Consider the following 144,179-nt stretch of genomic DNA (forward strand, 5'->3'; position numbering starts at 1 on the left):
TAGGAACTCTCTGCAGAGGCTATAGAGAATGCAAAGGCTACGGTTTTCACCCCCTCTTATTTTTGTGTTTGTATGTGTAAGTGTAATACATATCAGTATATATTGATACACACATCAATATATAATGCAATATATATCACTGAAGAGAACACATTGATTAAAGAAATACAAAAATTTGGCATCATTTCCAAACTTAAATAGTAAAAATAAAAACTACAAAAGGAGCTGCATACCCTAAATGTATCATGTGAAACAACAAGCATATTCAAAAATGTAAATTTACATCCAATTTCTCTGGTCTTGTCATATCACATTAGACCCATTTACAATGGCAAAACCCTAAGGTACTGCTGTGAAGAGAGCATGTTTGCTCGCTCTTGGGTGCTCTGCAAACAAACAGCAGAACCCAAAGCAAAAGCCTGTTCCGGTGAAGCCTCCTACACTGGTGAACACCAAAGGATGGACTCTTCTCACTGGGGTTTGAGACATCAGGCTACACAGTGACAGACAGTCATTTGGACCTCAGAGTACAGTGTGAGAACCAGAAGCTTTACATTTAAGACATACTCCCTCCATTCAAGTGAAACAGGATTATTGGAACGATAGGCAGGTCTGTAACCTGGGAACAAAGTTGGTTCAGACCAATAAAGCTACGAGTGACTGAGTCAAGTCAGTGAAGAACAGCAGTCAGGCACTAAAGTGTTAAAAGTACCCAATTTGAAAACCAAATGCACCCCACTACCCTCGTCAGTGTAGGGGTGATGCCAGCTGACTCTTAAAACCTTTGGTCCTTCAAAGTCCATTCAGTATGCTCTTTTCCATTGCTACCACTGGGCGCATCCTATACACTTTGTTCACCGTCACCACCTTGAGCACGCCAAGACCTCGCGCGTCAGCCGGTTCAAGTCCGACTTACAGTCCAGCTGTGAAGCATAAGCTTCAGGTTTTCAGGCCAACTTTTGGATCCAACATGGTTTATTCCATGGTGCCAGAAGCTGTGTCCCATCCCTTTCCCCCCCTGCCCTTCCCCCCCATCCTCCCATAATTTCTCATCTGAGAGGTGCTTTTAAGTCCCACATTTGAAACAGATGCTCCAACCCCACTAGGGGTTTATAATTACATGCAGTCATACATGTCTTGTCTGTCGTTCTTGTGAGAATTCTTGCAGTTCATTAAAAAAAAATCAAAACATTCACATAATCTCATGCCACCCAACATAAGGAAACACGTCCACCTCCCTTTTCCAAGGATAGACTCAAGCAAAATAAAGTAATCTTTAAATTTCTTTGCTTCCACTTAAATTGTATGTTTTATTTCTCCCAATCCCAGCAATAGCACAGAAGCCCCATCATATCCATCTCAAACTGGTTTCTAGAAGGCTAAGGTCACAGGGACCCTTGTCAAAGCAAGTGATTCAAAGGGCTCCCCAACGCTGGGCACAACTGCGTTTGCCCAACAGATGGACGTGAGCAGTGCACAGGCCCCAGGGCTTCGGGAGTCAGTTTGACTTGGCAACGTAACCTGCATCCTTGAAACTGACAGTCAGGAGAGGGGTGTGAGGGAGTGAGGTTGAAACTGCCTCCTATTAGCTCACCCTTTCAACATTGAACAGAGACCGAGAGAGAAATGGTTCCAACATTTCACCACATATATTTCTTCTTCTGCAGTCTAAGCTGAGAATGCCATGTAAATGGGTCACTGCGAGATGCAGCAATTTAATTTTTCTCCAATCAAAATAAGAAACAAACCAGTATGATCTCATTTCTATTAACTTTTGAAGGTTTACAGCAGTTAAAGTATTTTTGCTTCTATGTATGAAGGTTAAAAAAATCATTTTTTTTTTCATAAAATACAAGAGCAACCAATTTCACCATCGAGTGAAAGTAAAAACTGGGATTCTTTTTTAAATTAGTCCAAAGTGGCATTTAGGAACTTATTGTAGGCTGCTGCGCTGACACCATGACAAACCAAAGTGTAGGGTGGGTCTGGTTTTGTTTCGGTTTTCTTTTCAGTATCCAATGCTCATGGATTAAGTTCTGGAAATGTTCCAATTGTAAGGCAGGGATCTGTTTGGATTCCACCACGGGTATGCTCCTTGGGTTGGATGCTGGAGGGTGAGGCACGTTTTGCCGGACCCATGTCGACTACCTAGTAGTCATCAAGGTCAAAAAATTCATCATCTCCTCCTTGGTATTCCATTCCCTGGAAATCTACTCGGTACCGCAAGATACCTAGAGAAACAAACCAAAGGATAAATACCTGTGCTTATAGAACAGGGAGGGGTAGCTCTAATAAAGAAAGCCCTTTCTGTTACAGAATATAGAAAGCAGAGCACACATTTGGAGGCGGAGACACGAGACTCACAGGTTTCCAGTCAGCCTCAGCTGCTTAGTGAGACTGTTTCAAAACAAAGAACACAGCATTTGGGAGGCTGAGACAGGAGGATTGTGGTTCGCAGACAGTCTCAGCTACTTAATGAGACCCTTTGTAACTCAAATGAGACCCTGTTTCAAAAAAAGAATAAATAATAGGGCTGGAAGTGTAGCTTGGAGGTAGAATGCTCCTAGGTTCCATTCCTAGTACTTCAAAATGCGTGCACGCGCATACACACACACACACACACACACACACACACACACACACACACACTATAAAAATAGGGCTGGGGTGTACCTTGGAGGTAATGATTTTGTGTGGGTTACTAGAGATTGAGCCCAGGGGCATTTTACCTCCAAGCTATAGCCCCAGGTATATATTTTTTATTCTTTATTTTGAAACAGGATCTCACTAGGTTGCAGAGGGCCTAAGTTGCTGAGGCTGGGTGCGAACTTGTGATCTTCCCGTCTCAGCCTCCCAAGTGCTGGGATTATAAGTGTGTGCCACTAAGTTCGGCTAGAAAGTAATGATTTAAAAATTGGTCTAGCTGGGCACAGTGGCAAATGTCTGTAATCTCAGCTACTCAGTACGATCCCAAGTTCCAGGCCAGCTTGGGCAAACTGGAAGACTATGTCTTAAAAGGGCTGGGAATGTAGCTCAGTGGTAGAGCACTTGTGTCGCACATGTGGGCTCCTGGGTTTAATTTCTAGCACTTCCCTCCACCCTGTAGTCCAATATAAGCAACGTAGAGTCACCTGCTTATGTACATTATGAATTATGAGTGCAACTCACCTGAATTAATGTATTTCAGGAAAGCCAGGAGAGGCCTGGCCTGAGACCCTGGTTTTAATTACTATTTGTTGATTTGCTACTCACCTCCAATTCCACCAAATCCTTTCACAAATTGGGATCCTTCTTGTGACTTATCTGTGACAATTTCCAATGTAGCTCCGAACTTTTTATAGTTGTTAGCAAACCATTCCAAGAGGGGCATGCTCTCAATCAGCTCATGTTCCTGGCCTGTCTACAGGGGCAACCACGAGGGAGGGAGGGGATGGAGTTAGTATACAACGAGGCTTAGCTCCTCTCAACACCCCAGTTCACCACCATTCCCATTCTCCCACTTAGTATGTGTGTGTGTAAATGGGGGTAAAATGAAGTGAATTCTGGTTTCTGGTAACAGAACTGAAACAGCAGAAAACTTCAGCATTCTTCCTCAGGATCTAGCCCCAGCCATGAAATCATCATATTCAGTGATTCCTTAACTTGGGATTCCCATTGTGACTCCAGAAGCCAGGCTGCTCTAGCCTCTATGCAACACTCATTCAACAACTCAGAAGAAGCATACCAGAAGAAGCTGGAGCAGCCTCCTCATACAGGTCAAAGGCCTCCAACCCAGAATTTTGTGGTGCTGGGGATTAAAGCCAGGGCCATTCTACCTCAGAACTATACCTCTAGGCCTTTATTTTATTTGAAAACAGGGTCTTGGTAAATTGCTCAGAGCTTCACTAAATTGCTGAGGCTGGCTTTGAACCTACCAGCCTCCCAAGTACCGGGACTACAGGCATGCACCACCACACCCAGCTAAATTACCGTATTTAAAACTACCTTGTATAGTGTTGTGGTGCAGGCCTGTAATCCCAGTACTTGGGAGGCTAAGACAGGAGCATCACAGGTTCAAGGCCAGCCTCAGCAGCTTAGTGAGACTGTTTCAAAATAAAACACTGGGCATGGTGGCGCACACCTGTAATCCCAGTACTTGGAAGGCTAAGACAGGAGGATTGTGGGTTCGAGGGAAGCTTCAGCAATTAGTAAGATTCTCATCAACCTAGTGAGACCATTTCAAAATAAAAATAAGGTTGGGGATGAATCCCCAGTAACCACCTCCCTTGAAAATATGTTGGGCACGAGGAGGCTGAGATAGAAGGATTGCAGGTCCACAGACCAGTCTTAGCGACTTAGGGAAGCCTTGTCTCAAAAAATAAGAAATGGCTGGGGTGTAGCTGAGGTAGAATGCCCCAGGGGTTCCATTCCCAGTATAAAAACAAAACAAAAACAAAACCAAAAAACCAACCCATCGTGTATGGGTAGACATTTTAACCTGTGGGGATGCATTTATATCAAACCTGGAAAAGGTGCTGCAGTGGAAGAGCTGGTAGTCAGCGAAGAAAGCGGCGCAGGTTCACAGACCTGTGTGTGTGTGTGCGCACGCGTGTGTGCGCGTGTTGGTGGTAACTGGTACTTGGGACTGAAATGAGAAGTGCTCTGCCTCTGAGCTATACCCAGCAATATTTTGTTTTATGCTGAAACAGGGTTTCACTAAGTTCCTGAGCCTGGCCTTGAACCTGTGAACCATCTATCTCAATTTCCCAAGTACTGTGATTACAGGCGTGCACTACCAGCACTGTTTAAATTAAATCTTCATGTTATTTCAAGAATAAAGAGAATGTTTTCCTGACTGTTTAACTTTTACAAAATAAGAAGGTTTGCAGTGACCGTGACTTGGCCTCCTTCCTTAGAGTCAGATCAGCGCATGGCAGAGAGGAGCTGACCACCTCCTGCTAACTTCCTACCTCGCGCGAGGTTTGTTTTACCAAGGCTGATTTGTGGCGAGTGCTCTAACACACGGGCTACGCTTCTTTGCATTATCACCAAGCAACAACAACAAAACCCAATCACGTACCTCTTTGTCTGTGAAATGAGATTTATCCTTCTCTTGTTCTGGAGTTAAATACAGAATTTTCTCCTCTGCAGTATTAAAAGGAAAAAGTGTGTTATCTCGGCTCTCATATGCTAATAGGTGTAAAATCCCACAAGGTGAAGCTAGATGAGCAAAGGGCTCCTGGATGGACTCCACCAACCTCCTTTCCTAAGCTCTGAGCTTGCACTGAACATCCTCCAGGTATACTGCTCCTACCGCAGGACACATCAAAGACATTCAAGACAGGAGTCCTAGTCCTTAGCAAATTTGACAATTGCAAGCAAACAGTTCAAACAGAAAAACCTATGTAGTTATATGCTAGAGATCCAGACTGCCTTCTGTTGCTCCTGAAATAAGCCCTCTTTCCCAAATGTCCACCCTAGCCTTCTGGAACACAGGAATATAACAAATAGCAACCTTGCTTCCTGACTTCTCTTACCTTCTGTGCCTTGGCAATGAAGAACGTATCTCATAATATCCAGATTTTCATAGACTATTAGAATCTCTACAGCTCCCATTTCCAAAGCCTTTAGTGTATCTTCAACTCCAAAGCAGTACTTGCCCGTATCCTGACTAATTTCATCGAAGTATCGTCCTGTGGATTAGAGAAAGGACAATTAAGACATATAGCTGGCTCTTTGTATCCACAATTTCATTGAACTATAGATTAAAAATATTCAGGAAAAAATTACATTTTGTTTATGTATATTACAAGTTAGGCTTATGATGGTTGAATCTGTATTGAACAGGCAGGCTTTTTCTTGACATTATCCCCTTAATTAGAGATAATTTAAGGTATACGGGAAGATCTACAAAGGTTATATGCAAATACTACACCACTTTATGTGAACTTGAGCATCTATAGATATTTTGGTATCCAATGTCCTTACAATAATCCTCTGCAAATAATGAGGGAAGACTATAAATTTACAATTTCCCTTGTAGGTGCAAATACACATAACAAAAAAAGTTACACATCACTAATACCTATTAATTTCTTCTCTTGAATGAATTTCACGTTGGAGAGGACTTCAGTAGACAACTCAATAGCTTGGTTGAATCCATTTTCACCACCATAGGATATATCAACTAATTTTAAAACTTTTGACTGCAACCTCTGACACAAACAAAAACAAAAAACATTAGCTTATACCATAACTTATAACAAGACCCACTCTCATTTGTAAATACCCCCCCCCCCATTTTTGGGGTACTGAGGGTGGAGCCCAGGGGCTTTTCTACCTCCAGGCCATACTCCCAGACCTATTTTATACTTTATTTGGAAACAGGGTCTCATTAAGTTGCTGAGAGCCTAAGTAGTTGAGGCTGGCTTCAAACCTGCGCGATCCTCCTATCTCCACCTCCCAAGTGCTGGGATTACAAGCGTGCGCCACCACGTCCGGCCTCCTCCAGCCCTTTTTATTTTACTGGTATTGGAGACTGAACTGGAGCACTCTAACTCTGAGCTCCACCCCCAGCCCTTTTTATTTTTTTAAATTTTGAAACAGGGTCTAAGTTGTAGAGGCCGCCCTCAAGCCTGTGATCCTCCTGTTTTAGCCCCTCAAGTACTGGGATTATAGGTGTGAATCCCAGCTCCACCATGCTTTCTTTTTTAATTTTTCTTGTGGTACTGAGGATTGAACACAGGGCATTCTACCTCTGAGCTACACCCCCAGCTCTATTTTATTTTACTTTGAAACAAGATCTCGCTAGGCTGGTAAGACTCTCACTACTTGCTGTGGCTGTCCTCCAACATGTGATCCTCCTGTCTCAGCCTCCCAAGTGCTGGGATTACAAGTGTGTGCCACCAGGCCCAGCTCTCCACTGTCTTAAAGGTAGCTAAACTCAGCATTATGATCACTGAAGTCTAAATATGGGGAAGAGACCACTTTATTCAAGAGTATTCTTGCAGTAAGCAACACTGCTAGGGTAAACTTTCCCAATGGATTATATCATACATTTTATTTATTTTTTTATAGTACTGGCAATGGAACCCAGGAGCATCCTACCTTCGTGATGCACCCTAAGCCCTATGTTGCATTTTATTCTTTATTTTGAAACAGTCTGCAACTAAGTTACAGAGGGCCTCACTAACCAGCAATCCTCCTGTCTCAGCCAACCAAGTACTGGGATTGCAATACAAGCATGTGCCCCAGCCCTTTTTTTACACTTTATTTTGAAACAGGGTCTCAGTTGCAGAAGGCTTCACTAAGTAGCCGAGGCTGTAAGAGAACCGAGACCTTCCTGTCTCAGCCTCTCAGGTACTGGGATTATAAACATGCACCACCCCGCCTGGCTACCACATTTTATTAGGCCTATTACAGGATGACTCATTAAATGCAAACAAAAATAAGTTCCTTGTGAAAGAAAGGAAGCATGGGTTCCTTCCAAATAAGGTGATGAAGAATACTTTGGGAATGTGTTATGGCTGAGCACATGTGTCCTAAATCAAGAGATCCTGTGGATTAACTGCTTCAGTCTTAATCAGCTCAATTATGTTACTGAGTTTCACTGCTTTATTTACCTCCAGGAATAACTCAGCAAAAGATAGTAAAAAACAAAACAAAATAGCTTTGAGTTTCTCTGAGATGAAACCATTTTAAAACCAATATGGTAGCTGGGCATGGTGGCGCACGCTTGTAATCCCCGCAACTGGGAGGCTGAGACAGGAGGATCGCACAGGTTTGAAGCCAGCCTGAGCTACTTAATGAGGCTCTCAGCAACTTAGTGAGACCCTGTTTCCAAATAAAACATAAATAGGTCTGGGAGTATAGCCCGGAGGTAGAAAGCCCCTGGGTTCCACCCCAGTACAAAAAAAAAAAAAAAAAAAAAAAAAAAAAGCGTGAGGGAATGTTTCCTAATAAATATCGGTAAACCAGCTACCATTTTTTCTTTGCAGTGCCAGCAACTGAACTGAGGACGTGAACAGGCCAGGCAAGGGCTCTACCACTGAGCTACATCCCTGGCTCTCAGACCTGGGTTTTTAATCCAGAAAACAGACCACTGTAAATTTAAAAAGATGTGCATGGCCCAGGGCTCATACAGAAAGAAGACTAGGTCTATTTTTGAGACTCACATAATGAACCTACTTCTTACTTACCTGATCAAACATATCAGATTGACTTAGTTCTGTTTTAAAGTCAGCTGATCCAGCTAAAACGAGACCAGCCACATTCACTTTGTCCCCAGAAATAAACAGCTGCACAGCAGTCTCTGCTACTTTCCGAACATAGTTATGTCGCTTTTCCATTCTTAAACGAGCAAAACGCAAGGCTGACTGACCTCCTCTACCTTCAACACAAAAGTGGTTAGAGTAAAGGCAATTAATTATTAAGAAGCGATCTGAGAAAAGAACAAAGAAAAATAACCACACTCTTAAATAAATGTTCAGCATAAACTATTTGTTTTCAGAGATTGACTTTATTGCTAGACACAAACTTAAGATGGCTCGTGTATTCTGCATATATTACCGTGTTTCTTTGGGAGATCCACAGTGAATTTGTGCAGGACTTCTCTTGTGTTTCCTTGGAGTGTGCCAAAAAGTGCACCACTGCCATCTATTACAATGAAGCCGAACTTGCTATCATCTGAAAGTAGCGCTGTTAGAGCCTGAAAAACAAACACCGCATAATGACTCCAAAGCTTTGCTGAAGTCACAATAAAACCCCAAAGGACACACCTGAGCCCGTTTACCCCATTCACCAAGATAGGAGTTCTGTGGGAAAACAGTTTTATAAAATAAACTTGGACTTCGGCTATAAATATACAACTTATGTGAAATGGTGGTTGCCAGGGGTTGGAGGGAAGAGGAGTTACTTATTGTTTAATGAGTATAGTGGTTTTTTTTTTTTTTTTTTTGGCAGTGCTGGGGATTGAACTCAGACATTCTACCACCAACCTATATGTTTGAAACAGGGTCTTGCTAAGTTACTGGATGCTGGCCTACAACCCTCCTGTTTCAGCCTCCCTAGTATAGGCAGAGTTTTAGGAAGATGAAAAACATTCTTGAAGCCAGGTGTGGTGGTGTACTTTTGTAATCCCAGCATTTGGGAGGCGAAGACAAGAGGATCTGGAAATGGACAGTAGTGTTGGTTATACAACATTATAAAGTATAATTCAGTATGCCACTGAATTGTATTCTTTTTTTTTTTTTTGTGGTACTGGGGATGGAACCTAAGGGCATTTGACTGCCGAGCTACACACCTAGCCTTATTTTTTATTCTTTATTCTGAAACGGTCTCACTGAGTTGCAAAGGGCCTCACTAAGTAGCTGAGGCTGGCTTTGAACCTGTGATCTTCCTGTCTCAGCCTCCCAAATGCTGGGATTAAAAGCGTGCACCACCATGCCCAGTAAACTGTATTCTTAAAATGATTATGAAAGCCGGGTGTGTTGGTGCATGCTTGTAATCCCAGAGTTTGGGAGGCTGAGACAGGAGGATCATACAGGTTTGAAGCCAGCCTCAGCTACTTAGGCTCTCAGCAACCTAGTGAGACCCTGCTTCCAAATAAAGTATTAAATAGGTTGGGAGTATAGTCTGGAGGTAGAAAAGCCCCTGGGTTCCATTCCTAGTACCCACCCCACAAAATGATTATGATAAACTTTATGTTATGTGAGCCAGGTGTGGTGGCACATGCCTGTAATTCTGGTACTTGAGGGGCGGAGATAAGAGAATCACAGTTTTGAAGCCAGCTTCAGCAACTTTTTGAGAACCCTTTTCATTTCTTTTCATTTTTTGGGGGGTACTAAGGATGGAATGGAGGGCATTCTTCCTCTGAGCCACAATCCCAGGCTTATTTTTTATTCTTTATTTTGAAACAGTGTCACACTAAGTTGCAGAGGGCCTAAGTAGCTAAGGCTGGCATGGAACCTGTGGTCCTCCTGTCTCAGCCTCTCAAGTACTGAGATTATAAGCATGCATACAACCACACTCAGCCATGAGACCCTGTTATCAAAAAATAAATGGGATTGGGGATATAGCTCAGAGGTACCCCAGTACAACACTTGCATGCTTTTTTTTTTTGAGGGTCTGGAACCCAGGGGCATTTGACCTCTGAGCTACACCCCCTGCCCCATTTTTTACTCTTTATTTTGAAACCAGGTCTCACTGAGTTGCAGAGGGCCTCACTAAGTAGCTGAGGCTGTCCGCGAACCGCGATCCTCCAGGTCTCAGCCTCCCAAATCCTGGGATTACAAGCGTGCGCCACCACGCCCGGCAACATGCATGCGTTTGTACACACAAACTCACATGAGTTATATGTATTTTACCAAAATAAAAACTTGGATAAACAAACCAAAAATCTCCCCCCAAAACCAAAATTTGACAGTTTATAGGCTCAACTTCTTCCTAGTATAACATTCAAATTAAAGATCTAACTTCTAGCTGGGCATGGTGATGCACACTTGAAATCCTAGTACCTGGGAGGCTGAGACAGGAGGATCGCAGGTTCGTAGCCAGCCTCAGCTACTTAGTGAGACCCTGTTTCAAAACAAAGAATTAAAAAATAGTGCTGGGGATGTAGCTTGGAGGTAGAATGCCCCTGGGCTTAAAAAGATCTAACTTCCAGCTGGGCATGGTGGCATTCATCTATAATCCTATAAACTTGGGAAATTTAGAAAGATTGTGGGTATCAGGCCAGCCTTAGCACTTTAGTGAGACCCTATTTCAAAATAAAAAAATAAAAAGGGATGGGTAAGTAGAATGCCTCTGGGTTCAATCTCCATTAAAAAAATATATTTATGGGAAAACGTCTGGGTTAATTTCTGTCTCTCGAAAGATAAAATATTTAAATAGCCCTAGAATGTACATGAATGTCTTTTGTTTTCAAAAGAAAGAATTTTTTTTTTGGTGGTATTGGGGATTGAGTCCAGTGGCATTCTACATTCAAGCTATACACCCAGCCCTATTTAAAATTTTTATTTTGAAAAGGGTCTTGCTAGGTTGATGAGAGTCTCACTACTTGCTGAGGCTGTCCTCAGCGTGTGCCACCATGCCCGGCCAAAATTCTATCTTTAACATCAACAGTAAGACATGAACATTACATGTTAAAAATACAGCCTTGAGCCGGGTGTGGTGGTGCATGCTTGTAATCCCCAGGCTTGGGAGGCTGAGACAGGAGGATCGTGCAGGTTCGAAGCCACCCTCTGCTAGCTTAAGAGACCCTGTTTCCAAATAAAAAAATATAAAATAGGTCTGGGAGTGTAGCCCGGAGGTAGAAGGCCCCTGGGTTCTACCCTCAGTATCACCAACAAAAAAACAAAACAAAAACAAACAAACAAAAAACAACCTTGCTGGGAGTGGTGGGGCACCCTTGTAATCCCAGCATTTGGGAAGCAGAGATAGGACGCCCTTTACAACTCAGTGAGACCCTGTTTCAAAATAGTTAAAACAGCCTTAAAGCCAGGCATGGTAGTGCACACTTGCAATTTCAGTACTTAAAATGCTGAGATAAGAGGATTTCAGGTTCCAAGCTAGCCTCAGGAATTTAGTGAGGCTCTCGGAACTTAGCAAAACTTTATTTCAAAGTAAAAAATAAAACAGGGCTGAGGGTGTGGCTCAGAGGCAGAATACCCCTGGGTTCAATCACCAGTTAAAAAAACAAACAAACAAAAAAACAAAAAACAAACAAACAAAAAACCCCAAAACCCAAACACACACACACACACACACACACACTTACTCGAGCTAAAGTCAGACAACACAGGTACTAATTACTGTTTGAATCAGTATGATTCAAAATCTGCTTTGGTCAAGCCAGACAGAGTTGCTAAAAGTTTCCCCCAATAAAGCCTCTGCCAGAAGACTATGGTAGCTAAGAGAAAAATAGTCTGGATCATCCATTCAGTCGACCAAGATTCAACTGGAACTGGACTTCCTGTCAAGTTAGCAAAATTCATCCATTGTAAACTGTGTCAACAAATGTCAGTTCTAATTCCACTGTAGAGGTTTTTCCTACATCGATGAAACACAAGAGAATAAACTAGGAGCCAGCTGTGAATTCCTGATTGTTCTAGTGTTGACTGATTTAGGTCACTCTAATGAGGTTCCCTCTCTTTCCATCATTAAAGTTCATCTTATCGCAGTTCTGTCACTCAAGTTTCAGAGAGAGAGGAAAAAAATACATAGTCATACAACCGATATATGAATGTGAATGTTCATGGCAACAGTAGAAACAACCTAGAATTTTACTGATTAATGAATACATGGTATGGTAAGCCCATACCATGGATTATTTGGTAATCAAAAAATAAAATAGACGCCGGGCGTGGTGGCGCACGCCTGTAATCCCCGCGCTTGGGAGGCGGAGACAGGAGGATCGCGCAGGTTCGAAGTCAGCCGCGCTGGCTTAAGAGACCCTGTTTCCAAATAAAAATATAAAAAATAGGTCTGGGAGTGTAGCCCAGAGGTAGAAGGGCTTCCAGGAACCCCAGTACCACCAAAAAAAAAAAAAAAAAAAAAAAATAGCCGGGCGTGGTGGCACACGCTTGTAATCCCTGTGCTTGGGAGGTGGAGACAGGGAAATCGCGCAGGTACAAAGCCAGCCGTTCTGGCTTAAGAAACCCTGTTTCCAAATAAAAATATAAAATAGGCCTGGGAGTGTAGCCCGGAGGTAGAAGGGCTTCCAGGAACCCCAGTACCACCAAAAAAGTATACATAGATACTACTAAATGGATAAACCCTAAAAACATAAACCTAGCCGGGCGTGGTGGCGCACGCTTGTAATCCCCGCGCTTAGGAGGCAGAGACATGAAGATTGCGCAGGTTCGAAGTCAGCTGTGCTGGCTTAGGGAAACCTTGTTTCCAAACAAAAAAAGTATAGCCGGGCGTGGTGGCACACACTTGTAATCTCAGCATTCGGGAGGCTGAGACTGGAGGATCGCGGTTCGCGGATAGCCTCAGCTACTTAGTGAGGCCCTCTGCAACTCAGTGAGACCCGGTTTCAAAATGAAGAATAAAAAATAGGGCAGGGGGTGTAGCTCAGAGGTCGAATGCCCCTGGGTTCCATCTCCAGACCCGCAAAAAGAGACCCTGTTTCCAAATAAAAATATAAAAAATAGTTCTGGGAGTGTAGCTTGGAGGTAGAAGGGCTCCCAGGAACCCCAGTACCACACACACACAAAAGTATAAAATAGGCCTGGGAGTGTAGCCCGAAGGTAGAAGGGCTTCCAGGAACTTCAGTACCACCAACAAACAAACAAACAAACAACAACAACAAACAACAACAACAACAACAAAAAAACCCCATAAACCTAAGTGAAAAAAAGCTAGTAAAAAAAAAAAAAAAAAAAAAAAAAAAAAGCCAGACTAGTATATAGAGAAAATAGATTAATGGTTACCTAAAGCTATAAAAGGTTAGGAAAATGGGAGTTAACTGGTAATGGATATGGGGTTTCTTTATGGAATGAGGAAAATGCTCTGTGCACCCTTACCTCTGTATGGAATTTGTTGTCACACAAATACAATGACGTATTAATGGGTTTGAAAGGTTCAAAATCAATGTTGACTTTCTTTTCCTTTCCTTCTTCTGTTACAATTGTTCCACAGTAAACAACCAGACCATTTGGAGGTACTGTAAACAACAAAAACAATTTCTCTACTTTAAAGGCTTCCCACAGAATTCTCTCCCTAATTGCAAAACATCCTATCAGATGTTTTAACAAGGTTTACTCCTTTAGGTACAGTAAATATTACTAGTCAAGCATGGTAGCAGAGACTATTTCAAAACAAAAATAAAGCTGGGCATGGTGGCGCATGCTTGTAATCCTAGTACCTGGGAGGCTGGAATAGGAGAATTGCAGGTTCATGGCCAGCCTCCACAATTTAGGGAGACCCTGTTCAAAAAAAGAAAATAAATAAACCCAGGGGCATTCCACCTCCAAGTTATACCCCAGCCCTTTTATTATTTGAAAACAAGGTTTTGCTAAATTGATGTGAGCCTTACTAAACTGCTGAGCCTAAATTGGCTTCAAACCTGTGATTCCCCCCATCTTAGCCTTCCAAGTACTGGGATTACAGGTGCCCACCAACATGCCCAGCAATAAACCAAAATTTAAATATTAAAAAAATAAAAGGAACTGAGAATGTAGCTCAGAGATAGGATACCCTTGATTTCAATCCCCAATATCACAAAAATAAGACTACTTTAACCTTTCTTTGGTACTGGGGATTAAATCCAGGACCCTCTAAGCTACAATCCCAGCCCTTTTAATTTTGAAATAGGGTCTTGTTAAACTGCTGAGAGGGCCCCTGAACATGTGATCCTCCTGTCTCAGGCCACCAATTACTGGGATTACAGGCTTGTGTCACTACATCAGTTTCTATGTAACCTTTGTAAATTTAAAAATTGTTTAATAAGAGTTGGCCCATGCCTGTAATCCTAGTTCTTGGGAGGCTGAGACAGGAGGATTACAAATTCAAGACCATGACCCTATTTCAAAATAAAATAGGACAGTGAGTATGGTGGCATGTACTTGTAATCCTAGCACTTGGGAGGCGGGAATAGAAAAATTGCAGCTTCATAGCTAGCCTCAGCTAGTTATCGAGGCACTCCACAACTTAGTGAGACCCTGTTTCAAAATAAAGGATAAAAAATAAGGTGGTGGCTGGGTGTGGTGGTGCACAGTTGTAATCCCTGCTCTTGGGAGGCAGAGACAGGAGGATCGCACAGGTTCAAAGCCAGCCGTGCTGGCTTAAGAGACCCTGTTTCCAAATAAAAAAAATCTGGGAGTGTAGCCCAGAGGTAGAAGGGTTTCCAGGAACCCCAGTACCACCAAAAGAGAGAGAGAGAGAAAAAAAAAAAGGTGGTGCTCAGAGGTAGAATATGTTCTTGGGTTCAGTCCTTGTACTGGAAAAAGTAAATAAATAAAACAGGGTTGGGGGTTAGCTCAGAGGCAGAATGGCAGAATGCCCGTGAGTTTTAATTTCCAGTACAAATAAAGCAAAACAAAAAGAACCTAACATGACATTGATGACAGCTGGCTAAAGAAAACTCCAGTGAGCCGGGCGTGGTGGCGCACGCTTGTAATCCCAGCATTTGGGAGGCTGAGACTGGAGGATCGTGGCTCACGGACAGCCTCAGCCACTTAGTGAGGCCCTTCTCAACGCAGTGAGACACTGTTTCAAAATAAAAAAAGGGGCAGGGGGTGTAGCTCGGAGGTCAAATACCTCTGGGTTCCATCCCCAGACCCGAAAAAAAACCCCCCAAACCAAACAAAACCTCTAGTGAATGAAGCACCATGTTAGGACAAAAGGGGAAATAAAACCAGGACAACCTAGAGAGGAAAATTAATCAAGCGCTAGATTACCTTTGTTATAAAGTTTGAGTCTTTGTTGTACAGATGTAATGGCTCCCAGGACTGAAAGGCGGTTTACTCGTGACTTAATGTTAGATGCAGTTCCAAACTCATCCGCTAACATTTTTGCCACTCGTGAAATCTGGTCTTTGGGAGGAATGATCAATGATATCATGCTGGTGCCATTGCTGTAGGAAAAATAATTCATTAGAGGTTCAGATCCCACATTATTAGTATTTAAAATTTATGTTTTATCTTTGGTAAAATAAGCCAGGCATGGTGGCTCAAACCTGTAATCCCAATACTTGGAAGGTTGAGAGAGGAGATTGCAGGTTCAAGGCCAGCCTTAGTATTTGGTGAGACCTGCTTTCTTTCTTTCCTCCTTTCTTTCTTTCTCTCTCTCTCTCTCTCTTTTTTTTTTTTTTAAAGTATTAGGGACTGAACCCAGGGGTATTCTACCTCTGAGAAAACACCCTATCCCTATTTTATTTTTTTTGTGGTACTGAAGATGGAACCCAGGAAAATTCTACCTCCAAGCTATACTTCCAGCCCTATTTTTTTCCTCTTTATTTTGAAACAGGGTCTCACTGAGTTGCAAAGGGCCTCACTAAGTAGCTGAGGCTGTCTGCAAACCCAGATCCTCTTGTCTCAGCCTCCCAAATGCTAGGATTACAAGCATGAAACAGGATCTCACTAAGTTGTGGAGGTCCACACTAAATTGCTAGCTTGGCTGAGATTAAAAGCATGTACCACCACACTCAGTGTGAGATCCTTTCAAAATAAAAAATAAGCCGGGCGTGGTGGCGCATGCTTGTAATCCCTGCGCTTGGGAGGAGACAGGAGAATCGCGCAGGTTTGAAGTCAGCCGCACTGGCTTAAGAAACCCTGTTTCCAAATAAAAATATAAAATAGGTCTGGAAGTGTAGCCTGGAGGTAGAAGGTAGAAGGGCTCCCAGGAACCCAGTACCACCAAAACAAAACAAACAATATGTGAACTATAATGCACCAATAAAAGTATATTAATATATATTAAATAGGGCTGAGAGTGTAGAATTCTACACCCTCAGGTGTACCCAGAGGTAAATGATTTCAATCTTCAATACCACCTCCATACCCACAAAGAGTTATGGTGAGATGCACCTCAAGTAATAGAAACAAGTCATTCTTTTTTTTTTTTTTTTTTGCGGTACTTGGGATGGAACCCAGTGGCATTCTAACTCCAAGCTACACCACCAGCCCTATTTTTTTGGTTTGTTTGTTTATTTATTTATTTATGGTGGTACTGGGGGTAGAACCCAGAGGCTTTCTACTTACAAGCTATACTCCCAGACCTATTTTATTTGGAAACATGGCCTCACTAAGTAGCTGAGAGCCTAACTAAGCAGTTGAGGCTGGCTTCGAATCTGTGCAATCCTCCTGTCTCAGCTTCCCAAGCGCGGGGATTACAAGTGTGCGCCACCATGCCTGGCTGGTCTTTTTATTTATTTATTTATTTATTTATTTATTTATTTATTTATTTATTTATTTATTTTTTGGTGGTACTGGGGTTCCTGGAGGCCCTTCTACCTCTGGGCTACACTCCCAGACCTATTTTATATTTTTGAAACAGGGTCTCTTAAGCCAGTGTGGCTGGCTTCGAACCTGCGCGATCCTCCTGTCTCCACCTCCCAAGCGCGGGGATTACAAGCGTGCGCCACCAAGCCCGGCTGGTCTTTTTATTTTTGAGAGAACGTCTCATCAGTTGCAAAGGGCCTCACTAAGTAGCTGAGACTGTTTGCAAAACTTGATCCTCCAGTCTCCGCCTCCTGAATGCTGGGACTACAAAAGTGTACCTCTATACCTGGCTAGAAACAAGCCATTCTTAATGTAACCAGGACTACACTATAAAGTGTTTTTTTTTTAGCAAATGATACCCAGAAGTAGGAAGTGTTCAATTATTTGAATAAATACTGAGTGAGATTAGCCATCTAAAGAAGGTATGTGAAGAGATGCATGGGAAACACCTCATTCCCTAAAGATGTAGAAACTATGATAAAGGTCAACAAGCCAAAATGTGGCAGTGAGCCGGGCGTGGTGGCGCAGTTTGTAATCCCTGCGCTTGGGAGGCGGAGACAGGAGGATCATGCTGGTTCAGAGCCAGCCTCGCTGGCTTAAGAGACCCTGTTTCCAAATAAAAAAAGTATAAAAAAGGTCTGGGAGTGTAGCCTGGAGGTAGAAGGGCTTCCAGGAATCCCAGTACCACAAAAAAGGCTGGGGGGGGTGTGTGTATCTTAGAGGTATGATGCCCCTGGGTTTCATCCCCAGTTACCCCCCCATCTACAGCCCAGTGTAGTGTCAAACGCTTGTAACCCTAGTACTTGGGAGGGTGAAACAGGAGGATAGCAGGTCTGAAGACAGCCCCAGCACGTACTAAGATTCATTAATCTAATACCCTGTTTCAAAATAATATAGGGCTAGAGGTATAACTTGAAAGCAGAATGCCCCTGGGCTCAATCCTCAGTATCACCAACACATAACCCCCCCCTAAACAAATAAAAAAAAAACCCAACAGAAGCCAGGTGTGGGGGTGCACACTTGTAACCCCAGCATTCCGGAGACTGAGACCAGAGGATCACAGTTCAAGGACAGCCTCAGCTACTTAGTGAGGCCCTCCTAACTTAGTGAAACCCTGTTTCAAAATAAAGAATAAAAATAGGGAAGTACTATGTTTATAGGTGTGTGCCACCAAGATGTCAGTTTTTAATGAGCTACACTTCCAGCTCTATTTAATTTTTTTTATTGTGAAACAGGGTCTCACTAGATTGAATCTTACTACTTGCTAAGGCAGTCCTTGAACTTGTGATCTTTCTGTCTCAGTTTTCTAGTACCAGGATTACAGGCATGTACCACCAAGCCCATCAATATACCAGTTTATTTATGTTTTTTGTGGTACTGGGGCTAGAACCCAGGGGGCATTCTAGCTCTGCTGCTACACCCCCAGCCCTATTTTTTTTCCTTCCGTCCTTTTTTTGTGGTACTGAGGGTGGAACCCAGGGGCCTTCTACCCCTGGGCCACACCCCCAACCTATTTTATATTTTATTTGAAAACAGGGTCTCACTAAGTAGCTGAGGTTGGCTTCGAACCTACGAGATCCTCCTGTCTCAGCCTCCCAAATGCTGGGATTACAAGTGTGAGCCACCACGCCTGGCTTTATACTTTGAAAACAGGGTCTAAGTTGCTGAGAGCCTCACTAAGTAGCTGAGGATGGCTTCCAACGTGTGTGATCCTCCTGTCTTAGCCTCCCAAGTGCTGGGATTACAAGCATGCGCCATCACGCCTGGCTCTTATTCTTTATTTTGAAAAAGGGTCTGAATTGCAAAGGGCCTTAAGTAGCTGAGGCTGTCCATGAACCACAATCTTCCTGTTTCAGCTTCCCAAATGCTGGGATTACAAGGATGTGGCACCTTGCCTGGCTAATGTGCCGTGTTTTTTTTTTTTTTTTGGTGGTACTGGGGTTCCTGGAAACCCTTCTACTTCCGGGCTACATCCAAGACCCATTTTATATTTTTATTTGGAAACAGGGTCTCTTAAGCCAGTGATGCTGGGTTCGAACCTGCGCGATCCTCCGGTCTCCGCCTCCCAAGCGTGGGGATTACAAGAATAAAAAATGGGGGGGGGGGGAAGCGCAGAGGTAGAATCCTGGGTTCAATCCCCAGTCCTACAAAAACAAAATAAAATAAAAAATAGGGCTGGGGGTGTAGCTCCAAGGTAGAATGCCCCTGTGGTTCAATCCCCAATACTATAAGGAAGGAAGGAGCATTTTTTGGCAATGGGTCTGGTGGTGGTGACAAAGGTTAAAGGAACAACAACAAAAAGAAACATCCTATTCAATTTTTTGTATGTGTGACAACCGGAGACTGAGTGGGCCTAGGGATGTTCTACCACCAAGTTACGTTCCCAACCCTTTTTATTTTGAGACCAGCTCTTGCATTCAACCATGTTTGGCTCCAGTTTAGCAGTGGAACTACAGCAATGTTTGAAACCAGGTCTTAGTAAACAGATTTTACCTTCTGTATTTGTATCAGAAAGTAAACTCTTTTACAGAAACTCCTGCCCTGGAGGTTTTCTCCTAGTGGCAAATTCTAGATGTCCTCTAAACAGAGCAGTTTTCTTTACAAGCAGACAAGTTGATTATCTAGTCCTTTCACAATAAAAAAATAGTTATACTCAGCTAGGTGTGGTGGTGCACGCTTGCCAATCCCACAATTCGGGAGGCTGAGACAGAAGGATGGTGGTTTGCAGACAGCCTCAGTTACTTAGTGAGGCCCTTTGCAACTCAATGAGACTCTGTTTCAAAATAAAGAATAAAATACAGGGCTGTGGGTGTAGCTCGGAGGTAGAATGCCCCTGGGTTCCATCCCTGGCACCGCCAAAAAAAAAAAAAAAAAAGTTATTCTCAGATAGATGCTCAAGTTAGGTCTCCCAAACTAGCATCATTACAGTTGGCCTACTTAAAAGTGAAAAAGCTTGTTCATAAGCACTGTAAAACTTTTCCCAATAAACTATAAACTGATTAAAAACAGTAGGTGGGAAGAGTATGGTGTGTATTTTGCTGCCACCCTTTGGACAGGGGAACAAGTATTCTAGCCAAACATGGAATGAAGGAAGCTCATGATATGCGGTTTCATTTGTCATCACAAACACTTGCTATGCTTCTAAGACAAATTTTCCAAAAAACCTTTCTGGAGTTTCATGTCAAACTCTGTAGACTAAGGAGAACAGGAGTTTTGCTATGGAAAAGGACAGAAATACTGGGCAAGTAAATTTAATTTAAAAAATGTTTTAGGAGCTGGGAGTATAGCACTGGTAGAGTACATGTTTAGCATGGGCAAAGCCTGGCATTACTGTCTCCTATATAACAAAACCAGTTGTTTGTGGTGCCACCCACCTTTTATATGGGGTGCACTCATGTATGTGGAGAATATGAAAATATAAAAGGACAGATAAGTTTGACCCAGCTTTTCTACCTTGTGCTTGTTTTCTGATGAGCAATTTTGAAATGGGCACTTATCTTTACCCTAGGGACTCTCATAAATTTTGGGGACACCAAAGAATTCTTAAAAAAAAAAAAAGCCGGGCGTGGTGGCGCACGCTTATAATCCCCGCGCTTGGGAGGCAGAGACAGGAGGATCGCGCAGGTTCGAAGCCAGTCGCGCTGGTTTAGGAGACCCTGTTTCCAAAAATAAAATAGGTCTGGGAGTGTAGCCCGGAGATAGACAGGCTTCCAGGAACCCCAGTACCACCACCAAAAAAAAAAAAAAAAAAAAAAAAAAAAAAAGAAAGAAAGAAAAAAAAAAAGGATCAGCAGGTCGTGGTAACGCATGTATGTAATCTCAGTACTCAGGAGGCCTCTGAGACAGAAGGATGGCAGGTTGGAGGCCAGTCTCAGTAACTTGGTGAGATACTGTTAAAAAAAAAAAAAAAAAAAAAGAAGCCAGGTATGGTAGCCTGCACTTGCAATCCCAGTATACTTGGGAGTCTGTCTGAGACAGGAAGATTTGGGTTTTTGGCCAGCCTCCTCCTCCTCATCTTTTTCTCGGTACCAGGGATGGAACCTAGGGGCATTATACCTCCGAGCTACACCCCCAGCTCTATTTTTTAGTCTTTTTATTTTTGAAACAGGATCTCACTGTGCTGCAAAGGGCCTCGGCCAGCCTTATCTTCTTAATGAGGCTCTCTGCAACTTCGTGGGACCCCGTTTCAAAATAAAGAATAAGCCAGGCATGGTGGCACATGCTTGTGATCCCAGCATTTGGGAGTCTGAGACCAGAGGAACACGGTTCACCGACAGCCTCAGCTCTTAAGGAGCCCTTTGCAACTCAGTGAGACCCTGTTTTCAAAAATAAAAAAGAAACCGTGTGGTGGCGCATGCTTGTAATCCCAGCATTTGGGAGGCTGAGCCTCAGCTACTTAGTGAGGCCCTTTGCAACTCAGTGAGACCCTGTTTCAAAATAAATAGAATAAAAAAATAGGGCTGTGGGTGTAGCTTGGAGGTAGAACGCCTCTGGGTTCCATCCCCAGTACTGCAAATTAAAAAAAAAAATAAATAAATAAAAAAATAGGGCAGGGGGTGTAGCTCAGTCGAATGCCCCTGGGTTCTACCCCCGACCTGCAAAATAAACAAATAAATAAAAATAAATAAAAAAACTAAAAAAGTAGGGCTGGGAGTATAGCCCGGAGGTACAATGCCCCTGGGTCCCATCCCCAGTACTGCAATAAATAAATAAATAAGTAAAAACAAACAAACAAACAAACAAAAAAACCAGGATGGGGGTGCAGCTCAGAAGTAGAATGCCCTTGGGTTTAATTCCCAGCACCCCCCCACCTCACTCACACAAAGATGGTGTGGTGGCTGAGACAGGAGGATTGCAGCTACTTAGTGAGGCCCTTGGCAACCTAGTGAGACCATTTCCAAATAAAGATTAAAAAAAAAAAAAAAAAAAAGTCTGGGATATAGCTTGGAGGTAGGATGCCCCTGGGTTCCATCCCCAGTACTGGGGGGAAAAAATTGGGGAGGGGGTAATTTGGAGATAAAATGTCTCTGGATTCAATCCCCAGTACCAAGGAAGGCTGAGTTGTATTGTATCCTATTTACAGGTATGTGCCCCCATGCCTGGCTGATTTTTTTTTTTGGAGGGGGGTTACTGAATCAAACACAGGGGTATTATACCTCTGAGCTATACCCCCAGTTCTTTTTATTTTTTGAGACAGGGTCTCACTAAATTTCTGAGGCTGTCCTTGAACTTGTGATACTCCTGTTTCAGCCTCCCAAATTTTAGAGTTACAGGCATGTGCCACCATACCCAGCTCCTGGCTGATTCCCCCTCCCCCAGTACTGGGGGTAGAACCCACAGGCATTCTACCTCCAAGCAACACCTCCAGCCCTATTTTTAATTCTTTATTTTGAAGCAGGGTCTCACTGAGTTGCAAAGGGCCTCACTAAGTAGCTGTGGCTGGCTTCAAACCTGCACAATCCTCCTGTCTCAGCCTCTCAAATGCTGGTATTATAAGCATGCACCACCAGCCTGGCTCAACCTGGCTGTTTTTTTAAGCTAACATTTTCAGTCAGCTGTGGTGATGCACACCTGTAATCTCAGTACTTGGGACGCTGAGACAAGAGGATTGCAGGTTAGAGATGAGCCTCAGCAATTTAGGGAGACACTTTCTAGCTAGGCATGGTGGTGCCCGTTATCCCAGTACTTGGGAGGTTGACACAGGAGGATCACAGGTTCTAAGTCAGCCTCAACAACTTAGTGAGACCCTGTTTCAAATACAAAAAATTTTTCAAAGTAAAAAATAGGGCTGGGATGTAGCTCAGAGGTAGTATGCTATGTTCAATCCTCAGTACAAAAACAAAAACAAAAGGCTAACATTCTCTGATTTACAGGGTAGTTTCCTAGGAGAAGGAAGTGGGAAAGAGGCAATTGGTAGGGAATGGAATAAGGGTTTCTTAAGAATAACAGGGGTGAAAGCTCAAAGCTGAGGGAATAACAGGCACCAAACCAAAAAGGATTGGAAAATTTGAGGTTAAAGAGAATGTTGGGACAAATTAACTGAGTGAACCCAACACGCCAGAAGGAATTCTTAAACCAAGATAACGATGTGGAGGCCAAAGCAATGACCTTAAGCAGTTATTTACTTTCTACTGCAGATAGGTTAAGAAGATAAATATTCACTAAGCAACTTTACTGTACAGCATTATTCAATAAACTTATACACAACATCCATGTAACATTCCAGAGAGGACAAAGTAGTGAATATACCTAAAGATATGTTCTTATAGGATTCCATTTAAAAGGGTTCAAAAGTGTAGCTTGCAAGAGAACTTTTTTTTTTTTTTTTTGGTTTGGTAGATTACTATCAAGTTGTTAAATCTGAAATGCTGCTTCAAAGTCTTGGACTCAGTACCTTTAGAATTTTAGGGGCACTTTCCCTTATCAAAGAATTTTCATCAATGTCTTACTCAGAGGACTGGCTTCTGAAATAAACAAAGAGTTGGAAGACAGAAGGAAGACGCATTTACCTTTTATTAGTTTCCCAGAATGCTTCTTCCTAACCTCTGTGAGGAAAACCTGAACGCACCCTTATTCTAAGACACTGAATGGGGAAAGGAAGTACAATTATTAAATACATAGCTTCCACTTTAATACCTGACCTTCATATTAGGTTTAATACAAGATCAAAGTTTTTCCAGGAAAGTTTCTAGGTAAGTAAACATGGATTTATCCTCCAGGTAAGCCAATCAAAGTTGTCAGACCAGTTTGTGTAAACACAAAAATAAAATAATTCTTCCCTCTCAGGGAAGAATGAGATATAAAGTTCTAAGGAGCTGGTGGCTTCAAAGGCAACAAACTGTAACTTTTAATTCTGATAGTTTTCCTTTACTTTTCTGCTGCCATTATTTTCATTTACTGAAATCAAAAGGCTCTCATCAAGAAAAACCAGTGAACTTTGAGGTACAGCAATAACTCACATGCAGGTAGTAAAAACCATACAAAACAAGACACAACATATAACAACATGTCACACAAAGCTCTCAGGGGCCTCTGCTCCTAGATTCCTTCTTGGTTAGGGGCACTTTCCATTATCAAAAAATGCTCATCAATGCCTCATCCAGAGGATTAGCTTCTGAAAAACCAAATACTTGGAAGACAGAGGGAAGAAGTATTTATTTATTGCTGTACTGGGAATGGAGCCCAGGGGCATACTACCTCCAAGCTATACCCCAGCCCTATTTTTTTTTTTTTTTTTTTAAACAGGGTCTCATTAAGTTGCAGAGGGCCTCACTAAGTAGCTGAGGCTGTCTGTAAACCTGTGATCCTCCTGTCTCAGCCTCCCAGATACTGGGATTACAAGTGTGTGCCACCATGCCTGGCAAGAAGTATTTATAAAAATGGTGGTGCATGTCTGTAATCCTAGTACCTGGGAGGCTGAGAAAGGAGGATAGCAGGTTCAAGGACAGCCTTAGCAAGTAGTGAGGTTCTCATCAAACTAGTCAGTCCCTGTTTCAAAATAAAAAAACAAAATAAATAAAGCTGGAGTGTAGCTTGGAGGTAGAATGCCCCTAGGTTCAATCCCCAAGGCCACAAAAAGTAAATAAATATGCAAAGTAAATATAACTAGGCCAAATAATTTTAAAAAACACAGGAAGGAAGAAGGATTTAAGTAGCTGTTAGTTTTCTCTTTCTGTGTTCTCTAGAGTCTGTTTATAAGCTGGGTGTGGAGATGCATGCATGGAATTCCTATACTTGGGAGGCTGAAACAGGAGGCTCACAGGTTCACCGCCTGCCTCAGCAACTTTGTGAGGCCCTACACAACTTAGTGAGGCTATGTTTCAAAATAAAAAAATAGGGCTGGGGGTTAGTTCAAAAGTAGAACACTCTTGGTAGTACCACTATCCAAGGATTCATAGTCCCTAAGCACTGTGGACTGGTAAACATTTATATATGGTTGCTCTGTGGAGCTAGGTGTGGCAGCACATGCTTGTAATCCCAGTACTTGGAAGGCTGAGACAGGATTACCACAGGTTCATAGCCAGCCTCAGCAACTTAGTGAGACCCTCTGCAATTTAGTGAAATATTGCTTCAAAATAAGGAATAAAAAATAGGGTTGGGGGTGTAACTCAGAGGTAGAATGACCCTGAGCTCAATCCCCAGTACTACAAAAGAACAAAGGGGGTGGGGGGAATCTAAGGATGAAGAAAAAACTCCAGGTGGGCAGAGACAATCCTGGGTTGTGTGGGGTAAAACTATCTTTAAAAGCCGGATGTGGTGGTGCATGATTGTAATCCCAGCACTTGAGAGGCTGAGACAGGAGGATCGCACAGGTTCGAAGCCAGCCTCAGCTACTTAGTGAGGCTCTCAGCAACTTAGTGAGACCCTGTTTCCAAATAAAGTATCAAATAGGTCTGGGAGGATAGCCCGGAGGTAGAAAAGTCCCTGGGTTCCACCCCCAATACCACCACCACCACCACAACAACAAAGTATGTTTGAGCAACTTTCAAGCTCTCAGGATTTCTTTGGATTCAAAGAAACTTAAAATATGTACAGTTAAAAGAAAGACAGGAAAACAAAAATCTAGAAAATCTTTGACCTACAAAGATATAATCACTGTTCATTATCATCAATGCCAAGAACATTTTAAAAAGTGACAAAAAATGTGGTTCCCACAAGTTTAACCATTTACCAGTATACAGCACAACTCCACAATCTCTGAAGAGTGAGCTTTCTGCTTTCTTTTTTACAGTACTAGGAATCAAACCCAGGGGCACTCTACTTCCAAGGTACATTCCCAGTCCTATTTTTTATTCTTTATTTTGAAACAGGGTCTCACTAAGTGATGGAGGGCCTCACTAAATAGCTAAGGCTGATTTTGAACGGAACCTGCAATCTTCCTGTCTCAGCCTCCCAAGTACTGAAATTACAAGCATGTGCCCCTTTCTAAAATGGCAAAATGTTGCCGGGCATGGTGACACATGCTTGTAATCCCCGTGCTTGGGAGGCTGAGACAGGAGGATCGCAGGTTGGATGCCAGCCTCCACTGGCTTAAGAGACCCTGTTTTCAAATAAAAAAATATAAAATAGGTCTGTGAGTGTAGCCAAGAGGTAGAAGGCCCCTGGGTTCCACTCCCAGTACCACATAAATAAATAAATAAATAAAATAAAAAATAAAAAAAAATAAAATGGTAAAATGTAGGTTGGAGATGTAGCTCATTGGTAGAGCTACTTGCCTGACGGTGTATGAGAACCTGGTTCAATCTCTAGTAGCTAGGCAAATGTGAGGGAGTTGTTGATTGTGGGTAAGAGAGCTTTAATATTAAAAAGAATAGATCCCAGCTGGGTTTGGTGATGCATGCTTATAATCCCCATGCTTGAGAGGCTGAGACAGAAGGATCGCACAGGTTAGAAGTCAGCCTCAGCTACTGAGTGAGGCTCTCAGCAACTTAGTGAGACCCTGTTTTCAAATAAAGTGTAAAACAGGTCTGGGAGGATAGCCTGGAGGTAGAAAAGCCCCTGGGTTCCACTCCCAGCACCACACAAAACAAGAGATTCCAATACAGAACTAAGATTAAGAATCTCTGGCCCTTAGGCAGAGGTATGCCCCTGTGTTCAATTTCCAGTACCAAACAACACAGAAAAGAAATTAGTTCTGAGCATGGTGATGTGTGCCTGTAATCCTAGTACTTGGGAGGCTGAGAGAGAAGGATCACAAGCCCAAAGCCATCAAGCTGTAACTTAGTGAGACCCTGTTTCAAAATAAAAGTTAAAAAGGGCTGGCAGAGGTTCCCTGGGTTCAACCCCCAGTATATCAAATAAGCTGCTGGTCTGCTGAAGGCAAGAAGCCTCTGTAATATCACCTCTACTTAAAGGACAGAAACCAAAGAGCTCACTCGTTGCATCTACTCTCTGCTCGGGTTTGGATATGTGACCCCAAATTCATGTGTTGGAACCTTAATTCCCAATGTAACAGTATTGGGAGGTAAGGCCTAACAGGCTTAGGTCATGAGGACAGAGCTCTCAGGAATGGATTAGTGGTGCTGAAGGGGGATTTGTATGTGTAGTCTTTTTTTCTTCTGCCACATGAAGTATTCCTCTTCCCTGAAGGGTGCAGCAGCATCTTGGGCCCTAACTAGACACCAAAACCTGCTAACATTTTGATTTTAAACATCCCAGAAACCAGAAATGTGAGAAACAAGTTTCTCTTCCTTATAAATTATCCAGTCTGTGTGGTATCTTATTATAGCAAAACAGATTATCCTGCCTACAACAAGGCCACACTGAATGATAGCTGAGAGATGCCCAATTTTTTTGGGAGGTGCTAGGGTACCTCAAAGCTATACCCCCAGCCCTATTTCATTTTTACTTGGAAACAGGATTTCACTAAGTTACTGAGAGTCTTGCTAAGTTGCTCAGGCTGGTCTCAAACCTGTGATCTTTTGGTCTCAGCCTCCCAGTACTGGGAGGTGTGTGCCACCACACCCAGCATCCAACTTTTATTAGTCAGAGAACGCCCAAAATCCATCAAACACCCCTGTCACCAGCTTGCCACTCCCAAGTAGCAGAACTACTTTCAGGTTAGGACTGGAAACATTTCAGAGACTATTCACTAAAATTCTGAATTAAGCTGGGTATGGTATCACATGCCTGTAATCCCAGTATCTGGGAGGCTAAGACAGGAGGATCGGAGTTCATGGCCAGCCTTAGCTACTTAGTGAGGCTCTCTGCAACTTAATGAGACCCTGTTTCAAAATAAAGAATAAAAAATCAGGGCCGGGCGTGGCAGCGCACGCTTGTAATCCCAGCATTTGGGAGGCTGAGACCGGAGGATCACGGTTCGCAGACAGCCTTAGCTACTTACTTAGTGAGGCCCTCTGCAACTCAGTGAGACCCTGTTTCAAAATAAAGAATTAAAAAATAGGGCAGGGGGTGTAGCTCGGAGGTTGAATGCCCCTGGGTTTCATCCCCAGACCCGAAAAAAACAAACAAACAAAAAAATCAGGCTGGGGGTGTAGCTTGGAGGTAGAATGCCCCTGGGCTCAATGCCTAGAACCACACATATACACAAAAAATTCTAAATAAAGATTTGGAGTATAAACTGGGCATGATGACAAACACCTGTAATCCCAGTACCCCAGGACTTGGGAGGCTGAAAAAAGAGGATTGCAGGTTTGAGGATAGCATCAGCAAACAGTGATATACTCATTAACCTAGCAAGACCTTGTTTCAAAACAAAAATAAAATAGGACTGGGACTGTAGTTCAGAGGTAGAAAACTCCTGGGTCAATTCCCAGTAAACCCCCTCTCTCAGCCAAAGGAGACTGAACCTGGCTTGGAGCATTCTACCTCCAAGCTACATCCCCAGCCCTACTTACTTACTTACTTACTTACTTACTTTATTTATTTATTTATTTATTTGGTACTGGGGATAGAATTCAGGGGCACTGTACCTTTGAGCTACACCCCCAGCCCTAGTTTATTTTTTTGTGATACGAGGGGTGTGTGTGTGTGTGTGTGTGTGTGTGTGGTGGAACCCAGGGGCTTTCTACCTCCAGGCTGCATCCCAGCCCTATTTTTTATTCTTTATTTTGATACCAGGTCTCACTGAGTTGCAGAGGGCCTCACTAAATAGCTGAGGCTGTCCGCGAACCGCGATCCTCCAGTCTCAGCCTCCCAAATGCTGGGATTTCAAGAGTGCACCACCACGCCCGGCTCTTTTTTTTTTTTTTTTTTTTATAATTTATTTGGAAACAGGGTCTCAATAAGTTGCTGAGAGCCTAAGTAGCTGAGGCTGGCTTTGAACCTGTGTGATCCTCCTGCCTCAGCCTCTCAAGCGCTGGGATTAAAAGCATGCAACCACCACACCCGGCTTTATTCTTTACTTACTTAATTTTTTTTGGTGGTACTGGGGTTCCTGGAAGCCCTTCTCCCTCCGGGCTACACTCCCAGACCTATTTTATACTTTTTTTAATTTTTGGAAACAGGGTCTCTTAAACCAGCATGGTTGGCTTTGAACCTGCACGATCCTCCTGTCTCTGCCTCCCAAGCTCAGGGATTACATGCACCACCACGCCTAGCTATTCTTTATTTTGAAACAGGGTCTCACTAAGTTTTGAAGGGCTTAAGTTGCTAAGGCTCCCTGTAACCTGCAATTCTCCCATTTCAGGCTCTGAAGTACTGGGATTACAAGTGTGAGCCACCACATCCGGCTTGGTGATCTTTTGAATAAGGGTTAAATATGGGAACCCAGCAAGAGGAGGAGAGGTTTTAGAATCAGATATATTCAGGCTTATGTTCTATTGTAATTTAATGGTTACATGATCTAACACAAATCATATCTCTTTGGGTTTCTGTTCCCCTCACTTTACAGGGTTACGAAGCTTCTACAAGATTATATATAGGTAGCCAGGAGGCTGAGACTGAAGTTTAAGGCTGTTCTGAGCAACTTAAGCAAGACTCTATTTTAAAAATTAAGAAGGAAAAATTAGGGCCTAAGTAGCTGAGTCTGTCCGTGAACCGCGATCCTCCTGTTTTAGCCTCTCAAATGCTGAGATTAAATGCTGTGCCACCATGCCTGGCTATCCTATTTGTTGTTGGTTTTTTTTTTTTTTTTTTTTTTGGTGGTGCTGGGGGTGGAACCCAGGGGCTTTTCTACCTCCGGGCTATACTCCCAGACCTATTTTATATTTTATTTGGAAACAGGGTCTCACTAAGTTGCTGAGAGCCTCACTAAGTAGAGAGAAAGAAAGAATGAAAGAGAGAAAGGTAAGTAGGTAGATGGATTGCTAAAGGCCAGGATATAGCTAAGTGACAGAGCACTTGCTTGGCATATGCAAGGCCCTGGACTCAATCCCCAGCACTGGGAAGAAAAAACAAGATTACATATGTCAAATGTATAGCTCAAATAGCAGATAGTAAGTAATCAATAAATGGCAACAAGAAGGAGCTCTAGCTCTTAGCCTTCTCTGCCCCACCCATTAACAAGGCAAATCAGAAAGCAGCACTTCTAGAAATGGGAGGGGAGAAAAGCACTATCAGGTGGCACTGAAGTCTAACCCAAGAAACAGATCTATTATGTAGAGGCTTAAGTGGCTGGGTATTGTGATGTAACCAAGGGTCACTTCCATTTTGGTATTAGTCACTTCAAAGTGGCTAGCTATCTAGTTTGTTTCCTCCCACTAGTTCTATATAAGCTTAAGGGCAGAAATTTTGTGTGTGTGTGTGTGTGTGTGTGTGTGTGTGTGTGTGTGTGTGTGTATGTATTTATTTTTTGTGACACTGAGGATTGAACTCTTGGGCATTCTATCTCTGAGTTGTACGCCCAGCCCTATTTTTATTCTTATTCTTTTTGTGTGTGTGTGTGGGTCTGGGGATGGAACCCAGGGGCATTCTGCCTCCAAGCTATACCCCCAGCCCTATTTTTTAATTATTTATTTTGAAACAGGGTCTCACTGAGTTGCAAAGGGCCTCACTAAGTAGCTGAGTCTGTCCATGAACTGCGATCCTCCTGTTTTAACCTCTCAAATGCTGAGATTAAATGCTGTGCCACCATGCCTGGCTATCTTTTTTTTTTTTTTTGGTGGTACTGGGGGCGGAACCCAGGGGCTTTCTACCTCTGGGCTATACTCCCAGACCTATTTTATATTTTATTTGGAAACAGGGTCTCACTAAGTAGCTGAAGCTGGCTTCGAACCTGTGTGATCCTCCTAAATGTGGGGATTACAAGCATGCTCCACCACACCTGGTATGGCTATCTTATTTTTATTCTTTAGTTTGAAATAAGGTCTCACTAAGTTGCAGAACTTAGAACTGGTAGCAAACTTGTATCCTTCTGTCTCAGGATCCAAAGGTGAGATTACAAACTTGGGATAACAAACATGTACCATTTTACCTTAGTTTGGCTAAGGGCAGAAATAATTTTAGGATGTAGTGCTCAAACATTTGAGGAATAAATAAATGGTTAATTCCAGACAACATAAATAGGTCTTCTCTATATACTCTTTTATAAGCACACACCAGAGATTTATTCTAAACTGCCAAATAAAATACCAATTAAAAAAACTGCCTTTCCAAACTGGGTGTGGCAGTTTATGCCTGTAATCCCAGTTATTTGGGAAGCTGAGACAAGAGGCCAGCACACAGTAAATTAGTGAGGCAATTTCAAAATAAATAAGAAGGACTGGGGGTGTGGCTCAGTGGTACAACACTCCTGGGTTCAATCCTAAGCACTCCCCCCATCATACACACAAAGGAAAGGAATACTGTCTTAAAATGACTATCCCTAGCTTTCACTTCACTTAAATTATATACTCTGAGTTACACCTTTAGCCATTTTTATTTTGAAACAGGGTCTTGCTAAATTGCTGAAGCCTTGAACTTGTGATTTTCCCGCGTCAGCCTCCCAAGTTCAGGAATTACAGGTATGCATTTACTGCACCCAGCTAGAGAATGCTAGTTTTTTTTTTTTTTTTTTTTTTTTTTTTTTTTTGTACAGAAGACTAAATCCAGGGGCTTTCTTCCCGCATTTTTAAATTTTTGTTTTGAAACAAGGTCTTGCTAAATTGATAAGAATGGCTTAAGGCCTGTAATCCTCCTGTCTCAGCCTCCCAAGTACTGGGATAAGAGGCATGCGCCACCACATCTGGTTCCAAACATCTTTTTTTTTCTTCCCGGTACTGGGGATTGAAATCAGGGGCATTCTAACTCTGAGCTACACTCCCAGCCCTATTTTTTATTTCGAATTGGTCTCACTGAATTGTGGAGGGCCTAAGTAGCTGTGATTCTCCTGTCTCAGCCTCCCAAGTACTGGGATTACAAGTGTGCACGAACACGCCCAGTTTCCAAACATCACTTCTAACAGTGTTTGTTTTTTGTTGTTGTTGTTGATTCTCACCTTGATGTCACCTCACTCCCACTATCTATGAGGCATGTTAAGTGGGTGAAGCTGCCTTTATTTTTGGTGGCATTGGGGATTGAACCCAGGGGTGTTCTAACTCTGAGCTATACTCCATGCCCTACTTTTTATTTTGAAACAGGGTTGAAAAAAGACTAAGTTGCTGAGGTTCCCATTAAATTGCTGAGCCTTCTAAGTGCTAGTATTACGGTCAAAGCCACCATCCATGCCCAGGTAGAATTGCCTTTTATAAAAGAACTTGGATGGAACACCAAACTTGGAAAGAGGATTGTTACTGTTCAAGGGGGCTAGAAAACTCACTTGAAATTGGTTTGCAAAACTGACCAGATACTAGAATCAGATGGAAGAAATATCATTTTGAATTTACTAAAACACCGAAGCAGTCTCTACACCTAGATACAGAATCACTCAAAATATCTAAACATCTTTCAGCAGTAAGTTTACAAATATGATTTTAGCGCTTTATCCTCAAAGCACAAGGATTACTCAATCATCTAAAACAAGAATGTACACATCTGGTAGAATACTAGTTTTTCTGCAATTGTAGGGCATCTAGTACAAGAACGTCACAAAACTAACTTAGTGGAATATTCCACCAAAGAGAAGCAGAAACTGGAAAATCTCATTAGTTTCCTCAAAACAGTGCAAGGCCAGGATGCCAATCAGTATTAGGGACTCACTGCCAGTGTTCTATATAGAACTCTGTAAATAATAAAGTCCTCTTTATTTTTTATAAATAAATAAAACTTTAACTTTGCTTTTAAATTATCTTTTTAATAAAAAAAATGAGCTTCTGGAGAGGATCTGAGCAACACGTTATTTCCCTCACCAACCAATGCTCATTAAGAATAAACATGTTTAGCCGGGTGTGGTGGTGCAAGCCTGTAATCCCAGTACTAGAGAGTTTGAGACAGGGGGACCAGAGATTTGAAGCCAAGCTCAGCAACTCAGCCAAGACCCTGTTTTCAAATAAAAAACAGGGCTGGGTGGTGTAGCTTGGAGACAGAATGCCCCTGGGTTCAATCCCAGTACCCCCTCTCTCTCCATACACACGAAGAATAAACATCTAAGTTCTACTAGGGTAAAATAACATGTTTGTTTTCCTTTTATCTTTGCTCCTGGCTCTAGCACACCTGCTCCCTCTAGAAAATTACAAATCTCCTTGGACATGAGTCTTTCTTTCCAAAGAGAAGAGGATATGCTTCTATTCAGCAAAAGAAATATTTAACAAAGGGCAAGGCAGTATAGTATATTAGCACCACAGGCTCTGAAATCAGATCAAGAATAAAATTTGGCACTATATTTTATGAGGCTGTTATATTAGTTAGCTATTTATTTTCTCTGGACATTGACTTCTCCAATGAAATACTAATGACAACCTTCCTCACATATATGAGGAACAAAAAAGTATATGCTATTTGTTTACTTATCTTGGAAAACTAGTTTTATTACTTAATTAAAACACAATTCAGAAGCTGGGCAAGGTGGCATAGGCTTGTAATCTGGTACTTGGGATGCTGAGACAGGAGGATTTTGCACAGGTTCGAAGCCAGCCTCAGCTAGTGAGGATCTCAGCAACTTAGTGAGAGCCTATTTCCAAATAAAATATAAAATAGGTCTGGGAGTATAGCCTGGAGGTAGAAAGCCCTTGGGTTCCACCCCTAGTGCCGCCACCATCAAAACAACAACAACAGCAACAACAACAACCAAAACCCCCAAACCCCCAAAACCACCACAACTCAGGCCGGGTATGGTAGAGTATGCTTGTAATCCCAGCATTTGGGAGGTGGAGACTAGAGGATCTTGGTTCACGGAGAAGCTCAGCTTACTTTGCAACTCAGTGAGACCCTGTTTCAAAACTAAAAAGACTAAAATTAAAAAATAGGGCTGGGGGTATAGCTTGGAGGTACAATGCCCCCGAGTTCCATCCCTGGTACCACATAAAACAAAACAAAACAACAACAAAACCACATACAACTTGGATGTGGGCATGGTGGTACACACATGTAATCCTGGTACTTGGGAGGCTCAGACAGGAGGATCCCAGGTTTGAGGACAGTTTCAGCAACTAAGTGTGACACTGTTTCAAGATAAAAATAGGGCTGGGGATAAAGCTCATACGTAGAACATCCCTGGGTTCAATCCTCAGTACCAAAAACAAAAAATCCAAAACACAACTCCTGACTGGCAGTGTTGTTGAGTGGTAGAGTGCATGTATGGCATACACAAGGTCAATCCCCAGCACAAAACAACAAAAACACAACTCTGGGCTGGGTGTGGCGACACATGCTTGTAATTCCAGTACTTGGGAGGCTGAGACAGGAGAATCCAGGTTTAAAGCCAGTCCCAGCAACTTTGTGAGGTCTTCCACAGCTTAGTGAGACCATTTCAAAAAAAATAAACAATAAAAAAATAGGGCTGGGGGGTGTATCTTGGAGGCAAAATACTGAATCAAATCTCCAGCCAGCACCACAAAAAAAAAAAAAAAAATCCCCGCCAAATAATCCCAAAACTCATAAACCTTTAAAACTTGACTTTGAGAATACTTGCTTAACCAGAGCTACATCATAAGATACCAGAAAAAAGTTTTCTATAACTTTTCAGTAAAGAGCTAAAATATCAGAAACAGTGATGGACATAGTGGTGCATGCCTGTAATCTCAGCGGCTCAGGATGACTGCAAATTTGAAGCCAGCTGGGACAATTTAGCCAGATCCTGTCTCAAAACAACAAACTAAAAAGGTGTGGAGATATAGCCCAGTGGTCACCCTTGGCTTCAATTCCCAGCACTGTCAAAATAAACAGCCAGGATTGCAGGTTTGAGAATAGCCTCGGCAACTTAGTGAGACTCTATTTCCAAATGAAAATAAAATAGGGCTGAGGGTATAGTTCGGAGATAGAACACTCCTTGGTTCAATAGAACACTCCGGGTTCAATCCCCAAAACCATAAAAAAAAAAAAAAAAAAATCTGGGGACTAAGGGCATCATCACTCAATGGTAGAACATGTGCTCAATTTGCAGATCTGTTACAACTCTACCAAATATCAAAGATACTCTATTAGCCAAAGTAATATTCTTTGACAAGTTTTGCCTTACCTAGGAAATATATATTAATTTTTGCCTTAGTTACAGAATCTCTTCCTTTTTGACAAATATCCAATACCTTGTTCAAGACCTTTATTATCTGCTTATACTAAACCACCTTCATTATGTACTGTGTTATTCTGTACTTATTAATATGGGGCTGAAAATGGTTTATATTATCACTTCAGTGATACATGGCAGACCATGTTCTCATTTTATTATACACTTCTTCCAAAATGTCTAGTACCCAACTCACAGCAGATGTTTGATGAAGCTTGTTGGCTGACTGGTTAGTAGTAAAAATACATTTATGAGCTTCATTTTTCATATACTTAGATGTGTGAGGAAATTTTAGTTTAAAAGATCAAAGACATGGCAGGAAGGGGCTACAGGGTATAACTCAGTGGTAGAGAGCTTGCCTAACACACAGAAATCTCTGGGTTTGATTCTCAGCATAAAAAAAAAAAAAGGCATGGCAGGAAAAGTTATTTTGCATTGAGTAGAATCCTTCCTTCCTCTTCTCTCCATGGTACTAGACTGAACCCAGGAGTGTTCTACCTCTGAGCTATATTTCGTATTTATTTTTAAACAGAGCCTCACTAAGCTGTGGAGGGCCTTACTGTAAGCTGAGGCTGGCCACAAACCTAAGATCCTCCTGTCTCCACCTTTCAAGTCATTAGGATTACAGGCATGTGCCATATCACGCCTGGCTTAGGATCATTTTTCTAAAGGAGAACTTAAAAGATGATCAAACGAAAATGTGAAAACAGAAGAGCAAAGGCCTAACATCCTCAAATTATCTGCATGGCAAGAACCAGCTGTCAAGGCTGTGTAGTGGCAATGGCTATAATCCTAGCACTTGGGAGTCTTGAGGCAGTAGGATCACATGTTTAAGGCCAGCTTCAGAAAAAGAAAAAGAAAAAAAAAAAAAAAAAAAGGGCTGGGGGTATAGCTTAGAGGCAGAACACCCTTGGCTTCAATTCCCAGTACTGCCGAGAGAGAGAGAGAGAGAGAGAGAGAGAGAGAGAGAGAGAGAGAGAGAGAGAGAGAAGGAGAAGAGGAAGAAGAAGAGGAGGAAGAAGAAAAGAACCAGTTGAGTTGTCAGGTACACCTGAAAATAAGTCCTCAGAACCCAGTAGGAAGGATTTCAACAAAGTAAAGACAGTAGAGAAGGGTCCAAAGCTCATCAAATGACCTAAGATAAAGCTATTATCAGTCAGCTTCATTGTGCTCTGAGAGCACTGCCCCAGTGAGAAATCTCATACTCTCATAATTCCTAACCTCCTGGAAAAGAGCCCTGAACCTTCAAAATCTCTTCTCCTCTGAGAGCAGGCTGCTGAAGAATGAAGAGACACCTACAGAATGTATCCTAGCAGAAAGTTCTATTCTGAGATCCCTGGAGAATAGGCTGGACTCAAGAAATTCCTGCTGTCCAAGTATCCCAGGAGTGGGATATTTTCCCTCCCTACTCTTCAAATAGGATCTAAGATCATTTAGCCCCATTGTAATGCTGTTTTTTCCCCCCACAACCAAATAAATATCTTTTTAGGATAAGAGACTGTGTTGTTAAGCCTAACTTCAAGCCAAGTTGAAAGAGTGGTCTGCGAAGAGGGTCCAACTGGAACGGGGGTGGGGGGAGCAGATGGCAACCTTCATTGCCCTGTTTAAATTTTTTTGGTAATGCTTGGGGTGGAACCCAGGGGCTATACTCTGGGCTATACTCCCAGACCTATTTTATACTTTATTTGGAAACAGGGTCTCACTAAGTTGCTGAGATCCTCACTAAGTAGCTGAGGCTGGCTTCGAACCTGTGTGATCCTCCTGTGTCAGCCTCCCAAGTAGGATTACAAGTGTGCGCCACCGTGCCCGGCTCCACTGCCCTGTTTTAAATGGTATTCTAATTAGGTATTCTTGCTTACCTAGGAGCGTGTCCAGAGAAAGCCTTCCATTCCTGGAAGGATAAGTATATCTGCTATTACAATGAGAAGTCTGTCAAGACTTGAAATTCAAAGAGAGTGATTGTTCATTAGGGCCACAGTAGCAATAGAACACCATGCCAGAACATTACAGCTGTTAGGACTAGTTGAGACAGGAAGCCTATGACATTTGTAGGGGATGGAAGAATACCCACACATTTACTTATTTATTGTGGGTCTGCGGATGGAACCCAGACACACTCAAGCTCCAAGCTAGAATCCCTGCTCTAGTTTTCATTCTTTATTATTTTTATTTTTATTATTATTTTTGTGGTAGTGGGATTCTTGGAAGCCCTTCTACCTCCGGGCTACACTCCCAGACCTATTTCATTTTTGGAAACAAGGTCTCTTACGCCAGCGCGACTGGCTTCAAACCTGCGCGATCCTCCTGTCTCCGCCTCCTAAGTGCAGGGATTACAAGCGTGCGCCACCATGCCCAGCTATTTTTTAATTTTTTTTTGCGGGTCTGGGGATGGAATCCAGGGGCATTCGACCTCCGAGCTACAGCACCTGCCCTATTTTTTATTCTTTATTTTGAAATCAGGTCTCACTGGGTTGAGAGGGCCTCACTAAGTAGCTGAGTCTGTTCGCGAACCGTGATCCTCCAGTCTCAGCCTCCTGAATGCTGGGATTACAAGTGTGTGCCACGCGCCCGGCTACCAATACATTTAGGATATATACTCTCCTTTTCCCTTTATTAACTTTTCTCTTATCTCTCTGGTGGTAAGATCTGTATTTTCTTTTTCTTTTTGGTGTTAGAAATGAAACCTAGGGACATTCTATCTGAGCTATACACCCAGTCCTATTTTATTTTATTCTGAAATAGGGTCTCACTAAGCTGTGGAGTCTTACTAAGTTGCTGATGCTGGCCTCATAGCTGCAGTTCTCTTGTTTCAGCCTCCCAAGTACTGAAATTACAAGTGCACACCACCATGCCTGGATGTGACATCTGTATTCTGACACCTTAATAATATAATTCTCCCTTAGATCTTTGTGTGTGTGCATGGTACTGGAGACTGAGTCCAGGGCACTACACTGAACTATACTCCCAGCCCTTTTTGAGGAAGTGTCTTGCTAAGTCGCCTATGCTGGCCTTAAATTCATTCTCTCCCTGCCCTCCTGAGTACCTGGAATTACAGGTGTGTGCCAGCTATTACAATGGCTTCCATGAGGATATTTCTTTTCTTTTCTTTTTTTTTTTTTTTGGTGGTACTGGGGTTCCTGGAAGCCCTTCTTCCTCCGGGCTACACTCCCAGACCTATTTTATATTTTTGAAACAGGGTCTCTTACGCCAGCACGGCTGGCTTCGAACCTGCGCGATCCTCCTGTCTCCGCCTCCCAAGCGCGGGGATTACAAGCGTGCGCCACCACGCCCGGCCCATGAGGATATTTCTAAAAAAATTAAAAAAAAAAACCCCAATGTTTGTGTACACTTATGGGGCAAATATGGTACTAGACTTTTATTTAGTAGTGGGGGCTTAACCTAGGGGCATTCTACCTCTGAGCTAAGTTGCTGAGGCTGACTGCAAACTGTGTAGAGTAGTCGGGATTGAACCCATGGGTGTTCTACCTGCAGGCTACACCCCAAGCCCAATTTTTTATTCTTTACATTGAAACGGGCCTTGCTAAGTTGCAGAGAGCCAAAGTAACTGAGGCTGCCTGCAAACCTGCTATTCTCCTGTCTCTCAGCCTCCCAAGTACTGGGATTACGCCTGGCTTAAGGTGCTAGACATTTAAACAAATAATGATTGTCATCACCTAATCCAAGATTACTGTCCATAGTTTTATGTGTAAAAACCAAAGTTTGGAAAGAATAATTGTTAAAGTTCAAACAGTGAGAGGCTACCAAGACCTCTGCAGTTGTTTGTTTTATACTATTCTCATGAAACTTAAAATAACTCATGACTTTTTTTGTGATGTTTTGCTAATAATTAAAGACAAGGAGCCAAAACAGAAAATGAATGATTCAGGTACCTGAAAGACTATAAGGTATCACTTTAAGGATTGTTTTTTGTACTGCCAGGGATAAAACCCAGAGCCTTGTATATGTTAGGGATGTACTCTATCAGCTCTTCAAGAATACTAAGAAATAAAGCAAAAAAGTACGTGAGCCAGCAGAGCATGGTGGTGCATGCCTGTAATCCTAGTACTTGGGAGGCTGAAACAGGAGGCTCTTGGATCGCAGCTAGCCTCAGCTACTTACTGAGGCCCTCCACAATTTAGCAAGACCCTGTTTAAAACAAAACAAAACAAAACAAAACCAGGCTGGGAGTATAACTCAGAGGTAAAATACCTCTGAGTTCAATCCCCAGCACCACAAAAAGTACCTGAGCAGAGCATAGTGGTGTGTACTTGTAATCACTGTACTTGGATGAGACAGGATAATCACAGGTTCAAAGGCAGCCTCAAGCAAGTAGAAGACTTGCTTCAACCTAGCTAGACCTTGTTTCCAAGTAAAAAAGAAATCAGGATGGGGTGTAGCTTGAAGGTAAAATGCCTCTCAGCTCAATCCCCAGTACCTCAAAAAATAAGTTCCTGAAATTCAGTGATTTGAGAAAATTTCCTTTATCATCAGTTAGGTGATGATTAATAAGTAATGTTTACTTGGGGAAAGGTATTTAAACACATTAACATATTTTATTCAAATTATCAAGTTTATGCTTGAAATATACAAGGGTCCCTTTTGAAGACATAAGTGAAAAAATATTCGTGGGGCATGGTGGTGCACGCTTGTAATCCCCCCGTGCTCGGGAGGCGGAGATAGGAGGATCACGCTGGTTCGGAGCCAGCCTTGCTGGCTTAAGAGACCCTGTTTCCAAATAAAAAAATGTAAAATAGGTCAGGGAGTGTAACCTGGAGGTAGAAGGGCTTCCAGGAACCCCAGTACCACCACCAAAACAAAACAAAACCTAGAGATAGAATCCAAATCAAGACTGTTTTTACTATTTCTAGCTAATTGTCATTAGCCAGAACAGGTTTTGGTTATTTTATTATCTGAAAACTATAAGGCTTCCTACACTACTTCTGGGGCTACCTTTTGCCTGCTCAGAAAACAACAGGGGGAAAAAACAACTAAAAATTCCTACCTACCTTTCCTGTAACATTATCTTCATCTACTTTAGTTCCTTATTTGAAACCAACCATGGTTCAATTCACATGGCCCTAGTTCCAATTTTGGCTATGTACACATTTGTCCTCATAAGCCAACTGTGGAGAATACATGAGGAGGAATTCTAAGTAGAGAAGAACTATTACTATCAATCTTTTCCCCCTAGGTGGTACTGGGGATTGAACCCAGGAAAGTTCTACCTCCAAAATAAACCCTCAGTTCTTTTTTTTTGTTTTTTTTTTGAAACAGGGTCTCACTAGGCTGCTGAATCTCACTACAGTGCTTAGGCTGTCCTCAAATCTGTGATCCTCTTGTCTTAGTCTCCCAGGTACTGAGATTATAGGCATACACCAACATACCTGGCTTATCATCAACTTTAAGTGAGGATTATGTATAGCAAAAGAATTGGCTGGTTATTTTACTAGCATAATAAAGTAACATTCAAGCAAACTTATGTGAAACCAAAATAGCTAATGTTCTACCCGACTTAAAAAATCAGAAGATTAAATATGATGCTAGTTACAAAACAGAATGTTAGCAAGTTCCCCCTTTTAGTAATTTGGCCTTTATAAATGCTCTTCCAGACATAACAGTCTGTTATAGCTCAGATTACATTGGGTAAATCTAGTCTTGCATATTTTGGAAAACACAAAATATATCCAGTATAGCACATTGGTCCAAGTCCTGGACTCTGCTACATTTTTACTGACATGAACAGCAAGTTATCTAACCTCTCAGCCTCAGTTGCCTTGTCTATCTAATGGTAGCAATATTGATGTGAATTTTTTTGGTACTGGGGGTGGATTACTGGCGCATTTTACCTCCAAACTACACACTCAGCACAATTTTTTATGCTTTTTATTTTTGAAACAGGGTCTAAGTTGCAGAGGGCCTCACTAAGTAGCTGAGGATGGCTGCAAACCCGTGATGGTCCTATCTCAGCCTCCTAAGCAATGGAACTACAAGCGTGTGCCACACCTGGCTTGATGTATTAAATGACACAATGCACTGCTTAGAACACAGTCTACAACATATTAAGTGCTCAATAAATTGTTTTATTTACATACCACTTTGCAGGTAGTTCTTTTTAAGTTGCACTACATTTAGTTCATATATTAAAAAAGATAATCATTTGCCAAACGTGGTGGCACACGCTTATAATTCAATTAGGAGACTGAGATAGGAGGATTGCAGGTTTGAGGCCAGCCTCAGCAACTTAGTGAGACCCTGTTTTAAAAAAGGGGGAGGAGGAGCCAGGCATGGTGGCACATACTTGTAATCCCAGCATTCGGGAGGCTGAGACCAGAGGATCGCAGTTCACAGACGGCTTCAGCTACTTAGTCAGACCCTGTTTCAAAATAAAGAATAAAAAGTAGGGCAGGGGGTACAGCTTGGAGGTCAAATGCCCCTGGGTTCCAGACCCACCAAAAAAAAAGGGGAGGGGGAGGGGGATAATGCTCAGGTAGAATGACCTTGGCTTCAATTCCTCATACAGGAAAGGAAGAAAGAAAAAACTATTTATTGACTATATTCCAGAATCACTCTTACTCAAGCTTTAAAGTGTTAAAAATAAACCAATCCTTGATCCTCATCCTGTAATTCTACACTGTTGGAAGAGGTACTTTTTATTTCTAAAACAATTCTGTTAACCCACTACTAAGTTTCACTATCTTGTGCTAATAACTATGCTTGAACACAACTTCAGTTTTTCCCCCGAAACTTACATTCCTCCCCAAACAGCAGCATGCATAAATTCATTTTGCCATCCAGTTTGCCTTTAAAGCTCATTACAATTATCCTAAAAATACTTCAACACTAGACAAAAGAGAAAAAACATTTCTCACTGTACACTATGAAAACTTAGGCGTGGTGGCGCACGCTTGCAATCCCAGCATTCGGGAGGCCGAGACAGGAGGATCTCGGTTTGCGGACAGCCTAAGCTACTTAGTGAGGCCCTCTGCAACTTAGACCCTATTTCAAAATAAAGAAGAGCTAGGCATGGTAGGGCTCCCTTGTAATCCCAGTGCTAGGGAGACTGAGGCAGGAGGACCAGTACAGGTTCAAAGCCAGCCTCAGCTACTTAGTGAGCTCTCTGTAACTTAGTGAGACTCTGTTTCCAAATAAAGTATAAAATTGGTCTGGGAGTATAGCCTAGAGGTAGAAAAACCCCTGGGTTCCACCCCCAGTACCACAAAAATAAATAAATAAAAAAAAAGTAATATGGCTCAGCATTGAAAATACAATTTTGCTTTTCCCCAAAAGAATCTGATATAGACCAGGAAACTTCTCGGTCACATAGAATAAATTTCTAACTTTTGACCTACAACAAAAATGGCTAAGATTTAAAGTTTTCCTGGGATCAAGATCCTGAATAAAATAAAAAACATGATTATTAACCGTATTGTTTATAGGAAGAGTCCCTATTTGTTTTGAATAGTTTAATCTTGTCTAAAATATTCAAACTCTACCACTTGAAAGAAAGACAAGTGTACCTAAGAGCATAATTTTTTTTTAAGCAAGCTTCAAACTTCACTAAACTTTGCTAAACAAAAGTTAAAGCCTTCAAAAGCTTTAACAGGGGGCTTGAGACTTTCAAGTAGCTAGGTAGTAAAGGCTAGGAACAAATTTAAGAATGACTTTTTCACTTCACTGAGTAGTAGAAAGGAATATTGTTACTTATTAAGCATTATTATCTTCAATGTTACTTTACTCAGACAACAGGCAAATTAGCCATAAACTTGCTTGCAAATGAAATAAGAGCAAACCAGCAAGTCATATTCAACTTTAAACAATGTTAACAGCAATCTACAAATATCAATATGCAAGAGAAGGTTTTGAATAAAATAACAGAAGATCCCAGTGAAACAAAAGTAGCTGGCTAATTCTTGGTAAGTGCATTATACTATGTCAAAATTTCTATTACCCTTCAGATACAGTATTCTCACATTTAGGGAAACACAAGGTATGAAAAAACAAACTTCAATTCATATCAGGGCTCTTCAACGGAGTGAGCAAAAGCTCAAGACTCTGAACCGGGCCAAACTTTCACAAGCCTAATCCTAAACAGAACTGTTGTTAATTTATTAAGAACAAAACACCAAGACAAACCAGCCAGCTAACTGGGCTTTCAGCACAACCCAATTCAAGAAGTATTAACAAGTAACTTGAAGTGGTAGCCTCCCTATAGCTGCAAATCTTCCTGTCAATGGCAAGCCTAGGCTAAAAAGCGGAATGTCTTAATTCATGTTATGAAATTAATTTTTCACAAGGCCTGGAACAAGCCACTCTGCTATTCTAACAATGCACACACACATGTAAGTATGCTAGTGCTCCACTTTTGGGGGAGGGGGTACTTCCAGTAAGTAAAAAGTTCCTATGACTGGGAAAGAAACAAAATAAGCAATAAAGCCAGTTAACAGGAATACCCGTCATATCTTCCTAGACATTAGACGGAAACATACATAGCTAAGTTCAATCTAGTCCACTTATCCCAGAATGAATACACCTACAGTTTCTTATCAGAACTTAGAAGACTTAAAGCTCACTTAGTTCAGTTTTGAATGTCAACAAGTATTAGTACATCAGGCAACTCTGTAATGACATCCCAAGAAGTTCCACAGAAAAGACAAGAACTCTACTATTATAGTTCATATGAAACAGCCCCATTACTTGGTTTCTCTTGGATATAACCAGACAGATTTGTCAAACAAACTGTCCTTCAATCCCGCACACGTTGGCATTTTCACTTTATGGGCAAGTCCTGGAACAGCTAAAACCAGGAAGCTCCGGGATAATTAAAAAACTTAAGGGTAGTCATCTTGGGGATGGTGGAGGACACTGAGAAATCATGGGAAGCCAGAATGATGGATCTCCTGGTTACCTCTACTTCCCGCCCCATCCAAACTTCACCCACCAGGGCCTTAGAAGTACAGGAGGAGGAGGCCATTTTAATGAAACCTGGCGAGGAACGTGAAGAGAGAAAAAGAGAGGTAATCAGGAAAGGACGCTCGGAAAGGAAGGCCAAGTACTTTTCCCCAACAGCACTCGAGTCGGGTGTCAGCACCTGGAGCCGGAAGAGTGAGAAGCTGGATTTGAGAGCCTGAGAGGGATACGAAAGTAGCGCTGGCTTATCACGAGGGGGTCGAATGGTCTGAGCCCCTGGGGCACGGGACCCTTACCCCCAGGCGGGGGAAGGACCCCTTCTCCGGCCAACAGCGCCGACCCTCGCCCCTGAGTCAAGGGCTACTACCCAGATGTCCAGAAGGCGGGAGTTGGCTAGTGCCGGGTTCTCCTCATCCGGCCATGCGGCGCGGGGGCGGCCATCCTGAGGGGTCCGGGATCCCAGAGGGCACGGGGGGCCGGACGCGGCGCTCACCCGCGGGCCGCCTCCAAGCTCTTAATGAGCTTCTTGATCTTCCAGATCTCCACGTTCCTGTCGGCAGCACTGGGGTCGTCCGCCATCTTCTCGCCTCCTCCTCCCTAGAGCGGCCCGGCGGGGCCGGGAGACACCAAGACCACAGAGTTAGCGCCGCCGCTGGGGCAGAGCGGCCCCCTTCCTACCACCCCCGAAAGGACCTCCTCTCCCCGCCCCGCGCGGCCCGCCGCTTAAGTCGCCGGCCATTCCCTCCCCTGCCTTACCTAAGGGCCCAGTCCTGGGCGGCAGCGGCTGCTCCTCCCCGGCGGCGGCTCCGCGGCGGCGGCGGCTCTGACGTAGGACACCGGCTCCCTCTCTCCAGGCAGCTGCATGTGTTGCAATCCGCTCACATGGGGCCTGTGATATCACTTCCTCCGCCAGGGGCTGAGTGGAAGGCGGCGGGCGGAAGGGAGGGGGCTGGTGCGGCTGAAGAGAAGCGCTGCGCGCGCCGCGACTTTCCATTGGCTCTCCTCGCCTCGGCCTAGAACGGGCCCGATGATTGGCCGCAGCCGGGGCCGCGCTGCCTTGTGAGGTAGAGGCGGGGGGCGGGAGGTACCGCCTTCTTTCCGGCCGGGCTTGCCCGAGAGGAGGAAGCGGGCGGAAGCCGGCGGCTCTCGCGAGAATTTCTTCAGTGCTCCGCCAGGCTCGAATCGGGATGGTTCTTAAAGAGCGAGGAACAGGGGTCGTGGTCACTTGCGTCCCTCCTTGGTGGGCAGAGCGGGCACCTGAGGCTCTGCGACACACGGCCAGGAGCTCGGGCCCGGCGCGCGCGCCCGGCGTGGTGCGTAACAAGCCTCGGAGGTCTCGGGCGAGAGACTTCGTCGCTGACCGAGCGCTGCAGCCCCTGCGTCACGGCTTCGCGGACTGTGTTCGGAATCCTGGACTGTGGGTTCGGATTGGAGCTTCCCGGAGCTGGCCCGGTACTCCTTCCCGCCGGAGCGAAGGCGGCAAGTTCCCTGTCGCTCCAGTGCTAGTATGGGTTTACTTTTGACCTGGAACTGAGATTGAAGAAGGCGGGGACTTCTTGAGGTTGGAGACCTGAAATCCGGACCCCATGTAAGGCTTGGTCTGGCTTGTTGAGGGCGGAGGAGGGGAAACAACGGGCATCTGTGTATACGCTTGAACTTTTTCCGTGAGAATTACGATTTTAATTGACGAGGCTACTCCCTCTCCCTTCACCTCAATTGGCTTCATCCAAATGTTTGAGCCCAGATCGTGTGCTGCATCCTGTTTTCCTGAAGATAAGGATGCATCAAACAGGGAACAGTGCCTACCCTAATGGAGCTTACAGTCTAGTTGGGTTTATGATCATTTGTGATTTTTGTACAGTAAAATAGCTGAATATTTAAGTGCTACAGGACGCTCTAAGAGTATATAATAACTCTGAAATGAGACCTAAAAGATGAGGACGAGTTGGTCAGGGAGCATAACTACATTTGAGGAATTACAGAAAAAGCCAGTGAGCTGGATGGAGCTAGGGTAGGAATGGGAAAGATGGGAAAGTGGTTTGAGGAAGCAGCAAGAGAAGAGATCATGTAGGAAACTTGTAAACCAGGTTTGGCTTTTTTTTTTTTTTTTTTTTTTTTTTTTCGGGTCTGGGGATGGAACCCAGGGGCATTTGACCTCCGAGCTACACCCCCTGCCCAATTTTTTATTCCTTATTTTGAAACAGGGTCTCACTAAGTTGCGGAGGGCCTCACTAAGTAGCTGAGGCTGTCCACGAACCGCGACCCTCCGCTCTCAGCCTTCCGAATGCTGGGATTACTAGCGTGCGCCACCACGCCCGGCTAGCTTCTTTCTTTAAACAACAGCGAATAGTTTAAATTGTTTGAAGAGTTCCTGCTTGGGTTAATGAGGACAAAACTGGAAACAGGAACCATTTTGTCTGCTTCAGTCTCACGTGAAAGACAGTTGTAGCTTAGAAGAGGATGGTGACAAGCCATGCATAGCGGCAGCACACCACATGCTTGTTTTCCCAGTACTTGGGAGGCTGAAACTGGAGGATCGCAGGTTTGCGGCTAGCCTCAGCAACTTAGTGAGACCTTGTTACACACACACACACACACACACACACACACACCACATTTACACCCCCCCCCCCACACACACACAGTGGGATACGTCTTTTGGGACTAAGCCCTTGTGGGATTGGAATCTAATTCCAGGTAGATAGTGTCAGAAATAATTTGAATTGTGTTGAAGAAATACTTGCTGTGGGGTGGGGGGGGAATCTGCCATCTAGTTGGGTGCGCATCCTCCTGTCCCCGCCTCCCAAGCGCTGGGATTACAAGCTTGCGCCACCACGCCCGGCTAGTCTTTTTATTTTTGTAACGGGGTCTCACTGAGCTGTGAAGGGCCTTCCTAAGTAGCTAAGGCTGTCCACAAACTGTGATCCTCCGGTATCTGCCTCCCAAATGCTGGGATTACAAGCATGTGCCACCATGCCCGGCTGCTGCTACATTTTTTAAGTAAAATTATGATTTCTGAAATTATTTCAAAATAATACAAGGAACCGGGTGTGGTAGTGCACACTTGTAATCCCAGCATGCGGGAGGCTGAGACCAGAGGATCACAGTTCATGGACAGCCTTACCTACTACTGGGTGAGGACCTTTGCAACTCAGTGAGACCCTGTTTTAAAATAAAGAAGAAAGCAGGGCGTGGTGGCGCATGCTTGTAATCCCCGTGCTTGGGAGGCTGAGACAGAAGGATCACACAGGTTCAAAGCCATCCTCAGCTACTTAGGCTCTCAGCAACTTAATGAGACCCTGTTTCCAAGTAAAGTATAGAAAAATAGGTCTGGGAGTATAGCTAAGAGGTAGAAAAGCCCCTGGGTTCCACCCCCATTACCACAAAAAATAAATAAAAATAACATAAAGAATAAAAAATCGGGCTGGGGTATAGCTTGGAGGTAGAATGCCCCTGGGTTCCATTCTCCCCAAAAAATAATAATACAAGGGGAGATGGGGAAAATAAAAGAAAAGATAATTTGCTTAATTGAAGAGCTGTTGAAAACTAGCATAAGAATTTGAGAAGCAGGGTGTGGTGACACATGCTTGTAATCCTAGCATTTGGGCGGCTGAGACAGGAAGATTGCGGTTTGTGGACAGCCTCAGCTACTTAGCCCCTTTGCAACTCAATGAGACCCTGTTTCTAAATAAAAAGAATAAAAAATAGGGCTGGGGGTGTAGCCTGGAGGTAGAATGCCCCTGGGTTCCATCCCCAGTACCTCAAAAAAAAAAAAATGCATATACGAGGAAGCTGGGCGTGGTGGCACATATCTGGCTGAGACAGGAGGAGCACAGCTCCTGGACAGCCTCAGCTACTACTTAGGCCCTTTGCAACTCAGAACGTTTCTTTTTTTGGCCGGGGGTGGGGGGGTGGTACAGGGTGGAACCCAGGTGCTTTCCACCTCCAGGCTATACACCCAGACCTATTTTATATTTTATTTGGAAACAGGGTCTAAGTTGCTGAGAGCTTCACTAAGTAGCTGAGGCTGGCTTTGAACCTGTGTGATTTTCCTGTCTCAGCCTCCCAAGCACGGAGATTACAAACGTGCGTCATCACGCCCGGCAGACCCTGTTTCATAATAAAGAATAAAAAACAGGGCTATAGGGCTCTGGTGTAACTCGGAGGTAGAATGCCCCTGGGTTCCATTCCCAGTAACGCAAAAAAAAAAAAAAAAATTATATATTACACACACACACACAAGCTAGGCACTGTGGGTGGATGGGTGGATATATAATAGTCCTACTGCTTGGGAGACTGAGGCAGGACTGCTTGAAACCAGAAATTCAGGGCCTGCCTGGGCAAATTCACAGGATTGAGATGGCAAATGGCTTGTGGGCAGGATAGGCTAGTAGATTTATTTCCCATATATGGAATCAGGTTTTTTATTTTGGGGGTGTATTGGGGATTGAACTCGGGCATTCAACCTCAGCTACACCCCATCTCTGACATATATATATAATTTTTTTTTTTTTTTTTTTGCGGTACTAGGGTTGGAACCCAGGGGCATTCTGCCTGAGTTACACCCCCAACCGTATTATTTTTATTCTTTTTATTTTGAAACAGGGTCTCACTGGGTTGCAAAGGCCTAGGTAGCTGAGGCTGTCCGTGAACTGCAATCCCCCTATCCAGCCCTTTTTAAATTTTGAAATGGGATCTCACTTAAGTTGCTGAAGCTGGCCTTAAACTTGTGATTTTCTTGTCTCAGCCTCCCAGATACTGGGATTATAAAAGTGCACCCACCACCACGCCTGGCTCTTTTGTTGTTTTTTGTACTGGGTATTACTGATGCACCACTGAGCTACATCCTCAGCCCTTTTAATTTTGAGATTAGATAGGATCTTAATAAATTGCCCAGGCTGGCCTCAGACTTGGAAGCCTGAGTAGCTGGCCAGGTGTGGTGGCATATGCTTGTAATCCCAGCATTTGGGAGGCTGAGACAGGAGGATCCAAGCTCAGCTAGTGAGGTCCTTTGCAACTCAATGAGACTGTTTCAAAACAAAGAATAAAAAATAGTGCTGGGAGTATAGCTTGGAGGTAGAATGCCCCTGGGTTCCATCCCCAGTACGGCCAAAAAAAAAAAAAAAAGGCTTTTGGATTTTGAGGCAATTAGCAAAACTTTTTTATTTTTTATTGAAATAAAATTTGTACACATACATATATATACATACACTTATACACTTACATATATAAATGTATGTAGAGGTATATGTGTATGTCTCTAATGTTGAATTTTACATGTTTATAATACTGAAATAATTTGTTAACTTTAAGTGGAACATATTGAAAATGTTATACATTTAGACTGTGCTTTGTGCACTCTCCTCCCACCCTGTTCCCCTTTCCCCCTCCCAACAATGAGTGTCCAGATTAACCATGCTGTATTCATACTTTTACATATATTCGGATGTAGCTCCTCCATTAACCAACCTCAGCCTTCTTCCTCTCCTATCCTTCCATTCTAGCTCATTATCAAAACTTTAATGTGGACTATATATTAGGTAATTGTATTTTATCTATGTTAAATTTTGTGATTTTGTTAGTTTTGGGGACAGTGTTCTTCATGTAAGATGTATGCTGAAATATTTAGGGTGAAGCACATTACTGTTCAAAAAATCTGAGTGTATATATTTGGTATTGTACAAAATGTAAATTGGTGAGTTTATATGAAAGGGGTGTATGTCTGTTCACTATACTATTCTTAGAGTGTTTGCAAAAAGTTGAGGAAAAAATGATTTATTTGGGTAAATAGCATGCATGTTCTCAAGCCCATACAAAAAACCAAGCATGGCTGCACATGCCTGTAATTATTATACTTAGAAGGCTGAGACAGGAGGATCCTAGGTTCAAGGCCAGCCTCAGCAGCCTAGTGACACCAGGTTTCAAAACCAAAAAAAAGCCAGGCATGTTAGCCGGGCATGATGGCACATGCTTGGAAGGACAGGACAGGAAGATCGCAGGTCCTAGGCCAGTCTCAGCTACTTAGTGAGGGCCTCCACAATTCAGTGAGATTGTTTCAAAATAAAATAAATCAGGCTAGGGTGTGTAGCTCAGGGTTAGAATGTCCCAGAGTTGCATCCCCAGTAACACATACACTCACCACCATCACAGCCCAAAAAAACCCAGCTGGGTATGGTGGTGTAGACATGTGTACTTGGAAGGTTTGATCAGAGGATTGCAGGTTCTAGTTAGCCTTAGGGATTTAGTGAAGCCCTTCAAAATGTAGCAAGACCTTGTTTCCAAATAAAAAATAAAATAGGGCAGGGGATGTATCCTAGAGGTCTAATGCCATGAGTGTTCCATCCTTAGTTAAAAAACAAAAAGCCAAGTAGATATGTTATAAAATGGGAAGCCAGGTGTGGTGGCACACACTTGTAATTTCAGTACTTGGAAGGCTGAGACAGGAGAATCACAGTTTCACCACCAGCCTCAACTACTTAGGTAGGCCCTTTGCAATTTAGTGAGACCCTGCTTCAAAGTACAGAATTTTAAAAATGGGGCTATGGGTGTAGCTCAGAGGTAGAATGCCCCTGGGTTCCATTGCCCATTCCAGGGGTGTAGATGGGTTAAAATGGGAGAGAAAGGTATTGAGGGGGCCTACTGTGTGAAGCCTATAAGCCTTGGGAAATGCTCCGAGCAGGGGAGGGACATCTCATTATAGGAAAAGACCAAGGTAGCCGAGCGGGAAGACTGGTTGAAACTTGCAAAAATAGTAGTAGAGGTGCTCTTTACTTTTTTGCAGTACTAGGAATGGAACCCTGGGGCATTCTACATCCGAGTGACATCCACAGTCCTATTTTTTAAATTCTTGATTTTGAAACAGGGTCTCACTGAATTGCAGAGGGCCCAAGTAGCTGAGGCTGTCTGCAAACCGCAATCCTGCCTCAGCCTCCCAAATGTTGGGATTACGAGCTTTGCGAATTCTTTATGTACTTTGCTAAATTTTTGACTATTCAGGATTTGGGTGTAACCATAACAGCATATTTATTTTAAAATTTGGAAGACCAAGGTTTAAGAGGGAAATTAGAAGTTACTCTTGGGATCTAATCAAGAACCTATAGCCACAAAATGGAGACTTTTAGGGCATAAATTCCTAAACTTAACTGGCTTGTTGCTGCCCTGTTTTTGGAGAGTAGAAAAGCACTCCCCTGGGTGCTTCCACTGCCCCCTTACTTTTATGCAATGCCTTCCAATTGCACCAAAGGCAACTACCACTCACCTGGTTTGGTCCAGTGGTGGTTTTGCCAAAGTTGGGGATCTGTACTTTACAATAAAGCAGTTTCCTTCTCTAGCATGTGGACATCATTCAGCAAAGGTTCAAAACAGGATGTAAAATGTAGAGGAAGAGCCAGGTGTGGTGGTACAACCCTGTAATCCCAGTACTTGGGAGGCTAAAAAAGGAATGCTGGCAAATTCCAGACCAGCCTTGACTATCTACTGAGACTGTCTCAAAGATGAAGGTTTGGGGTAGCTGGGCATGGTGGCACACACTCGTAATCCCAGTATTTAGGAGCCTGAGACTGGATTGTAGGCTCAAAGCCATTCTTGGCAATTTAGTGAGGCTCTCAGAAACCTAGTGAAACTATTTCCAAAAAAAAGAGAAAACCAGGCTGAGATTTGTAGCGTAGCTCAGTGGTAAAATATCCCTGGGTTCAATCACCAGTACTATCCAAAAAAAGGAGCTGGGTGTGATGGTACATGCCCATAATCCCATTATTTGGCAGGCTGAAACAGGATTACAGATTCAAGGCCAGCACTTGAACAGAATAAAGCTCAGAAATAGAAGGCTTCTGAATTCAATTCCCAACAATCCTCCTCCCCAAAAATATAAGACAGAGGAAGGTTGGAATTGTTAGCTTGTTTCAACTGAAGCATCCATCTTCTACTCTTGAACTGTTTCTTAACCATTAGTGTTCTGAGTCTTCAGTGTGCACACTGGCACTTCTGGGTTTCTTGTGGGCTAATTTTATAGCAATATTCGGATTAGATAATATAGTACTGGCTTTTTATCTCTGGGAATCCTAATGTAACCTTCAAAGCTATTCCCACTATTACCAGTGCCGTAATTAAGGTAGGTAAATCCTATGTTTTCATTCCTATCCATGGGGCAGCAGAAAAAGTAGCTATGTGTAAAGTGGAGTGTGGTGGCGCACACTGGTAATCCCAGCATTGGGGAGGCTGAGACTGGAGGATTGTGGTTCACGGACAGCCTCAGCTACTTAGTGAGGCCCTCCGTAAATAAATAATAATAAAAAAAATAGGGCAGGGGGTATAGCTTGACAACGGTAGAATGCCCCTGGGTTCCAGCCCTGGATTCCCCCCCCCCCCAAAAAAAAGCAGCAATGTACACATACTAATGTACCCTTGTTTTGGTTCTTGGTGCTGCTGGGGATGAAACCCAGGGGCATTCTAACTCTGAGCTACACCCCCAGCCCTATTTTTTCTTTATTTTAAAACAGGGTCTCAATGAGTTGCAAAGGGACTAAGTAGCTGAGGCTGTCCACAAATCACGATCTTCCTGACTCAGCCTTCCAAATGCTGGCATTACAAGAGCTCACCACCACACCCAGCTCTTCAAATACTCAGGTATGGAACCTAGGTACATTACACCTCCAAGTGATACCCCCAGCTCTATTTTTTTTTTTTTTTTAAACAGTGTCTCACTGATTTGCAGAGGACCTAGGTAGTTGAGGCTGTCCGCGAACCTCAATACTCCTATCTCAGCCTCTGCAATGCTGGGATTACAAGTGTTCGCCATCACACCTGGCTAGCACCTTCCTAATAGAACCCAAATTCTGTTTAGGGAGGGGACACATGGATCCCAAGAATGAACCTTAACTAATATGGACTCATAATTATCAGTTGTGATACTTGGGAAATTCGTTTTGAAACACAACCTTGCTAGGTTGATGTGGCTGTCCTCAAATCTGTAATTCTCTCAGCCTCCAAAGTAGACATTTCACTTCTAAATACCATTACAAAATAATGTGGAGATACTATGTCACATCACTTTAACTTACGTGTCCATGAAATAAGGAAAGTCTGTTGGGAGAACTGGGAAATAAAGATGATCTCCTAACACAAGACCAATCATTTAATTCAGGAACAATTAGAAAATTTGTGCAGCTTTGTTGCTGTATTTGGCTTTGAGGCTGAAGCATACCTACTTGCTATGTAATTTTTTTTTTTTTTTGGTGGTACTGGGGGTGGAACCCAGGGGGCTTTTCTACCTCTGAGCTATACCCCCAGACTTATTTTTATACTTTTATTTAGAGACAGGGTCTCACTAAGTTGCTGAGAGCCGCACTAAGTAGGTTGAGGCTGGCTTCGAATTTGTGAGATCTTCCTGTCTCAGCCTCCAAAACACTGGGATTACAAGCGTGCACCACCACGCCTGGCTGCTCTGTGTCTATAATCAGCTGGGTGTGGTGGCACACACTTGTAATCCCAGCATTCAGGAGGCTGAGATAGGAGGCTGGTGGTTTGGAGACAGCCTCAGCTGCTTAGTTTCAAAATAAAGAACACAAAATAGGATTCTACTCCCAGACCCCCACACACCAAAAGGTCTAATCTTAACATAAAAGAAATATGATCAGTAATTTTTCTTTTTGTATTGGGATGGTACCAAGGGGCATTCCATCTGATCTACACCCTCAGCCTGACTTTATTCTACTTTGAAACTGGGTCAAGTTTTAGAGGACCTAAGTAGCTAAGATTCCTAGCATGTGCCACCAGAGAGTTCAGTAATTTTTCTCATGTACTAAATTTTTTATCCCACAATTTACCTTGGGATAAATGCTACCGCGGTGCCATCACTTGAGTACTCGCAGGCAAAAAGTACAGGGCTGGGAGTACAGCTTGAAGGTAAAATGTCCCTGGGTTCAATGCCCAGCACCACACAAACTAGGGGAGGATAAGAACCTCAGACAACTTGGATAGCCAATACACAATGATGAAAAAATTAAAATAGAATCTGGGTCCATTATTTCTGAGTGTCTAAAACACACTTTTTACAACCTATTACTAAGTATATTTCTTTAATAAAGGCCAATTTTGGTTACTTTTTTTTGCTAAGGCAACCTGAAAAGAATAGCCTTAGTTTTGGTGCTAGATAGAAATCTAAAGAGCCTTTGACTTTATTTGCCCATATGGACTTACTGCTTATTATTTATACTAGTCCTTTGGAATCTTTGTAGCTCGTGTTAGAAAATCCCACATTTCCCTTCTACTTAAGAAATACAATGTGCCAGTCATAAAGCTATTTCAGAGTCACCTTTTACAAAAAAGAGATTACATTTCTTTTCATATTTATTTTTAAAAAAATTCAGAATAGGTCAAAAGAGCAATTAAAGATGTAGGTGGCAGACACACAAGCCAGAAGGTAGCTAGAAAAGTATACCTTAAGAACATAAGAAACTTCATTAACTACCTTATTTAAAAAGCTATACCGAACATAAATAGCTTAGTTTGTGTTTCATTGACATATCCTTCCCTGACCCTCCTATTGAAAACATGGCTTATCTAGTTGGCTTGCCTTGTAAGGCCTTATCTGAAGTCATCTCATGTATACAGACATTCATTATAGCCAACTAGAAGGATCTTCATCCTCATACAGTCTTATTCCAGGTCCATGGTGCACCTCATTGTGTGTGAAATGATTTTACCCTTTGAAAATATTGTGACTTCAGCACAAACCAGTTTTTAAGTCTTTATAATGATCATCCTACTCCCGCCCCTTTACATGCAGCTGAAATGACAGGCTAGGAACTTTATACTGTTAGAATTACTGCCCATTAAATGATCATTAGGTAATGGCCACTAAATTTACATATTAAGGAAATTATATATAGATTACTGCAAAAACACAGTAAGAAGACTGAAGTTTGCTCATTTCTGCTCAGAAGAACCTCACTCCTAAGCTTCACAAAGAATGTTGTCTTTTTGGCTCCAAAACAGACTACTATGGTTACTGTTTCTCCTCCTTTTGATCTTCCTTTTGTTCTCCAGTGCCAGAACTTCCAGAGCCTTCTCGCTCAGATGCCATCTGTTAAGAAAATATGAAAACCACTCAGTTTTCTCTGCTGAACATTAAATCACATATACCCTCTTGTCCTGTGAATTGTGTTCTCCCCCATTCCAACAGTATTGTAGTTTCCTACGATTCTATTTCCCTTTCTCTACCCCCATTTTCAAAGTAGAATCCAAGAGGGCAGGAGTCCAGTACTTTCAATTCTATAAATTGGCTATCGAGGGAGCCACCAGTAACAGTAATTAACATTTACAAGCAACTGTAATCACCATTAATTGAAGCCCAAACACCCCTCAGCCCTTGTACCTTTTTGTATGCCATCTCAAAGAGCTTCAATGATGCTTGCTGAAGGGAAGATGCTGCCTGCCTAATGTTTTCTCCTGTTTCACTGTCTTTTCGAGCCAGGAGTTCCCTCATTTTGGAAATCTCTTCCTTTAGTTTGTTGCACTTAAAAGAAAACACAAAAATCCTCACTTTCCCAGGTTTCATTACGTGTACCAATAATCTTCAGAATTGTTTTTTGTGTCTGTGGTGCTGGGGTTAAACCCAGAGGTATTCTATCCCCAAGCTAACCCCCAACCCCATTCTAATTTTTATTTGGAAACAGGGTCTCGCTAGGTTGCTGAGGCTGGTTTTGAACCCGCAATCCTCCTGTCTCAGCCTCCCAAGTACCAGGATTATAGGTGTGCGCCACCACACCTGGCCTTCAGAATAATTCTTTAAATGTTCAATCTCTCAAGATCCACATATAAGTGAACTTCGTTGGTATTGGTGGTCATCCTTCCAATTTTTTGGGTTGTTTTAAAACTTACCTCATCAGCAGGCAATTGGTCCTTAAATTCTTCCATCTTGGTTTCTGTGTCATGAATGATTCCTTCAGCCATATTAACTGCTTCAACTCGTTCCTTAGAGAAATTAGAAGTTTAGTACAAATGACTTTCCAATCAACCAAAGTTCACTGAATACTCACACTGAACAGGACATAAGCTATCTACTCTGTGAATTAAGAGTAAAATTAGGCTAGGTGTGGTGTGCCTCAGCAATCTATCAAGACCCTGTTCCGAAACAAAAATTAAAGGGCTGGAGGTAGATGGCCCCTGGGTTCAATCCTCAGAACCACTAAGCAAACACACACACACAAAAACCCAAACACACAAATAAATAAAAAAATGTGGAAATAGAGCTGAAGAAAAAACCACTGTGGTCTGACATAGTCTGGGATAGCTTTGAGAGATATGAGTTGGATTTTTTCTCTTTTTTTTTTATGGTACTGGGGTTCCTGGAAGCCCTTCTACCTCCGGGCTACACTCCCAGACCTATTTTATACTTTATGTGGAAACAGGGTCTCTTAAGCCAGCGTGGCTGGCTTCAAACCTGTGCGATCCTCCTGTCTCTGCCTCCCAAGCGTGGGGATTACAAGCATGTGCCACCATGCCTGGCACCCGAGTTGGGTTTTCTAACATGAGTATTTTCATGGGAGGGAGAAAGAGGGGAGAGAAAAGAGAACAAGAAAAGTAATCCAAGCCAGGCATAGTTGTACACGCTTGTAATCCCAACATTTAGGAGGCCAAGACAGGACAGCCTCAGGTACTCAGTGAGAGGCCCTCTGTAACTCAGTGAGACCCTCTTTCAAAATAAATAAAAAATAGGGCTGGGGTTGTACTTGGAGGTAGAATACCCCTGGGCTCCACCTCCAGTATGAAAAAAAAAAAAAAAAAAATCCAAACTGATTATAGTGGTGCATGCCTGTAATCCCAGCTATTTGGAGTGCAGAGACAGGAGGACCACTTGAGCCCAGGATTTTAGGATCAGCTTCGGTCATAGGTAACATAGCAAGACCCTGTCTCAGTAAATTAAAAAAAAAAAAAAAAAAAAAAGTCTGCCTGGCGTGGTGACACATGCCTGTAATCCCAGAGCTTGGAAGGCTGAGACAGGCGGATCATGCAGGTTTGAAGCCAGCCCCAGCAATTTAGTGAGACCCTGTTTCCAAAATAAAATATAAAATAGGTCTGGGAGTATACCCCGGAGGTAGAAGGCCCCTGGGACCTATCCTCAGTACGGGGGGTGGGGGCGGGGGGTGGGCAGTGCTGGGAGGCTGAGATAGGAGGATGGATTGCAGGTTCTTGGCAGCCTTAGCCTTAGCAACTTCATGAGGCCCTCTACAACCTAGTGAGACCCCATTTCAAAATAAACCAGGGCTGAAACTGTAGTTCCAGAGTAGAATGCTCCTGGGTTACATTGGGCTGGGTGTGTAGCTTGAAAGCAGAACGTCCCTGGGGTTCAATCCTCAGTACCACACACATAACTAAATTAAAACAAAGGGAAGGAAGAATAGATTGGGAGGTAGTGGTGTTCAAACTCTACCTTCACGCCCCAGCTTTACTCAAAGTTTAGAAGAAAGGCAAAACTAATCACCTTCTTTCGTCGGTCTTCTTCAGCATACTTCTCTGCATTTTTAACCATATTTTCAATATCATCTTTGCTTAATCCACCTGAAGACTGGATTACAACTAGTAAGAAAGAAAGCACCTCTTAATTCTCAGGTAAAATTATATGCCTCTTCATCTATTATATTAAAAGTATTCCTGCTCATAGTAGCCAATTGTAAAAATAAATTATTGTCTTATAATAAGAAAAATAAATCAAAATTGTGAAATACAGGAAGATCACTGGTCTGTTTACTTACTAGAACTTTAGCAATCCAAAGGCTCAGTGCTTACCTTTGCCCCACTCCCATGCCACATTACACTTGTAAAATCAATATAACTGAAAAGTATCAGAGGGTATATTATCCTCCCCTTAGGCCCAAGAAGAGATACATACAACAATAAAGGCCTATTTCCCAACAAAGGTCCCTCACCTGACTCTTAGAGTCTGATAAATGAAGACTTACTCTGCTGCTCACGTCCTGTGCCCTTATCTTTGGCAGAGACATGTACAATCCCATTGGCATCAATGTCAAATGTAACTTCAATCTGAGGGACTCCACGAGGAGCGGGGGGAATTCCAATCTAAATAAGTAAACATCCAGTATTATTATTCCAAACCTATATGCTCTTCAGGTAAACTTATCACTTGCTTCCTGAGAGAAACAACTAAACTTGATGCCTGAAACTCAACAGGTCTTATACCCCTGAAGTTTACTGGAATGAGAGGAAACTGCCCCATTGTAGCTCATATCACCAACAGGCAATGTTGATCAAAAGTAAACAATACTAATCGATTCTTAAATGAATAATCAAGAGAAATAGGAATTGCTCTTGAATTAGCATTGTTTTTGAACATTTCCTTGGCTTTTGTATTTTGAATGCTCTTTTTTTTGTGTGGTACCGCTCTTGCTAAAGTTCCTAAAACAAAAGGCATAAGCACGCTTTCTTGTAAACAATGAAACCCTGGGTGGGTCTCTTACAGTGAAGAGATGGAGGTACACAATATTCAAATTCACAATACCTACCAGGGTAAACTGTCCAAGAAGTTTGTTGTCTCCAGCCATTTCTCTTTCACCCTGACACACTTTAATCTCCACTTGAGTCTGTCCATCAGCAGCAGTAGAAAACACCTATGGAGGAATACACCTTTGTTGGTTGGCAATCTGATCAAACTACTACTTTTATACAGAAGGCAAACCAAGGAAATAAATCCACATCCAAATTCTGGAAGAGTCCTAATATATTCTAAGCTGAAAACAAAGGCTTATGTCTTTTCAGGGAACATGAGTAGGATTTGTACACAACAAAAGGGCATTAAATAGCCATCGTTCAAACTAAGCAAATGCATTGTACAAAGATGCAGCAGTAGCATAGATGTCATGAAGGAGTGAAGCCGGGCCTGTAATCCCTTAGGAGGCTGAGAGAGAAGGATTTCAGGTTTGAGGACAGCCTCAGTTAGTAACGAAACTCTCATCAACCCAGTGAGACCTTGTTTCCAAGAAATAAAATAGGGCTGGGGGTATACTTGGAAGTGGAAGGCTCCTGGGTTCCACCCCCAGTAAAAAACATACACACACACGTGAAAAGAAAATGTTGCAGCATGCTGATCTGGAAGAACAATGATCAGAAATAAACCTATCATGTGCTCAGTCATAAGAGGTCATCACATACTTTCGTTCAGAATGATGTGTTGACAAATACATCATTGCACAAATACAATAGCTGCAGCTTCTCAGATGGACATCAAACTGGACGTGGTAGCCCAATCCTGTAATTCCAGTACTTGGGAGGCTGAGAGACAGTAGGATCAGTTTTGAAACCAGCCTCAGTAACTTAGTGAGGTCCCCTGCAATTTAGCGAGACCCTGTTTCCAAATAAAAATAAAATAGAGCTGGAGGTATAGCTTGAAGGTAGAATGTCCCTTGGTTCAATCCCCAATTCTAAAATAAAATAAAAGCCGGCATGGTAGCACACGCTTGTAATCCTAGCATTTGGGAGACCGAGATAGGAGGATTGCATTTCGCAGAGTGAGGCCCTCTGCAAATCAGTGAGACCTTGTTTCAAAATAAAGACAAAAAATAGGGCTGGGGATATACTTGGGCCTGTATAGGAAGATTGTTGGGTTTCATTGCCAGCACCACAAAAATAAATAAATAAACAAAAATCAAGAGAGTTGGGAAATAATTCTTAATAACTCAGTATCATAGTACCCTACCATTTACCCAAGAAAATCACCATCCATAATCCCAACAAGGCTATTCCTTTCCTGCCTTTGAAAATAAAATACTATGAAGGAATCTGAGTCAAAATTATGGGACTTTTAAAAGACAATATCCTCCTTATAATAATCACTACTAGCTGATATAAAAGATCTTTTCTATGAGAACAAAAAAGAAAACAAGATTACTACTACCCAGACTAAACTACAAAACAGAAAGTGAAGTTTTTTTTAGTATAGAGCTTACCTGGCTCTTCTTGGTTGGAATAGTGGTGTTTCTGTTAATAAGTTTGGTAAAGACACCTCCCAGTGTCTCTATACCCAGAGACAGAGGAGTGACATCTAGAAGAAGCACATCTGTGACGTCACCAGCCAACACACCACCTTGAATAGCAGCTCCCATGGCCACAGCCTCATCAGGATTGACAGCTTTGCTTGGGGCTCGGCCAAAAAGATCTTGAACAATCTGCTGAACCTGAGTAGCAGAAAAAAAAAAAAAAAATCAGTTATCCAATACTCAAGGCAAATGCCTGGGAAGAGACGGGCAAATCAAGTCTTTTTTGTTGTTTCTGCGGTACTGGGGATGGAACCCAGAGGCATTCTACCTCCGAGCTACATCCCCAGTCCTATTTTTTATTCTTTATTTTGAAACAGGGTCTGAGTTGCAGAGGGTCTAAGTAGCCGAGGTTGTCTGTGAACCTTGATCCTCTCGTCACAGCCTCTCAAATGCTAGGATTACAAGCGTGTGCCACCACGCCCGGCTAGACTAAGTCTTAAAATGCCAGCTAGTTCTTAAGACAGGTAGATTCAGAACCAAAAATGTTTACTCACTACTTCATAGTTGAGTTCTTAATGATCTGGTAACACAAACTTTAATCAGAACCTCATAGTTTCCTGCACATTAATTCAATCATTTGAAACAGATGGTTATTATTTTTGCGGGTCTGGGGATGGAACCCAGGGGCATTTGACCTCCAAGCTACACCCCCTGCCCTATTTTTTATTCTTTATTTTGAAGCCAGGTCTTGCTGAGTTGCAGAGGGCCTCACTAAGTAGCTGAGGCTGTCTGCAAACCGCGATCCTCCAGGTCTCAGCCTCCTGAATGCTGGGATTACAAGTGTGTGCCACCACGCCCGGCTGAAAGAGATAGTATTGGATAAGGGGGCTTAAAAATTGGTATCCAAGTCCTACATTATCAACTGATCATTAAAGAAAGTGATAGCCAGGCGTGGTAACGCATGCTTATAATCCCAGCACTTGAGGGGCTGAGAAAGGAGAATCACACAGGTTTGAAGCCAGCCTCAGCTACTTAGTGAGACCCTATTTCCAAATAAAGTATAAAATAGGTCTGGGTATATAGCCCGGAGGTAGAAAAGCCCCTGGGTTCCACCCTCAGTAACACACACCCACACCCACAGACGTGATAGTATGGCACACACATATAATCCAAGTACTTGGGAGGCCGAGACAGGAGGATCACAGGTTCAAAGACAGCTTCAGTAAATAGAAGCTCAGCAACATAATGAGACCCTGTTTCCAAATAAGAAATAAAGAAATAAAATCAGGCTGGGGATATAGCTTGGAGGTAGGATGCCTCTGGGCTTAATCCCCAGTACCACACACACACACACACACACACACACACAGAAAAAGAAAGTAATAGTAATTGCTAATGTGTTTTCATTCTATTTATAAGGGCAAAAAATTGCAAATAGAATAGTACCTTGGATACTGTGTTGATATAAACGTGCCCCTTTGTTGGGCATGGTGGCACATGCCTGTAATCCCAGTGCTTCAGAAGGTGAGATGGGGGACTGCAGGTAAGAGGCCAACCTCTGCAACTTAGCAAGACATAGTTTCCAAGTAAAAGTAAAATATGGCTAAGGGTTTAGTTTGGAGGTAGGTAGAATTGCACTGGGTTCAATCCTCAGCACCCCCCCTCCAAATAGCCTCCTAACTCTATTAGGCCTCCCCATTTGTTCTTTGCCCATTTTTAAAATGCAGTTATTTCAAAAGAGATACCAAGAAAATACCCAAATCACTAACTCAGGCTTCAAGATCATTTTCTTTTTGTGTGCGGTCCTTGGGATGGAACCCAGGGGCATTCTATCTCCGAGCTGTACCCCTAGTCCTATTTTTTTTTATTCTTTATTTTGAAACCAGGTCTGAGTTGCCAACGGCCTAAGTAGCTGAGGCTGTCCACGAACTGCGATCCTTTGGTCTCAGCCTCCCGAATGCTGGGATTACAAGCATGTGCCACCATGCAGGGCTTTCAATATAATTCTAATTTGGCTACTAATTGAACCTTCAATGAATCTGTGCTCAGTCATTAGTTTTCCACACATCTATGCTTTCAGAATGATGTGTTGAATAAAATGCATCATTGCACAAATTTGATGAAGGTATGCAAAAAGAATCTAGCTACTCAGAAGGCTGAGGCAAGAGGATCACAAGTTCAAGGTGACCCTTAGTGAGACCCAATATAAAATGCAAATTCTTATAATCCCCGTACTTGGGAGGCTGAGACAGGAGGATTACAGGGTTCAAAGCCGGCCTCAGTAGCTTAGTGAGGCTCTCAGCAACTCAGTGAGACCTTGTTTTCAAATAAAATAGAAAATAGGTCTGGAAGTGTAGCATGGAGCTTCTGCATAGAAGGCCCCTGGGTTCCATCCCCAGTACACCAAATAAAATTTTTTTTACAAGACTGAGTCCAGGATATTGCAATGCTGCCATCTCCAATGATAATCTGCTTCTCCTAAATCTTATCTTACACTGTATAATTAAAATAAAAAGTTAAAAAAGTCCTTATTCAGGACACAATCCCGTCTTTCTCCTAAGTCACTCTTGCAGAATAGGTCACATATTCATGTTTATGCACAACATAAGTCAGCGGTCCCCAAAATGCACCGTCATGGTCTTCCCTTTTCTCTATGACAAAAATTTATTGGGTCCATACCTTAGGCATCCTAGTCATGCCACCAACAAGTATCACTTCTCCTATGTCACTCTTGCTGACTTCTGCATCCTGCATAGCTTTTTGGCATGGAGCAATAGTCCTCTTGATTAGATCAGTGACGATCCCTTCGAATTGAGCCCGGGTCAGCTTCATATTCAAATGTTTGGGTCCAGAAGCATCCATTGTAAGATATGGCAAGTTGATGTCAGTCTGCAAAGGAAATGTTTAATTTCATGCCAGTGGGAAGATTCATGGTAATTTAAATCCAATACTCCAATTAAAATAAACCTATACCCTAGGAAAAGAAGACTTAGAATTCCACAGGGATGCTCAGACTCATTTTACAGATTAACAGTGAATATAATAGTATAAGAAAGCTACATAAATGTTAATAGCCAGGTATGGTATACATAAGGCACTGAGACAGAAGGAATGCAGGTTTCAGGACAGCTAGCCCCAGCAACCAAGAGATTGTTTCCTGATAAAATAGGAGCCAGGTGTGATGGCACATGGTTACCTCAGTACTTGGGAGGCTGAGATAGGAGGATTGCAGGTTTGCGGCCAGCCTCAGCTACTTCTGTGAGACCTTCTGCAAATAAGTGAGACCCTGTTTCAAAGTAAAGGATAACAAATAGGGTTCTTTATTTTGAAACCAGGTCTGAGTTGCCAACGGCCTCACTAAGTAGCTGAGGCTGTCCACGAACTGCGATCCTTTGGTCTCAGCCTCCCGAATGCTGGGATTACAAGCATGTGCCACCATGCAGGGCTTTCAATATAATTCTAATTTGGCTACTAATTGAACCTTCAATGAATCTGTGCTCATTACTGGGAGCTGGGCGTGATGGCGTACACTTGTAATCCCAGCATTTGGAAGGTTCTTTGCAACTCAGACCCTGTTTCAAAATAAAGAACGCTGGGGCTATTGCTCAGAAGTGAATACCCCTGGGTTCCATCCTCAGTACCTACCCCCCCCCCACACACACACACGCAAGGGGTATAGCTCAGGGGTAGAATGCCCTTGGGTTTACTCTGCAGTACTGAGGGGGAAAAAAAGGCAAAATAGGGCTGGGGTATAGCTCAGAGGTAGAATAAATCTAGGTTCAATCCCCAAATCTTTCTTTCTTGCACAAAACGCAGGCGTGCATGCACACCCCCACTAGTGAGAAATAGAAGAACTGACTTAAGTCCATGGAAAGCAGCTAATAATCCCACTGTGTAACATTCACTGTTAGGTCTCAAGAGTTCTAATATGGCATGGGTTCTCGTGTATAACTAAGAATATTTAGGCTAACAAAGAATTTGTTGAAGTGTCCCAGGGTGGATCTGAGTTGCGAAGGGCCTCAAACCAGGATCCTCTGGGTCTCCGCCTCCCGAATGCTAGGATTACAAGTGTGTGGCTAGCTTTTTATATCAGTGGCTTATCCTGGGATGGGTATAGATAGCTCAGTGATAATACATAGCACTTGCCCTGGGTTCAATCTCCTATATCAAGTATAAAAAAACACCTCCCTCCTCTGTACTGAGGTATCAAACTTAGGACCTCATGCATGATAGTGATCTACCACTCAACTCTATCCCTAACACTGAAATCATTATCTGTAAAGGAAAGCAAGTATATCCAATGTCATTCAAATCTTAAAATTATTATTTGGCTGCAATATAACCTCTGATTTTGGTGGGCTAGAAATTTTAGCTCCTCCAAACCAGGGGTGGTAGTACATACCTATAATCCTATTTAGCAAACTAAAACAGGAGGATCATAGGTTCAAAGCCAGCCTCAGTAACTTAGCAAGACCCTGTTTCCAAATATAAAAAATAAAACATGGCTGGGGTGTAACCTGGAGGTCCAAATGCCTCTGGGCTTAAAAAAAAAAAAAAAAAAAAGAGAGAGAGAGAGAGATAACAACCTCTGACAATGCTACTCCTTTGCTCATGGCCAAGGTTTGTTTTATTCATGAAACTGGGAAATTGAACCCAGGGGCATTCTACCCCCCCAGCCTTATTTTAACTTTTTTTGGAAACAAGATTATCACTAAGTTACAGAAGGTCTCACAGTTAAGTTCCTGAGGCTGGCCTTAAGCCTGCAGTCCTCCTGTCTCAGCCTCTCAAGAACTGGAATTATAGGTGTGCAGCATGATACCTGACTTTGATCTTGTTTCACAACAAAAATAACTAACGAAAAAGGGCCAGGATATAGCTGGAAGGTAAAATACTCCTGACTTCTATCCCCAACATCACAATAAATAAATGTAAAGGGGAAGGGAAGAGTATGTCATTCAATGTTGTGTTACATGCTTGTAATCCCAGTATTTGAGAGGTTGAGACTGGAGGATCACAGGTTCAAGGATAGCCTCCGTAAGTAGTGAGACTCTCATTAACCTAGTGAGACCCTCCTTCAAATTAAATTAAAATAGGGCTGGAGATATAGCTCAGAGGTAGAATCCCCTGGGCTTCGTCCCCTGGACCACAAAACAAAAGCAAGAATATGCGTTTCGAATAAACGAGCTAAAAATATTCATAAAGAAGTTAGTCTTTTTTTTTTGTGTGTGGTACTGGGGGTGGAAACCCCCAGAGGCTTTCTACCTCCGGGCTATACTCCCAGACCTATTTTATATTTTATTTGGAAACAGGGTCTCACTAAGTTGCTGAGAGCCTCACTCAGTAGCTGAGGCTGGCTTTGAACCCATGCGATCCTCCTGTCTCAGCCTCCCAAATGCTGGGATTACAAGCGTGCGCCACCATGCCCAGCAAGAAGTCTTTAATGGTGCAACCCATAATCCTGGTACTTCAGGTTCAAGGCCAGTGGTCACCAACTTAGCGGAGACCCTGTTTCTAAATAAAAACATCAAGTTGGGGTAGAGCTCAGAGTTAGAATGCTCCTGGGTTCAATATCTAGTATAGTAATGGCCCCCCAAACAAAGACTCCTGGGAAGAGGTAGGGGGAAGGAAACAAATCAAATGACGATGTGTGTGCGCGCATGTGTATATATATATATATATATATGTACTGCTATGAATCTCACTTTCAAGTACCCCCAAAAAAGAAAGGCCTGCTGGAATTCTGCGTCATACCTGCACCGATGAGGAAAGTTCACACTTAGCCTTCTCAGCAGCTTCCCGTACCCTTTGAAGTGCCATGTTGTCTTTGGTTAAATCAACCCCTGTCTATAAAGGGAAGGCAAACAAAATTAGCATCAGTGAGGTCAATATTGTTCAAATTACAATGGAAAGGTACAACACCACAAAATGTAGCCACCTCTTTGTAAGCAAGCATGAATTACTTTTTACTACCCTTAAAAATCTACAGGGACTGCTATGAGGAGAGATGAGCTGCCCTGACACAAAGATTATTTGCACCATGGCTATAAGTACCAGATTGCTCAGTGGGATTTTCAGGAAAGCCAGATGCCTGGGTTGGACTCTGGGGCATTCTTCTAGGGACACCTCCTTCAAACTGTGCTTCTGAAATTGATGTCTATATTTTTCTAGTAAAATTAAATGCATCAAACTATAAAACACTTTTCCGTAATATTGTCTAAGACTACCTTGGCTTTTAGTATCTCCAGAATAATTTTTCCTTTTTCCATAAGACTCAAAAGTAATATAAACTTATTTAAAAATCCACTAAAAAGACTACAAAACGTCAGTCATGGTGGCACACACTTGTAATCCCAGTATTTGAGGCGGAGACAGGAGGATCGCAGTTCGCAGACAGCCTCAGCTATTTAGGACCTTTGCAACTCAGTAAGACTCTGTTTCAAAATAAATAAAAAACAAGGCTGGGGGGGGGTAAGCTCAGAGGTAAAATGCCTCTGGATTCCATCCCCAGTGCACACACCCACACCCACACAAAGACTGCAAAAAGTAGGTCATGATGGTGATCATAATGAGAAAAGTGAACAGAAAGAGGAGCTTCAGGATGACCAACCTTAGTGTCATCAAAGCCTACAAAGCCTTGGAAAAAGTTGTGCAGTCTTTTTAGTTATGATCTTATCCTGAAGAGAGACCTTAATATTGGGAGGTTAAAAAGCAGGAGATACATTGGGTCTTCTCATTGGGAAGGACAAAGAAGCAGAAAAGAGTGATGTGGATCCTCCTAAAAAGGTATTTCAGAGCCGGTTGTAGTGGCACATGCTTGTAATCCCAGCATTTGGGAGGCTGAGACAGGAGGACTGCAGTTCATAGACAGCCTTAGCTACTTAGTGAGGCAGGCCCTTTGCAATTAAGTGAAACTGTTTCAAAATAAATAAAAAGTAGGGCTGGGATGTAGCAGCAGAGATAGAATGACCCTGGGTTCCATCCCCAGTACTGCAAAAAAAAAAAAAAAAAAAAAAAAAAAAAAAAAAAAAAAAAAAAAGGACTTGAAAAGACTGAAAGTGAAGAGTACTGAGTGGTGCTAAGGTGCTGGATAAACTTTATGGATCGCTTTTAACCCATGAAGCTGCTTCCTTAGTGGCGGGGGGAGGAGACAACATGAGGACATTTTTCCTAAAATAAAGTTCTTACTGAAAAGGAAAAAAGTCTGCAAGAAAAAAACCTATTCTGAAAGAGACACCTACCTGTGTGGACTGAAATAAAAGAGGATCCCAGGTTTGAGGACAACCTCAGCAAATAGTAAGGCTCTTATCAACCTAGTGAGACCCTCTTTTCAAATAAAATAGGGCTCAGGGTATAGCTTGGAGGTAGAATGACTCTGGGTTCCACCTCCAGGATCCTCCAAAAAGAGTTCCCAGCTGGATATGGTGGTACATGCTTGTAATCCCAGTACTTGGGAGACTGAGACTGGGGGATTACAAGTTCACACCACCCTCAGTAATCTCATGAGGCCCCCCACAAGATCACAAGTTAGGGATACCCTGTTTCAAAATAAAATAGCGCTGGGTATAGTTCAGAGGCAGAATGCCAAGTTCAATCCCCAGTACCACCCCTCCCAAAAAATGTTCCCCAAATTCCTTTTCCAGTATTATGTACCGAGGGCCATATACTTTTTGATCTCCTGTTTATTCACAATCTAAAGCTACTATTACTAGAAGAGTTCAGTTCGCTCAGGAATGTGAAACAAAATTTCAGTGATTATGAGAGAAAAAATACAAAACAAGAACTTATAAAGCAAAAATAAATGTGAAGAAATTCTCAACAAATAAGACCCATACATATTAATTACAAATTACTAAATGTAATAAAAAGTTAACCTCTCTCTTGAACTCCTTCACAATGTGTCGTAACAAGGCCTGGTCAAAATCTTCACCACCTAAGAAAGTATCCCCGTTGGTGGATTTCACTTCAAAGACTCCTTTCTGAATTTCCAAGATAGAAATATCAAAAGTTCCACCACCTAAATCATATACAGCAATGCTAGAAAGAAAAAAACAAAGTCTTAAAAAACAAAACCTAACACAAGGGAATAAACCTTAATAACTAAACAAACATGAACTTAATTTCCTAGTGTTTAGTCATTATGAAAGCTGGTTGTTATGGTGTGTACCTGTTATCCCAGGATTGGGGAATTGAGAAAGGAGGATTCCAGGTTTGAAGCTATCCCCAGCAATTTAGTAAGATGCTCAGCCAACCGTATCAAGTCTTTGCTTCAAAATAAAAATAGGGCTGATGGTGTAACAAAGATATAGCAACCCTGGGTTCAATCCCCAATACCAAGAAAAAAAAGTAAATTTCTTTTTTTCTGGTACTGGGGCTAGAAACCAAGGGCACTGTACCAACAAGCTATACCCCCAGCCCTATTTCTTAGTCTTTTTTATGTTTGAAACAGGGTCTCACTGTGTTGCAAAGGGCCTGAGTAGCTGAGGCTGTCTGCAAACTTTGATCCTCCAGTATCCACCTCCGAAATGCTGAAATTACAATTGTGCGCCGCCACGCCTGGCAAAAAAGGTAATTTTCTTTTTTCTTTTTTTTTCGTGGTACTGGGGTTCCTGGAAGCCCTTCTACCTCCGGCTACACTCCCACGGGCTACACTCCCAGACCTATTTTTATACTTTTTTAAAATGTGGAAACAGGGTCTCTTAAGCCAGCGTGGCTGGCTTCGAACCTGCGCGATCCTCTTGTCTCCACCTCCCAAGTGCGGGGATTACAAGCATGCGCCACCATGCCTGGCATAAAAAAGGTTATTTTCTAAGTAACATTTATGCAGATGTTAACGCACAACTCTGCCAAGTAACAGGAAAATGCACAGAGCTGAAACAAACTATTTTTTAGTACTGGAGATTTTTATTATTTTTTTTTTGTGGTACTGGGGTTCTTGGAAGCCCTTCTACCTCCAGGCTACACTCCCAGACCTATTTTATACTTTTTTATTTGGAAAAGGAGTCTCTTAAGCCACCGCGGCTAGCTTTGAACCTGCGAGATCCTCCTGTCTCCACCTCCCAAGCGCAGGGATTACAAGCGTGCGCCACCATGCCCAGCGATGGTACTGGGGATTTAAACCAGGGGCATTTACCTCTGAAATAGACCTATTTAAAACAGTTTCAGAGCCGGGTATGGTGGCACACGCTTGTAATCCCAGCATTCAGGAGGCTGAAACAGAATGATCATGGTTTGCAGACAGCTTCAGCTACTTAGTGAGGCCCTTTGCAACTCAGTGAGACCTTGTTTCAAAATAAAGAATAAAAAGCCAGGAATGTAGCCCAGAGGTAGAAGGGTTCCAGCCCCAGTACCCCCCCCCCCCAAAAAAAGGCAGGGTGTAGCCCAGAGGTAGAATGCCCCTGGGTCCCATACCCACAAAAAATAATTAATTAAAAAAATAAAAAAGAGTATGTTGCTAAGACTGGCCTGGAACCTAAAATCCTCCTGTCTCAGCCTCCCAGGTACAGCGATTACCTGTGTGTGCCACGATGCCCAGTCTCTAAACTAATTTTTTAAAAATCAATAAAACAGAGTATTCAGACATGGTTTGGGATTGAACCCAGGGGCATTCTTCCCAAGTGACACCCCAGCAGACTTTTTATTCTTTATTTTGAAACAGGGTCTCACTAAGCTGTGGAGGGTCTCACCAAATAGCTGAGGCTGGCAGTGAGCCTACAATCCTCTTGTCTCAGCCTCCCACATGCTGGGTTTACAAATGTGTACCTTCATGCCTGGCCTGAACTAATTTTTTAATCAATAAAACTGGCAGCATTTAAACATGGTTTTGGAGGAATATTTGCTAACAGGAATACTACAGAAAAAAATTTAGCAAAGCCCCAAAGTAAATACTGGAATGGTCCTCAAATGAGAAATAAAAAACAGATTTGAAGATAAAGAAAGTTAATTTTAATTCTAAGGGCAAAGTGCAATGCCTAAGAAATAATGATGACTTAGGCTAACTATTATGCTGCATAACCCTAGTTTCACATATCCAGGTTGGAATTTATTATACAAACTTACATTTTGTCTTCAGATTTGTCTAGACCATAAGCCAGAGCAGCAGCTGTGGGTTCATTAATCACCCGAAGCACATTCAGTCCAGATATCTGGCCAGCATCCTTAGTGGCCTAAAGAAAACAAAGATAAGAACATTTTTGCCCCCTTGGGCTCCAGAGAGCATTCTTGTTAAGTAAAAAAACTAACTGACCTCACCTGCCTCTGTGAGTCATTGAAATAAGCAGGAACTGTGATGACAGCATTTTTTGCAGTGTGTCCCAAGTAATTTTCTGGAAAAGAAACAAAGAAAAGTCAATCAGTGTTATGCTGGATAAAACAGGCAACAGAACTATTAATATAGCATAATATGTTTCTCTCTTGCAGACGCAAACAATACACATCATTTTTTTTTTTGAGGTATTGGGGAGGGAACCCTGAGGCATTCTACCTCCAAGATACACCTCCAGTCCTATTTTTTACTCTTTGTTTTGAAACAGGGTCTCATTAAGTTGCAGAGAACCTCCGAAGTAGCTGAGGCTGGCTGCCAACCTGCAATCCTCCTGTCTCAGGAAGACTGTAGGATTTTTTGTTATTGGGGTTGGAACCCAGGGGCCTTCTACCTCCGGGCTATAACCCCAGACCTATTTTTATATATTTTTTGGAAACAGGGTCTAAGTTGCGGAGCGAGGCTGGCTTTGAACCTGTCATCCTCCTGTCTCAGAATTCCAAGTACTGGGAAAAGAAGAATGTGCCACCACGCCTGGCAGGGAAGAGTGTAGGTTTGAAGCTAGCTTTAGTAAAATAGTGAGGCCCTGAGACCATTTCAAAACAAAAAAATAATATAGGGCTGGGGGTATAGCTTAGAGGTATGTCCTTTGGTTCCATCTTTAGCACCAAAAAACTAAATAAAAAAAAAGGCACCACAGTCTCATCTATAAAACCTGGGGTTTCAGTCTAGTAATCTCTGACTCATCACTTGAATATTTGAACTTTCTCAAATGTGAAATCCACTTGCCTGCAGTTTCTTTCATCTTCATCAATACAAATGCTCCAATCTGACTTGGAGAATATAGTTTTCCATGAGCTTCAACCCAAGCATCACCATTGGAAGCACGGACAATTTTAAATGGAACATTTTTACTGAAAGATACAAAAATTATGTGAGAAAACTGGCCAGTGCACCCTACCCTGACAAGGTTATCAGACATCATGAATGTACATTTTCTACCCTACACAAGACTCATAGTAAATGAAGGCCAGAAAATTTTTGGAAAACAACCACAAACATGCAAAAATAACACCCTAATTAAACCTGAACATTTTCTCACCAAGCAAAAACTTTTGCAGCTGCTTTGTGAACAGTTTTGCAGCTCCATTTGAAGATAAAAAATATAGTTTCCACATCTACCAGAAATTCCACTGCTAGGTATCTAACTATCCAAGAGAAACGGAAGCATGATAATAGCAACATTTTAATATCCCCAAAGTGAAAACAACCCAAATGTCCGTCAACTGACAAGTGGATAAAACTTATTACATGCCACAAGATGAATGAACCTTGAACTGTCATGCTAATTGAAGAAACTATATAAATACTATGATTCTTACAGAATTGATATTCCATTCAGAATTCAAGAAAAGAGGGCTGGTAATGTATACAGCTGATTAACAAAGGATCAGTTATATACATAGCTAATTAACATAGGATGGAACCTAAGCCACCATCTATATTGTTTTCAAAACTGACTTACATAGTTTAGGAATACTTCAGGTTAAAAAAAAAAAGATCTAATGTGCGAAGGAAAAAATGAGTTTTTTTGTTTTTAATGGATTTACCCCTTTAGCAGTGGCACGGATTTCTTCCCAGGAACAATATGTAAAGTAAATAAAAAATAAAGTGTTTCCAGGATCCTGATCAAAGTTCTAAGAGTCTTCTGTTTGGCCCATTGCAAATAACTGTTTTTGCTCTTACTCACATATCTTTCTGTACTTCCGGGTCATCATAGCGTCGGCCAATGAGACGCTTGGTGGCATAGAATGTGTTGTTTGGGTTAGTGACCGCCTGTCGCTTTGCTGGCATGCCAACAAGTCGCTCACCATCTGCTGTAAAGGCAACGACGGAGGGTGTGGTTCTGGCACCTTCAGCATTCTCCAGCACCTAAAATACCCAAATAAGACAAACAAGTCATCACCTGAATCTTTGTAGCTTCTGTTAAAGCAATGAAATAGGTCTGAAATCTCAACACAAATCCTTAAGAAAAATACTAAATGGGATGCTATAGTGCTGTGAATGCTTGCTGACTCAAATACCTACTACTGAAAACAGTAGGCATTTAATAAACCTTGATATCTTTAGTCCTTTTGTCTTTTTTTTTTGGTGAGTCTGGGGATGGAACCCAGGGGCATTCGACCTCCAAGCCACACCCAGCCTTATTTTTTTATTCTTCATTTTGAAATGGTCTCTCTAAATTGCAGAAGGTCTCACTAAGTAGCTGAGGCTGTTTGTGAACTGGGATCCTCCTGTCTCAGCCTTCCAAATGCTGGGATTATAGGCATGTGCCACCACCGGCTTTAATCCTTCATCTTGAAACTTATAATTAATGACAAAAAAAGTTTTAAAATTCAGTGTTGAGGGCCGGGCATGGTGGCGCACGCTTGTAATCCCCGCGCTTGGGAAGCAGAGACAGGAGGATCACACAGGTTCGAAGCCAGCTGCGCTGGCTTAAGAGACCCTGTTTCCAAAAATAAAAAAAGTATAAAATAGGTCTGGGAGGGTAGCCCGAGGTACAAGGGCTTCCAGGAACCCCAGTACCACCACCACCACCACCACCACCACCACCACCACCACCACCACCACCACACACACACACACACACACACACACACACACACACACACACACACTTCAGTGTTGAGAAAGATAATCCCCTTCCGCATGGAGGATTAAACCCAAACTTTTGTGATGGCTAAGAGATTCTCTTCCCTTGGTACCAAACAAGTGGGATAAGACTCTAGATAGCTTAAGATGTTTCAAAAGAGCGTGAGAGAGCAAGGTGTGGTGGTGCATACTTGTAACCCCAGTACTTGAAAAGCTAAGACAGAGGATCTCAGGTTTGAGACTAGCCTCAGAAATGTAGTAACCCATGTAGCAACTGCCTCCCCTCAAAGTAAAATGGGGCTGGGGGTATAGTTTGCAGGTAGAGTACCTGTAGATTCAACCCCCAACACCACCACCAAATATAAATAATTAAGAGATCGTGAGGAGAAAACAAATCTTGAAAGTTCACAAACAAAAAAGCCAAGATTCTAGAACACCAGAAATTCTAAGTCTTAATAATAATCTAGAGAGAATAAAGTTTTCATGTACAGGTTTCAGAAGAACCACTTCGCCAGGCATGGTGGCGCGTGCTTGTAAACTCATCGCTGATCGCACAGGTTCAAAGCCAGCCTCAGCAACTTAGTGAGACCCTGTTTCCAAACAGAGTATAAAATAGTTCTGGAGTCTAGCCCGGAGGTAGAAAAGCCCCTGTGTTCCACCCCCAGTACCATATAAAATAAAAATAACCACCTTTATAGAGCAAGGAGCTCCTGGACATGTAGTTCCAATCCACTCACTTCTGGCCTTCATCTCTAACGTGATTCAATGGACAAAACTGCAGTACTCTGACTAGAGTGCAAGCCATTACAACTCTTCGCAAGAGTAAACCAGTCTAACCTCTACCTCAAGAAAACATTTAAATCCCATCCTGGGAGGTCAAATCCATTCAATTATCAGCATCTCAATGGCTCACCTCAAAAGTCTTCAACCAAAAGCAACCTTTAAAATACAAACTGGAGCCTGGTGTGGTGGCACATGCATGTAATCCCAGCATTTGGGAGGCTAAGACCTGAGGATCCTGGTTCGTGGAAAGCCTCAGCTACTTAGTGAAGCCCTCTGCAACTAAGTGAGACCTGGTTTCAAAATAAAAAAAAATAATAATAATAAAATAGGGCAGGTGGTGTAGCTCGGAGGTTGAATGCCTCTGGGTACCATCTCCAAACCCGCAAAATAAATAAATAAAATAAAAATAAAAAATAAAATACAAATAAGGAAGCCGGGTACGGTGGCACATGCTTGTAATCCCAACATTTGGGAGGCTGAGACAGGAGGATTGCACAGGTTTAAAGCCAGCCTTAGGTACTTAGTGAGACCCTGTTTCCAAATAAAATATAAAATAGGTCTGGGAGTATAGCCCAGAGGTAGAAAAGCCCCTGGGTTCCACCCCCAGTACCAGAAAAATAAATAAAAAATACAAATCAGGCCCAATAAGGTGGTGCATGCTTGTGATGTGGGAGGGTAAGACAGGAGGATCACAGGTTCAAAGCCAGCCTCAGCAATTTAGAAAGACCCTGTTTCCAAATGAAAAATAAAAATAAAATAGGGCTAGGGATGTAGCTCAGAGGTAGACTGCCCCCGTATTCAATCCTAAACACACACACACACACACACACACACACACACACACACACACACACACACACACACGTCTTAGAATCCCTTATCTAAGCCATTATTCTGCATAGGGTACTAGCTACCTCTAAGTAACCCAGATTTTCTAATCATGCTCACCTTTGCTTGTTTACCCTCCATCACTGCCACACAGGAGTTTGTAGTACCCAAATCAATACCAACAACTGCACCCTTGATTGCTTCTGATCTGTAAGACATTTGAACACCATGGTTACCTTAAGTAGTGGTCTCCAAAATGACAGAAGGAAATATTTAAGATAAATACCTGATATGGGAACAGACTAGAGCACATCAGTTTAAGCATTCCTTTTCCACCAAGATGGGGAATTTTAGAGGAATGCTCAACCTGTATGTAGAGACCACCACTCCAGGGTTTAATATATATTCTATGAAAGAAAATAAACATACTTACACATAATCCCTCCTTGAAACAAATCTAAAAGCCTCATGGCTAAAGCCATTCCAGCAATCCTAAAAAAGAAAAAGGTTATATCAGACATCAACTAAATAAGTTTGGACTTCTACCAACTATTCTTCTGAGAAAACATGAAAGTCTCACCTTGTCTTGATATAAACTACAGTCGAATTAAAATGTTTTATAAAAAGCACTATGCAATAAAGCTAATAATCTAGTTTTCCAAATAAGTCAGATAAAAATAAGTAAATATAAAATTGTGTTGCCTTACATTACAAAAGAGTTTTTCAACTCTGGCTTTACCTTGAGCCAAATTTCTGTCTGTGAATTGTAGGCTGGTTAGGTACATTCCTGACCTTTACCCAACTAGAAGCTAATAAGCATCTTTTCTCAGACTGTGACAAACGAAATCTCCAAACTCTTGAGACCTCCCCTGGGGGGGAGGGGGCTGCCCCAGATTGAGAACCACTACATTAAGAAACAAATACCTTTCAATTTCCCTTTAAGTTTTTACATACTAGCCTAAATACATATGCAGACAGTTTTATTCAAGAGAAACTTCCGCTGACCTTGCCACGCAACTAGTTTGAAGGAACCATAGTTATAAATCATGTAGTCACTTCAAAAAGAAAAAAAATTAAGCAATGCCTCTACAAGAGGGGGAAAAAAAAAAACACCTTTACTACTACTTTGTTTCAACTAACTTCGGGCTACATTTATGGCTTCCACAAAACTGGAATTTCTGGGGGGAATAAGGCCCACTTTTAGATATAGGTAAACAGCGACCATTTCCCCAACTTTTTCCCTTTCCCGATTATTCTTTTCTGAAATCACGAATATAATCTCAACACCGAAGATTTCCAGAGGTTCTTAAGTACGAGCAATGGAGCTGGAATTTAATTTTTCGACTTCTTGTTTGGGTCTTTATCTTCGTTTCATCATAATAACGGTACTCTGCACACACTACAAGAGCAACTACCCTTCGACTCTCAAGGGGAAATAAAACCCAAACTAGTCACTCCAACCGAGTACGTTGCATCCCTCGCCCCAGAGGCCGAACCGATCCAAGCAACCACAGAACTGTCAGAACTACTTTATAATTTGTCGAATAAGACTAGATCCCGAAGCGGGTGACTCAGCAGGATCCAAGACACAAAGAAAGAAAACCTTGAACACGTTCTTGAGGCTGCAGCGCTACCTACGGAAGGCCCACCGTCTTCCTCCCCTTCTGATTTCTCGCGCAGAAGCCTGACCCTGAAGGGCGCGGCCTGCCCGCGGAGGCAGAGGCCGTGAGCCCTTCTGTGAAGGACCGGCGGGTCCTTACCTGGTGGCGGGCGGCCGCGGGGCCCCGGGAAGCTGCGGCTCCCACGAGGCGGGCTGCTGCGGCTCGGCTGGCGCTAATCATGGCGGCTGGGCCGAGAGAGTACGGAGCAACACGCAGGAGCTCGGAGGTGCGGGAGCCGCGCGGTAAGGTGGTGGAGGCGCTTCTGGAAATCTCCAACCACGTGGGGTGGCGGGGCGGGGACTGGCCTGGGAGGCCCCGAGGCCCTCCCTTCCGCTGAGGCGCCGCCCGCGCCGCCTGACCAGAGACTGCCGGACTTCCGCTCCCGGAACCAGGACGTGCCTATAATGTGCTTCGTCTCATGGTTGTGGAAAACAGGTTGCCTTTTTGTTCCAGCCTTGGAGGCTGTGGGATCAGCGAAAAGCCAAGGAGGGAAGAGGAGCACGCAGGCAGAACCTCAGACAGCCCGGGTCCTCGGCAGCAGGAAGGACTCAAGGTCACACGGGATAACTGCGAACGTCTTGCAGTCTCCTTGCGTCAGTTGCGCGGAAGGCGGAGCCTGTGGCGCCTACGCAGCTGGCCCCCGCCGGGGGCCTGGGGCGCATGTGCGAGGCTGGCGGTGCCCATTGGCTGTCCCCGCGCACGCGAGCTTGGCCCCTGCGCCTCTAGCTGGAGCGCGGACGCGCGTCTGCGCGCGTGGGCGTTTCTCGAGCTCCCGCGCGGGCCGCGGCTTTGTTAGCTGTACGGTCTCACCCTTCGTTTCTCTCTTCTTCTGTCTCCTCGCAGCTTGAAGTATACTTGAGTTTGGAAACATTAGAGAAATTCGTGCTGTATTTTTTACCATTGAAGCCTCGGGTTTTGAACTTTTAAAGCAGCGTTTCGCTCACACAGCTTTGGGTCGCTTTAAAACTACCTTGGAGCCAGGCGTGGTGGCGCTCGCTTGTAATCCCCGCGCTTGGGAGGCGGAGACGAGGATCGCGCTGGTTCGGAGCCAGCCTCGCCGGTTTAAGAGACCCTGTTTCCAAATAAAGTATAGAATAGGTGTGGGAGTGTAGCCCGGAGGTAGAAGGGCTTCCAGGAACCCCAGTGCCACCAAAAATAATAAATAAATAAAACTACCTTGGAGCAGGGCGTGGTGGCGCTTGCTTGTAATCCCAACACTTGGGAGGCTGAGACAAGATCGCGCAGGTTCGAAGCCAGCCTCCGCTGGCTTAAGAGACCCTGTCTCCAAATAAAAAATAGGTCTGGGAGTGTAGCCCGGAGGTAGAAGGCCCCTGGATTCCATCCCCAGTACCACCAAAAAATAAATAAAATAAAATAAAAATAATAATAAAGCTATCTTGGAGCGGGGTGTGATCTCAGCACCTGGGAGGCTGAGGCAGGAGGATCGCACAGGTTCGAAGCCAGCCTCAAGCTACTTGGGCTCTCGGCAACTTAAGTCTGGGGGTGTAGCTCGGAGGTAGAAGGCCGCTGAGTTACACACACACTCTCTCTCTCTCTCTCTCTCTCTCTCTCTCTCTCTCTCTCTCTCTCTCTCGATGACAACCCTGTTTCAAAATAAGGAATACAACAACAAGCCCAGGAACATGCTTATAACTCCAGCATCCAGGAGGCTGGTACCCGAGGATCTCGGTTCTCCGACAGCCTCAGCTACTTAGCGAAGTCTGGTATGGAAGCAGAAGAGTTCATTTTGTCTCCCCTGACATTTAGGAGTAACTAAATCCTCTTAAGCCCCCCCCCTCGTGTTTTAAGCTTCTAATTTAAAGTTTAACCTGTACCTCTAGGAATGATCTACCTAATTACAACTGGGGGGCCCTTCCCCAACAAGTCCTCTACCCTCTGACCTTGCGTGGAGCCTAGGCCTCACCCAGCACCTGACCACCTAGATAGGCTAACTTGCGAATCTCCGCTGCTGTAAACCCGTGTGCTTATCTCTTATAAGCCCCTAACCCCGGTCAGTTGGGGCACCCCCTACTCTGATTTCTAGATTGAGACCTCCACCGCTGGCCAGCTAATAAAGGCTTCAATTGGCACATTCCCTTGGACTCTCCAGTCTCTCATTCCTCGCTAACTCTGCATATAAGGCCCCAGCGAGATGGTGGTGGTCTAATCCCTGGATTTTAAGCATCTTCATTCTCCTAATAATTGTTTTTTTGTCTAGGTCTAAACGCAACAGGAGTGAGAGACTGAACACTTTCACTTTATTACCTTTCTGCATGTTCCTTCTTTATTTTCATTTCTTGTTATTCCTAAAGATGGGTAGGGGAAGCCGGTGTGGTGGCGCACGCTTGTAATTCGAGCATTGGGAGGCTGAGACAGGAGGATCAGAGTAGAGGGGTGCCCCAACTGAGGGCAACTGATATCTGAGACGTTGTCTCAGAGCTATATTGCTGCAATCCTCCAGATTCCAATGCCAAGGACTAAGAGGCAAGTAAGAGAGTTTTGGGGGGCAGTAGGCTATTGCTAGCTGTGGGCTTTGGGTTTTGCTAAAGTTGCAAGACCATTATATACCAGTCTAGGAGGAGATGGACCCCTAAAATGGTCAGGAGCCAAACAGGGAGCCTTCAAGATCTTATAAAAGGCCTTAGCCTCTGCCCCTGCCCTGGTGCTACCTGACATCATTGAGCTGTCCCACCTGTTCGTGGATGAAGTCTGAAGCATTGCAAAGATAGTCCTTGTTCAGACCCCGGGCCCTTGAAAGCGACCAGTGGCTTATCTGTCCAAAAGACCGGATTCTGTAGCAAGAGGCTGGCCTGCCTGCGAGCTGTGGCCACCACTGCCATGTTAGTAAAGGAGGCAAATAAATTAACGCTGGGCCAAGAATTGCCGCTTACCATCCCTCATTACGTTGAGACCCTCCTGAGAGGAAGCCCAGAGTGGTAGATGTCTAATGCACGGGTAACCTGTTGCCAGGCACTTCTTCTGGATTAGCCCTGAATACGCTTTTGCCAAACGGCAGTCCTTAGCCCAGCAAGCCTCTTGCCAGATTGTAGTCGACCCCAAAAGTTATAAAAATAAAAGGCTGAAATTTCCCCCGTCCTCTGTGTTGCAGGAGAGTGTTCCCACAGCTAGATTTTACAGACAAAGAAAACGACGAAGTTCTCTCTTTAATCAGCCGGTTGTCCAGGCAATTAATTCCAGCTTTCCAGTCCCTGGCCCCGTAGACAGTTCAACCTTCAGCCAGGCCTGTGTTATAAAAACCAGAAAAGTGTTTAAATTAAGTTGTCTTTTCCCTCTTATCAGGCGAACGCTCTGTTTACACTGGGAAGGGATTCCCCGCTGGTCCCATCTTTTGGTTGCCTGGTGGAAGAGGCTGACCCCACTGACTTTGAAGGCACTCTTTTTTCTCTGCTAAGCATAAGCCCCCTAGACTGGGGGAGGGAGCAGAAAACTCCTAAGCCTAAACTCTTAACTAAAAATATAACTACAGGTAAGTGACTTGCAGGAGGACAGGTATCCAGGCAACTGCATATAAAAGACAGGTATGTCAGTAACTTGCTCAGAAATTTCCCCTCATTGCCCTCTCCATATCCAACTTCAATCACTGTCACATTTCAGCTTCTGCAAGCCCACCTACCTGCTTCTGCCCTTAATCACAAATCTATAAAATGGGAGCTCATATCAAACTGGGATCTTTCAGGAACTATTCTAATCTCGGCCGATCAGTGTAATAAGCTTCCTCTTTTCCACCCTAACTGGTGTTGGGTCAGTCATTTCAGAGAATTTCTACAACAAGATGACCCCAAAACCCCTCTACATGACTGTGTTGAGGTGACTGATGTGGTCTGGTCCACCTGTCCAGACCTAACTGATGTCCCTCTACCAGCAGCAGATGAAGTACTCTGTACTGATGGAAGCAGCTTTGTCCAAAACGGTATTAGGTACACAGAGGCTACAGTAGTCACAGAGCAGGCCCCGTCCCTCAGCAGGGGAACCTCAGAAGGCCAAGCTCGTCGCCCTGACTCAGGCACTATGCTGGGGTAGGGAGAAGGCTATCACAATATACACCGACAGCCAATATGTTTTTGCCACTGCTCATGTACATGGGGTATTAAACCAGGAAAGGGGGCTCCTCACTTCAACGGGGAAGGAAATAAAGAACAGAGGAGAGATCCTAGCCTTACTAGAGGTCATCTGGTTGCCAAGAAAGATAGTCATTGTACACTGTAAAGGTCATCAAAGAGGAGACTCTCCTGAGACCAGGGGCAGTAGGGCAGCTGCCAGAAGGCCCAGGAAGTGGCCCTAGAACCAGTGGAACACTTGTCCATATTGGTTATGTATTCTGGGCTGGAACTGCCATAGAAACCGACATACACAACTGAGGAAAAGGACTGGGCAAAGAAGGAAGGCACTATTGTAGGAAAAATGGGATGGTGAATATTACCAGATGGGAGGCCCATCCTCTCCACAGCTTTAGGAAGCAAACTGATATCTCAACTTCACCAGACCACCCAAAAGGGGGCAACCAAGCTCTGCGAACTCCTCAGATCCAGGTACTACCTCCCAAAGCCAGACAAAATTGTAAAAGATCTGGTGTCACGATGCCAAGCTTATGCACAGGTAAATCCAAAAGGACGAAGGAGACCCCCAGAAGGCGTATGAGTTTGAGGTAACACACCATGGGAACACTGGGAGCTGGATTTCATGAAGGTAAAGCCCCCTAATTTTGGATACAGGTACTTCCTGGTATTTGTGGACACGTTTTCTGGGTGGGTGCAAGCATACCCTACCAGAACAGAGACTGCCTCATTTGTCGCATAGAAACTGCTACAAGAAATAGTTCCTGAGCCAGGCGTGGTGGTGCACACTTGTAATCCCAGTACTTGGGAGGCTGAGACAGGAGGATCGAGGACAGCCTCGGCTACTTAGTGAGGCTCTTGGCAACTCAGTGAGATCTGTTTCAAAATAAAGAATAAAAAAATAGGGCTGGGGGTGTCACTCAGAGGTAGAGTGCCCCTGGGTTTCACCACTAGTGCTAATAATAATAATAATAATAATAATAATAATAATAAATAATTAATAAATTATAGATTCAGGTCACCCTTCTCGGTGGGGTCTGACAATGCCCCAGCCTCCACAACCAATATCTCTCAAAATTTGACAAAGGCTTTGAGTATTAATTGTAAGCTGCATTGTGCATACAGACCTCAGAGTTCAGGACAGGTAGAGAGGATGACTAGGACTCTAAAAGAGACTCTAAACTGATCTTCAGAACTGGTGAGAGTTGGCCACCCTTCTTCAGGTGCCCTCCTACAGGTGTGATGTACACCATATCAGGAGGATTTTACCCCTTGCAAAATAACGTCTAGTCGACCCCTACACTCCTCCCTAAGTTACATGACACACCTCGGGTTGAAATGACTAACCATTTCCTTCTCAGGTTATTATAGGCACTCCAGAAAACAAAGAAAGCCATCCACCAGACCATGAGAGGCTCCTACTCATTCACTGCTGGAGAGCCAGTACACTCCTTCCATCCCGGAGACCTGCTGTAGATAAAACGAACACCTGCCCAGACCTTAGAGCCAACCTGAAAAAGCCCATCATCCTCACCACCCCCACGGCTACAAAAATTGTGAGGATTTTGTCTTGGATCCACCACACCCACTTAAAGGTGGACTCCGAAGAAAACGAAATATGGAAAGTGGCACTATCTGCAGACTAACTAAAAGTAAGACATAAAATGGTAAGCTTTTCTTTCCTTATTGGTGTCATGTATGAGGTTAAGTGCTGGAACCCATGTCAATCTTGTCTTAGTGCATGTTCCCCAACCCTGTTTGAGTTTGTTTCTCAAGAAGGCTACTACCAAAAAGTCTTTTGCAAAGCTGGTTGTAATCCTAGTACTTGGGAGGCTGAGACAGGAGGATCACAGGTTCGTGGCCAGCCTCAGCTACTTAGTGAGGCTCTCTGCAACTTAGTGAGACCCTGTTTCAAAATAAAGAATAAAAAAATCTACCCTTCTCTCCCAAGAGGAGAAATATTCATACCCCCTCAGCAGCTCCCTGTTTCTGAATTCTCAGCCCTGGTATAGAAGGGGTAGGCAGTATAAATTCCAAACTGTGTAAAACAAATCTGTCTTTACCTGTTCCTGGTCAACCTTTATGTTCCCCCCATAAATGGTACAATCCTCCTGTGTGGGAACGCTGCCTGTAGTGTACGCCCAGCCACCTGGACAGGATTGTGTACTTCAGCCCTACTACTCCCAAAATTAGAAATCATACCAAACTACCAAACTTCCAGTCCCTGTTGACAAAAAAAATCATTCCCCGCACTACAAGGGCCGTCCAGTTCAGTGCTCTGTTACTGGGCCTATGCATGGCTAGTGGGATGGGTACAGGATAGCGGGAGTAGGGATATCCTCACCTCTATAAAATATTACCAAACCAAATGATTGACTATGTGCAGCAAACAGCCGGGACAATGTTAGCTCTCCAGACTCAGATTGTTTGGGCAGAAGTGGCGCTGCAGAACCAGAGGGGATTAGACCTACTCACTGCTGACTGAAGAAGAGGGAACTTGCTTATTCCTAGATGAAGAACGTTGCTTCTGTGCTAACAAGTGTGGATCAGTACATAAGAAAAGTAAACCATTACAAGAAAGTCTCAAAAAAAGAAAAGTAAAGAACCATCTGAACTTTTTACGGACGGGCCTGTGCGGCTGCTCCCACACCTGCTGCCCTTCCGGGGCCCGCGCTAATGACCTGCTTGGTGGCTCTGTGGCCTTTGTCTCTCTGTCTAACCAGCTACATACAAAACAAATACAGGCATCAAGTTACTTGTACTACAGAACCAGATCCCCTTCCTACCTCTAGACACAGAAGAAATTCAACAATGATTTGTTAAAGTAACAAAAAGCAGTGAGGAAGGTTGGTGGCAAAGGAAAACCCCCCTTGATCCATTACGCGCTTCTGTTACACAGATCGGAACCGTACATTCCGGGGACTGTTGACTCAAATTCTATGTTCCATAGCAAACATAGAATATCTGAATACACGACAGCATGCAAAAATAACCCTGCATAGTTCCTCTTCTGTAAACAGTTTGCTTGCTTTGATCAGTAACCCTATAAAGGCTGTTGAGGTTGGTGTTCGGGGCAGTAGCATTCTTCTGACTGCTGCTTGCCCACGGGCCAGTGAATAAGCTACCTTCTTGGCATTTTTGAGTCTGGTGTGTCTCTGTGGGTTGTCTCGCAACAGTAGAATGCCCCTGGTTCAATCCCCAGTACCGCAAAATTAAGTAAGAGTATCTTAAAAATTATCAAGGAAAACAACTTGTGCTTAAACTGTGCCTGAAGACTAGAAGATACCAGTTACAACTCGATTCTGTGACCAGTTTCAGATGTTTTTTAAAACTTGAGATGAAACCCAAGGGTATTCTATTTGTTTATTCATTCATTCATTTATTTATTTTGTGGAACTGGAGATTGAACCCAGAGGCATTCTTCCTCCAAGTTACACCCCCTGAGTCCAGTTTTATTTTGTGTTTTGAAAGAGGGTCTCACTAACTTGCCAAGGCTGGCTTCCAACCTATGACCCTTTTGTCTCAGCTTCCCAAGTAACTGGAATTACAAGCTTGCACCTCCACGCCCAGTTAATTTCTTTAATTAAAATTCTGAAACTCTGCAATTTAGTGAGCACTGTTTTCAAATAAAGAATAAAATATAAGTTGGGCATGGTGGCGCATGCTTGTGATCCCAGCATTTGGGAAGCTGAGACAGAAGGATCACAGTTCGAGGACAGCCTCAACTACTTAGTGAGGCCCTTTGCAACTCAGTGAGACCCTGTTCCAAGATAAAGAATAAAAAATAGGGCTGAGGGTGTAGCTCAGAGGTAGAATGCCCCTGGGTTCCATCCCCAGTACCACACACACACACAAAAGAATAAAAAATAAGGCTGGCAGTGTAGCTCAGAGGTAGAATGCCCCTGGATTCAATCTCTAGTACTGCAAAACAAACAAACAAACAAACAAACAAACAAACCATGTTTCAAAATTAAAAATAGCCGGGCGTGGTGGTGTACACTTGTAATCCCAGTTCTTAGGAGGATTGCAGTCCTTCACAACTTAGTGAGACCCTGTCTCAAAATAAAGAATAAAAAATAGGGCTGGGGATGTAGTTTGGATGTAGTATGCCCCTGGGTTCAGTCACAAATAAATTTTTGAAAATCTGAAACTGAGCTGGGCATGATGGTACATTCCTGTAATCCCAGTACTTGGGAGGCTGAGATAGGAGGATCAAAGGATCACAGGTTCAAAGTCAGCCTCAGCAACTTAGTGAGGGTGTCCGCAACTTAGCATGACCCTGTATGCAAATAAAAAATAAAATAGGACTGGGGTATAGCTTAGAGATAGAATACTTCTGGGTTCAATCCCTAGCACCCCCTCTGCACAAAAGCCACAGATATTTATACAAGTCTGGTGTGAAATAGGTATCTAAAGGGTGTGTGAGACCACTGCTGTGTAGGTCTATTTGACTTTCCTTTGGTTTGTCTAGGTGCCTCGAAAATACTCCTCATGACCACAAGAGGGATGTGGTACTGCTAGACACTGAGAACAAAAACCCGAGACAATTTTTTTTTTTATTTTTTTTGCGGGTCTGGGGATGGAACCCAGGGGCATTTGACCTCCGAACTACACCCCCTACCCTATTTTTATTCTTTATTATGAAACAGGGTCTCACTTAGTTGCAGAGGGCCTCACTAAGTAGCTGAGGCTGTGCGTGAACCATGATCCTCCGGTTTCAACCTCCCGAATGCTGGGATTACAAACGTGCGCCACCACGCCCGGGTACAATTTTGTATTAGGGATTGAACCCAGGTACATGCTACCTCCAAGGTAACCCCTTGGCCAATTTATTTATTTATTTATTTATTTATTTATTTAGGCACTGGGGATTGAACCTAGAAGCATTTTACCTCTGAGCTAAACTCTCAGCCCGACTTTATTTCCTATTTGGAAACAGGTTTGCACTAAGTTTGGGAGGGCCTCACTAAGTTGTTGAGACTGGCTTTTTTTTTTTTTTGTGGTACTGGGGGTGGAACCCAGAGGCTTTCTACCTCCGGGTTATACTCCCAGAACTATTTTATACTTATTTGGAAACAGGGTCTCACTAAGTTGCTGAGAGCCTCACTCAGTAGCTGAGGCTGGCTTTGAACCTGTGTGATCCTCCTGTCTCAGCCTCCCAAGCGCGGGGATTACAAGCGTGCGCCACCACGCCTGGCTGTTGCCACCACGCCTGGCTGTTGAGGCTGGCTTTGAATCTGCGCTCCTTCTGTCTCAGCAGTCTCCCAGTATTACAAGTATGCGCCACCATGCCCAGCAGGTGGCTGACCAATATCTCTGCATATTATTTTTTCTGTGTGTGTGTATGTATATGTTTTACTGGAGACTGAACCCAGAGGCATTCTACCTTCAGACTACATCCCAGCCCTATTTTATTTTTTATTTGTAAACAAGGTCTTGCTAAATTGCTGACACTGGCTTTGAACCTGCAATCCTCCTGTCTCAACCTTCCAAGTAATGGATTACCGGCATATGCCTTGGGAGGCTGAGACAGGACTGCAGATTCAAGGGGAACCTGAGCAAGAAGCGACTTTTCACCACCTAATGAGACCTGTTTCTTCTTCTTTTTTTTTTTTTTTTGGTGGTACTGGGGTTCCTGGAAGCTCTTCTACCTCCAGGCTACACTCCCAGACCTATTTTTACATTTTTATTTGGAAACAGGGTCTCCTAAACCAGCGTGCGTGGCTGGCTTCGAACCTGCGCGATCCTCCTGCCTCTGCATCCAAGCGCGGGGATTACAAGCGTGCGCCACCACGCCCAGTTAATGAGACCTGTTTCAAAAACAATAAATAAAAAGAGCTGGGGATATTCCTATACCTACATATAGTGTGTGTATATATATATATCTATATATATATACACACACATACATACATACATATACATACACACAGTTTGTTTGTTTATTTATTTATTTATTTATTTATTTTGCAGTGGTGCCAGGGATTGAACCCAGGGCCATCACCTGACATCAGCTTATATTTTTAATAATATTCTGGGAACCAGGCATGGTGGTACACACTTATAACTCCAGTCCTTCCTTGGGAGGCTGAGACAGGAGGATCAGAAGTTCATGGCCAGCCTCAGCTACTTAGTGAGGCCCTCTTTCAAAATAAAGAATGAGAAATAGGGCTGGGGCTGTAGCTTGGAGGTAGAATGCCCCTGGATTCAATCTCTAGTACCACAAAAAATAAAAATAAAAAATTAAGCTACAGTAGGGGCTTTAGCCTAGCATGGGCAAGGCTCTGGGTTGAATCCTCAGCAACATCTCTCACCCCACCCCTGAAAAAAAGAAAAAGTAATATTCTAACAGGTAGATTTTTATTTTAGCAAATTTGATGACAGGCAACTAGTTTCAACTTTTAAGCATTTGACACACAGCCATTAATAGGAATTATCATTAGCATAGTAATCAGTAGCAGTTGTGAGGCAGGGCAGAGGACCTGGGAACAGAAAAGATTAAAGCAGCCATCTGCAACTCCTCTTCTGTGAGTTTGGGGGAGGTAAGTGGGAAGGTAAGGGACTGGTGGGTGCTAGGAAACAGGGCCCTGACCAACCCACAGATAATCATTCAAATTAAGGATCAAAATTGTGCAAAATTCGCCGGGCGTGGTGGCGCTCGCTTGTAATCCCCGCGCTTGGGAGGCGGAGACAGGAGGATTGAGCAGGTTTGAAGCCAGCCGCGCTGGCATAAGAGACCCTGTTTCAAAAATATAAAATAGGTCTGGGAGTGTAGCCTGGAGGTAGAAGGGCTTCCAGGAACCCCAGTACCACCCAAAAAAAAAAAAAAATTGTGCAAAATTCGAGCCGGGCGTAGTAGTGCACGCTTGTAATCCTAGCATTTGGGAGGTTGGGATAGGAGGATCACCGCAGTTTGCGGACAGCCTCAGCTACTTAGTGAGGCCCTTCGCAATTCAGTGAGACCCTGTTTCAAAATAAAATAAAGAATTAACAAAATAGGGCTGGGCATGTAGCTCGGAGGTAGAATGGTACTGGGGATTGAACCCGAGGGCTTTCTACCTCTAGGTTACGCTCCCAGAGCTATTTTATTTTATTTTATTTTATTTTATTTTATTTTATTGGAAATAAGGTCTCACTAAGTTGCTGAGAGCCTCACTACGTAGCTGAGGCTGGTTCCGAACCTGTGTGACCCTCCTGTCTCAGCCTCCCAGGTACTGGGATTACAGGTGTGTGCCACCACACCAGGCTTGAATGTTTTCTTAAGTGACACACACTATCCTACATGTTTTTGTACATCATGTAATGATATATTCACAATATGAACTCAAATAAATATCGACATTCCTATTTTGGAAATGTGGAAGCTGAGACTTAATGAATTATGTGACCTGGGTCGCGCCGTAATTGGATGGTAATGCCGAAATTTGAAATCAGTTCAACTCCAGAAGCTGCATTACTAACCACTAGGCTCTACTGCTCTGTACCCAAACAGGGTCTAATCTTTTTGCCTCCGCGTTCACATATACAGAACGTGAGTTTTATAGTGCTGTCCTAATCCATTACTACCAGCAGTCACTTTAGCAATGAAATTAAATAGTCAGAAATACTTTAAATTTTTTAAATATAGTTTAGGTTCCAGGACAACCATAAGGAAGATTCAGGGCTGGGATGTAGCTCAGTGGCAGAGCGCCTGCTTAACAAGCATACGGCCCTAGGTTTGATCACCAGCACTGCAGAAGCAACAAGAGAAGAAAAAAAAAATCCAGTCTGTAATATATAAGATCAAGATTGTATTTTTAAAGCATAGTCTCTTTAAATTGGTGACTCAGAAGACATTTTAGTCAGTCTCCCCAAAGATGAATATCAGGCTGTGGCAACTTTCATCTTCAGGAAATAAAAATGTGGCAGATTGCAAGGATTTGTCACTTTTGTTCTCCTTGAAATTTTTCATGTGCTGCAGCAGATTCCAAGCGACAGTTCCCACTTTTCTTATTTGGCAGAACCTACACTGCGCTGGAGTCCATTACAGGGCTGCTCCTCTCAAGCCCAGTTCAACAGAGCCTGCTCCAGTGCAGCATAAGAGGTACTGTATTAGGTGGTGTTTCTGGTCCCAGGGGGTGACAATTAGCAGGTTTCAGTCTGCTGAGTGCCTACTAACCCACCAGCCTGCTCGCCTTTTTTTTTTTTTTTTTTTTTTTTTTTGGTACTGGGGATGGAACCCAGGGGCATTCTACCTCCAAGCGTCACCCCCAGCCCTATTTTTTATTCTTTATTTTGAAACAGGGTCTCACTGAGTTGCAAAGGGCCTCGGTAAGTAGCTGAGGCTTTTGCTGCAAATCTGTGATCCTCTTGTCTCAGCCTCCCAAGTACTGGGATTATACGCATGGGCCACCCTGCCTGGCTCCACTTTTCTTGAATTAAACCTCTGTCCTTTCTCTGACTGGTGTGTGTTGAAATTCTTTTCACCACAGAAGCCAAAACCCCCATGAAATTACCATGTTTGCCCATGTAAAAAGGGTCTTAGGTATTTAACAAATAGAAAAGTCAGGCACGGTAGCTCATACCTGTAATCCCAGTACTTAAAAGGCTGAGACAGGAGGATTGCAGGTTTGAGATTGGCCTCAGCGATTTCGACCCTCAACAACTTATTGAGACCCTGCTTTAAAATAGAAAAAGGGTTTAGAGGTAGAATGTTCCTGGGTTCAATCCCCATTAGTGCATAAAAAAAAAAAAAGAACAGAAAATCAATAAATTGCCCTGGGTCATAGTGTTCGCTTCTGCTCTACAACCTCCTCTTTAATTTGGTATGCTATTTATTTATTTATTTATTTTTGCAGTACTGGGGGTGGAACCCAGGGGCATTCTGTCTCCATGCTACACCCTTAGCCCTATTTTTTATTCTTTTATTTATTTTTATTTTATTTTATCTTTTATTGGTACACTGTATTCATACATCATAGTGGGATACAAACTTTTGTAGACATACATGCACACATCGCCCAGTCAGCCCCCACCCGATCCTCACCCCATTCCCTCCCCATCCCTCCTTCCCATGCTTGGCTTAGTGGTTGACATCTAGTATTATAGCAATTTATCCAAAATTAAAAATGATAATCTCACATAACAGTTTCATTTGTCTGATACCAAGCTTTTGATAACTTAAAGATAACATTTCAATATTTCTTTTTGCTTTCTTTCTTACCAGAGAATATTTTTTTCCTTTTTTTAGGTGAAACTATCATATATTTATATATTTATTTTTCAGAAAAAAAATCTATCCTAATATGGAATATGGATTTTAGATACCCAAAACGATCTCGAAAAAGACAAAAGCTAGAAGATATATATTTTCTAATTTCAAACCATATAAAGCTACAATAATTGAAACAGTGTAGTATTGTTCTAAAGGCAGATATATAAACCATTGGAGTTAAATAAAAGCCTAGAGCTAAATTCTTCCATAAATTGTCAAGTTATTTTTGACAAGGTTTCCATGAACATTTGGTGGGGGAAATAATAATCTTTTAACTAAATATTGTTGAAAAATAATAATTACATGAAAAAGAATAAAATTGGACCCTTATCTAATCCCATATACAAATATTAACTCAAAATAGATAAAAGACCTAAATATAAATCTTAAGACTATAAACTTTTAGAAGAAAATCTGGGTCATAAAACCTCACAACATTGAAATTGGCAGTGATTTCTTGGATATGATTTCAATGACACAGGCAACAGAAGAGTATACAAACTCCCTAAAAAATAAAAAAAAATTGTATATCCAAAGACAATGTAAACAGTTAAAAGTTACTGATAGAATGGGATAAAATATTTCTAAATGCTATATCTGAAGGTATATTAATATTCCAACTAGAAATCCTAAAAATTAACAACAATAAAAGCAAACAATACAATTTAGAGATAGGTAAAAGACTAACATAAATAATGAATCTCCACAGATAACCAATCTTAGTTGTCTGTTGGATGGAAACTCTTGTTTCTCTGGTTCTGGTGTGTGTTACCTATTTCTTCTTTGTAGTTAATCTCTTTGAGTATTTTCTCTAGCGCTGGTTATGAACACAAAAATTCCTTCAGTTTCTGTTTGTCATTGGAAGCTTCTTATTTCTCCATCTAATTTGATAGAAAGTTTTGCTGGGTAGGAAATTTTGGGCTGGAAGTTGTTTTCTTTCAGAGTTTGGAATATGTTACTCCAAGCCCTTCTGGCTCTCATGACTTGGTCTGGGAAGTCTGGAGTGATTCTAATTGGTTTGCCTCTGAATGTCACTTGGCCCTTTGTTTTAGTTGCCTTTAAGATTCTCTGCTTGGCTTCCACATTGGTCATTTTGACAATTATGTGGCATGGGGATCCTCTTCTCTGATCCTGTCTAAAGAGAGTTCTATAAGTTTCCTGGACCTGTGTATCGACCTCTTGCTCTATGTTTGGAAAAATTTCTGCTATTACTTCCTTGAAGAGATTGTTGATCCCTTTGGTTTCACCTTCTTTTCTCTCCTCTATTCCAATTATTCTTAGGTTAGCTCTCTTAAAATGGGCCCATATTTCTTCAATGTCAGATTCCTGCTGTCGGATTTTTTTTTCTAAATTAGAAACTATGTGTTCATTTTTTGAATGATCATCTTCTAGGAGCGAGATTCTATTCTCCATGTGGTCTAATAGGTTGTTTGTACTTTGAATTGAGGTCTTTACTTCATTAATTGCATCCTTTATCTCTTTTTGGCTCTCTCTGAATTCTTTCGAAACACCTCTATTATTTCTACAGTTATTTTCCTGATTTGATCTTCTAGAAATCTCTGAATTTCTGTTTTATCGGGTTCTGATGTTGTGGGGTTGTGGGCATTCATTGCTCCATTGTTATTCCTCTTTCCCATGATTTCAGAAGTTTGTGCCTTCTCTGGGTTCTTCCCTTGGGTCACTACAACTTCACTTAAGGTGTTCTGGATCTTGAGTCAGTAGTATCTCAGACCCCACTACTCCTTTACTGGGTTGTATCACAGAGTCTCAGACCCAGGGAGTCAATCGAGGCTGCTTTAGACTATGGGGGGTGCCAGGTTCGGCATTCTCCTATGGTGTGATATCTCTGCCACCGCCACTCCCCCACTGGGTCAAGTCCCAGGGAGTGCAGTACTGGGATTTCTCCTCTGGGGCAAATTTGACTCACTGTTGTTGAGTGCGCCGATGGAGCTGTAATGGACTTGGTGAATTCGCTGCTGCTGCCGCCGGTGGCAATATGGCGCCACTGCCACGCCCTCGGCCGTGTGAATGGCCTATTTCTTCTCTGGTTTTGCGCTCCGCTCTGAGTCCCTGCAGCGTGTGCTGAGCTCAGCCACTGGGAGCTTTAGATGCTCCCTGCACTAAAAAATCCCGCCCAGCTATTCCGCAGCGGCTCACCTTGGCTTGCTGTAGCCGTCTGGTGAACTCGCCGCTGCCGCTGGCAGTAAGGGGCTGCTGCCGCATCCTCGGGCGTGAGGCCGGTGTATCTCCTCTGTGGCTCTGAGCTCCGTTCTGAGTCCCTTCCTCTCTGGAGCCTGGTGATTTTTTTGTTTCTCTGGTGATGGTGTTTTCTGGCTATGAAAGGCACTGATTTTGTGGTAATGGAGATTGGTTGTTAGCGGGGCTCTTAAGCCCCACTTTTCTCGGTTGCCATCTTCCCTATTTTTTATTCTTTATTTTGAGCCTGGGTCTCATTGAGTTGCAAAGGGCCTCATGAAATAGCTGAGGCTGGCCATGAACCGTGATCCTCCGGTCTCAGCCTCCTGAATGCTGGGATTACAAGTGTGCACCCCACCACGCCCGGCTTAGTATGCTTTTTAGAAGTCACTCATAAGATATCAGATTAAGCATTCAATGGGAATAGGATCTTTTTCAAATGCTTACAGAAAACTCTGGCTCATCTATAGGCAGTTCTTCACTTTCAAGTCACATGGATCATACGTGCTCTCTGTATGAGGGACTGCTGATTTCTGTTATGAAGCGAACATTTATGTCCCCGCCGTGAAGCCTTCTTCACCAGGGTGAAAGTATTTGGAAGTGAGTCCTTTGGGAGGTAATTGGGTCTTCAGGGTAGGTCTTTATAATGGAATTAGAGTCATTATAGAAAGAGACATGAAGCTGGGTGTAGTGGTGCTTACCTGTAATTCCAGCACTTGGGAGGCTGAGACAGGAGGATCACACTTTTGAGGCCAGCCTCAGTAACTTAAGACTTAGCAACCTAGGAAGACCCTGTTTCAAACCAAAAAATAAAAAGGACTGGGGGTATAGCTCAGAGGTAGTCCACCCTTGGGTTCAATCTCTGGTACCACCACCAAAACAAGAATAAAAAGTAAAAAAGAGACACGAGAGGCTTCTCTTTACCATGAAGAATGTTCTAACCAAAGTCCAACCGTATCCTGATATCTGACTTTAACCTCCAAAACTATAAGAAAGAAATATCTGTTGTTTAAATCACCTAATCTAAGCCAGTGCAGGTATATGCCCGTAATCCTAGTGCTCAAGAGGCTGAGACACAAGGAACACAGGTTCAAAGCCAGCCTCAGCAATTTAGTGAGCTCCTGTTTCAACAACAACAACAACAACAACAACAACAACAACACCAGGGCTGGGGGTATAGCTTGAAGGTAGAATGCCTCTGGGTTCAGTTCCTCGCAACACATACTCTCTCTCTCTCTCTCTCTCTCTCTCTCTCTCTCTCTCTCTCTCCCTCCCTTTCCCAATCTATGATTTGACGCGCGCGTGTGTGTGTGTGTGTGTGTGTGTGTGTGTGTGTGTTTTACTGGGGATTGAGCCCAGGACATTCGACCTCCAAATTTGTCCCCTAGCCCTATTTTATTTTTATCTTGAAACAGGTCTTGCTAGTTTGATGAGGGTCTCACTACCTGTTGAGGTTGTCCTCAAATTTATAATCCTTCTGTTTCAGCCTCCCAAGTACTGGGAACACAGGCCAGCACACCTATGATATACGCTTAGCTCTCTATAGGCAATGAGAGTGTAATGGAAAAGTAGTTGGAATGTACAGGCATGGTCTCTACTCAAAGGCCAAGAGTTCTGAAAGAATAGGGAGGGTGGCTGTTTCTTGGGGGGGCAGCAGGAGCTATGGTGGCCAATTAGCTATGCTCCTCCAGAAATGGGCTTCTGGTTGTCTCTCAGTACAGACTCAGCCCTTTGAGGTTTTTGTCTCTTTTGAAGCACTAAAAATTGGACCCAGGGCCTTGTGCACACAAAGGCAAGCTCTACCACTGAGCTATCCTGCCTCCAGCTTCAGATTAGCCTCTTTATATCTCTGTGTGTGTGTGTGTGTGTGTGTGTGTGTGTGTGTGTGTGTGTACGCTGAGAATTGAACTCAGGAGCATTCTACCTCTGAACTATATCCTCAGCCCTTTATTATTATTATTATTATTATTATTATTATTTTGGCCATACTGGCGATGGAACCCCGGGACATTCTACCTCTGAGCTACGCTCTCAGCCCTATTTTTTATTCTTTATTTTGAAACAGGGTCTCACTGAGTTGCCAAGGGCCTCACTAAGTAGCTGAGGCTGTCCGTGAACCGTGATCCTCCTGCCTCAGCCTCCCAAATGCTGGGATTACAAGCATGCACCACCATACCCAGCCTCTTTTTTATTATTTATTATTTTTTTATTTTGTAGTACTGGGAATGTAAACCAGGGGCTTTCTACCTCCAGGCTACACTCTCAGACCTATTTTATATTTTGTAAGTTGCTGAGAGCCTCACTAAGTAGCTAAGGCTGGCTTTAAACCTGCGTGATCCTCTTGTCTTAGCCTCCCAAGTACTGGGATTACAGGCATGTGCCACCATGCCCGGATTCCCAGCCCTTTAAAAAAAAAAAAATTTTAAAACAGGTCTCACTAGGTTGCTGAAAGTCTAAGTTGCTGAGGCTGGCCTTGAATCTATGGCCTTCCATCTCAACCTCCCAAGTACTGGGATTACAGGCCTTCACTGCCATGGTCTGCTTGGTAGTCCTTATATTCTTTCTTTCTTTCTTTCTTTCTTTCTTTCTTTCTTTCTTTCTTTCTTTCTTTTTTTTTTTTTTTTTTTGCAGGTCTGGGGATGGGACCCAGGGGCATTCGACCTCTAAGCTACACTCCTTGCCCTATTTTTTATTCTTTATTTTGAAACGGGGTCTCACTGAGTTGCAAAGGGCCTCACTAAGTTGCTGAGGCTGTCCGCGAACCGCGATCCTCTGGTCTCAGCCTCCCAAATGCTGGGATCACAAGCGTGCGCCACCACGCTTAGCTGCTCCTTATATTCGCGAAGGCCAGAGAAGAAAGCTGTTTATAGAACTCTATAGAGGAGGAAGAAACAGGGTGCGTTTTGCATTCAGGCAGTCAGCTGCCATGTATGTGTGTCCATTACCTGATTGATAGAGAGCTTTGAAAATAAACAACTTTGAGTTTTATTGTTTTCACTTAGCTTTATGCTATTGAAAATATCTAGGTTAGAAATACCATTTTTTCTTTCATTTTGTGTTTTGCTAAGCATCATCTTTTCTAAAGATGTCTGGATATCAACCTGGTCCCATATACTTATCACCGTGTGTGTGTGTGTGTGTGTGTGTGTGTGTGTGTGTGTAACTGGAGCTGGAACCCAGAGGCATTCTACCTCCAAGCTATACTCCCAGTCCTATTTTGCTTTTTTATTTTGAAACAGGGTCTCACTAAGTTGCAGAGAGCCTCAGTAGCTGAGGCTGGCTCGAACCTGCGATTCTCCTGTCTCAGCCTCCCAAGTACTGGGATTACTAGCATGCGCCCTCACTCCTGACTCTACTTATCACTTTTAATGGCTGGCTATATAATTTTATTCTTTCTTGAGGTACCTAAGTTTACTCTGCTAAATCCCCTGTGTTTCTTCCACTTTTTTTTTTTTTTTTTGGTAGAGTGTGGGGAGAGATCTGCAGCATTTCTAAAATATCTCTGAAAACAAGCAGCATTTTAGAACCCAAACTGGCATTTGATTTTCTTCATTTTGAGGGTTCTACAGGAAGCTATCGGATACAGGGTATTGAATTGTCTTCTGAAGTCTGTGTCTATGGGTCTGGCTGGGACGCTTGATGAGAAATCTCAGCAAGAAGCCTCAGACACCATACTGGGGGGAAAATTAAACTGACCGAGTTCTTGATATTTCCAAGGAGTCACTTAGGTTCTATTACTGCAGCGTTCAAAACATAGACATAGTTCAGCGCCGTGATTAAAGTGGCTTTCACTGTTAGCCTCTTTGTTCGTGAGATATAGTGGTGGTCTATAGCCAGCTCATCATTCGAGGGTATAATGGTTAGCTGAAGCTATTTTTCTCTAAAGGGCCAGTTATTTCTTTAGTTTTTCTTCAAAACTTCAGCTTCGGCAGGAAGGAACCATAAATTCTGTGACATAGCTGTCTTCTTATCTGTCTTGGGAGTTATAGACTATACATTTAAGACAATTCATGTACCTCTGCATAATGAGGTGAGTTTTATAAATCATAAATCTTTACTTAACATGCAGGCGGTGTTGGGTGCCAGGTTTAGAAAAACCAATGCAGTCGCCAAGTTCATGAATGTCATAAATCATTCATGCTAGGTAAAGTAGCCCAGACTCATGCTGTCCTCTGAGGCAGACCAATTTCAAGGTGGTTGTTAAACACAAAAATGGGAGTCTCCATGATTGTTTTTCAAAATCAAATGTACTTTGTATTTGAAGATTAAAACCAAATCATCTTTCTTTTTTTAGCTGAACTCAGTTTTTCAATACCCTCCTTTCATCCTCGAAGAATCTATCAGTAATATCTTTTCTTCAATGGTCCCTGAATTCTGTCAGAAATGCATCAAAAAATATATTACCTACCAAAAAATATTACCTGTACATTTGCAATCCAGATCATTAATGGGCTGAAAATGAGATTTAGACATTTCAATAAATCTTGAGGCACATTATTAGGGAAAAAAACCCTCTGGAGTTTTGAGGGTTATTTTCTCTTGTTCTATATTTGATATAAAGTTGCCATGGATTAAAGATATACTATGGAAGCAAGTATAACCTTCTTCCACACCTTGTGTCTCTTTCAGGCAAAGGCAGGGATATCTCCTGGACAGCACACTCAAAGCCCTGTGGTATGGACATACCACTCGAAGATCTAAACTTCATCCAGACTCCTGGAACAAGTACAATGAACTGAAGTGTTTTTTCTCACTTGGTAGATGAAGAAAGTTATGAAGTTGGTTATTATTGAGGAAGGAACCTGCTAGTCTGTGTGGTGAGAAAATCATCTATCAGAAGAACAGAAAGAAAAATGGTTTGTCTGAGGCTATCAAGTTTTCTAAAGAGCCAGGCATGGTGGTACATGCTTGTAATCCCAGCACCTGAGAGACTGAGACAGGAGGATCACAGGTTTGTAGCCAGCCTCAGCTACTTAGTGAGACCCTGTTTCCAAATAAAGAATAAAATAGGTCTGGGGGTGTAGCTTGGAGGTAGAATGCCCTTGAGTTTAACCCCCAGTACCACACACACACACACACACACACACACACACACACACACACTTTCTAAAGGTAGGTGAGTTCTCTCTGATTTTCTAGCTCAGGGCCATATAGCAGATGGCATGTGACTTCTTCCCTTTGGTATATTTCAGAAGTCCTTTAGTGAACTGTGTAAACAGCCACCTCTCCCACGTTCATCATGTGGGCAGTCTGTCCTTGGTTAAAGGTCACAGGGGCCAGTTCCAGGCAGAACCTCTCTTTCACTAAGTGCAGCTGAGTGTTCATCTGTGCTACGGTTTGTTGCCCAAAGGGTTAGAGACTGGAAACTTGGATCCAAGTATGGTGGTATTGAGTTGGTGGAACCTTTAAGAGGTAGCGATAAACTAGGTGTGATGGCACACACCTGTAATCCTAGTACTTGGGAGGCTGAGACAGGAGGATCACAGGTTCACAGCCAGCCTCAGCTGCAAATTGAGTACTGTAAAAAAAAATAAATAAAAATAAAAAAGAGGCAGGGACAAGTGGGAGTGATTAGTTCATGGGGACATTCCCTTCAGAAGGGATTAATGCTGGTTTTGTAGCGTGAACTCATTCTCCTAAGAGCAGGACACGCTGTGTGTTTGGCCTGTCTTGCACCTGGCCAGTTCCCTCTTTGCTTTCTGTCATGTTGTGATACAGCCAGAAGTGCTACGGATGGAGAGAATGTGGCTGTGGAGAAACCGTATCCCGGGAACCCCTGCGAGGGTCCCAGACACACTTTCCCTTAACCCATAACAAAATCCCAAACGACCAAAACCAGAAAATTACCACGGGTTCTTGTCCTAAGATAAGAATAAATATGCATAGCTTGGACAGTTGCTGAAGATTTAAAGAAGTTTATTAGAAAGACAGAAATACAGAAAATAGACCAAAGGGATTACACGTGGACAGGACTTTTTATACCCATGACCTCCATCTTGTTTATGTGATTCTGAGGTAGTGAACGTCCCTGTAAGGTACCTCCCCCAATAAGGTGTGGCGAGGTGTCTACTTTCATGAAGGTCGACCCCTCCTACCATCTTGGCTGGCTCATCATGTAGATCTGTCTTTAGATGGAGAAAGGCCTAGTTCTCCTCTACTATTGACTTGCTAATTACTTTTAGCTAAGTCAGTCTAAGTTTCAATAGCTGTTTGCTTCCTGACCAAAGCCAAGCCTTTCTCTCTCTAGGTCTGCCGCCATCTTGACACAATTATTTTTGAAATATATTAATAATCAGAGCTTTCTCAAATCTTCCTAGGCCATTCCCAATACTAGCACATCCCAAATGCTGGGATTACAAGCATGTGTCACCACACTGGCTCTTCCAATTACTCTTTTTTTGTGTGCGTGGTCCTGGGGATGGAACCCAGAGACATTCTACCACTGATCTATACCTCCAGCCCTATATTTTATTCTTTATTTTGAAACATGATCTCAATGAGTTACAAAGAGCCTCACTAAGTAGCTGAGGCTGTCCACGAACCGAGGTCCTGCTGTCTCAGCCTCCCAAAGGCTGGGATTACAAGTGTGCACCACCATGCCCAGCCCCAATTACTCTTAATGTAAGTATCATTCTTTCACATTTGAACTGTAGAAATTGTACCAGTATTGGGAATGGCCTAGGAAGATTTGGGAAAGCACTGATTATTAATATATTTCAAAAGAAAATAATTGATATATTTCAAAATAGTTGTGTCAAAATGGCGGCAGACATGGGTAAAGAAAGGACTTGATTTCTGCCTAAAACAGGCAGCTATTCTAATGTAAATTAACCTAGCTCAAAGCAATTAACCAGTCAGTAGGAGAGGTGAACTAGGCCTGTCTCTATCTAAAGACAGATCTTAGTTGAGGAGAACTAGGCCTTTCTCTAAAGACAGATCTTAAGAGAGGAGAACTAGGCCTTTCTCTAAAGACAGATCTTAAGAGAGGAGAACTAGGCCTTTCTCTAAAGACAGATCTTAAGAGAGGAGAACTAGGCCTTTCTCTAAAGACAGATCTACATGATTGGATAAGCCAGCTAAGATGGTAGGAGGGGTCAACCTTCATGGAAGGAGATGCCTTGCCACACCTTGTTGGGGGAGGTACCTTTCAGGGTTAAGGGGAGGTACCTTACAGGGACGTTCACTATGTCAGAATCACATAAACAAGATGGAGGTTATGGGTATAAAAGTCCGGTCCACCTGTGATCCCTTTAGTGTATTCATTTTGAGTCCCCCCCCCATGCCATTTTGGCATGGGGCTGTATTTCTATTTTCTGTATTTCTATCTTTATAATAAACTTCTTTAAATCTTCAGCAACTGTCCAAGCTATGCATATTTATTCTTAGCTTAGGACAAGAACTCGCGGTAACTTTCTGTTTTTGGTCATTTTGGGTTTTGTTATGGGTTGGGGGAAAGTGTGTCCGGGATCCTAGCAGGGGTCCCTGGGAACAGTTTCCCAAACCATATTCTCCCAATCCATAACAGAAATGATAGCTGGTATGACCCTTAGTTTATAAACTTGTGTATTTAAGAAGTACCATATTTGTTTATATTCTTAAATAAAGGTAAACTCCAATTATATTCTCTGATCCCATCTGAATGGTTAAGTGAGAGTCTCACTGTTTGCTGAGGCTGTCCTTGAACCTTTGATCTTCCTGTCTCAGCCTCCCAAGTACTGGAATTATAAACATGCACCACCATAACTGACTTTTAAATTTTATTTTGAGACATGATCTTGCTAAGTTGCTAAGGCTGGCTTTGAATTTGTAATCCTCCTGCCTCAGCCTCCAGAGTCACTGGGATTATGGGCTTGTGCCACCTTGCCCAGCTCCTAGGAGTAGGCTCCTTGTCTTCCTGCCAGCAGAGGAAGAACATTTGCCCTGATAATAATGTAAAGTTTCCATTTATCAGAGTATGTAGGCCAGAGCTCCTCTGGGCCATTCTGGCGTTGCTGTCCTTGATTTCTGTGTAGGCTGCCTTGCCCAGCCCTTGACAGTAGGTTTCTCTGTTACTAATGCAAACTAGCTAAACCCTCTTGAAAAAATCACCTTGATACCTGTTCAAAGTAGTTATCCTTCCAGTGAACTCTGGTTAATAAACATAAATGATTTTTGCCCACTTTTTTTGCAATCCCATGAGGGTATCTTCATGCAGATGGATAGTCAGGCTGGCTAGAAGGCCAGCTTCTAGCTCACTCTCTGGGATCAGGACCCTCTTGCCTAAAGATTAATGGGTACTTAAGTGTTACCTAATATCAGCCTCCTGCTCATAGATGGGTCAGATCAGTTCCCTGAGAGAGCCCCAGCCCTGAGAAAGCTCCAGCCCAAGGCCAAAAGCTCTAGCCAAAGGTTGAGAGCCCCAGTCCAAGGCCAAAGGCTCCGGCCCAAGGCCAAGCCTAGCCGCCCCATCCTTGCCCCCATACTCAGTCTTGGTTTCCTAGAAAGGCCCAATGAGTTTAAAGGCCATACGACCCTCCAATGGGACAGGACATCCAATCCAGTCAGCCAATGGCAAAGTGCCACCTCAGCCTAAAAACGTATTTAACCCAAGCACGGCCATGCGCTCTCTCTCTCTCTCTCTCTCTCTCTCTCTCTCTCTCTCTCTCTCTCTCTCTCTCTCTCCCCCTCCCTCCCTCCCTCCCTCCCTCCCTCCCTCCCTCCCTCCCTCCCTCCCCCTCTCCATTTGACCCCACTGCCTAAACAAATCTCTTGGCTGTATGGTCGTCTCTGGTGCAGTTTTTGCTCTTCACATGCCACCCTTTTTGGCCTCCATTTGTATTGATCCAGTGTTAGGGAATCAGCAGGGAAGATTCCAGCTACTTCTTTATTCTTTTTTAAATTAAAAAAAAATTTTTTTTTTGGTGGTACTGGGGTTCCTGGAAGCCCTTCTACCTCTGGGCTACAACTCCCAGACCTATTTTATTTTTGGAAACAGGGTCTCCTAAGCCAGAGCATCTGGCTTCAAACCTGCGTGATTCTCCTGTCTCCGCCTCCCAAGCGCGGGGATTACAAGCGTGCGCCACCACGCCCGGCTTAATTTTTTTAAAATTTTTATGTGGATCATATTGAAAATGGCATACACTCAGACTGTGCTTGGTGCCCTCCCCTCTCCCAACAATGAGTGTCCAGGTTAACCATGCTACATTCATACTTTTATACATATTTGGATATAGCTCCTCCATTAATCAACCTCAGCCCTTTTTGTCTCCTACCCTTTCATTTCAGCTTTGCTGAGGTTTCCCCTCCATTATCTGGAGTCCCTCTGGTATTCCTAATAGTCCCTAGATTGGGCATATTAGAGAAAACATATGTCCTTTCTCTTTCTGTGCTTGGCTGGTTTCACTTAACATAATGTTCTCCAGGTCTTTCCATTTTCTTGCGAATGACATGATTTTGTTCTTTATTACTGAGTAGAATTCCATTGTGTGTATTTCCCATAATTTTGCATTCCATTCACCTGTTGATGGAGACCTAGGTTGGTTCCATATTTTGGCTATTACGAATTGTGATGCTATGAACATGGGTATGCATATGTTACTGTAGTTCTCTGATTTCAACCCCTTTAGAAAGATACCCAGGAGTGGTATAGCCGGATCATATGGTGGGTCCATTCCCAGTTTTCTAAGAACTCTCCACACTGATATCCATAGCGGCCGAACTAGTTTGCACTCCCACCAACAGTGTAAAAGAGTTCCTCTTTCCCCACATCCTCATCAGCATTTGTTGTTTTTTGATTTTTTTATGCTTGCCACTCTGATTGGGGTTAGGTGGATTCTCAGCATAGTTTTTTTTTGTGTGTGTGTGGGTCTGGGGATGGAACCCAGGGGCATTCAACCTCTGAGCTACACCCCCTGCCCTATTTTTTATTCTTTATTTTGAAACCGGGTCTCACTGAGTTGCAGAGGGCCTCACTAAGTAGCTGAGGCTGTCCGCGAACCGCAATCCTCCAGTCTCAGCCTCCCGAATGCTGGGATTACAAGCGTGCGCCACCACGCCCAGCTCTCAGCACAGTTTTGATTTGCATCTCCCTGATGGCTAATGATGTTGAACATTTTTTCATGTATCTATTGGCCATTTATATCTCTTCTTTTGTGAAGTGTCTATTCAATTCAGTTGCCCATTTGTTGATTGAGTTATTTGTTTTGCCAGTGTAGAGTCTTGAGCTCTTTGTATATTCTGTATATTAGCCCTCTATCAGAGTGCTGGCTGGTAAAGATCTTCTCCCATTCTGTAGGCTATCTTTTTAGCTTCTTGATGGTTTCCTTTGATGAGAAGAAACTTTTTAGTTTGATGCCATCCCACTTGTTAATTCTTGCTTTAATTGCCTGCGCTTTGGAGGTCTTGTTGAGAAAGTTACTACCTATGCCTATATGTTGTAGTGTTGAGTTTATGCCCTCCTCTAATAACTTCACAGTTTCTGGTCTAATTTCTAAGTCTTTGATCCATCTTGAGTTGATTCCTGTGTATGGTGAGAGGTAAGGATTTAGATCCATCTTTCTACAAATGTATAGCCAGTTTTCCCAGCACCATTTGTTGAAAAGGCTGTCTTTTCTCCAGCATATGAGTTTAGGCCTTTTGTCAAAGATTAATTGACTATAGGTATGTTGGTTTGTTTCTGTATCTTCTATTCTGTTCCACTGGTCAGTATACCTGTTCTTGTGCCAATACCATGCTGTTTTAACTACTATTGCTCTATAGTATAATTTGAAGTCAGGGGTTGTGATGCCTCCTGCATATTTCTTATTGCTGAGAATTGCTTTGACTATTCTGGGTCTTTTCTTTCTCCATATAAAATTCATGACTGATTTTTCTAGGTCTATGAAAAATGTCTTTGGTATTTTGATAGGAATTGCATTGAATCTGTAGGTCACTTTTGGCAGAATGGCCATTTTTTTTTTTTTTTTTGGTACTGGGAGTGGAACCCAGAGGCTTTCTACCTCCAGGCTATACTCCCAGACCTTTATATTTTATTTGGAAATAGGGTCTCACTAGGTTGCTGAGAGCCTCACTAAGTAGCTGAGGCTGGCTTCGAACCCGTGCGATCCTCCTGTCTCAGCCTTCCAAGCACGGGGATTACAAGTGTGCGCCACCACGCCTGGCGTCAAAAGATGGATTTTTTTTTGTGTGTGGTGTTACTGGGGATGGAACCCAGGAACTTCTACCTCTGGGCTACGCTCCCAGACCTATTTTATATTTTATTTGGAAACAGGGTCTCTTAAACCAGGTGAGGCTGGCTTCGAACCTGCGTGATCCTCCTGTCTCAGCCTCCCAAGCGCTGGGATTACAAGTGTGCGCCACAACACTCGGCTCAGAATGGCCATTTTAATGATATTTATTCTGTCTATCCATGAGCATGGGAGATCTTTCCATCTTCCAAGGTCTTCTTCAATTTATTTCTTTAATATTTTATAGTTTTCAGTGTAGAGGTCTTTTACATATTTGGTTAGGTTTATTCCTAGGTATTTTATTAGTTTTGAGTTTATAGTGAATGGAATTGTTTTATTTTTTTTTCATTGTGGATTCATTGTTGGCAGATAGAAAAGCAACTGATTTCTTTAGGTTGATTTTGTGTCCTGCAACTTTGCTGAATTGGTTAATCAGCTCCCGTAGTCTTTTAGTTGAATTCTTTGGATCTTCTAGATAAAGGATCATGTCATCTGCAAATAAGGATAGTTTTGATTCTTCTCTTCTTATTTGAATTCCTTTGATTTCCTTCTTTTATCTTATTGCTGTGACAAGATTCTTGAGGACTATAATGAAAAGGAGTGGTGGTAGTGGACATCCTTGTCTTATTCCTGATTTTAGAGGAAATTCTTTTAGTTTTTCCCCATTCAGTATGATGTTGGCTTTGGGTTTATTGTATATTGCCTTTATGATGTTGAAATACATTCCTTTTATTCCAATTTTCTGCAGTGTTTTTAACATGAATGGGTGTTGGATTTTGTCAAATGATTTTTCAGCATCTATTGATATGATCATGTGGTTTTTGTTCTCAGTTCTATTTATGTGGTGAATAACATGTATTGATTTGCACATGTTGAACCAGCCTTGCTTTTCTGGAATGTAACCAGCTTGGTCGTGGTGTACAATTCTCTTGATATGGTTTTGAATGTGTATAGCTAGTATTTTATTTAGAATTTTTTGCATCTACATTCATCAAGGATATTGGTCTGTAATTTTCCTCTCTTGAGGTATCTTTTTTGGTTTAGGGATTAATGTGATACTGACCTTGTAGAAGGAATTTGGGATAATTTTATCTCTTTCAATTTCCCAGAACAAGTTGTGAAGTATTGGGATTAGTTCTTCACTGAAGGTTTTGTAGAAATCAGCTGGAAACCCATCAGGGCCTGGGCTTTTCTTTGATGGCAGAATTTTTTTTTTTTTTTTTTTTTGGTGGTACTGGGGTTCCTGGAAGCCCTTCTACCTCCGGGCTACACTCCCAGACCTATTTTTTATACTTTTTTTATTTGGAAACAGGGTCTCCTAAGCCAGCGGGCGGGGCTGGCTTCGAACCTGCGCGATCCTCCTGTCTCTGCCTCCCAAGCGCGGGGATTACAAGCGTGCGCCACCACGCCCGGCTTGGTGGCAGAATTTTTATTGCTCTTTCTGTCTTTGCTTGCTACTGGTTGGTTTAGGCTTGCTATGTCCTCTTGGTTCAGTTTAGGTAGGTTATATGTGCTTAGAAATCTATCAATTTCTTCCATGTTTTCCAGTCTATTAGAGTATAAATTTCAAAATAGTTTCTGATAATCCCCACTGTCTGTGTTTTTTGAATTTCCCCACTGTCTGTGATTTTTGAATTTCCCCACTGTCTGTGATGATGTCCCTTTTTTCATTTCTGATTTTAATAATTTGAGTTGATTCTCTTTTCTTTTAGTTAGGTTGACTAAGGGTTTGTCAATCTTATTAATCTTTTCAAAGAACCAGCTTTTTGTTTTGTTGATTCTTTCAGTTTTTTTCTCTATTTCATTTATTTCTGCTCTGATTTTAATAATTTCCTGCCTTCTGCTGGCTTTAGTATTAGACTGTTGCAGTCTTTCTAGGTCCTTGAGATGTGTCATTAGGTTCTTTACTTGGCAACTCTCTGTTCTTCTTATGTGGGCACTCAATGCTATAAACTTTCCTCTTAACAACACCTTCAAAGTGTCCCATATATTTTTGGTAAGCTGTGTCTCTATTTTCATTTAACCCCAGAAATTTATTTATTTCTCCCCTTCTTTCTTTTATTTATTTATTTTTTTGTGTGTATGTGGTACTGGGAATGGAACCCAGGGGCCTTCTACCTCTGGGCTACACTCCCAGACCTATTTTATTTTTATTTGGAAACAGGGTCTCTTAAACCAGCGGAGGCTGGCTTCGAACCTGCACGATCCTCCTGTCTCAGCCTCCCAAGTGTGCGCCACCACGCCCGGCTATTTCTCCCCTTATTTCTGATCTTACCCACTCATCATTCAATAGTGTATCATTCACTCTCCATGTATTTAAGTAGTTTCTTTTGGTCTTCCTGTTGTTGACTTCTACTTTCATTCCACTGTGGTCTGAAAAGATGTAGGGAATTATATTACATCTTTTGAATTTGCTGGTGCTTGCTTTGTGGCCCAAGATGTGATCTATTTTGGAGAAGGTTTCATGGTATTTCTTTATTCTTAATCAGCATTCAGGAGGCCGAGACCAGAAATCTCGGTTCGCAGACAGCCTCAGCTACTTAGTAAGGCCCTATTTTAAAATAAATAATAAACAACTGGGCAGGGAGTGTAGCTCAGAGGCCAAATGCCCCTGGGTTCCATCCCCAGACCCGCAAGAAATAAAATAAAATAAAATAAAATAAAATAAAATCCCTTAGCTTTCAACCATGCATAGTGGTACACACCTGTAATTCCAATACCAGGGAGGCAGAGACAGGAGGTTTGTAGTTCATGGCCAGCCTCCACAACTTAGTGAGACTGTTTCAAAATAAACAATAAAATAGGGCTGGGGGTATAGCTCAGAGGTAGAATGCCCACTCCACTGTCTTCTTTCTTTAAACTTGTTTAGTGAGCCAGGCGTGGTGGCGCACACTTGTAATCCCCGCGCTTGGGAGGCTGAGACAGGAGGATCGCACAGGTTCGAAGCCAGCCTCAGCTACTGAGTGAGGCTCTCAGCAGCTTAGTGAGACCCTGTCTCCAAATAAAAAAATAGAAAATAGGTCTGGGAGTATAGCCCGGAGGTAGAAAGCCTCTGGGTTCCACCCCCAATACCACCAAAAAACAAAAACAAAAACAAAAACAAAAAACTTGTTGAGTATTGATGATTTAACTCCATTCCTCAGATCTGTGAGAAACAGGTTCTTTGCCCATGCAAGTGCTGAGCACACACTGTGCCCCCTATGTTTCTTGGGTGAGTCAGACATTAGTCCATCCTGCACACTAACTGCACACTAACTACAGAAGACACACATTAAATTCTCTGAGGGAGCCGGGTGTTGTGGCGCATGCTTGTAATCCCAGTACTTGGGAGTCTGAGACCGGAAGATTGCAGTTCTCAGCCAGCCTCAGCTAGTTAATGAGGCCCTCCACAACTTAGTGAGACCCTGTTTCAAAATAAAGAATTAATAAAAATAGGGCTGGGGGGGGCAGCTCAGAGTTAGAATGCTCCTGGGTTTTATCCCCAGTACTGCCAAAAAAGGAAAGAGAGAAAGAAAGAAAGAAAGAAGGAAAGAAAGAAAGAAAGAAAGAAAGAAAGAAAGAAAGAAAGAAAGCAAGCTCTAAATCAGGTGTGATGGTGCATACCAGTAATCCCAGTACTTGGTGGGAGGCTGAGACAGGAGGATTGCAGGTTTGAGGCTAGCTTCAGCTACTTAGTGAGGCCCTCAGTAACTCAATGAAACCCTATTTTAAAAGAAAGAATAAAAAATAGAGTTGTAGTTGTAGCCATGAGGTAGAATGCCCCCTGGGTTCAATCCCCAGCCTCAACAACTTAGCAAGCCCTCAGCAGTTTTAGTGAGACCCCTGTTTCTAAATCAACAATAAAATAGGGCTGGGAGGATATCTCTGGGGTTTAATTTCTAGTACTACGGGGGGGAAAAAAAGATGCTGGATGGACACCAGGCCTAGGGGTGGGGGTGGGGAGGTGGATGGTAAACAATCTGCCAAGGAAGTTTCGTTCCTAAAGGCAGTCAGAGTCAGTAGAGATGAAGGGCTCAGTGGAAAGAAGAAAATGCTAATTTTATCAGTGTGTTTTTCTAAATTTCACCCCGCCCCCCAATGTGCACCCTAGCTTGGCGCTGTCTTCTTATAGGCAGATTTCTCTTATAACCACAAAGCAAAGCTTGCCCGGGAGAGAGATGTAGCTGTGTCTTGCAGCTGTACTTCTGTCTGTCTCTGGTTTGAGGTGGGCGGAGTAAATGTCATCACCTTTGACAAAATAGCTGAGTATCTTTATATCATGATAAAAAGTCTTCTTGGTCTCCTGGCTCAGGTCCAGAGGCTGCTTTGCAAGGAATGAAGGATTGCAACCTGGAGCTACTGTGGAGCCAGCAGATGGAGCAGCAGTCCTTCTCTGCGGCCTCTGGGTCCAGCGGGGCTGTATGCTGGGTGATGTTGGGCCCAGCTCTGTGGCCAGAGGGGACAGGGAAATGAATAAAAATGATTGTTCCACATTGCTATAACTGCCGTCCTGGCTGCAGAGGAGTGTGCTAAAATATGATCCTGGGGAGGTTGTTTTCATGTGCCTCTCTGTAATTACTGCAGAAGCAATTGTAAGGAGTGCGTGCTTGCATGCCTGAGACAACTGTGGGGCAGAAGAGATGTAGAGATGCAGAACCCGGGCGGTGGAGGAATATGCCACAATTTTCTCATACCTGAAAAACTCAGGGATACAGCCAGTGGCTCTTGGTGGGAAAGGGCAGCTCTAAGAAGAAAGCGTGAAAGCCAGGTGTGGTGGCACACACTTGTAACCCCGGTTCTTGGGAGGCTGGGACAGGAGGATCTGGATTTGTGGACAGCCTCACCTACTTAGTGAGGTTCTCTACAGTTTAGTGAGACCCTGTTTCAAAATAAAGAATAAGTGCCGGGCATGGTGGCGCACGCTTGTAATCCCAGCACTTGGGAGGCTGAGACAGGAGGATTGCATAGGTTAGAAGTCAGCCTCAGCTACTGAGTGAGGCTCTCAGCAACTTAGTGAGACCCTGTTTCCAAATAAAGTATAAAGTAAGTCTGGGAGTATAGCCTGGAAGTAGAAAGCCCCTGAGTTCCATCCCCAGCACTGCAAAAAATAAAAATAAAAATAAAAATAGCTAGTCAGGCATGGTGGCATACGCTTGTAATCCCAGCGCTTGGGAGGCTGAGACAGGAGGGTCACACAGGTTCAAAGCCAGCCTCAGCTACTGAGTGAGGCTCTCAGCAACTTCGGAGACCCTGTTTCCAAACAAAGTATAAAATAGTTCTGGGAGTATAGCCCGGAGGTAGAAAGCCCCTGGGTTCCACCCTAGTACCACCAAAAAATAAAAATTAAAATTAAAAAAATATAAAGACCAAAAAATAGGGCTGGGGTGTAGCTCAGAGTGAGAATGCCCCAGGTTCAATCCTCAGTACCACATTGAAGAAGAAGGAGAAGGAGAAGGAGAAGGAGGAGGAGGAGGAGGAGGAGGAGGAGGAGGAGGAGGAGGAGGAGGAGAAAGCGTGGATAATGAAGCTGAATTACCATCTTTCAAACTCATACCTCTTTGAATTATTACATGGGAGGTCCTCTTGTTAAAAATCTGTAGATTTCTGCTGAGCATGGTGGTGCATGCTTGTACTCCCAGTACTTGGACTGAGACAGGGGGATCACAGGTTCAAAGCCAGCCCCAGCTATGTAGCGAGATTCTCAGCAACCTAGTGAGAGATCCTGTTTCCAAATAAGAAATAAAATTGGGCCTAGGGGTGTAGCTTGAAGGTAGAAAGCCTCTGGGTTCAATCCCCAGTACTAAAAACAAACAAACAATCTGTAGATTGCTTAAGAAATTGACTTTGGAGCTAGTAGCATTTAAGCTTTCCTGATATTACCTCCTCTTCTTTCTAAGTGTCTCTTCCACATGGCTGAATAGATGATAGTTTTTAATAAATAGGATAGGTGTGAATGGTGCTCTTTTTTTCTTTTCTTTTCTTTTTTTGGTATAGTACTAGAGATTAAACTCAGGGATGTTCTATCTTTGAGCTACACCCCCAGCCCTTTTTATTTTGAAACAGGATCTCACTAAGTTATGACATGCTGGCCTTGAACGTGCAATCCTCCTATCTTAACCTCCCAAGTGTGTGTGTGTGTGTGTGTGTGTGTGTGTGTGTGTGTGTGTGTGGTAGTGGGGATTGAACCCAGAGGCATTCTGTCTCTGAGCTATATCCTATCCCTATTTTATTCTTTATTTTGAAACAGGGTCACTAAGCTGTGGAGGGCCTCATTAAATTGCTGAGGCTGGCCAAGGACCTGGGATCCTCCTATCTCAGCCTCCCAGTACTGAGATTACAAGCATGCACCACAAATTTTCTTCTCCTTTCCAGCCAATAGGATATCTGTAAAATAGCTTCAGAATAGAGGAGAAGCGTCATGTTTCTGCTCCCTGGAGGCTCTCCTATGTGACTCCCTCTATCAAAATAGCCTAAATTCATCAGGCGTGGTGGCACACACCTGTAATTCCAGTACTTGGGAGGCAGAAACAGGAGGATCCTAGGTTTGTGGCCAGCCTCAGCAACTTAGTGAGGCCTTCTACAACTTACTGACACCCTATTTTAAAATAAATAAATAAATAAATAAATAAAATAGGACTAGAGGTGTAGCTTAGAGGAAGAATGCCCCAGGGTTCAAATCTCCAGTACCATAAAGATAAAATAAGAAAAGAAAAGGAAAAAGCCGCCAAGCGTGGTGGCACACACTTGTAATCCCCGCGCTTGGGAGGCGGAGCCAGGAGGATCACGCAGGTTCGAAGCCAGCCGCGCTGGTTTAAGAGACCCTGTTTCCAAATCAAAAAAAGTATAAAATAGGTCTGGGAGTGTAGCCCGGAGGTAGAAGGGTTTCCAGGAACCCCAGTACCACAAAAAAAAAAGAGAAAGAAATAAGAAGGAAAGAAGGAAAGAAAGAAAGAAGAAAGAAAGAAAGGAAGAGAAAGAAGAAAAAAGAAAAAAAAAAGCCCAAATTCAGAAGAAAAAAAGAGCCCAAATTCAGAAGTAGGAGTGGACAGGATGCTCAGCAAGATTGCCTCCATAACCTAAGGCCTAAAAGGGCGGACTGTGCAAGAAGTCAGAGGGAGGCCAGCCTCTGGGCTGTGCTTGCTCGACCCTGAAGTGTGGGGGAGTCAGGCGTTTGGCAGAGCAGGTGGCGAGGCGCCCTCTTCATTGGGAATCCGGAGGTGTCTGGCAAGTCTCTTAGCCACAGGCCTCCCTAGATCCCAGAGCTCTTTGAAGAGGAGAAAAGGTTCTAAGAACAAGGAAGCTGCTGCTCTTGATGAAAAAGTCAGGAGGAAAGAAAATGAGACTAACGAGGGCTGAAGAGATCTGTCTGCACGCTGAAGAGAATGCTAATGGCTCTGCTCCCGAGCTTCAAAGTCTGAACTGGATAGGAGCACACACACATGCCTCAGCTGTCACCCACAGAATACTTTCAGAGGACTGAGTTTTGCAAATAATTACAGCCTGATTTCCCTGGATTCGGAATCAGGACCTGCTGGGCCTGGTGGCACAGGCCTGTAATTTCAGCTGCTCAGGAGGCTGAGGCAGGAAAATCACAAGTTCAAGGCCAACCTGTACAACTTAGCTATAGTCTCTAAGATAAAAAAGGGTCAGGGAGCTGGGCATGGTGGTGCACGCTTGTAATCCTAGTACTTGGGAGGCTAAGACAGGAGGATCACAGGTTTGCGGTCAGCCTCAGCAACTTAGTGAGGCCATCGGCAACTTAGGGAGGCCCTGTTTCAAAATAAAAGACTAAAATGGGGCTGGAGGTATGGTTCGGAGGTAGAATATCACTGGGCTTCATTCGCAGTACCATAAAACGAAAAGGGGGGGGGCAGGGATGTAGCTCAATGATAGACTGCCCCTGGATTAAATCCCCAGTACTGAAGAAGGAGGAGGAGGAAGAGGAGGAGGAAAACCTACTGAGATAGAGGAAAGAGAAACTGTTGGGAGACCCTAGGTCTGGCCCAGCTAGTTGAGATCTAACGTCTCTCTTGTGTATTAATAAAAAAATGGGATTCCCAAAGCTTAGGTGCAAGGAAAATGGCTCTTATTGAGAAAAATCTGGCTACCACTTATCTGTTTTTCTCTGCTCATAAAATGGTAGCTGCTATGGATAGAATTGTGGCTTACAAAATTTATGTATTGAAATCTTAACACCTAATGTGATAGTATTGGGAGATTGGGGCCTTTGGGAAGCGCTTTGGTTTAGGTGAAGTGAGGGTGGGGGTCTCATGATGGAAATAATGCTTGTATAGAAAGAATCACCAGCCAGGCATCATGGTGCATGCCTGTAATCCCAGTACTTGGGAGGCTGAGACAGGAGGATTGCAGGTTTGAAGACAGCCTCAGCAATGTTATGAGATTCTCAACAACCTAGAGAGACCCAGTATTAAAACAAAAAAAAAAATAGAGCCGGGCGTGGTGGCGCACGCTTGTAATCCCCGCGCTTGGGAGGCGGAGACAGGAGGATCGCGCTGGTTCGAGGCCAGCCTCGCTGGCTTGAGACTGTTTCCACATAAAAATGTTAAAAAATAGGTCTGGGAGTGTAGCCCGTGGGAGTGTATCCCGGAGGTAGAAGGGCTTCCAGGAACCCCAGTACCACCAAAAAAAAAAAAAAAAGAAAGGGCTGAGGGTGCAGCTCAGAGGTAGAATGTCCCTAGGTTCAATTCCCAGTATCACACACTCAAAAAAGCATTAAGAGGTTCTCTACTATGTACAGCAGTAATGGGGAGAAAGCTACATGCCCTTTTAGAGAGGAGGGTTTTTCAAAATATAAAAGCCTAAGCTGGTCATGGTGGCATATGCCTGCAGCCCCAGTACTTGGGAGGCTGAGACAGGAGGATCGCAGGCTCAAAGCTGGTCTCAGCAATTTAGCAAGACCCTGTTTCAAAATAAAAAATAAAATAGGGCTGGGAGTGTAGTTCAGAATGCCTCTGTGTTCAATCCTCAGCACCTAAATAAATAAATAGATAGATAGATAGATAGATAGATTCTACTTAGTGTCTAATATAGATACTAGAAAAATACCTCTTCCCTTGGCATTCAGAATCACTGCTAGGAGTGACACTCCAGAATTATTGGAAGGGTAGAGAAACTGCTGGGAATACAGGCTTCTCATGTGCAAGGCCTCTCCACCATTTGCTTTTATTTTTTGTACTAAGGATTGAACCCAAAGGGTACCTCTTGCATCCTCTCTCACTCTCTACTTCTCCTAAGCCCCTTACTCAGACTTCCAGTTGCCTGAGCTGAAAGAAAATAAATTTCTGTTGTCTAAAATATCCAGTTTAAAGCCAGGCATGGTGGCGCAAGCTTGTAATCCCAGTACTTGGGAGGCTGAGATAGGAGAATGGCAGGTTTGAGGCTAGCCTCAGCAATTTACTGTGACCTGATCTTGTCTCAGGCTCTGACTCTAGGAATCCTGACCTAAGACAACTACTCTCCTGAGCAGCAGAGTACTGAGCTGTAGAGAACTCTGTGAGCATAAGTGGTGATGATTGATGCCCAGTGGTCATGAGCACCGAGGCCAGTATCTCCTATCCCTTTGTCCACAGGCATAGAGGAATAAAGGTCCACTGTGAAAGAGAATGAAGGGGCATGTGTCCGGGCAGTAGAGGGCTCTTTCCACAGGCATCTGGTGGACACCGCGGTCACCAGGGTGTACACAGCCTTGTTAGCATAAGTCCACAGGCTAAGGGTCCATGTTCCTAAACATCAAAAGAAGCATCTTGACCACAAAAACCTTTGAACTATGATGAGATGGCCGCCAGTCGGCAGCTGTGTCCTGGGTTCCATGCTCCCAGAGTTCCCTGAGAGGAGAAGCCCAGCACGTGCCCAGGGACTCGCTGCTCAGATGGGGGCTTCGGGTATTTGGTGCTATTACTCCTGCTCTGCAGTGCTTTGCTCAGCCTGTAGCCTTTTTACGATGCTAATTTTTCCTCGGGGTATTTTATTTCCACTCCTTTTTTTTAATTTTAATTTTAATTTTTTGGTGGTACTGGGGTTCCTGGAAGCCCTTCTACCTCCGGGCTACACTCCCAGACCTATTTTTACATTTTTATTTGGAAACAGGGTCTCCTAAGCCAGCGCGCGCGGCTGGCTTCGAACCTGCGCTATCCTCCTGTCTCTGCCTCCCAAGCGCGGGGATTACAAGCGTGCGCCACCACGCCCGGCTCCACTCCTTTTTGGTAATAATTCTCTCTGGTTTTCCTTTCTAGCCCTTTGTTTTCTCTGAGTCCAGGCTTCATAAGTAGGGCCGTGAGAGCTGGGTCTGGCCCTATCTTTGGAGGATGAGGGTAGATTCTTATTCTTCCATGAAAGCCTCTATAAGCCACTCTATTGCTTCTGGTCACCTCTCAGAACTTAACTTCAGAGCTGGGCACTGTGATACACTCCTGAAATCCCAGTACTTGGGAAACTAAGGCCAGAGGATCACAAGGTCATGGCCAGCTGGGGTAACTTAGTGAGATCTTGTCTGAAAACAAAAAATAAAAAATACTGGGTAGAGTAATAGAAGGCCCCTGATTAAATCCCAAGTACCATCACCACCAAAATAATAATAATAACAATAATAATAATAATAATAATAATAATAATTTAACTGCAGCGCACTATTATGCTTAAAGACCTCCTTCCTCCTGGCAGTGAGTATGAAAAAAATGGAGGGGGCAAAGGGATAGAGAACCCTTTCCCGGCCTTTTCCCCCCTTACTCTGTGTGTGTGTGTGTGTGTGTGTGTGTGTGTGTGTGTGTGTGTGTGTTACTGGGGATTGAAATCAGGGGCAGTCTACCTCTGAGCTATACTTCCAGCTCCATTTTATTTTTTATTTGAAAACAGGGTCTCGCTAATTTGCTAAGGGCCTTGCTAAATTGGCAAGTCTAGCTTTGAACCTGCGATCCTCTTGTCTCAGCCTCTCAAGTAGTGGGATTACAGGCATGTGCCACCACGCCTGGCTGGTGCATCTATTTTCAGAGTGGACCTCAGGGAATCTATGAGAGAAAGAACAGTTAATGCTTCTTAACATGGTTCTAAAAATTTAGGAATATATCTCGCATATTCCTAAGCTCTTTTAAAGTACTTTAGTTGACTATTTCCAGAATAAAAGTGACTCCTGATCCTTGTTCTCAAGAGATTTGGAATCTTTTGTTTAGATCTAGAGGTGAAAAAGAATTTTGGACAACTCTTATCCATTTCCATGATGACTCTTCGAACATATTTCATGGGAAGAAATAAAATAGCAGTAGTAGCAGGACTTTATCCTAGAAAGACAACTGAAGTGCCTCATATCTTCTCCCCATATCTTCTGCAAAAGCCTTATAACTCACACACACACACACACACACACACACACACACACACACACACACAGAGAGAGAGAGAGAGAGAGAGAGAGAGAGAGAGAGTGTGTGTGTGTGTGTGTGTGTGAGAGTGTCTGGTTCAAATTATATGCCCTCATCTGCTGTGTCCAGATGTGTTTAGTAATTAATGGGTTAGGCCTGGGTCAAGTCCTTACCCCTAAAGTTGGGGGGAGGGCCTTGCTGCTCCAAAGCCACGTAGTATTAGAATAATTAGAGAGCTTGATCCCCTTGAGAGTGATGCCTGGAGGAGGAACACGTGTCCATTACAGCATGCATTGTCTAGTCCCTGTTTTGACTGTAGCTCATTCAAATGAAACTACTTAAGCCGGGCGTGGTGGCGCACGCTTGTAATCCCCGCGCTTGGGAGGCGGAGACAGGAGGATCGCGCAGGTTCGAAGCCAGCAGCGCGCGCTGGCTTAGGAGACCCTGTTTCCAAATAAAAATGTAAAAATAGGTCTGGGAGTGTAGCCCGGAGGTAGAAGGGCTTCCAGGAACCCCAGTACCACCAAAAAAAAAAAAAAAGAAACTACTTAAGAAACACAAATTGTGGGTTCAGTCGTCAATTATGAATAGTACTTCCTAGACTTAGGTGTGCAGAAAGGCAAGCCTAGTAATAAGAAGTATTCAATCAGTCCAGCTAGTTTAAGGAGGCTCCTGGCCCCAGGGTGGAGGGAACCACATGGCGGTGTGGTTGCGATCTTGCCGTCTATCTCAAGTTTGAGAAACCTGGTGCACGCAGTGGCCCAGTGTTGGTGAAATGGCTTTTCAGAGAATGAATGGGATCGCTTCTCAGACACTCACAGATCAAAGAGGAAGGTGAGGGAAGCCAGAAGAACTGAGAATTGAAGGCAGGCTCCCATGCTAAAGCAGAGTTCACTCTTTGACCAGCTGTGTTTCCACAATTTGCCAGGTTGTACACAGCTGATACACTAGGATTTTCCCCAATTATAATTAAAAATTTTTTTTTATTGGTGCACTGTAGTCATACATCTTAATGGGTACAAGATGGTAGGGGCATACGTGCACACATCACTCATTCAGCCCTTCCCCATTCCCACCTCATTCCCTCCCCCTTCCCTCCTTCTCATGTTTGGCTTAGTGATTGACTTTGATATGTTTTTAAATGTATGTCATGCATATTAGGGGGATTCCTTCTTCCCCCTCCCATCCCCCTCAGTTCCAAACTATAATTAAAGTTGATGTTTCGTCATCTTCATTCTAAACAACGGGTAAATGTATCACTTTCTAATAATCCATGATGGAGGACAGGGCAGGTAAAGGACAGGCAGGTACTGGCCTCAGGCCTAGTCTTCAGAAACAGGCAATCTTCTTCTAAAAGCGGCTTTTGGGCTTTATGATAATGTAGTAAATTGTTGTGACTACAAACAAATTGTCATAGAGAAAGATTTGACAATCAGGGCTTTTTAAAATTTTATTTTTAAAGCAGCGCTGCAGATTGAACCCAAGACCTTGCAGATGCTAGGCAGGCATCCGACCACTGAGCCCAGTCAGGTTTGCATGCATCACCACACCCGGCCTAGTCAGAGTTTTAATTTTTTTATTAAAAAAATTTTTTTGGTGGTAGTACTGAGTATTGAACCCAGGGCATCCTACCTCTGAGCTCTACTCCCAGCCCGTTTTATATTGATCGAACGATCGATCGATTGATTTTTTGTGGTACTGGGGGTGAAACCCAGGGGCTTTCTACCTCCAGGCTATACTTCCAAACCTATTTTCTATTTTATTTGGAAACAGGGTCTCACTAAGTTGCTGAGAGCCTCACTAAGTAGCTGAGGCTGGCTTCGAACCTGTGCGACCCTCCTGTCTCAGCCTCCCAAGTGCGGGGATTACAAATGTGCGCCGCCACGCCTGGCCTTATTTTTATTTTGAAACAGGGTCTTACTAGGTTGATGAGAGTCTCACTGTTTGCTGAAACTGTACTCAAACCTGCGATCCTCCTGTCTCAGCTCTCAAGTACTGGGATTACAGGCGTGTGCCACCACGCCCGGCCCAACCAAGGTTTTTAAGGTCACATTTCTTGGGTGTGGGTTGGTCTCAGGAGATGTGTGCTAGTTTCCCACCCTCCTACCTTCCATGATTCCAAGCACCGCCTTTGTGGCTGGTCGGCAGGCAGGCACCTATGTGTGCTCCAGGGAAGCTTGTGGGTTCTCAGACCAGGAGGTGCCAGTCAATGACCTGGCTGAAGCACAATGGGAAAATGAAATGATAAAAACCTGAGCTATGTGATGGGAGCTGCAGTTTGGAATAAATGGGTTCAGGCCCTCTGCCCAGCAGCCTAATGCTCCGGCAGCTGCTGCATTTAATGGCCAACTCCATTAACTTCTCCCTGGATGACTCCATTAGCCTCTCCCTTGAAAGGGTTGGCTAGGGAGAGGTGTGTGTGTGTGTGTGTGTGTGTGTGTTGGGACTGAAAACTTTTTTTTTTTTTAAACCCAGGGGCACTCTACCTTCGAGCTACACCCCAGCCCTGTTTTTTATTCTTTATTTTGAAACAAGGTCTCACTAAGTAGCTGAGGCTGTCTGCGAACCTCGATCCTCATGTGTCAGGCTTCCAAGTACTGGGATTACAAGCGTGTGCCGTCATGCCTGGTTCCCAACCCTATTTTTTATTCTTTATTTAGAAACTGGGCCTCAGTAAGTTGCAGAGGGCCTCATTAAGTAGTGGAGGCTGGCTGTGAACCCACATCCTCCTCTCTCAGCCACCCAAGTACTGGGATTACAACCGTGCACTGCGCCGCCTTACCCCGCTGGAGCTTTCTTCCACGTTGTCTTGAAGTCTCTCTTTGTGGTTCTAAATCTGTTGAATTGGCTTTTTTAGTCCCTGAGGGAATTCTGAGGTTCCCCTGCCTCTGTGCCATCGTAGGCTTTGGCAGCTGATGGGCAGCGGGGCAAGGAAGCAATAGGGATAGGGTAGAAGGAGCTCAGCCCCACAGACTAGAGAGGATGACAAGGAATATACCATTTTTCCTTGTGGTGAAGGAATTCAGGAGATAAAAACATGGGGGAAGCCGGGTGTGGTGGTGCACGCTTGTAATCCCAGCATTTGGGAGGCTGAGACCTGGAGTATCGCGGTTCTCGGACAGCCTCAGCTACTTAGTGAGGCCCTCTGCAACTCAGTGAGACCCGGTTTCAAAATAAAGAGTAAAAAATAGGGCAGGGGATGTAGCTCCGAGGTCAAACAAATATCCCTGGGTTCCATCCCCAGACCCGCAAAAAAAAAAAACAAAAAAAAAACATGGGGGAAGGGCTTGGCTATAGCTCAGTGGTAGAGTGCTTGCCTGGCATGCCCAAATCGAGGCCCTGGATTGACTCCTCAGCATGTGTGAGGCCCTGAATTCAATCCCTTGCACTGCAAAGCAAATGAGCAAAGATGGGGGGTGTTGGGTGCCCTCACGGAGATTCTGAAACGATGCTGGTGGACGAGGCGAGGGCAGGGAGAGGAGAAAGGAGAGAGTCCTAAGATGCAGAGGGGGGCTGCAAGTGAGAAGAAACTGGTTGCTGCTGCGAGAGAGGGGCAACAGGTCTAAAGAGGGAAGCAGAGCAGACTCATTGTCTCCTCAAGAGAAGTGAGGTTCAGAGCATCTCTGGAGGGAAGGGAAGGAGGAGACGCTTTTTACATAGCTAATGAATGGGACTCAAAACCCATCAGATAACTGTTGTACCTAAGTCCCTGAGAAGGTAGAGAACACGCAAAATATTAACAAGGAGTCATGTTTCCACTGAGGGATTTTCAGTCTTAGCAGCTTCCCACTCTAGCCTTTTAACTGCTGTCGAACCACATTAGGGCAGAGTATTGAGCCCCACCACATCCCAGCTGCTGGGCTTTCCCCAGAGGACAAGAGGTGGCTGAGCAGCCTGACCTCAGACTTTGCTCCTGGTGTACCTGAACACCCTCACCAGCTCTCCCCTTCTCGAAAGTCACTTGAAAGCCTAAGCTAGGTATTGGGGTGCTGCCGACCCACAATCCCACAGAACTGAGTACAGTCTGCCTATAGACAAGTTCTTGGTCAGCTGAGGGCTGTGATTCTTGGGTATACTGGCCTGACCATAAGTTCTGGGTTCAAGGGGAAGCCAGGGTAGAGGGTACAGTGGATATCTATGCCCCTAGCTTAGAGGTGAAAGTTCAGGTCCTATTCTACCCTCTGTAGCTGTGTGACCTATTGCTAAATTCTCCAAGCTTTGGGGTTTTCATGTCTAAAATGGGAATAATAAGCCGGGTGTGGTGGCGTACGCTTGTAATCTCAGCATTCTGGAAGCTGAAAGCAGAGGATCGCGGTTCATGGACAGCCTCAGCTACTTAGTGAGGCCCTCTGCAACTTAGTGACACCCTGTTTCAAAATAAAGAATAAAAAAAGGGCATTGGGTGTAGCTCAGAGGGCGAATGCCCCTGGGTTCCATCCCCAGACCCTAAAAACAAAATTAAAATGGGAATAATAGCCAAAGATGTAGCTCAGTGGTAGAGCACTTGCCTCATATACATGAGGCCTTTGGTTCAATCCTTAGCATTAAAAATAAGTAAATAAAACAAGAATAATAAGGATGATGATGATGATTGTGATTCTGATGATGCCTTCCTTGGAGTGCTGTTTCAAAATCAATGAGGTAGTATACATAAAAGCACTTTGTATTGGTGGAAGGACTTATTTCCTCCATCCTATCTCCTAAATCCAAAGGCCTGTCTTTGGAATGTTGTGAAAGCTATTGGGTTCAGAGCAAGCATCTGGAAAGGTATGTGTGTGGTAAGAGCAAAGAGAGAGGGAAGGAGAGTAAAAGATGAGAGGAAGGAGTCCCGTGCAAAGAAAAAAAAGCTTCTTTTCTTATTTTCGTATTGGGGATTGAACCAGGGGTGTCCTATCTCTGAGCTATATCCCAAGCCCTGTACATATTTTTTGGCCAGGCATTGTGGCACACACCTGTAATCCCAGTACCTGGGAGGCTGAGATAGAAGGATATCAAGTTTCAGGTCAGCCTAGAGGCCCTGCCTCAAAATAAAAAAAATAAAAAGCACTGGGGGAATAGCTCAGTGGTAGAGCACCCCTGGATCCAATCCCCAGTAAAACACACACACACACACACACACACACACACACACACACACATTTTGAAATAGTGTTTCATAGCCACAGCTGAGTGTAGTGATACACTCTTGTAATCCCAGTACTTGGGAGGCTGAGACCAGAGGCTTGCAGGTTTGAGGACAGCCTCAGCAAGTAGTGAGACTCTCATCAACCTAGTGAGACCCCATTTCTCAGTAAGAAATAAAATTGGGCTGAGGGTGTAGCTGGAAGGTAGAATGCCTCTGGGTTCAATCCCCCGTACTACAAAAATAAAAAAGAATAAAATGAAATACAATCTCACTAAGTTGCTAAGAGTCTCTCAAAGTTGCTAAGGCTGGCCTGGAACCTGAAATCCTCCTGTCTCAGCTTTCCAAGTACTGGGACTACAGGTGTGTGCCACGGCACCTAGTGTGAGCTTCTTACTCATGTATTAAGAGTCTGTAGACACCTCTTGAGTTGGTACTGCACCCAGAAAGCCACTTTCTTGATATATCTGAGGGCGTAATGAGCTCTTTTAAAGGGAAGGCAAATAGGGTGCTATGGTTTATTTATTTATTATTTATTTTTATTTTTATTTTTATTTTTTTGGTGGTGCTGGGGTTCCTGGAAGCTCATCTACCTCCGGGCTACACTCCCAGATCTATTTTTACATTTTTATTTGGAAACAGGGTCTCCTAAGCCAGCGCGCACGGCTGGCTTCAAACCTGCGCGATCCTCCTGTCTCCGCCTCCCAAGCGCGGGGATTACAAGCGTGCGCCACCACGCCCGGCAGGGTGCTATGGTTTAAATGTGTCCCCCACAAGCCAGGCGTGGTGGCGCACGCTTGTAATTCCCGCGCTTGGGAGGCTGAGACAGGAGGATCGCACGGGTTCAAAGCTACTAAGTGAGCTTTGAACCAGCCTCAGCTACTAAGTGAGGCTCTCAGCAACTTAGTGAGACCCTGTTTCCAAATAAAATATAAAAAAGGTCTGGGAGTATAGCCTGGAGTATAGCCCAGGTACCACCAAAAATAATAAATAAATAATGTGTCCCCCACAAAGGCATGTGATAAAACTTAATCCCCAATGCTATAGTGTTGGGTGAGGCCTCATGGAAGATGTTTAGGTCATTAGGTCCCCTCCTCAAGACTGGATTCCTGCCAGTTTCTAAACGGGCTTGAGGATTCAAATTCAGTCTCTAACTTATCCTTCCGTCTTCAGCCGTGGGATGCTGCAGGAAGGAAGCTGTAGCCCCAGGTGCGTGCTCCTTGACCTCCCACTTCCCACCACCCTCCAGGACTGTAAGAAATAAATCTCGGTACTTTTATTTTTCTAGAAATTATCCAGTCTCAGATACTCTGTTAAAGCACAGAAAATGAAAATGGACACAGGGACAGCCAGAGAACGGGTCTCTGGGCGTGGAGAGGGAAGGTAGATTCTTAACAAAGTTGCTTGGGGGGAGGATTGAACTCAGGGGCATTCTACCTCCAAGCTACATCCCCAGCCCTATTTTTCAATCTTTATTTTGAAACAGGGTCTCACTAAGTTGAGGAGTATCTCACTAAGTAGTTGAGGCTGGCCGCGAACCTGCAATCCTCCTGTCTAAGCCTCCCAAGTACTGGCATTAAAAGCGTGCGCCACCACGCCAGGCTTGACTCTTCATGCCTCATTTCATGCATCTTCTGAGCTTTCACTCTCACTTTCGCTCTCACCGTTAGTCATTTAGCCCTGAGTTCCATCCCTGATTTCACAAAGAGAATCTGATTCCCTTTACCTTTTCATACCAGCCCTCGCCACATTTTTTCTTCTTTTTTTTTTTATGGTGCTGGGGATTAAATCTAGGGGCGTTCTACCTCTGAGCTACATCCCCAGCCCTATTTTATTATTATTATTTTTTTTGGAAACAGGGTCTGGCTAAGTTGTTGAGGCTGATCTTGAACCTGCCATCCTCCTGTCTCAGCCTCCCAAGTACTGGGATCACACACCTGACACAATAGTTCACCTTTATTGAGGAATTCCTATGCACTCTGCATAGGACTAAGTGCTATTTGTGGCTTAATTTGTTAATATAACCCTCCCAACAATCCTACTAATATTTTCCCATCGTGTAGATAAGCCAGCCAAAGCACAGAGAGTCTGTGCTTCATTAAGAGGTGAAGCTGGGACTTGAATGCAGGCAGCCTCGCTTCAGAGCAGACCGCACAATCAGCCTCTATCCTGCTTCTCAGGTAGTGCTGTGAAGGAATCTACCCCTCAGAGCAGGAGCAGGAGGCAAGCAGGCAGCGTGCCTGACATATGTGGTCCAGATGCATCCTGCTGCAGGAGGCAAGGCAAACAGACGTGATTCCAGAGTCTTCCAGCTGTTTTGTAAATGGTCTTTCGGGAGCTGCAAACGGTGTGGCATGAAAAAGGCTCCACTGCCGCTTACGGTCGGTCTACATCGTGGGCAAGGGTAGGACGCCCCTTGACACATTCTACGAAAGGAACTTTTTTTCTTCTTTTGTTGAATCTTGAGTTTCCCACGACTTTCTGAGTGGAGAACTCATTTCCTCCCTCCCTCCCTTCCTTCCTTTCCTTCTCTCTCTCTCTCTTTTCAACATGCCCACCAATATACAATGGACCACAGAACTGTGGGTTTGGACACCCTTCTAGACCTCCCTTCACCTTAGCCCCTTTGCCCCTGGAAGTAGTGGCAGCACCCTGGATGCCAGCTAAGATTTCTGCAAAGCACAAAGCTCAGCAGCCAGTCAGCTCAGATGACAACCGCGGGATGCTAATTAAACAAGGTTAGGCAGCCACGGACATTCCTGGGCTGCATGAAGAAGCCATCCAACAGAGGCGGCTGGTTTATTTCTTGCTTTCATTTCCCCCATCACTGCTCTTGTCTAGACCCTTTACATGTCAAGACTGAGCTGTCAAAACAGTCTCCTGACTCACTTCCCTGCCTGCTGGTTTCCCCTCAGTCCATCCTGCACACCTGGCCGGATCTGTCTTCCTTTAGGAACATGGTACTGTGAACATGCTGCTCTCAGGCCCACATATTCATTCAGCTTTTGAGGTTGTCGGGGCTGGTCCTGGCCTTCCCTCCCCGATCCCTCTACACGCCTGCCTTGTAGAAGAAGCTGAAGCACCGCAGAGCACGTCTGTGTTCTGCACCTACTGCTTCCTCCAGCCAGGGCTTGAAAGCTCCCTTCTGCATTCCCTGCTTCCTCCTGTCAGTCTGTGATCTCATTCATTCTCTATTCGACAAGCATTTAGTCTGTCCCTATGAGCCAGGTCCTGTTGCTGGAATAAGACACGGCCCTTAACATCAAGGAGCTAGTACAAACAACAGATAAATATACAACTTGAGTAAGTGTGTGTGTGTGTGTGTGTGTGTGTGTGTGTGTGTGTGTGGTACTAGGGATGGAACCCAAAGGCAATCTACCTTCGAGCTACGTCCCCAGCCCTATTATTTATTTATTTATTTATTTATTTATTTATTTATTTATTTTTTTGGTGGTACTGGGGTTCCTGGAAGCCCTTCTACCTCTAGGCTACACTCCCAGACCTATTTTTACAATTCTTTAAAATTTGGAAACAGGGTCTCCTAAGTCAGCACGCGCGGCTGGCTTCGAACCTGCGCGATCCTCCTGTCTCTGCCTCCCAAGAGCAGGGATTACAAGCGTGCGCCACCACGCCTGGCATTCTTTATTTTAAAACAGGGTCGCACTGAGTTGCAAAGGGCCTCACTAAGTAGCTGAGGCTGGCCTCGAACTGCGATCATCCTGTCTCAGCCTCCCAAATGCTGGGATTACAAGCGTGCATCACCACACCCGGCTGCGAACCTCCTGTCTTAGCCTCCCAAATGCTGGGATTACAAGTGTGTGCTACCATGCCCGGCTTTACTCTTTATTTTGAAACAGGGTCTCATTAAATTGCAGGCAGCCTCACTAAGTAGCTGAGGCTGGCTGCAAACCTGTGATCCTCCTGTCTTAGCCTCCCAAATATTGGAATTACAAACATGCACCACCATGCCCAGTTTTGAGTGATTTTTTTTGGGGGGGTCTAGGGATGGGACCCAGGGGCATTTGACCTCCGAGTTACACCCCCTGCTCTATTTTTTATTCTTTATTTTGAAACAGGGTCTCACTAAATTGCAGGGGGCCTCACTAAGTAGCTGCGGCTGTTTGCGAATTGCGATCCTCTGGTTTCAGCCTCCCGAATGGTGTTTTTTTTTTTTTTTTTTTTTTTTTTTCCAGTATTGGGGATGGAACCCAGGGGTATTTATTTTACCTCCGAGCTACACGTCCAGCCCTATTTTTTATTCTTTATTTTGAAACAGGGTCTCACTAAGTTTCAGAATGCTGGGGTTATAAGCACCACCCCCAGCTTGAGTGATTTTTTGTTTGTTTGTTTTTGTGGTGCTGGAGATTAAACCCATGACCTCACACATGCCAATAAGAGATATGTATTATTGTAATAGAGTGACACAGGGCTTTGTGGCAGAGGTCCTTATTCCATTCCAGAGCATAAAAGGCAAGTCGGGGCAGGCTTTCTGGGGGAAAGGGATGCTGAAGCTTACTGGATGAAATGCTATTAGTCATAGAAAAGATGTGTTTGTGCCAGGAACTGGCCAAGGATGTGTTGGGTGCACAGATCATTGCTATAGGCGGAACAGGACAGGTTCTTTCCTCCTTCTCTGTGCTGAGGGAGAAATCTCAGGCTGATCCTTTGGCCTGGAGAAGACAGGTGAGGGTGCAACAACTGTATTCATCAGGAGATGGGATGGGGACTGGAAGGTGGAAAGGACAGTGACAGGTGGCTCCCTGCATCCTGTAGTTCGGAGGCTGGTCCCCACACCCTGCTCCCAGGCTCCTCTAAGATACAGACATTCAGGCAGCTTGGTTGCTAGGGGCAACCCCAGAAGGCAGCCTCATTCCAAAGGCAGACACTGAAGCCCCCTACGCGGGGCCTCAGAGCCTGGCTCTAACAGAAGCTGGTAGCTAGCTCAGCTCAGCCAGTTCCTTCTGGGAACAGCAGAGCGGGGCGAATGTGCTCCAGTGGGTCTGAGTGGAGGGTGAGAAACCCTTCAGACACTCACAGGGTCCTGAGAAAAGAAAGGTGCCAGCAAAACAGTAGATGGCATTTTAACCCACACAAACACTTCATATGAGCAACACAAGCTTGTTTTTCTGAGACATGGACTTATTTATTTCAGGCCTCAGGCTTAGTAACTTACCAATGACATCCTTCGGGTCTAATGCCTGTGTTTGCGGGTCTGCAGTGCTAATGAGATTGTAGAAATGGTGGGTATCTCTGGCTTACAGTTTTCCTACTCTTTTGAGGTTGTCAACCAGTTTCCTGAGCTAGGACTTATGATCTGGGAATGTGGGCACTAACTAGAGGAGAAGGCAGAGTGTGCAGGCCCCTTTCAAGAGAAAGCACTATGGGTGCCACTGACATGTCATTGTGTCTGTCAAGGCTCCCTGCTTCTTTCTCTTGTCCCTGCTGTTCTTCTTGCTTGGATTGCCTGCTGCTCTCCCCACAACCATGGAATCCTGTGCTATGTAGAGTCAGAACAATTGGGTTTCAGCTTCTGCTCTGTGACTTGGGCAATGTATTTAATCCTCCTGAGCCTCGGTTACTTTACTGTGAAATGGAAATACCATCTGCCCTGCTCAATCACAGTTTTTTTTTTTTTTTTTTTGGTGGTACTGGGGTTCCTGGAAGTCCTTCTCCCTCCGGGGTACACTCCCAGACCTTGTTTTTATTTGTTTGGAAACAGGGTCTCTTACGCCAGCGCGGCTGGCTTTGAACCTGCGCGATCCTCCTGTCTCCGCCTCCCAAGAGCGGGGATTACAAGCGTGCACCACCACGCCCGGCAATCACAGGGTTTTTGTAAGTATAAATGAGAGACTTTATAAGAAAGTGTGTTGTAAATTGAAAGTAGCAAGAAGAGGAAGAGAAAGGAGTAGGAGTTACTGCTGGTACTTGTGTGTTGTGTTACTGAACTTGAGCCCAGTGGCATTCTACCTCTGAGCTACGTCCCCAACCTTATCTTATTTTTATGTTGAAACGGGGGGGGGGGGGGGGGCTCAATAGTTTCTGAGGCTGTCCTTGAACCTGTGAGCCTCCTGTCTTAGCCTCCCAAGTACTGGGATTTCAATTAATCATGTGCTTAACTCCTGGCTTGTAGTCCTGTTTACTCGGTGCTCTCTTAATCAGGATAACATTATTTTTTATTCAGATTCTCCTTGTCTTTTAAGATAGTTCACTGTTTATTTACCTTCCCATGAACTCTTTGATAGCTCTTGGTCATCTTGGTTCCTAGCTTTTGTTTTTCTTTTCTTTTTCTTTTCTTTCTTTCTTTCTTTCTTTTTTTTTTTTTGGTGGTACTGAGGGTGGAACCCAGGGGCTTTTCTACCTCTGGGCTATACTCCCAGACCTATCTTATATTTTATTCGGAAACAGGGTCTCACTAAGTTACTGAGAGCCTCACTAAGTAGCTGAGGCTGGCTTTGAAATTGCGCGATCCTCCTGCCTCAGCCTCCCAAGCGCTGGGATTACAAGCGTGTGTCACCACGCCCTGCTTGGTTCTTAGCTTTTCAGGCCCACGCTTGTTATCCCAGTACTTAGGAGACTGAGATAGGAGGATCGCAGCCTCAGCTACTTAGTGAGGCCATTTACAACTTAGTGAGACCCTCTATTTTTTTTTTTTTTTAAGAACTGGGGATGGAACCCAGGGGCATTCTACCTCTGAGCTACACCTCCAGCCCTAATTTTTATTTTTAGTTTTTGGAAACAGGGTCTCACTGAGTTGCAAAGGCCTCACTAAGTAGCTGAGGCTGGCTGTAAACCACAATTCTCCTGTCTCAGCCTCCTGAATGCTGGGATTACAAGCATGCGCCACCAAGCCCAGCTAATGAGACTCTCTTTCAAAATAAAGAGTTAAAAATAGGGCTGGCGTGTAGCTGGTAGGTAGAATGCCCCTGGGTTCAATCCCAGTACTGAAGAAAAAAAAAAAAAAAAAAGAAGCTAACTGACCATTATTTCACAAGTTCAAGTTCTCTTTCCTCAGCTGAATCATGAAGTCCTTCAGGATAGTTACCAGGTGTTCCTTTTTTACTTTCTTTTCCCAAGATACTGAATATATATTAAGTTCTAATAGAAAATTATGAGGTTGAAAATGTCTAGCCACATAGGTATCACATAAATTGAGAATATGCTATCTATGTTTTTCTAAGCAAAGCCCTGAGTGGAGAGCTAATTATTCCTCTTGGTATTTGCCATTAGGTAAGGAGCCATCTGCTCAATTCAGGATGATAATCATCATTTCTACAAAGCTTTTGTCAAGATCCTGGATTGGGGATTCTGATTGTAGGACCTCCCTCCACGAGTGCTAATCATAATGTGCTCATGCCCCCTTTTAGACCTTGTCCTGCTTCTGCATGCGTGCATGCGTGAGTGCGTGTGTGTGTGTGTTGCTGGGTTTGAATCCAGGGGCATTCTATCTCCAAGCTACACCACAGCCTTATTTTATTTCTTTATTTTGAAACAGGGTCTCACTGAGTTGCAGAGGGCCTCACTAAATTGCTGAGGCTGGCCTTGAACCTGCAATCTTCCTGTGTCAGCCTCCCAAGTACTGGGATTACAAGTGTGCACCACCACTCCTGACTTTCGTACCTACTTTCTAAAAGCAGATGTGAAGGAATTTCTGCCCTCCTAAGACATGTTCCAGAAGGTAGACAGTAATTTTTTTTTTTTTTTTGTAGTGCTGAAGATCAAACTTAGGGCCTTGCACATTCTAGGCAAGTGCTTTAGTACTGAACTACATCCCGGTTCCATTTTCAGATTAAGAAGAAAACAAACATCAGTGCTCAATAGCCGGGCGTGGTGGCGCATGCTTGTAATCCTAGCATTTGGGAGGCTGAGACAGGAGGATCACAGTTCACAGTCAGCCTCAGCTACTTAGTGAGGCCCTTTGCAACTGCAGTACTGAAAAAAAAACCCAAAACAAAGAAACACCCCCCCCCCAACCTAGGAGAGACCTCTGAGCCTGGAAAAGCCGCTCAGTTGGCAAGTTGAGCTTTGCAGACTAAATCACCAGAATGACATGGGTGACAGCTAAGTCCTGGGCAGGAAGATGAGCCAGGGAAGTGGGAAGGGAAGTTTGGTACATGCCAGTTTAGGTCACACATTGCCCGCAACAAAGCCTGCATCATCGCGGGCGCTTATTCATTTAAAAACTTTTTTGTGCCGGGCGTGGTGGCGCACGCTTGTAATCCCCGCGCTTGGGAGGCGGAGACAGGAGGATCGCACTGGTTCGAAGCCAGCCGCACTGGCTTAAGAGACCCTGTTTCAGAAATATAAAATAGGTCTGGGAGTGTAGCTAGGAGGTAGAAGGGCTTCCAGGAACCCCAGTACCACAAAAAATAAAAACAAACAAACAAAAAAACCCCTTTTTTGTGTGTGTGGTACTGAGGATGGAACCCAGGGGCATTCTACCTCTGAGCTATCCCCAGCCCTATTTTTAATTCTTTATTTTGAAACAGGGTCTCACTGAGTTGCAGAGGGCCTCACTAAGTAGCTGAGACTAGCCGCAAACTGCTATCCTCCGGTCTCAGCCTCCCAAATGCTGGGATTACAAGCGTGAGCCACTACGCCCGGCTTAAAAACTGTTTTTGAATCAACACATTCTTTGTATATCCGAGGCTGGCTCTTTATTGCTGTGTTGCACACTGGCCAAGAAAATGTGGGGTCCTAGAGGAAAAATAACTTTAGAAGAATCACCTGTGCCACTGGGCACTCCCTACCCAGGGCGGGGAGTCCATCCCATCCCACAGTGATTGGAAGATGAACAGAGGATTCAGAGCCCCAGCCTGCGCTATTCTTTCTGTCTTGGAAGAAAGGCCCATACACAGGTGCCTCCTCCTCCACACCCCTTCCCCAACACTACACTGTCCTGCTAACTCAAAGGAAGCTGAGACCGTTACCACTGACGCAGAAAGGGCAAAGTTTCAAGTTACCTAGAAACAGGGGCGAATCCTGGCTCCTTCACTTGCTGGTCATGTAATTGTGTGTGTGTGTGTGTGTGTGTGTGTGTGTGTGTGTGTGTGTGTGTGTACGTGTTGCTGGAGATTAAACCCAGGATCTTTCACATGCTAGGCACATGCTCTACCTCTGAGCTATACCCCCAGGCCCCAGCCCTTCCCCCTTTTTTATTCTAAGGATTGAACCTAGGGTCATCCTATCTCTGAGTTATACTTTCAGCTCTTTTTAATTTGAAATAAGAGTCTTGCTAAATTGCTGAGAGTCTCACTAAATTACGGAGGCTGGACTCTAACCTTTGATCTTTCTGTCTCAGCCTCCCAAGTACTAGGATTACAGACATGTGTCACCATAACTGGCTTAAAGATGTTTTGAGATTATATATATATATATATATATATATATATATATATATATAAAACCTTAAGAATTGCTGTTAGAGCTGAGTGTGGTGGCACAGGCTTGGAATCCCAGTACTTGGGAGGCTGAGACAGGAGGATCAGGGTTTGCGGCCAGCCTCAGCTACTTAGTGGAACCCTCTGCAACTTAGTGAAACCCTGTTTCAAAAATAAAGAGCAAAAGCGGGGCATGGTGGTCCACACTTATAATCCCAGCGCTTGGGAGGCCGAGACAGGAGGATCTCACAGGTTTGAAGCCAGCCTCAGCTACTGAGTGAGGTTCTCAGCAACTTAATGAGACCCTGTTTCCAAATAAAGTATAAAATAGGGAGTATAGCCTGAAAGTAGAAAGCCCCTGGGTTCCATCCCCAGTACCACAAAAATAAATAAATAAATAGAAAAAAAATAGGGCTGGGTGTATAGATCAGAGGCAGAATGCCCCTGGTTTCAACCCCCAGTACAGCAAAAAACAAACAAACAAGCAAAAACCCAAAAAACTGTTGTTGGGATGTCTATCCAAGGGCCTCTTTAATTAATTAGTTAATTAATTAATACTTTTAGTACTGGATATTAAAACCAGGGACATTCTACCACTGAGCTATAGCCCCTAGCCCTTTTTTATTTATTCATTTTGAAACAGAATCTCTCTAGGTTGCTGAGAGTTTCACTAAATTACTGAGGCTATCCTTGAACCTGTAATCCTCCTGTCTCAGCCTCCCAAGTACTGAGATTACAGGTGTGTGCTACAACGGCCGGCTTACAGGCCTCTTCATTTCTATACTAGTCATGTAATCTTGATCAAGTCACGTAAAATTCCTATCCACAACTTTTTCAACTTTCTCTTCAATAACACCTTGTAGACTTATTCATTTTAAAATAATGTGCATAAAATACAAAGACTAGTGTAGATGCTTGATAAAGAAAAGAGTTTAGGGAGGGAGGAAGGTAGTATATTTGCCTATCAATGGCCAGCAAGGAGGTTGGCTATTTGTTGCTGATCCCCTACTTTCTCATATTTTATCCTACCAGGGAAGGAATGTCTTTTTTTCCTTCTTCTGCTTGGTACTGGGAATTGAACCCAGAGGCATTCTACCTCTGAGCTATACCCCTAGTCCTATTTTTATTTATTTATTTATTTATTTATTTATTTATTTATTTATTTATTTATTTATTTGGTGGTACTGGGGTTCCTGGAAGCCCTTCTACCTCCGGGCTACACTCCCAGACCTATTTTATACTTTTTATTTGGAAACAGGGTCTCTTAAACCAGCACGATCCTCCTGTCTCTGCCTCCCAAGCGAGGGGATTACAAGTGGGGATTACAAGCGTGCGCCACCACGCCCGGTTTACTTTTTTATTTTATTTTATTTTATTTATTTTATTTTTTATTATTTATTTATTTATTTATTTATTTATTTATTTATTTATTTTTGGTGGTACTGGGGTTCCTGGAAGCCCTTCTACCTCCGGGCTACACTCCCAGACCTATTTTTACATTTTTATTTGGAAACAGGGTCTCCTAAGCCAGCGCGCGGCTGGCTTCGAACCTGCGCGATCCTCCTGTCTCTGCCTCCCAAGCGCGGGGATTACAAGTGTGCGCCACCACGCCCGGCTACTTTTTTATTTTTAAATAAGGCTTTGCTAAGATCCTGAGGCTGCCTGCAAACCCTTGTTCCTCCAGTCTCAGCCTCCCAGGTACTGGGATTATTGGAGTGGGTCCAGGAATGTCCTTCTGACTTGCCAGATCTGGATCCAGCTTGGCAATGTTGACTCCTCTGGAATTCAGGTTCCCCCCTGGCTTTCATTGGCTGGCTCTCCTGAAGCTTTGAGAGATCATTGGATCATTTTCTTTCTCATAGTGAAAGGTCTCCCTCAAAAAAAAAAAACCCTGGGGCTTCCATGCCATCAGCTGGGCCTGCGGGGAACAAGGTCACAGCCAATTGGGCTCTAGCCCACCCTTCCTCTGCCCCTGTGTTGGGATGTGTGTCTGCGCTTTCCAGGGTATTTGCTGGAGCCCTTGGAGGGACCCCCAGCATCCTCTGTGTAGAGGCTACTGAGGAGGGGGTTGGGCCGTCTGCTGGCGCTGCTCCTGGTGGTCCCTCTGTTTGATGTGCCAGGTGACAATGTAGAAGGCACTCAAGACTCACCATTCTCTTATACCAAAAGCATGCCCGCACCCAGTGGCATTCTCTGGCCCTAGGGAAGGGAGACAGACCGGAGGGGACTTGGGGCATGTGTTGCCTGGGCAGATCTGCACCAGTGAGCTGTGGGATTTCCTGCCCAAGGTTTACTGACTGCGGGGCTTTCGTGTCCACACTGCTGGGCGTCGGAGGCAGTGTGTAGCTCTTGTGTGCGGACAGATGCTTTGGGTTGTAGGTGGGTCAGGGTAGCAGGAGGGGGCTTCCAGGGTTTGTCTATAGCCTAATCTCTCTCTCATTCCTCCTAGAGGGGGAGCTGTAACTCAGCTCAGAGGCTACCTAGCTGCATTCCCCACCCCCATCCCAGCCTCTCACTCTGTCACAACAAGGAGCTTTGGCAGAAAGGGAGGGAGCGTGGGTGCTGCAGAGAGAAAAACACCCCAAAGTTTCAGTCAAATGGCAGGAGAGACGCCAGCACACAGCGAGCCCGAGCGTTCTGTTCTCACAGCCAGGGTGCATGCCATGGCGTCCTTCCTTCCTTCGTTCTCTCCCTTCCCACCACACCCTGTGATATTCAGGAAAGGGAAACCTACAGCCAGGGGAGGAGGGGAACAAAGACACGCTATTCTAAAGACCACTGGATTTTTCTGTAACCACCAGAATAGGCAGTTGGGGCTCTGCTTGCTTTTGGGCAAAGTGGGGTGTGCATGCGTGTGCGTGTGTGTGTGTGTGTGTGTGTATGTGTGTGTGTGTATGTGTGTGTGTGTGTGTGAGAGTACTGGGGGCAGTAAAGATTAAAAGGCAGATAGAAGCAAACACATAGTTGATTAGATCTCTGCCTTGAATAATCCACATTTGAATAATTGAAAATTGACTATATTCATTCAATAGGTTGGCCATTATCCAGTATTATTCAGCACTGGGATTGCAGGTGTGCACCATCATGCCTGTCTTACCTAGTGTTTTTTAAGTTAGGAAAGTTCATTGGGCAGTGGATCATTGTATACAGAGTAAAAATTTCATTTACTCAAAACTCAGAATACAGTGTTGTGATTATTTCACCTAAATAAGGCCTGGAGTTTATCTTAGTTCTATTTGCTTACAAAATATTTGAGTTCATAAACAAGATCCCAAGGGGAATGTTTATTCCACTCAAGAAAACAAGTTACTTTTCACTTCTTTGAAGTATCTATTTGCATTCCAACAATATGGTAATTATAAATCACTTCTTTCTAGGAATTCATTAAGGCAGACTCCTAGAGGCAATGCTTTTAGAAAACAGTGAGGCTAAGGGGGTGTGGTGGTGCACTCTTGTAATCTCAGTACTTGGGAGGCTGAGACAGGAGGATCACAGGTTCACTGCCAGCCTCAGCTACTTAGTGAGGCCCTCTGCAACTAGTGAGAACTTGTTTCAAAATAAAAAATAAAAAATAGGGCTAGGGGGGTAGCTCAGAGGTAGAATGGCCCTGGGTTCCATCCCTAGTACCTAAAAAAAAAAAAAAAGCCTAAAATTATTTTTAACAGTTTATCTGGCTATTGATGTCTATTAATATATGATTATAACAACTTCTAATGCTTATTGAATGCTCATCATGTACCAGGCACTGCATTAAATGCTGTGTGTGTGTGTGTGTGTGTGTGTGTGTGTGTGTGTGTGTTACTGGGGATTGAACCCAGAGGTATTTTACTTCTGAGGTACACCCCAGCCCTTTATATATTTTATCTTTGAAACAGGGTCTAAGTTGCTGAGAGTCTTGCTTAAATTACTGAGGCTGCTTTCAAATCTGTGACCTTCCTGGATTACAGGCATGTGCCACCACACCCAGCCATTAAATGTTTTACAGGTTCTCATTTGGTCTTTCAACTAGAAAGGTGTTATTTTACAAATAAGGTGTAGAGAGGTTACACAGTCCAGCAATATTGTCATGCAGGTAAATAAGTGTCACAACGTAAGTTCTGATTTTGACATCAAAGCCTTATCTCATATGCTCAGTTATGTTCCTTCATATGTTACTACACAGGATGTGGAGGTATTCAGCAAGAGGAGTGGCTGTGCAAATGCCTGTGTGTGTATGTATGTATGTATGTATGTATGTATGTATGTATCCCCCCCAGTACTGGGGATTGAGCCCCCCAGAGCATTTTACCTCTGAGCTAAACACCCAGCCCAGTTTTTATTCTTTATTTTGAGACAGTGTCTCACTGAGTTGTGAAGGGCCTCACTAAGTAGCTGGACCTGGCCTTGAACCTGTGATCCTCCTGTCTCAGCCTCCCAAGTACTGGGATTACAAGTATTAAAGATGTCTACAAAGGACTATCTATTCCTGCAAAAATCTTGGTTCCTGATCTAGTGCCTTGGCATTATGGGTCAGTTCAAGTCTGAAGTGACAATTCCTGTTGTTAGGAGAGGAGAGGATAAGCTGATTATTTGTTAATTTAGTGGTACTGGAGATAGAACCCAAGGGCATTCTACCTCTGAGCTACATACACCCCCGGCCCTATTTTATTTTTTATTTTGAAACGGGTTGTGTTTCAAAACCCTCACTAAGTTGTGGAGGGCCTCACAAAGTTGCAGAGGCTGGCTGTGAGCCTGCAGTCCTCCTGCCTTGGCCTCCCAGGTACTGGGATTTCAAGCGTGTGCCTCCCTGCCTGGCTCGAGCAGCAGATTTTTGTAGGATTATCCCTGAGAGAAGTATTCCTGACATTGGCATGAAAATCAGTGAGTGCAAAGCTTATCATGACATATGTACTTAACAGTGCGGTGACCACGCTGGCTGAGGAGGCGCTCAGAAGGCTCTTGGCGAGTGTAAGACATTGAGAAAGGGTGATGACCCTGAATTCCCTCTGGAAGGGGTGGGCGAGAGGAGGGAGGTAGAAGAGGAAGGTGATGGGAGAGGTCGAGGAGGGGGACATAGGGTATATGTAACAAGAAGGAAGCGTACAGCTGGCTGAATAATGGAGAATGCCTTTATTACTTTGACTTTTTAAAATAAGAACTAGCTTATGAAGATGGGGAGGGAACAGCCTGGGATTAAGTTGAGAAAGGAAACTGAAGCCATCATTTCTGGCCTGCTGATGAGCAGATGTCAGCATGTCCCTAGTCTCTTGCTGTATTCAGTGCTTTTCTAGAAATAAATGGTTGAGCTCAAAGAGGTTCCAACAGGGCTATGCGGAACACTCGAAGGCCCTCGGATATTTTAGTCACCAGAAAAGAAGGCTGAAGTTTAGGATCAGGTTTCTTGTCTCTGAGGATTTTTTTTTAAACATGAGCTTTTTTATTTTAACATGAGCTCATGACTACTGTATTTAACTTCAAAACTGAAGAGAAATCAGGTAAGAATTTATAAAAAGAGATTATAAGCTGCTGGGAGCTGGGTATGGTGGCATGTGCCTGTAATTCCAGTACTTGGGAGGCTGAGACATGAGGATCACAGGTTAAAGGCCAGCCTCAGCAACTTATTGAGACCCTGCTTCAAAATAAAAAATAAAAAGGGCTGGGGGTGTAGCTTGGAGTTAGAATGCCCATAGGTTCAGTCCCCAATCCCTGCCCCCAACAGATTCTGAGTTTCCTAAGGACATGACTCTCAGGATGTATTACTGGGGGATCTTGAAGGAAAACACCCTCACCAGGTCCCTGAGGCCTAGCAGAACAGAGAATGCTTGGGACACTCCCTGTAAAGAAGCCAGGCCAGAGACAAGGTGGTCAATAGCTGGCTGAAGAGGGCAGACAGGGAGGCTGGCTCAGGGGCCAACCTGGGAAAGCAGCCCTGTGCTGAAACAAATGTGCAGTTCCCCAGGAGAACTCACTCCACATAAGGGGAGAAAGGCCGGCCGCAGGGTGTGCTCCAGACTCCAGGCAGCCTCATCATGGATTCTCCTTTGGGATCTCTTCTGTATCCAACCGAAAGGAGTTATTTGCTAGCCTAGCTCAGGGAACAGTTCTCCCTAGGAGGTAGACCCTGCTCACCCAATGTCTATACGGCCTGAAATCTTGCCTCAGAGATGGGATGGAGAGCCCGGGATGGAAGAAGAATTTGGAGGGTACCATGAATATTCTGGTCCATAAGCAGCTGAAACCAAAAAGTACACATTGAGTAAGAGATGGAAAAAAAAAGAAAAGAAAAGAAAAGAAAAGAAAAAAAAAAAGTATGAGACCTCCCCTACTCTTGAGGAAATGAATGTGTCTCCCAATGGACTGGGCCCATCCCAGACCTCTTTGTTTCTTCGTAATTGCCACATGTGTGAGCGAGCGTTCACCTGTACATGCACCCTCGTCTTGCCATCTCCCTTCTCTGGCTCTTTCCTGCTCCGTTTGGTCGTTTTCCTCTCTAAAAGTCTTTCTCCTCTCTTTCCCATTTGGTCTCCCCTAACTCTGCAAACTTTTTTATCTTGTTTTTTCTCACTTTCTCTCCGTCCTGGGCTGATGATGACCTAGCTTAACGCCTAGGTGTTAAGAGGGATTGGGGTTTTTCTTGAAGGTCTTGAGTTCTGGCTCTCTAGGACCGTACTGGTTACTGGGAGAGTAGATTGTAATCAAGGGAAGCCACACCGCCTGTATAGCCCCTTCTGCACTTGTCCATTTTCCTTTCTGCTTCTCTGATGTGAGCTGAGCAGCTAGTGACTCTCATCAGAAGCCAAACAGAGCACGCCTGTAGTCCTAGTACTTGGGAGGCCGAGACAGGAAGATTGCAGGCTCAAAACCTCTAAAATTGCAGCCTCTGCAATTTAGCAAGACCCTCAGAATCCTTTCTTTCTTTCTTCCTTGTACTGGGGATTGAACGCAGAGACATTCTACCTCAGAGCCACACCCTCAGCCTGATTTTATTTCTTATTAGAAAGCAGGGTCTCATTAAGTTGCTGATGCTGGCTTCCAACCTGTGATCCTCGTATGTATGTATGTATGTATGTATGTATGTATGTATGTGGCTTGGGAATGTAACTTGGAGGTAGAATGCCTTTGAGTTCAATCCCCAGTATCACACCAAAAACAAGCAAACAACAACAACAAAAAGATTCTGGCACCAAGCTTTTGGACTTGCAGAACTATAGGCTCAATAAACCTCTTTTCTTTAGAAACCATCCAGCCTTAAGTATTTTGTTATAGCAACAGAAAATAGACTAAGATAGAATTTCCTGAACTCCTTTAGAATTAACCTGTAAGAAAGCAGGGGGAGCCTGAGTCAGGGAGTCTTAGCCATGTCTAAGTTACGTTAAAGCCATGAGTCACTGGGCATGGTGGTACATGCCTGTGGTCTCATACTTGGCAGGCTGAGACAGGAGGATCACAGGTTTGAGGCCAGCCTCAGCAACCTAGCGAAAACTTATTTCAAAATAAAAAAATAAAATATGACTGGGGGTGTAGCTTGGAGGTAGAATGCCCCTAGGTTAAGTCCCCAGTACCAAAATGAAAGAAAGAAAGAAAGAAAGAAAGAAAGAAAGAAAGAAAGAAGAAAGGAAGAATAAATCATGAGTCAAGAAGCACATCCTGTCCCACTTTTTAGTAAAATGACTCAGAGATATGGCAAAAAATTTAATGTAGAATTAATGGGGAATGACTCATTAAATTATAATAATAATTAGGAAGAAGCAGAGAAAGACCATAGGAAAGGATAGTGCCATGAGTAAGATTTTATGTTTTCCCACATTTTATATTTGGCCAATGTGTAGGAGTGCATTACCCAGACTCCTCCTCCTTCTCCTCTTCCTCCTCCTCCTCCTCCTCCTCCTCCTCCTCCTCCTCCTCCTCCTCCTTCTTCTCTTCTTCTTCTTCTTCTTCCTGGAGATTGAGCTCAGAGGCATGCTGCATCCATGCTATACGCCCTAGCCCATTTTATTTTTTGTTTTGAAACAGAGCCTCTCTAAGTTGCTGAAAGCCTCGCTAGTTGCTGAGGCTGTTCTGGAACCTGTGACCCTCTTATCTCAGCCTCCAAGTATCGGGATTACAGGCATGTGCCACTGAGACTCTCCATACTCTTCAGTAACAACTTCAGTTTTAACAAAAACCTGAATCTGAAGCCTTCAAACCAGACTCTCTTTCCTCTTGCTGAGCACCAAAGCTCCTGTCAGAACTCTCAGCATTAGTGGCTAAAAGGCAGAGGTGAATGGATTTGTGTAAGTGATTTTGTAGGTGAAATGGCACCCGAATTTTCAGTGCCCAGCCTCAGCAATGCCTCAGGCAATGGAGTTAATGAAGTAGCCTTGGTATTTTGGTCAGGGCGTAGAGTTGTCGCAGACTCTTTTTATACCCTACCAGAGAAGGAACCTTGGTTTTATTCCCCTTAGCTACAGTTATTTCTTAACTCTTGATTGCCCAGAATAAAGGGAGTTAGTTGGTTGGTTTTCTTTTCAGTTATTCACAAACAGTGCCAGACACTGAGGATGTGAGGATGGAAAAAGTCATGGTACCTGCCGTTTAAGAGCTGCCGTCGTGCCAGGTGCAGTGGCACACGCTTATGATCCCAGCTACGTAGAAGGCTGGAGCAGGAGGATTGTAAGGCCAGCCTCAGCAATAAAGCAGGATCCTGTCTCGAAAAAAAAAAGATACAAATCAAAATACAGGTTGATAACTGCTATTGTACAAGTGCTGTGAGAGCGATCTGCTAACATTAAGGAGGGAGGGGAACGCATTTAAACTAAATCTCCTTCAAAGGTTGAGTTGGGAGCTGGCCATTTCAAAAGGAGAGCTGAAGCAGCTGCAGAGGGAAACTCTGTTTCAAAATAAAGAATAACAATAATAAATAAATAGGGCTGTGGGTGTTGCTTAGAGGTAGAATGCCCCTGGGTTCCCTCCCCAGTACCGCAAGGAAAAATAAAAGTTTAGCTGCCGGGCGTGGTGGTGCACGCTTGTAATACCAGAATTCAGGAGGCTGAGACCGGTTCGCAGACAGCCTCAGCTACTTAGTGAGGCCCTCCGCAACTTAGTGAGACCCTGTTTCAAAATAAAGAATAAAAAACATGGGGTGAGCCGGGCGTGGTGGCGCACACTTGTAATCCCCGCGCTTGGGAGGCTGAGACAGGAGGATCGCACGGGTTCGAAGCCAGCCTCAGCTACTTAGTGAGGCTCTCAGCAACCTAGTGAGACCCTGTTTCCAAAAAAAAAACAAAAAAAAAACAAAAAAAAAACCCAAACAAAAAAAAAAAAAAAAAAAAAAACCAGGGGGTGTAGCTATAGTTGTTTACTAAGGAGTATGCCTCAAAGACAGACCACTTACCTAGCATGCACCAGGCCCTGGGTCCCTTCCCTAGCCCCACACTCACAGAAGAAAAAAAGAAAGCATTTTATCATGTAGGTGGTGGGGATTTATTGAAGACTGTTAAACAAAGGAGCAGGACGATCGGTTTTTGCTTTATAAAGAGGCCACAGAGTAGAATTCAGTGAAGACAATTTGTTCCGTGGTCCCCAGAATAGCAGACCTTGGTTTGTTACTTATCCCGGTCCTCAAACGGAGACCCACTATTACTTCTTCCTTCCTTTCTCCTTTCTTTCACAAAGTAAAGTAGTAAGCAATTAGGCAGGCTCTGAGTTAGGTCCTGGGGACACATAGACAGACAGACAGACACCACTTTCTGCCTTGAGGAGCTCACAGTCCAGCTTCGTGCTTCCCAAATACAAAAGACTAGAGTATTCACTGGTCCAGTTCACTACAGCGATGAAATGAGGAAGGCAATGTAATGAGTCTTTAAATAAAGCCAAACATACTGAGTATGAAACTTCCCCTCTTTAGTTTACAGACAGACAGACAGACAGACAGACACACACACACACACACACACACACACACACACACACACACACACTCCCCCTTCCCCCGGTACTGGGGATTGAACCCAGTGGTATTATACCACTGACCTACATTACCAGTCTTTCTAATTTTTTATTTGAAGACAGGGTATCACTAAGTTGCTGAAGCTGGCTTGAACTTGTGTTCCTCCTGTCTCAGCATCTTGAGTATCTGGGATTACAGGCATGTGCCACTGCACCTGGTTTAGTTTATATTCTTTGTGGGATTATACCCAGGGCATTCTATCTCCAAGCTATACCCCCAGCCCTACTTTATTTTTATTTTGAAACAGGATTTGATGAGAATCTCACTACTTAGTGAGGTTGTCCTCTAACCTGTGATCCTCCTGTCTCAGTTTCCCAAGCACTGGGATTACAGGCACGTGCCACCATGCCCAGCTTAGTTTATTTTTATATGTTCTTTCCTGAAAAGATGTTAATAGTTGGGCATGGTGGGGCATGCCTGTAATCCCAGTACTTGGGAGGCTGAGTCAGGAGGATCACAGGTTCGAGGACTGTCTCAGAATATAACTTTTATATTGTGGCCTAAAGTGGAGCTTCCACTGTCACTGTGAGATTCCAGCCTGAGGAAAGGAAAGAAGGAAGGCATGGAAGGAAGGCTCTCTCTCTCTCTTTAAGAACATGACCTAAAAAACATAACTAGGTGAGGTGATAGATGTGTTAATTAGTCTGACTGTAATAATAATTTTATAATGTATATGAATATCAAAATATCACATTGTATGCTTTAATCATATATAATTTATATTAGTCAACTATACCTCAATAAAAATTCGAAATAAGCCGGGCATGGTGGTGCACACTTGTAATCCCGCGTTTGGGAGGAGGAGACAGGAGGATCACTCAGGTTCGAAGCCAGCCTTGCTGCCTTAAGAGACCCTGTTTCCAAATTTAAAAAAAAAAAAAAAAAAGGTGTCTGGGGAGTGTAGCCTGGAGGTAAAAGGGTTTCCAGGAACCCCAGTACCACCAAAAAATAAACAAATAAATAAATAAATACAAATTCAAAATAAAAAACACCAGCTGGGTATTGTGGTGCATGCTTGTAATCCCGGCATTTGGGAGGCTGAGGCAGGAGGATCGGGGTTCGCGGCCAGCCTTAGCTACCTAGTGAAGCCCTTTGCAACTCAGTGAGACCCTGTTTCAAAATAAAGAATAAAAATTAGGGCTGGGGGTGTAGCTCAGAGGTAAAATGCCCTGGGTTCCATCCTCAGTATTGCAAAAAGAAAAAGAAAAAGAAAAAACAAAACAATAATAATAAAAAAAAAAAAGGGGCCGGGGCTATAGCTTGGAAGGAGAATGGTACTGAGTTCAGTCCCCAGTATACCCTCCTCCCCTTCCCTGCCAAAGGTGTTACTAATAGCTGGGTGTGGTGACACATGCCTGTAATGCCAGCTGCTCAGGAGGCTGAGGCAAGAGGATTGGAAGTTTGAGGTTAGGTTGGGCAACCTAAAAGACCGTGTCTAAAAAAAAAAAAAGGATATTGATAGTAGATGATTGTTAGATTGTTATCTTTTTTATTTCCTTGGTAAAATGACAATTAAACAATTTTTATCATATCTAAAAAAGTGGATGTGGTGTGGTGTGGTGTGTGTGTGGTTGTTACTGGATAAAGATTCATTTCCTCATTCCAAAGGTGTGGTGAAGAGCTGGCCTTTTTCATCTAATGAAGCGGACCTTATTCGGGGCCTGAGACACCACGGGCTCCTGCACATCCCACCCTCCCGCACTCACAGGAGGAGGGGGAGACACGGATGCAGCAGTCCCCTTGCTAGACAAGGGCTGATTCTCCTCATGACACAGAGGAGAGAGCTGGTGTCCCAGGAGGCCGCAGGCCCAGGAGCCCTGGGCTCACTGGATCTGGCTGGGGGAAGGACATATTCCACAGAAGAACACAGCTGGCCTAACAGGAAAAGCTGGTGGAACAGGACAGGCTGTCCCAGAGAGAGGAGCTGCAGACTCTGTCCTTTACAGCCTAATGGAACCAGCTTTACCAGCTTTTATCAAAATTAGCCTTGCACTCAGGGTTTCCATATCCCAGGCACAAATAACCCTCCCATCAATACCTTCAAATTACATCCCTCGGCCAGGCTCCCCAGCATGAGCACCTAAACTCAAATGACAACACAGTAACAAGACTACACCATCCTCTGAGGGCTTGAGGCCTGTGGGCTTAAACTAATTCAGAAATTAGTATGGGGACCAAAGACAGAAAGCATTATGAGGCGGCAGCTTGCTCACGGAGTGGACTGCAAATGAAACCCGAAGTTGAGGGACTGGGGTCTCCTGGGAGAGATAAGTATGTAGGCACTTTTTCAATACAGTATAAAAAGTACAGGTAAAAGGCACCAAGAACCAGAGAGGAGGAAGAAGGGTGGGTTCAGTGAGGAGCACCTGGTGGAGGTGTCTGAAAAGAGGAAGTGGGGGTGACTGCCAGGGCCAGAGCGGGAGAGGCCCGGAAGCGGGGCCGCCGTCTAGGGAGCCAGAGAGGCTTTCCCAGGAGCCAACACCTCAGCGGGGTCTCTGGCCTCAGCCACGCTTCGGCTTCAGGGCCTCTTCTTGGCTTTCTCCCCTGCCCCACATTTCCTTTGCATACTGGCCCGGGACATCCTCCCAGGCGCTGCTCTAATTACTTCCATTTTAATTCTGCTGAGTTAGGAGCCTGTGAGCTCAAGAGGAAATGCATGCAAAATACCCGACAAATTGAATGTGCTGGCGTTTTAGAAACAAGCCTGACCCTATCTGCCCCCTTCATCCTCCCTCCCTTTAGCACTGCCTCTGACCCATCTCAGCTTGCAAAACCCAGGGGCAAATGTTCTTTAAAAATCTAGAGGTGGAAGAGGGTGGCGTTGATGGAGTAAGATATTGGGTTTGGCCGAATCATTTGAGCCATTTCTGGGAGGAAGAGAGGGCAGGATGGGGGAATTTCTCCTCCTCTTCTTCCTCCTCCTCCTTCTTTTTTGTGGTACTGGGGATAGAACTGATGTAGGATAGAAGGAATGAATAGGTAGAAAGGAGACAGACAGGAAGGAAAAGTAAAAATATAACTTTGATATAAGAACCTGGAGCTGAAGTGCTTCAGTCTCTAGTCCACAAACCAGTTCTCTTTCCCGGGCCTGACTCTACCATAAATTCCTGGGAAACCTGTAGATCCTAGAATTAACAATATTTCCGAGAAAACCTATAATTTAGGATATCCCAGCTTATCCGTCAATCAACTAATGAGGACCCCAATCAACCCAAGATCATCCACCCTAAGGCTGACCAGACCACAGACCATCAGGAAGTGCCTCGGGACTACTGGACTGAGCTCATCCACCCTAAGGCTGCCAGACCACCTGCCCACCATAAACCGCCTTGGGACTACTGGACTGAGCTCACCCTCACATACCGTCTCTAGCCCACCCCTCACGAAAGTCCCTGATAAGAAGAGAACCCTGAACTCCCCAAAATGCCTTCCTCATCTTGAGGGGCCCACATTCTCTCTTGAATGTGTATTTCCTCCCCTTTCCCCAATAAACCTCTTTCTATGTCTCTTACTGGCGCATGCTGAAATTCTTTTCCACCACGTTAGCCAAGGACCCTGCAGACCCCGAGTTCCTGAGCCGAGAACTCACCCCAACAGAACCATCCTGGGGCTTTCTACCTCCAGGCTACACTCCCCAGACCTATTTTTTTATATATATATTTTATTTGGAAACAGGGTTTCACTATGTTGCTGAGAGTCCCACTAAGTAGCTGAGGCTGGCTTCAAACTTGCGTGATCCTCCTGTCTCAGCCTCCCAAGTTCTGGGATTACAAACCACCACGCCTCTTGAGAGGAAAACTGGCGTTTCCTCAAGATGAAACGGAGTTTCCTAAGAAGGAACTCGATGTTTCCTTACCGGGTTCTTGTCTACGGTGAGCGAAGAATGACACCCGCAGACCTCAGAAAGGGGAGTAAAAGGTTTATTGGAAGCAGCAGGGAATGGGGGGAGGGTGGCTGAACACCCCAAAGGGGCTGGAACTCTGAGTCCAGCAGCTGCCTTCAGGACAATACTTGAGAGTAGCCCAAGCCGAATTGCCTTCAGGTGCAGGCTGCTTTTTTCCAGAGTCCACGCGATCTGCCAGAAGGGAATAAGGAAAGAGGCAGAACACCACTCTGGCTGTCGGGTCTCCTGGTGTCCAGTAGTTGTCTTCAGGTCACTACCCGAGTGTCGCCCGAGCCAAGTGCCGTCAATTACAAACTACTTTCTCCCAGAGTTCACGTGCCACGTGCTCTCAGATGCACTCTGCCTCCTCTCAAGGCCAACACAACCTACAAGAGAGAAAAGCTCCCCAAAAGGGGAGGGGGTCCCGAGAGGGAAAAGCCCAATTTGCTGTCCGACTAAGGCAAAGGCCTGATCGTTTTTGATCTCTTTTGGTTAGGGTGACTTTGGGAATTCTGGGAAGCAGCTCTCAGAATTTGCATAGGGTATTTGCAAGTCCTTTGAAGGGTCTCATTTCCTTTCATTCAGTAGGAGTGTCCACTTGCTCTGTGCTGGCTCCTGGGTTTGTTGATTAGTAAACAGATGGCTTTGTGAAGTTCTGATCCTTCTTATCTCTGAGCCTTTGGAATTTCAGGTATTTGTTGCCCCTCAGGAAACTCAGGAAATTAACTTTTTTTCTACAGAGGCCTTTTCCCTATCTGCCTATTTCCTTTCTACCTTCTCACCAGTACTACCAAATAAATAAATAAATAAATAAATAAATAAATAAATAAATAAATAAATAAATAAATAATAATAAAAACCTGCTGAGATGGTAGTTTGTAAATCAGCAGTTTTCAAAGTTTGGGGTCTCAGGATTCTTTCCTTCCTTCCTTCCTTCCTTTTGAATTGAACCAAGGGGCATCTCCCTCAAGCTACATCCTTTTTATTTTTTATTCTAAAATAGGATCTTGCTAAGTTTCTAAGGGTCTCACTAAGTTGCTGAGTCTGGCTTTGAACCTGCAATCCTCCTATCTCAGCCTCCCAAGCACTGGAACTAGAGGCATGTGCCACCACACCTGGCTTCCAAGAGCATTTATTTATGTGGTTATATCTGTTAATATTCACTGTGTTAAGAAGGAAAACTAAGAAGCTAAAACTAAGAAGTTATTTTCTAATTAAAACACTAATAAATTATGACATGTTAATATAATACATAAATAAACCACCCCCACTTTTTTTTTTTTTTTTTTTTTTGGTGTACTGGGGTTCCTGGAAACCCTTCTACCTCCGGGCTACACTCCCAGACCTATTTTTATATTTTTATTTGGAAACAGGGTCTCTTAAGCCAGCGCGGCTGGCTTCGAACCTGTGCGATCCTCCTGTCTCCGCCTCCCAAGTGCGGACCACCCCCACTTTTTTATACTGGAGATTGAAACCAGGAACATTCTACACCTGCGCTACATCCCCAGCCCTATTTTTTATTCTGTGTTTGTGTGTGTGTGTGTGTGTGTGTGTGTGTGTGTGTGTGTGTGTGTTAGTGTTACTAGGGATGGAACCCAGGAGCTTCTACCTCCGGGCTATACTCCCAGCCTATTTTATAATTTATTTGGGAACAGGGTCTCACTAAGTTGCTGAGAGCCTCACTAAGTAGCTGAGGCTGGCTTC

General features: G+C 43.7%; 2 protein-coding genes across 3 annotated transcripts; both read right to left on the reverse strand.

The window, feature by feature from the left end:
* Positions 1 to 2,148: 2,148 nt before the first annotated feature.
* On the reverse strand, positions 2,149 to 44,448 carry ETF1 (eukaryotic translation termination factor 1; the record flags this gene model as incomplete). 2 transcript variants are annotated; one of them, XM_080710850.1, is made up of 11 exons in its annotated part: positions 2,149 to 2,231; positions 3,253 to 3,400; positions 5,060 to 5,124; positions 5,517 to 5,672; positions 6,065 to 6,194; positions 8,178 to 8,368; positions 8,548 to 8,686; positions 13,506 to 13,645; positions 15,381 to 15,556; positions 32,398 to 32,451; positions 44,363 to 44,448. In XM_080710850.1, 11 exons carry the CDS (start codon positions 44,446 to 44,448, stop codon positions 2,149 to 2,151), a joined length of 1,368 nt encoding a protein of 455 aa, XP_080566976.1. The 2 variants fall into 2 exon arrangements, with proteins under 2 accessions (XP_080566976.1, XP_080566977.1); XM_080710851.1 differs by lacking the exon at positions 32,398 to 32,451.
* A 10,426-nt stretch (positions 44,449 to 54,874) lies between these two features.
* On the reverse strand, positions 54,875 to 76,223 carry HSPA9 (heat shock protein family A (Hsp70) member 9; the record flags this gene model as incomplete). The annotated part of the gene is made up of 17 exons (XM_080700848.1): positions 54,875 to 54,952; positions 55,244 to 55,384; positions 55,750 to 55,842; positions 57,353 to 57,447; positions 57,831 to 57,948; positions 58,392 to 58,496; positions 59,832 to 60,059; positions 62,541 to 62,750; positions 65,613 to 65,705; positions 67,733 to 67,895; positions 69,918 to 70,024; positions 70,110 to 70,183; positions 70,909 to 71,033; positions 71,870 to 72,051; positions 74,503 to 74,590; positions 74,816 to 74,874; positions 76,143 to 76,223. The coding sequence occupies 17 exons, from the start codon at positions 76,221 to 76,223 to the stop codon at positions 54,875 to 54,877; spliced, it is 2,040 nt and encodes a 679-aa protein (XP_080556974.1).
* Between the last annotated feature and the right edge of the window lie 67,956 nt (positions 76,224 to 144,179).

This window comes from Muscardinus avellanarius (assembly GCF_963383645.1).
Source record: "Muscardinus avellanarius genome assembly, chromosome: 1".
Classification (NCBI taxonomy): domain Eukaryota; kingdom Metazoa; phylum Chordata; class Mammalia; order Rodentia; family Gliridae; genus Muscardinus; species Muscardinus avellanarius.